This window comes from Calypte anna, chromosome 19, assembly GCF_003957555.1.
Source record: "Calypte anna isolate BGI_N300 chromosome 19, bCalAnn1_v1.p, whole genome shotgun sequence".
NCBI classification, from domain to species: domain Eukaryota; kingdom Metazoa; phylum Chordata; class Aves; order Apodiformes; family Trochilidae; genus Calypte; species Calypte anna.
The window spans coordinates 10,681,331-10,822,194 of record NC_044264.1 but is presented as its reverse complement, the minus strand read 5'-3'; the positions used below and the strand labels follow the sequence as shown (position 1 = coordinate 10,822,194).

Sequence of the window (140,864 nt, the reverse complement as noted above, 5' to 3'; positions counted from 1 at the left end):
TGAGTACCTCCATGTGCTTGGATGGTGGTAGGTAGGAGGAGCCTGGGGCACAATATTCAGGTTTTAAATCACTGTTGGTGTAGGAAGGCTGACCTGGCTGCTGGAACATACCTGTTTCCATGGGATTGTTACTGGGAGCCTAAAGGTGAGGGATACTCCAACAGTGTCCAGTAACCAAGTCACTGTGGACATGGATGGGACTGAGTCACCAGTGACTGAAATATGATGATGATGATGATGATGATGATGATGATTGATGAGTTTTCAGCTGCCAACCCCAATTCATTATTCATTTGCTTTCTAGCATTGCATCATGCTGAGGGACACAAAGATTACTGGATGATGTGAAAGAAAACCTGCATGATGACAGCAGGAGACTAGTATTATTCTGAGGAGTGTTAGGGGTGCTGTGACCCCCAGGACCCACCCCCCACACTGGCTGGCTTGCACTCAGCTGCTTGTTGCTGGAACTCCCAGCATTGGTTTGCCAGAGGCATCTGCTGGGGTGATGCATTTAGCACCAGGAACCTCCCTGTCTGCCTGGTACTGGGCCTGCACATGGTGAAGCTCAATCATCTGAATTTAAGACACTCTGTTATACATACCATGAAATTCAACAAGGTATGTCCTGTATGGGGTTGTAACACTGCAGCTGTGGGGACTAATTAGATAACACTCGTTATTGTTCATTCAATTTGCCTTTGCAGATGCAGGGAGCTGAGTGCTGACTGCTCTCAGGGCTCTGATTGATTGCTCCACTTTGCATTCATTAGGAAGGTGGCCTCAGCACAGTAGTTTTACAATATGTGTTTGCTACCAGTTAGCTGGATGTGCCAGTCAAACGCCTTGAACTGTAACTCTCCATTAACAATATTTTCCAAATACAACGGGGTCTGCTCTTGCAGCAAGCAGCATGAAGGGAGGGAACACGGAGGGACAGTGAGGGCTGGGGACAGAAAGGGGGGGTTCGTCCACCCCAGCAGATGCCCCAAGCTGGTTTGTAGCCTCAGAGCTGAACCATCCCAGGGTGTTGCTCGGCTGCTGGCACACGCAGCTCCACTGCCAGCCTGTGTGAGGCAGATGCATTGTGGTTTCAGCTCCTTTGGGTGTGAAACACTGGCACTCTTTCCTGTGCTGCGTGTGCAGCTCTCGCTGGATAGTTCAGATCTGTGCACAACATGTTTATTCAATGGTAATAATTTTGTTTCTGCAAAGGGACCGTGTTCCACTGTTCCTGCAGCTGACAGGCTCTGGCGTAAGTTGGAAGCTGAGGCTCCAAAGGGAGGGAGAATATGTTTATGGGATGAAGCACAGCTGTTTGCAGTATTCCTCTGCCCTAGCAATTATTTTAATAGGAAGAATTCCTGGAGGGTTACTTGGCTTCTGCGCAGCATGTGCTGTGCTCAGAGGCACTATTAGGGTATCAGTCCCATGAACCCCTGAAAATATTTCTGTTCTTCTAAAGCATTTTTTAAAAAGGAAGAGGGTTCAGTTCTGCACCCTGCTCACACACCAGAAAACACTCACTCCTATGGGCAACACAAGAAATGATAGAAAACTGGTACATTTTTGTAATCTGCATTATGGTGATGTTGTTTACTGGCTTTTCTGAACTGACCCAGACCTCCCTCTGCCCAGCTTTGAGATGCAAAGGCACATCCCTACAGACTTAGACACTTACCTGTCTCTGTATGGTTTTGCCTGGGGAAAAAGAGGTGGGAGCTCTTGAAGTCGTTCACTTTGCACTGGTATTTCTGTGTGTGCTTCTTCTGCACTAAGATTTATGGCAATTTCTGGAGGCTGAGTCTTAGGCCAGGCTTGCTGCAGTGGGGCAACAAGGATTGTTTGCTCCATCACTGTATTTCAATGATAAGCTGGAGTCTATTTAAAATTCAGCAGCTCCTTGTGAATATGTTGCTTCTTTGCCTCAGAACTAATCACTGCCAGGACAGTTCTCAGGCAGCACTGCTCACTAAATAAAAACCCACGTTCCTTGTAGAAGGGGAAAGCTCCCCGGAGACTAGTAATATTTTAGCCTGCTTGTCATCCAGGGGTTTCAAAGTACTTCAGAGGAATTAGCGAAGTCTCAGGACACTCCTGTAAGATGGAAGTTTGCTGGTGACTGGGCAGAGGGTGCACTGGGGTCTGCAGGTCGGGAGAACAACCAAACAGCTGGTGAGGAGCTGAGGTGAGAAGGGAGGCATGGATGGATGAATGGATGGATAGGAATCACCTTCCTCAAAGGGTCAGCTTCCTGGTCAGCTCCAGCAGGGCTGCTGACAGCAAACCATCAGTCTAATTCAGCAGCTGCTGCATGCTCCTTCTGAAGGTTATTACTATTGGCACTTCAGTTAATAATGGTCTATTTTGAAGAGACTTGTCTCCATCATTTCTACTAATTAATATGCTTGAGAAGCCCACCACTATGCACAAAAGTTGCCCCACTGCCCTCTGGTACTGTAGCTGAGGAAGACAGCCTGGACCTCGTTTGGCAGTCCCCCAGTTTAACCACCAGCAGAACCACTGGTCATCTGGAGAGAACCATCTGCTTTTCCCCCTGGCACAGAATTTGCTTCATAGAACTCTTATTCGTTTGCACTGTATGGAGAGAATCACCCCTGCTTCCCCATCTCAAAGCTGTGCTCCCAGGGAGCTTCTGATCTCCACAGGAAGAAAGGGCACATTGCTGACAGGGAGAAGGCAAGGAGAAAAAAAATGCCAAAAAGGCTTTACCCCAAAATGTGGCTTTCATCTCAGTGCACAATGGAAGAGACAGATACAAACAGACCTAACCCTGTGATTATAAACTCCAAGTCACAGTCTGGATGTTCATAAAAAAAACATCTTTTGTGCTTGTTCTATTCAAAGAAGCTTTAAGCCTCTGACAAGAATTAGATTATTTACTCTTGTCATGCCTTGAAAATCTAAGCCTCTAAGACCGCGTTTAACATAAAATAAAGTCTCACCTCAAGTCCAGACCCATTTCTTGGATAAAGGCTGGATCCAGGTTTGGCTGTGCTCCATCTCTCCAAAAGTATTTGCTTGGAGGATTTACAAATCACATCCAAGATGTGGGGTTGATGGTTCCAGCACTCTCAGCGCTGAGGGGCAATGCTGTCTTGCAGAGCTGGGCAGCAGCCAGGGGGCTGGAAAGATCAGCGTGGAGACTTGGATCTGCCCAGGTATCCAGACATGTTATTTCTAGTTGAAAGTAATGGTAATCAGTGGCCTAAATGGAAGTTAAATGCGTTAGTACTTCTGTGGAAAAAGATACATGAGAGCAAAGCATGAGTCAATAACATCTGCCAAATCAGGTTTCAGAAAGCTGGCCGGAAAAAAAGAAAAAACTAACAAATATCCTGGAACTCACAAAGGGGAAAACAGATAACAGTTTGCTATCACCAAATAATGCCTCTCACTAAAGAAATGCCATCTTTTATCTAAGTATTTAGATGAGAACAGAAGTTCAGTGTTTTTTGTCAGTGCCATTAGTTTCTCTGTAGAGAACGTAAGTGCTTTGCTACTGGCAGAATGTCAATAACAGGGGAGATAAATTCTCTGAAGCTTTAATTTTCTCAGCATTTTGAAGGCTAACTTACGCATCAGTGAGGGATAATGTGAGCATGCACGTAAACAATGGGCCACAAATAATACAATGTAATTCCAGTGGAATCTGAGAGAGATTCCATCGGTAATAGGGAGACAGCAGTGGGCTGAGCTTCCAGCACTGGAGGTTTGGCTCTCCAGCAAGAGCTCTGTGAGAGACTGAGCAGCTCCTCTATTCTTACCTGCCTTCCCATATGTTTGCTTTATCCAGGCCATTACTAGAACTGGGCAAATACTGCAAACAATTATGCACAAATGTTCCTTGGATTATTTTTTTTTATTATTAATTAGTTTTAACCATTTTTCTTGCTCCTTTTACATGCGGTTTTCACTCCTGTGACTTAATTCTACCGGCTCTGTTTACTATCAGAGTATTCACTGAAGCAGCAAATTGTACAGGATTACTGGAGATTATTCACTGAGAGTAAAGTGATAAATGAATTATTAATTCTCATTATTAGCGCTATTGTCCTGTTGCCCGGGGTCCTCACTGAAATCAGGACTGTATTGCTCTGGGTACTGTGTAAGCAAATAGGGAGAGACAGTTCTTGCTCTTGAAGGGCTTTCAGGCTGAGGAGGTGGCACCATGGCTCAGGGGAGGGGTGTGAAGGGGTAAAACAATGTGCTCAGCATCAGATCCAGGATATGTATTCCTCACAGTCCTCCCCCAGCCCATCGCATCCCCCTTGCACAGCCTGCACCTCGAGCTGCTAGAGCCTTTTCCACAACATTTGCTGTTCTCAAAGCAAAAGATAGATAAAACAAGTGGCCAGAAAAACTCAGGAAAAGAAGAAGACAAAATAATGAAAGAGAAGTTCTTATTCTGTTTTGAATTAACTGCATGGTTTAGCTATTCCCCTACCATCTCCTGCCCTGGGTGTCTGAACTATGTCTAGCTTAGTCATGGTCTTGCTGAACAGATAAGATGATTTTAACCTTTCTGCACAAAAGCTTTGTGTAATATGTGCAGTTTCTGCTGAGATAATCATAAATTCCATGCAGGACAAGCTTGCATATAAAACCTGGAGGCCCAGGTTTTAGTATCACCATCTGCAAACATTAAAAATTACACCTTTCCCCTCCCTCAGGGTAGGAATAAAGTAACATATCTGTGCAAGATGCAAGGACGTTCAAACAAGCACTGCCACTTCGGCTGCACACATCCTTCTGGTGGTCAGCTGGGGTTTTTTCTAACTCAAATCTTCAAACAAAACCAGGACTGGGTGTCTGCTCCTTTGCTGCAACCTTTACCTGGCTTGCTTCTGTGCTACAGGCAGCTCATGGGTTTGGGCTAGATACTGCAATTTAAGGCACATTCCTGAAACAGGTATTGGTGTGCACGTGGGTTAGGGCAGCATAGCAAAGCCTGGTGGATTCTGCACTGAACAGATACCCAGAGGTTTGTGTATTGAGTCTGTTGGGCTGAAAGAATGCTTCAGATTCCCCTGGAGAGCACATCATCCCTCATCTGACTGTGACAAAACCTAGGTGACTGCTCAATATTTCTGTCAGTAACAGACACCTCTTGCAGCTGTATAGATTTATCTGTTGTCATTTTACTGCCTTGGCATTTTCTGATCTTTGGCCCAGGTTTTTTTGAACTTCAGCCCCTGCTTCCAAGTCACAAACCTGAAATGTGGATGCTGGAGCTGCTGGGGAGAAGGTAGGAAAGCCCCTGGAGGAACAGCTTCTCCAATCTGACATGGGCTTCAGTTTGCAGAACATGATTGATATGGTGTGTAACTGTGGAAACCCACACATGCACAAATAAAACAAGAAAGGTGCTGTAAAATATGTTGGGGCAGGAAAATAAATGATCTCTCTGTCAACTATTTAAAAGCAATCCAGTAATGTGAACAATCAGAAGTGAAGAAAAATCAATACTCTTCTCATGGTGCAGAAATAGAAAACAAGTTGGATTTTACTCCTGCAAAATCCATGCAAACAAAACCTGACAGATTAATTCTGCCTGTCAGTAAGTGTGGCCATTTCTTCATCAGCAAAACCACCTCCAGGAGAGCACTCTCTTCAGACACAATACTGTGTTTATTGACACCCCTTATAAATTGCTCCTGTGTCAGCAGCAAACCACTGAGTCTTTACACAGGAAATATGAACAATTGCATTGCATTCCCAGTGCTTTTACTTTGGTTAATCAAAAATACCTGCCAGGAAGACCTCAAGCAGAGCAAAGACAGAACAAATTCAGCCAAACTCAGCCCAGTCTCTATTTCTCTGCCTGAGGGATGAGCATGCTCAGGAGGAGATAGGTAGCTCTTGGGGCAGAGTCAGGGACAGCCATGGGATTGCCTGGGTCAAGCATGGCTCAGCATCAGCAGCTCCCTCCTTGCTGGCACCAAGAGGAATCATCACCTGTCACTGTAAAGGACAGTGCTGAACAGGCCAGGAAAATTCTCTGCCACCAGGAGTTTCACACTCAAGCCATTCATTCAACAGATCCTCCATGCCTGCCAAAACACTTACATTCAGTTAAATGCAGGAATAAAAATCTCCACCCTCTGTTGCAAGCAAATCAGCTTTTCAAAATAATTTCTTCATGCCTTTAGGATTCGTAGCCCCCAGGGTAACAGGTAACAGGTATTGTCCTCTGCTCTTTGCCCAGCAGCTGCATTTTCTGAGGCAGATCATGGAAGCTGCAGCTTTTGGCAAGTGTTTTCTATTTCCCTTTTTCATTCCTCCCCTTTCCTTTTTATAGCTTTCATCTTCATTGCTGTCTCCTATCCCCAAGCACTCAAATAGCAAATCAAGGTGAGAGAAGACATCTGAACAAACTGCTTCTCCTGCTTTCCAAAATAAACTCTAAAACTCTTAAAAGTAGCTCTAAATACCTTATTTTAAGACAGTGCATGCTAAGGGAGGAACTATAGAGCCACTTAAGGCACTTCTGGTGCCTTAGGCATGGCAGAGAAATCCATTAAGTGCTTTGACAGTGGCTGTGGTGGTCTCCAGCTGCAGGCAGGAGAGCAGGAATTACTCCTTCATGTTGTCCTTCTGCAACGAAAAAGGGGGATATGCATTGAGAGGATTATCTCCATGATGACAGCAGGGAAGAAGCAGGAGCTTTCCTAGAAACTGCTGGGTATGGTCAGAATGAGTGCAGGAAATGAAGCAGTTGGGGAAAAACTCTCAATTATTCATCTAGAAGAAACAGTTGGAAGCAGTTTCTGAACCAAGGGGCAGCAATGGAATCTTCCTTGGTAATTAGGAAAGTCACTATCCATGTTAAAGGCTGATTTGAAGACCTGATTCCATTCTAAAGTCAAGGGCACTTGTCCTTCAGCAGACAATACCAGCAGAATGTCCCCAAGCATGCTGTTCCCAAACCCCCTTTGCTGCCTGGCCTCAGGCCTCTCCACAGACCCCATCTTCACCCCATTCTGAAGCAGCAGAGACAGCAAAAATGACATACAGCACCAAATGCATATGGCACCAAACTCCACATCAAGTCACCTGAAAGCAGCCCTGCTCAGTAACTGAACCAGGCTGTGTTACAGCAGTGGAAACCTCACTTCAGTTAATACAGCTGAAAAAGTCTACAGCTAAATATGGTTTCCAATGTCTCTTGTTGTCCAGCAAAATAATCAGGAGAAAGCCACTCTCTCTTGCATTGCTGAACGTACTCACTGTGTTGTCATTTCTTGTTTGGTAGCAGCTTTCTGCAGAAGGACCCCTGTCTTGTACCTTGGAAGTACGATGCCTATGAAAAGCACTGTTTAAACAAAACAATTAATGCATGGCAAGAGAGACACCAAATTACCACTCCAATGTTGCTTCTGCAAAGCCATCAGCAGCACCATGAGCTGCTGTCCCTTCTGCATCACCCTCGTTAGCCTCAACTTTTGGGCTGTGAGAGTTTCTATTAGATACTAATTAATCTGCAGACCTCAGACATATTTTAGTATGTTTTGGGATAACTACCACTAGCCTTTGCAGCATGTTCAAGAGCTCTGTAAGTACAGGCTGGAAAATCCCAACATGACACAGGAGAACACAGCTGCTGCTGCTTGGGATGGGACCAGAGCACATGCTGCACGCCTCAGGAACCCTCTCCCCAGTCACAAGTCACCCTGTGAATTAATCCTCTGCCAGGGGCTGAACAGAACCCTTAGTAACTGGGAAAGAGAGAATGCTCTGTATTGTGGATAGAATAACTCTCTGACAGGACCTTATTCTCATGCAGACTGTTTTGTAAAAGGTTGTGCTGCCATTCCTGGGTTTCCAGTGCCGCCTTCTGTACAGAAGAGGAAATCTCTGAGTTTCAGGAGCTCCAACGAATGAACTGGAAAATTCTTCCCCGCCCACATGGGAACACAGTCACTACTGAAATTAAATACTGAAAGATTTACATTTTCAGCAGCTCAACAGCATATTGAGTTGTGAGCTGAAGACACCCACATGTGCCAAAACCTCCTAATTTTACAGAGAAAGTACATCAGCTTCACTTAGTGTTTTCCATAAATTCATACAGCCTTGGGATGTCATGTAATGGATGAGAGAAATAAACATCCATTATTATTTTTTTAAAAAATCGAATTGAAGTATAAATCTGGCTATAAATATCAAACCCACTTGTTAAATAAATTCAGGGGACTGCAATTAAAGTATGTGAGCAGGGAAAGCTGTTTTCCTTCTCAGTGTCATCCTGAGTCTCTCCCCAGGGAAAGGTTTGAAGTGATTTCCAGTTCCATTAGATTGACTGCACAGCACCCTGCCTGTGCCTGGGGAACCACACTTCATCCTCAAATAGCCAACTCTATCCAGCAGCAAGTACAATAACTACTGGAAACATTTGCTATCAATAGTGGGTTTTTTCATATTGTATCAAGGCTACACAGGCATTAAATACAAAAATCCCTAAGTTGGATTTTCTTGTCCTTAGTTCCAGATTTAAATATTAAGAACAAACCTTTTTTACTTCCTAAGCTGCACAAAGCCATCCATCAGAGCTAGAGCTGTGGCCAGCAGCAATGCTGGGATGCCCCAGTATTGACAGTGGTCAAACACAGCTTGGACCAGGCTTTGGGTGACCTGGGTTAATGAGAAAGCTGTCCCTGCTGGAGGCTGGAGAGGCCAGGGGGCTGGAGGAGATGACTTTTAAAGGTCCCCTCTGGCCCAAACTATTCTGTGATTTCATTCTTCATTCTACTTTCCAAGAGTGGCTAGAAAATTACTTGATGAATTACATTTAGGAGGTTTTCCAATGAGTACTGTTCAGCATGATTATGTTCTATGTACAGACTTTCATTAAAAAGACAGACAAGGTCTTATCAGCCTCCCTAATAGATGTACCACACTTTTCTGCCAGATCCGATAAGCCCTAAAGATGATTCAGAACAGCCTTAAAACATCTAACCACTTTTAATCAGGGCTGCAGTGACCCAGCTTTCCCAGCTCAGGCTTTATGCAGCCATAAAATTAATTTCCAAAAGCCATCTGAGTGCTCTGCTCTTGGTTCTGTGGCCTGGGTTTCAAGAAACATGTAAAGACAAGTTTTCAGCAAAGTGAGCATCTGTAGAACTGGGGGAATTACAAGGGAGGTGATCCCCACCTGGGAGAGGCCACCAAGGAAAGAGGCAAGTTATTCACTGCGTTCCTGATGTGCATTGTCACACTTACCTGGTAACTCTTGCATGGAGTGCCTCAGTGTGGCATCAAGCAGTATCACTTACAGCTGCTCTGTCTGCTATACCAGAGACTTCAAAGTGCATGGTTAGATGAGATTTGTCTGTTAGGGGGGATTCCCATGTTTTGGAGGAGTGTTCCAGGCTGATGTTAGGGATGAGCTGCACTGTAACATCAAGGGAGAGCTGGAACTGAAAGAATTAAAGTCTCAAGCAAACAGCTTATGCCTTGTAAAACACACAGTGAGAAAAATCACTCCCAGGTAAGAAAATCACTTAAGCCTATAGATAGTTGCATGTCCAAAGAAAAATATCTTAATTCAGTAAGTAATCTAGTAATAAACATCTAGAGATAAATGCTGTAATGATTATTTATATTTTCCTCTTATGCCTAGATTGATGCTTGACTGGATTCTCCATAGTTCATAAGAAAAGAAAAAGCAGCAAAGCTTCAAAGTGCCATTCATCATCTGTATGTCTATAGACAGAGCCTAGAAAATGAGGATCCTGATTGGAGCATCTCCAGTTCAAAATTATATGGAATGAGACTTGAGTTGTAAAATTGTGTACACAGCATACTATAATTGCAACTATTGCTGGAATAAATTATGGTGAGTGTCTTAAATATTCTAGGCCTGAGCTAAAGCAAGTTCTTCAGCTAAAACTAGAGGAGCTTCCTGTCCAGAAAGCGTAACAGTCTATAACTATCTGTAAAGCTATAAATTAAATAACTCCAAGCCAGAGACCAGTCAGGGCTCAGAGACCTTTTGGGGAGAAGAGCTGCAATATTCAGGTTTGAATTTCACCTCTGAGTAGGGGTTCCAGGAGCTTAGCACTGTCAAGCACATAATTTAAGGATTTGGTCTATTTCAGCTATAAAAATGAACTGTTTAGCTCCATTACTATCCACCAAATCCTCTGAAATCTGGATTTAAGTGGTAGTTTCCACAACACGGTTTGTTTAAACTCTCAGACTGAACAAAGCAATTCTGGCTGAGAAGTTTGTTTTGAGTTGTTTTCCAGTTGTGTGGAGAATTTGAGTTTCCCTCTCAGCAAGTTTTAGTGTCCCAATTCTTTGGGCAACTTTCCAAATTCTGTCTGGAATATTCATCCCTTAATTCCCAGCTTGTCCATCTGCTGGCTCTAGAGAAGATTTTGGTAGCTTTAAAATGTCTCAGCTGCCTGTTTAACTGACAACACTGTCTCATGCTATTTAATATTAAAGCTTAACTTTTTAAACCTCTCAGTAGCGTGGGCTTGGGACGTTGTGGGTTTTTAATTATTTAAGACTGACAGGAGGTGCTCGGCTATGTATAAAACTGTGTTTGGTTTTGTTTAATGATGGAGACAGAATATATGAGCTGAGAGGCTTAGCAGTGTGATGCATTTTCACTCACCAGGAAAACCCACTGTCACCATCAGTGTTACCTTCCTGTCACTGGCATCCGGGCAGAGTGGCTCCAGAAGCTGAAGGCCTCCTGGAAGGTCCCTGGTGTCATGAAGAACGTTCTGTCCAGAAGCCACCAGCAGAGCAGCACTGGCACCTACAGCTCCTCCTGGTACCTCCTGCTCAGAGCATCCCTGAGGGACAAGGGCCAGAAGTACACGTGCTGGGTCAATCACCTGAGCCTGCAGACCCCCACCAGAGAAGTGAGACTCATGCTGCCTCCTTTAGCCACCATCTCTTTCTTTCTCCTTTTCCTGCTCCAGTGCAGAGCCCTGCCAAGGCAGCCGAGTTTTTTGTTTGATAACTACGAATAATTTTTACACCAATAAAGATTTGATCACAGAAATGGAACTTTTTTAGGGCTAGTTTCATTCTTCATCAGCCATTCCTGGTGGAAAGCAGCAGCTCGAGCACTGCCCAAGCCCCATTCCAGGGAATTTTTTTTACTGACAAAGGCGAGTATTTTAGTCTCACAGGTACAAATTAACAGGTTTGTTCTACTCATAGCTTTGTGCTTCACTCAGCCTGGGCTGTGGGAAAAACATACGAAAAAGCCACCTCCAAACAATACTAGCTTGTTCTAAGTGTCCTGGGAGGGAGGAAGAGATCTGGGAAATGAGAAGGATTTGAAAGGTGCCTGAGAAGCTGGGGAGACCAAGGTAAACTGAGCTGGTTTACACAAACCGAATTGCTGAATTGCTGCCTGTTCATTTCATTTGCCACACGGGGGCCGGCTGCTGACAGGGACCGGTTTGCGCGGAGCTTTATGGGGCACTAATTCAGTTCCAACACAGCTCTGTGGACCCAGTCAGGAGCATCAGTAAAGATGTCCTGATTTCCACCCTCTTGCTCTTTGAGCCCCTCATGCTGTGGCTCTCCTGAGCTCACCCAGATCCCCCCCAGGAGTGGCTCAGCCCTTTTGCAGGGCTGTAAAAAAGATCCTTGCCTATTCCCCAAGACCTCAGTCTCGGCTTTATGGACATACATAATGTAGTACACATATGGACACAAAATATGTTATTTATTGTGAATTTTGCAAAGACACATTTAAGCAACAAAATATACATTTGTGAACCTTTAGTTTTATACATAACAAATACAATCTGCTACCATAGCAATAAATTAAATGTACATTATTTACAACAGACATAGGCCACCAGGAACTACAAAGCACTGCCTCTCAACATAAAAAATAAACTTTATCAGATACATTTCTTCAAGATTTATCTTCACTCTATAAACCCTCTTCACATTCTAATGATATAGCTTCAGCATTTCCCTTTGCAGGATATGTGCAGTGCTACATTCATTTAAATCATAATGAAAGCATGCTGTGGGATGGGGGAAATGATGGACCCTGCCAGCTCGAGGGGAACAGGAGCTGGAACATTGCAAAGCAACATGCAAGGTGGGACCTGCAGAGGTGCTGAGCTCTGGCCAAATGCATTTACCAGTGCTAAGCACTTCTCACAGCCAAGCCAAAGGCAGCTGGGAAAACTCAGCCCTGGTTTATAAGTCCACTCATGCCAGCAATGTATCCTGGCCCCTTCACCTGCCATTCCTAAAGACCCTCAAAACACTGTAAAGAAACTGAGTTTGTGTTTGGGATCCCTGCTTCCTGCTCAGAATGAAGGGAGGGGGAAAAAAAAAAAAAAAAAAAAAAAAAAAAGCACTTTCATTTTGTGCTTAAGTGTAAACCTGTGCTTGACTCAGTGGGAGTTCCAGGATGCCAGTACCTAAGTGCTTTTCTGAAGAAAAGCCCGTAGAAGCAGGGGCTGCTGCCAGCTCTGCACTTCTGTGTCCCTGTTCTGCTGTGTGCTTGAAGCCTGCAGAAGGAGCAAGCAGGGGACCAGGACCCCAGTGAGAAGGGGAGGAATCCCCTGCCATAGGAGAGGCCCCCCCAGGCAGTCGGAGCTGCCTCAATCTCCCCCAGCCACCTTTTGGAGCCCTTCTGCTCCCTGAGCAAAGTCACTTCTGAGAGCAGCAGAAATTGTGTGCATGTAGAAGGTGGGGATCAGAAAGGAAAATGTACTGCCCAGTCCTTTTAGTGTCAGTCAAGGATCCTTTCTGTTATACACACACACACGTCTATATAAATCCATTTTATGTATGTATATGCTGTGTGTGCTGCTTCCAAGCACAAGCCATTTTGCAGTCTGTATATATACAGGAACACCTTTACCTGCTGCTGGAGTGCAAAAGCCTCTGCAGTTTAACATGATGGTTGGTCAGTCCCCAGCACTTCCAGGGGACACTGTGGGGGCTGGAGGAATCATGCCAGGCACACCCAGGCAGGAACTGCACTGGAGCCAGCAGGCAGGAGCTGGGAAAGACAAGTCCAAAGCACTTTCTCCCTGGAGCTTCTCACTGTCCTGTTAATTCTATTCCAATAATTCTACAAACTAATCCAGATCAAAAAGGACAGTCACAGTTTCCAGTAAAACAACAACCAAACCCAAAAATGAAAAAAACCAAACCAAAACAACCAAACCAGCTAACAGTAGCCACTGCACCATCTGCTGAAAGATCTCATGGAGATCAGCACCCATGCGAATGACGTCTACAGAATCAAGCAACTTCTCAGAGGCAAAAAGCAAAACCAAGAACAGACCCTCGAAGTAAGTTGTTGCACTGGTCAGTGTTTCACTGCATGGCGTAGGAAAACCAGACCAAAAGCTTTTAAGAGGAAGAACCAGAGGTGGGTTTGAAAGTGCTACTAAAGCATCATGAGACAGAAGTGCTGAACAGCAAAGTAAGGGGAACCTGAGACATCAAGAGCGAGCTGGGGACTGGCTGCACACATGGTGCTTTGCCTCTCCCAAAGAAAACCTCACAATTTAAACTCTATGTAAATACAACTCACTGAAAGCAGGAGGGAGTGTCCTCACTGGTGGTTATTGGTATTCACTGGTCCTACACTGGGGAATTAGTGCCTGTGAAATTGTTCTCTGCCTTGTCCTCAACAAGTTTTCCTTCTTTAATGCCATTCCTCTCCTGTTGGGGCTACAGTCTTTTCTTTCCAAATGGATAATGACCTTCTGAGCAGGAGCACCCACCTGGAGCTGGTGGTCAGGCTGTGGGTGCCATGTGAACCCCACAGAGCAGAGCTTTTGGTTTGGCTTTGCTCTGCACTGGGGGGAGGCAGCAGGAGCAGGACAAGGGGTGGTTTGCTTCTACAAGCCCTTGCCCAACCAGGAGGAGCATCCTGGCAGCAGCTGCAGCACCAGGCAGGTCCTGGACCCCTGTGGCTGCACCAAGTGGTGCCTAAAAGTGGCTACCAGCTCCAGCTGTGCCCCTGGCAGCTCCAGCTGGGCAAGGCAAGCTTTGGCACTCCGAGTTCATGAGGAATCACAAGCTCAGAGAACTGCCTTCACTAGAGATTGAGAACCTTATGCCATGGGGGAATTTGCAAAGGTCCCAGGTGGCACTAAGGGGGGAGCATCTCTGCAGTTTTGCGGTGCAGCTTTCAAAAACTGACACAGGAAACCTATGAGAAATGTGAAATTCATGGACAGATTTCAGTAAACTTTGGACAAAGATCCATGAAAGAGCAGAAGGATTTCTTGGCATGTCAAAAGAGGTATTTTTTTAGAAAAGGGATTTAGAGGGGAGTCAGCCTTACAGAATTCATAATCTTCATCCTTCAAGACAAAAGCACATTCAAAAGCAGAGGGACAGATTCCGTAAGGTCTGGAGCAGCCCAACACCACCCAGACCCATGGAGTTTGACACATTGGCTTAACTGGTGATCCAGCCCAGAGGATAAAGCAGAGCCACCAGGTGAATGCACCATAAGCACCAGCTTCAGTGTTTAGATCTACTACAGCTTTAGCTTTGGTTATTCCTTCCCAGGCCTGTGCTCAGAGTTCCAGGCAGGGAATAGTGGGGAGGCTGAATAAACCATTTCTCAAGCTGCCCTGGTGACTGGCTTGGCTCCCCCAGGGCTGGTTCACATACCCTTCTCTGTGCCAGAAACTGAGTAAGGAGAGAGTAAGGATGGAGTGAAAGGCTGCATCTGCCCCAAAAGTTTTGTTGTGTAGGCAGGGAGCTGTGGGGGGGCACCTGGAGGGAGCTTGGGAGCTGCTGCAGCCCCCAAATCCTCCCAGGCAGTCCAGGGAGGACTTTTCCCCTTTGTCCCTGCCCAGAGGGGATCGACAACCAACGATGGGGCAGGGAACTTCCTGGGGATGAAGCAAACACCTAATTTTGCCTTTCCAAAACCCAAACAATAACCCCATTTCCCCACTGATAGTTACAAATAAAGCATGGAGGCACCTGAACAGTGAGGGGGCCATCCTGCTCCCTCTGCCCAAGGGGGCCACAGCCCAGCAGGGAGGGGGGGATGGATGGCACCCACAAAGGCGCAGCAGGCAGGAGATGACACAGTTGTGGTGACAAGGAGAAGATGTGGCCCTTGGCCACGTGTGTGCCAGGCAGCCAGGGACATGTCTCCTGCCGTGGAGCAGAGGGAGGACTTGGGTGAGGGTCACCTGGTGGGAAGCTGGCACATCCCCTCGGGCTAGGGGTGCAGGCGAGGTGAGAGCTGCTTCCTGCCACAGGGGTGCAGCTGGGAGGGGACGGCACGACACTGCCCACCCTGCAGCTTCCCACAGGATGTTGGCGAGTCTTCCCTTTGCTGAAACAAAAATTCTCTGCAAAGAAGAAAAGGATGAAGGTGTGGGAGGCTGTGGAAGGACACTGGCACTCCTGCAGTGTCTGGAGAACACACACTTGGCTCAGAGCACACTGACAAACCATTCTGCCACACTGCCTCTCACACTCACCTCCCACACGTTGGTGACCTCTGCGTCCTGTTAGTGGCTCTACAGGAGGAACAGAGCACGAGTTGAGTTGCACAGAAAGGGACAAGAAGCAATAAAACCCCATCCCTTACCTGACTGCCCCCCAGCCGCTAGGCAGCACCTACCGAGCTGGAGCTGCTGTGGCTGAGCTTGTCAAAGCGAAACTTCAGGTTCGACCTGGGGGAGTTTCTGTTCTTTGTATCTGCTGAAGAGGGGAAAAGCAAAGAAGAAAAATAATAACCTTCAAACAAAAATATTTGTGGAAACTGTAGGGCTGACTGCAGCTCACCAGCCAGGCACTTCAGTAGTCTGTCATGAGCACCACCAATATTTAGTCTAGCTTGGCTGAATGTTTGGCAAAATCTGTACATTAAATGTTTTTGATGGAGCAAATTGAGACTTAATTACATTTCAGAGTCTTTCTACTGGAAATGCCACTGAAAAGGCTAAAAGAAATGACTGATCCATATAATGTATGGGTGGATTTCCATGTTCTTGGCAGGAAAGATACAAAATAAACACTTTAAACATTAAAAAGGGCTGGTTTAGTAGTTCAGAAAATCGCTAATGAAGCAAGGAGGAGGACCTGTGGGGTGCTGAGATAGAAAAGCAAGGCTGCCAAACTGTTCTCTGAATCCACCCCCCCCGACACTGCACTCGAGTATGGAGCTGCTCGGGGTGGGCTTGTGCCCCCCCCCCCCCGGCTGATCCATCCTGTTGGTATTTGGCCCACGGTGCTGCCTGAGGAACTCAGCTGGGGTAATATGTGGGCACGGGGCTGCAGACATCCCCCAGCGCACCACCACCGCAGGATGCACCAGCAAAGAGCCCCTTGCTGCCAGTTTTACCCCTGCTGAACTGCAGCTCGTGTTGCAAATCGCCCGACTAAAACGGATGGAGTCGGCGGCAGAGTGAGTTAGCAGCTGGGACGATGTACCCAAGACCGGGGGAAGCTGCTTGTTTATTAAATAATTGGTGAGTCATGGCTCAGTCCCTGGAGACAGCGAGTTTCCACGACTACTGCATATGTCTGCCAGGGGGAGGGAGGAAACAAAGCCGCAGCAAAAGCCACCTCTGCGCTCTAATTTAGAAGGGAAACAAATTCCCCGTGAAAATACAGAAGAAGAGCACATGGAGCTGTCTCTACAGATCAGCCCCGTCAGGAGGGGGGTTTCGGGAGGAGCAGCCCATGGGATGTCTGTCCCGCCAGGGCCAGAGCGGCCGCTTCTCCATCCCATCACCTTCAGCACCCACTCGCAGCCCCGTCAATGATGGGGAGGGGACTCCTCTGTCCCAGACCCCATCCCCACCCACCACAATGGGACCTCGGGGGCTTCCAGGGGCTCCAGCAGCCGAGGCAGAGGAGGTGCTTCCCGCTACGCACCTGTGGGGCTCCTGCTCATGATCACGGGGGTGGCCGCAGCCCCCACGCTCGGGCTCTCGCTGCCTGGCGAAGCGCCGTAGATAAAGACGTCCTGCTTGAAGGGCGAGGCGGTGGACGGCTGGCTGCCCTGCAGCGGGAGAGAGCAGGCACGGCTGGCTCACTGGGGACACCTCCCCCAGCCCCATCCCTGCCCGGGGGGCGAGCAGGGCCGCGGGGTCCCGGCCCGGACGGTTCGGTGCCTACCACGCTGTCATATTCCTCCAGGGTCTCGCTCTCCCCCGCTGTGCTGCTGAAGCTGCTGGTGCTTGAGGAGGACCGGGAGATGTTTGACCTCCCATTCTCTTTCAGCTTAATGAACGTCCTAAGAAAGGAGAAACAAAACAGAGGGCAGGCGGTTGTCACTCAGGAAGCCTTCAGGCTGTGACAGTGGGGACAGACCCCCCCGCGCAGCCCTGGAGCAAAGCAGCTGCCACAGGGGCAAAGCCGGGTGCTGCTGAGAGCCACCATCTCCAAGGGCATGGGACAAAGCAGCTGGTGGGTTCTACCAGCAGCAAGTCTGGGGCAGGTGGACTGCCCATGCAGGGAGGGACGGACAGCCACCACTGGCATCCCCGGCTCCCTTGTTTGGACTGCTCTTGGCTCTTCCTCCTCTTTCTAAACATGGCTATTTTCAAACCTGCGCGTGAATCACCAGAATCCTTTTTTCATCCCTTAATATCAAACTTATTTATAGTAAAACTTTAGTTTGACAAATTTCCTGATGGTCTTTCAGCTGTGGTGTCACTTGAACTGTGGTTAGAGGAGGAGTGGTGTCCTGCTGGTTCACCTGTCTTTGTTGGGGCATATTTCAGGGGAGCTGGGGTTGGATGAGGTTTCAGATTTCATCTCCTGAGAAGAATGTCCCACATCTGGTGCCTTCTGAGCTCCAGAAACACTGTCACTGAGGGCAAAAACGGACAAGTTTCACAAGTTATACAAGAAACTTAAACAGGATGGTCAAATTATACTCCCCAACACCACATGCTACACTGTAAGAGTACAGATGGTCTCTGGATACCACTACTTCGATTTAAAAGAGTGAAGGGATCCAAGACACCATCCTCAAGCACAGCAAAAGCAGCTCTCCTTGCTGCCTTGTGTGGGAAGGGGAGGGAGTGCCCCAGGAACAGCCTCCAGCACCCACCAACAGTTCTCTAATGTTGAACACACAAAAGGGGTTTTAATCCAAGTTACCAGTCTGACTCACCACCTTGTCCTGCTCTCCACCTGGCTCTCAGAGCTCGTGTGCAGGCGGGGGAACAGCCCCGAACGGCGCTTGATGGGGCTCCTGGACTGGTTCTTGGCAGCAGCTGCTGGAACGGGGGGCTGAAAGCACAGAACAGCCCAGGCTGGAGACCAAAGCTCCTTCCTAGAAGCCTGTAAGACTAAACATCCTATAGGGATGTTGCCTGTAGCTCTCAGCCTGTGCATGTAGAAAACATGTAATGCCAGAATTTCCTTTATATCTTCTTTATACTTTAGGGCAGAAAACCACAGGAAGCTAATCTTTGAGTCTTCCACAAAGCAAATGCAGCCTGAACACAGCACTCAAAATCAAACCTTCTCCTTGCCCGTACACTCATTGCCTGAACAGGGAACTGCCAGACCATGCCAGTGAAGCACAGTGCCCTGCCAGGCTGGGGTGGGAGAGAGGGACAGCAGGACAGGGGAACATGTGGCTGCACTCACCGAGAAGGTGGTCTTGGTCACCTCGCTGGTGTTGTGTACGATCCCCCCACTGAGGCTGCCTGGGATGCTGCCACCATGGTGCTTCTTCTGGCTGCCCACCATTGTCTCCATGGAGTGGCTGCGCACCCGGATGGCTCTCTGCAACCAGAGGGGACAGGGCACAGCAGATCATTACCACCCCATGCAGCACACGCCCAGCCCCAGGCTCCCCCTGGGCCATGCCCTGCCTGGTCCTTGCCTCAAGAGCTGGTACACACCACCAGCAGTCCCACCAGTAACCCCAGCCATCACTGGGCCATCTCTGCAAGCAGTGGTGGCATTGTGTGGGGCCAGCAGAGTTGTGCACACTGCAGCAGGAATCTGCCACAGACCCCAATACTCTTCTGAGTGCTCACACAGGACCTGAGCTATTTTTAAAGTCAGTTGTTGTCCCAAGTGCTTACAATACAACCATGAGATCTTTTGAAAGTCTGGCATGCACTATGAAAAGCAGCAGTGAAATGCACAAGTTAAAAAAAAAGCCTATACTAATCTTTTAATTACTGTAGTCTCCATAGCAACAGGAGCCCGAACAAGACTGCAATCCCAGTGTGCCTGTTACAAGGAAGTTTCTTTTCCCAGCTCTTCCTTTGGAACTGCTGCCATTCCATGTGCTGCACCATGGCCATGTCTCTTCTGCAGCCCCCTGAGGCCATCTCAAAGGAAAGAGCATTTGGAGGGGACAAGCCACCCAGGACCAGATTACTGCTGGCTCCAGGAACACTGAGCCAAGGGCAGCCCTGCCCCTGTCCCTGTCTGGGGGAGCAGGAGCTGCAACCCCAAGGCCTCACCAAGTCCCAGATTCTGATGGGGACCACGACCACCCCAACAGCCCCTCGCTGTCCCCTCCAGCCCATCCAGGAACAAAAATCAAGCAAGACTCCATCAGACCTCATTTATTAGGGCCAGAAACTCATACAAAAGTGACAATGTTCGCAAATAGCAGTCAGTGGCTGGTGCCCTGCAGGCCATGGAGCCCCACAGACTCCGCACCTTCCTGGGGGTGCCAGGGCGGGAGGTGAAGGCACCTCCTGCTCACCAGAGCCCCGCAGGCTCTGCTGCCCTCAGAGCGGCTGCTCCAGCACCGCAGGGCCAGGGAGAAAGGGCACAGGGGACCGGTGGGGACGGGGGTGCTGTCACCACCTCCTCTCTCCAGACAGTGCGCGGTACAGTCCATAGGCCAGGACACAGCCCAGCAGCGCGGCCCCGAATCGGCGGGGTAGACACAGCCCAGCCCGGAGCATGGAGCCCACCACCGGCCCCGGCACCCCCTGCAGGGCCAGGAGAGCACAATCTGCCTTCTGGCACATGCCAAGAAGGGTTATTTAGCATCACCGCCTCATGCCCTGAACGCTGTGACTGAGGACTGCTTGCCAGCTCCACTTCTACATGTCTCCAGGTGGTGACATCTGCCAACATCACAACCTTGTCACCTGTTCCTGCTTGAGCTGGGACCTGCTTGGGTGCCCACTGGTGGTGGTGAGCTCCTACCTCCTTCCATTGCTCTGCTCTCAGGACCTCCTCTCATCCTCCAGCATGGCCCACCCACCCCTGCCACTACAATGTGCTATGCCAGCTCAAACTCTGCTGTCGGCCAGGGCTGGGGATTACCTTGAAAGACTCCAGAAAGCCTCCGTGACCCCCATTCTCCAGCTTGTCCTCCTCAGGCCCCAGCCCCAGCATGGTCTGCGTGTGCCCGTGGAGCTCATCGTGCAGGTTGTCCAACAAGGCTGCTCGGGTGCGGTCCTAGAGGGCAAGAACGGCCTCACCAGGGATGCTGAGGGAGGGGGCAGCAGCCTGTTACCCCCAGGCAGGGCTGGGTGTGCAGCGTTACCTCCAGCTTCGCAAATTTGTCAGACTTGCAGCAGGCGTTCTCAGCATTGATGAGCTTGGTCAGCAGGAACTCCCGGAACTCAGGGCCCTGTGGGAGAACCAAGGTGGAAACATCCACTATCATACAACTCTGCCTATTGCTTGTCTTGGAGCTTCACTGACCCAAAACCTGAGCTCACAGCACCCTGTAGCCCCTTCCAGATGCGGAAGCATTGGTGGAACCCACACACAGGATGAGGGGGTGTGGGGCCATCACCTCCTTACTGACATGGGTACCCCAGGAGCAGAGCCTTGCATGGATTACCCCGTGCCCACCCCACCATAAACCCCATGGACCACACTACAAATCTAATCAAACACACAGAAGTTTCAAAAGTGACATTTTTCCCAAAGCAGGCGTGTGTAGAAACATCTTAGACATACATATCTACATTTTTTATGGCTTGGAACATGCTTACCATCTCAGCTCTTACCTTCTGGAACACTGGAGGGCTAGGCAGGGGCGGGCCAAAGGAGGGCACATCTTCCCGGGCAGTGACAGACACCTGCAGAGCCAGGAGAGACATTATTCCCCAGGGTGCAGTGGGGTAGCCCCAGCACATCCCTCCCTCCCCAGCCCTGCTTTCCCCAGGGGTTAACCCTGCACAGCTTTTCACACTCATTCTTTGTGGATTCTGGTTCCACACATAAGTGTTCCTCACCTTGTAGGCTGGGTTGTCTGCCATGGGGTTCTCCACCTGCACCACGATGTAGGCATGCAAGAAGTTGGAGGCGATCATGTCTGGGACAAATGGAGTGTTCTCCTCTTGGAAGATGATGGCCACAATGTCATTTCCAATGTGCCTCTTCCTCTGGAGCTGAGACAAAAGGGAAAGCAGGCGGTGGGGAAAGCCTCAGGGCTGGGCAGCACCAGCACATCCCACTCAGACACTTCTGCATGAGGAAGCTCCTCTCTTACCTGTTGTGTGTCTCCTTCGGTAAAAGGCAGCTTTGTAGAGACATGAAACATTATCTCCCTGTCCCTGAACACCGTGTACACAGACTCCGCTCCCGTCTGCCCATGGCTGACATCCAGACCTCCTCGAAAACTGGAGACCAAAGGAAAGGTGGGGAGAAACAAAGAAATATTAATTGGAAGCTTAGCTGAGATCACTGGTGTCAGTCAGGGAACAGGGCGACAGAACAGACCAGCTTGTTTATCTTATCTGGTAGCAAGCACATGGGAAAGAACAAACCGTGTGCCACGTGCTGCGACCTAGTATCATGGTCCCCAGTCTGAAGCTCAGGGTGTGTGGCAGAGCAGTGCCAGGGTGGGCTGCCCGTGCCTGCCCTTCACAACCCTCCCCAGTCACAGGGTCTGCCCATCGTGGTGATACTGACTGCCCTGGGGGACATCGTGGCTGAGCCTGTGACAACAGACAGGGCCCCTTCCCATTCCAAGCTCCTTTCACCCATGGCTGAACATACCCAGATTTGCTCACAACCTTAAAACTCCAGGAAAAGAAGTTTTTCTCTCTTGGCAGCTTTTTTTTCTGGAAAGCTCCCCCAGCTTTGAAAAACAAGCCAAAGCTATATTTGCCTCAGCTCTGTACATCCCGCTCATGAGTGAGATGACTCCTGTTCTCACACGATAGTTATTTTTACACAAGACATGGTCTCTCACTAAATGTATTTGTAAAAAAATAATTTATTTTATTTAACTTGCCCTTTGAAGTCCTGGAGCATTATGGTATCTCCCAGAAAACTTAAGAAGTTCTTAAAGGCAGCACTCTCTTCGTTATTGCCGAACAGCTCCTCCTCTTGGGTCTGCAAAACATGAGGCACATCCTTGGAGTGACCCAGCCCTGCCTGCTCCCAGGAGGGAGTCTGGCCATGGCTTTTACCAGGTGTCTGTCACCCCCACTCTGTCTCAGCTAAGTGGGATGAAAGCCACCATCACCCGCAGCCACCAGGCACCATGACAGATCTGAGCCCCTGGGGATCTCCTGGTGCTGCTCTTCTGTCACGCTACAGGTGGTATGGACACAGCAACCAGGGACAGCACAGGTAGCTCTAACGTGAAGGGTCCCTTTGGAATACACGTTCTGCATCTCACCCTGCTCTGAGCATCTTCTGAAAACCAAACCTTGCTACCAGCGAGAGCTGCCTCGCAAGAAAGAAACCCATCATTAATTATGGCCTTGCCTGAGTTACTCAATTCAAAGCAAAATGCAATATGTAAAGATAATTAGAGCACCTGTCAGAATAATCTTTGGTGAGTTATAGGACTTGGCTCCTTCCATGCTTCTCACCCAGAGTCCCCCAGCTAATTACAGCATTTTCAGCAACCACATACCCCCATAGCTCGCAGTCCTCCAAGACAAGCTTAACTGTTCCATCATCTAAACATATCTCTGATTAAAATACCATGCCTGCTAAAATCCATTTTCACATCCCCTTTTCCCTACAGCAGCCTGTGGGATGCTTTGCATACTGCATTTTTTCAGTTACATCATTTTTAAATGGGTTGAGGAAACGTCTGAGCAGCAAGACACACATTATTAGTGAGGACACTTGTGTAACACGACATGTCACACGAGAGGATCAGCTGCAGGGCTGTCTTTGTGTTTGTGAAAGGCAGAGCACCAGCAAGTGGGGACGTGCTACACAAGCATGGGAGGACTCACCTGCCGGAACTTCTGATAGATCACGCCGAACTTGAATGTGTTGTTGACCTCATGTTCATCATAAGACACTAGCATCTGGGATGCCTGCAGTAGAACAAAATATAAATCATTCCATTTAGTAGTTCAAAGCCTGAGATCCAGAGAAGCAAACCCCACTCATGGCTCCACTTGGCACGTCTGCCATCACCCATAGTAGTGACCCACCTGACCCACTTCTCTGGGTTTCAAACAAACCTCAAGGCATCAAACCAAGATCCAGGCTGCTTTTACAGCTCAGAGATGGTCGCCTTCCCCTCCTTCCCCACCATCTGAGCACAGATTAATGTCAAAGTACCACCAGGCCTTGCAGCTGACCATAGGAGATGGTGGTCTGCACATGCCATCAGATGGCCATTGGCTAACCTGCTGCCCAGGAGCACATGTGGCACCTGCAGCCACCACGGCTCACATCCCCTTTGCAGGCAGGTACAACAGCAGAGCACCAGACAGATGCAGTACAAACATCCCTGCTGTGGGTCAAAACAGCCCTGGGATCTTGCAGAAAAGGGCAGAATTAACCCATTCTGACCTTCACTGATGAATACGTGACTGGCTCAGGGCAAGTTACCTCACCTTGGGGTACAGAACCGGGTTAAACTTCAGCCCAGAGGCATCGTCACAGAAGGCCTGGGGCAGGAGGAAAGAGCAGTCAGTGTTGTCACAGTGTCACACACACCACCTGCCAAGCAACCCTGAACCTGAGAGCCCAGGCACTGCTGTCCATCTTCACCCAACACTGGCCAACACCACCCAGTGTCACCCAATGCCACCCAACGCTGTCCAAGGCATCAGCTTTGTGGCAGGTATCCCAGTTTATCCCAGAATTTTACCTTTGCAATCTGGGGGATACTGGGAAGCTTGCTAAATCCTGCCAGGGGAATCCTTTCATGCAGTGTCTTCACCTTGGACCTAACAAAGAAAGAGAACCGAGCAGGTGTTGGGCAGTGCCTAAGGTAGAGCTGCCTGTGAAGCCTCCCCGTGAGCACACGGTGATGCTCTGCCGGCTGCTGGCAATGAAGTGCTGCCAAATTTGTTGAGCCTGGTTAGAAAGCAAAGGCTCCATTTTTCTTCTCATTTCTGCAGCTCTTAAAATATTCATAGTTTGGACGGAAGTGACACAAGGGTTCAGCTGTGCTGGGTGCTGTCAGCTTACAGGGGATAGGGAGAGATGTGACTGGCATTATCCCATGTCACAGAGAGCTTTACACTCAGTTTCAGTGGGTTTAGCAGTGGATCAAAGGCTCGTGTTCATTATCAGGGTTCAGACAGCCACAGCAAAAGGACAATGCTGCTGCTCCCCACTCCAGCCCGAGCCCCCCTGGTGTGACAGCCAGTGAGCTGCCAGATCTGCTCCAGCATTTACAGGAGAAACAAAACAGGATGCTCAAAGAAAAAATATTTTGTTAAACAAAACTCTTTTTTTGTTTTTTTTTTTATCCATACCTGAGTATAATCCTTAAATATTCAGTGCCATCTGCCTCCTCACACTTTATAGAAAGGATCAGATTTCCTAGGCTGCTGGCTGTACAATAAAAATTTAAATGATCCTAAAAATAGAAAACAGCAGGTCAGCAGCAGGGGAGGCAGCTCGCTGATGGCAAGGACATTGCCACCAACAGCCAGGAGCAGGGGACTTCTCTGCCACCCCAACTCCCTCCTATGCCTCTTCATGGGCTTTAATCCCTCTGCCCATGGACTTTACCCTCTGCTCCCAACTTTGCTCAGAGGGAGAAAGAGGATTACAGGGCTGTGACCATACCGTATCCCCATGTCCAGTCAAGCTGTGGGTCCCCACCAAAGGGGTGGGCTAGGAGCTGCTGTGCCCACCCTGTGCCCTGTGTGCAGGGACATCAGTGTCACACCTGATCAGCCACCAGTTCTCTCCTCTTTTTGAAGTGAGGGAAGTTGCAAAACTTGCCCATTTTGCTTCAATTTTAGTTTTGTTTTTTTTTCTTGGGGATGAGGGTGCAATTTTCAGCTGGCCACTTGCCCCCCATGGCGTGGGCACCCACCTTCCCCAGGAAATGCTTCCTGTAGGCTCTGGCCTCTCCCTTGCACTCCAGCTTGTAGCCATAGGTGCTGGGGCTGAGGTTCTCCTCCTCCTCCTCACAGAAGCTGCTGTCAGATGAGGTGGGCGTGCCGAGGTTCTCCGGGTCCTCAATCCAGTACCCCCCGAACTGGGGCAGGATGATCAGTGGGTACGGGCTGCCCTTTTCCAGGATCTGCAGGGACAGGCACCCAAGAGCACTCGGGCAGCATCAGGGGGTGATGTCAGCCCATGTCCTGACCCCCCACAGTCCCCTCCCACAGCAGCCCCCAGCCCCTCTCTGAAACCTCCTCTCTCTTTTAGAAGGGGACATGGGCTACAGAGGAAAACCAGCATCACCAAAGTGGGGAGGGGGAACATGCTTAGCATGGCTCCTCTCAGGAACCAGATCACCACCGGCTCCCCCCTCATGGGCACTTTTGGTACAGGACTGGTGGGAAGGTGTTTGGGGAGGTTGGGGGCACCGACCTCATCGATGCTGGGGTATGGGATGTAGTCCTCCTGAAAAATGGAACAGAAACACCACGTGTGACTGCCTGCTCCCCACCAGCTGTCCCCAAAGCCCACAACCCCACATGCCCAGCCCTGTCTGTCTCTTGGTCCCCACGGGGCTTGGTGGCAGAGCCCAAGCACCTCACACAGCTCATCACAGGAACACATGGGCTGGGACATAAAGTTGGATTAGGGATTTACAAGCACCGTGCTCTCTTTTCACAATTCACTTAGTGCCTTGTTTTTAGATAAAATTTAAATCCTTTTTAGTCCTTCAAGTAACTGTCTCTGACAATGCTCAATAGAGCTCTGAGATAAGGGAGGGCACTTGAAAAAACCCACATCAGAAACAAAATATAACAAAACAAACCTTATGTTTTTGGCTTCCAGCCCTCTGTTCTTCAAGTTTTGGTGCCTGTTTGGACCAAAATTAATAGATCAAATAATTAAGATGTTTTCAACAACACAGGTGAAGCCACAAGAGTATTCTGTGACACACAAATCACTCTGACACAAACACCATGACAGGAGGAGGTTTCAGCTGGGACTATAATTTTTCAGGTGCTTGCACAGCACCAGACAAAAACTTCCCCCTTTTCCATTCCAGCTTCACCCTAATTTCTCTGGGATGGGTTCCCAAAGGGAATCCTCAGGCTGGGCTCCCAGGGTGCTGGGGCTGCAGCAACCCAAACCATGGCACAGCCCCACCAGCACGTCAAGTGTAGGGGGCTGGGGGTCCCTGTCCTTGCAGCCTCTCTGCCAGAGCAGTCTGGGGTGGGAGATGTCCCCTGTTACTGGCCCGCATGCTGCTGCTCACCTGCATCTTTTCCAACATTTCGAAGAATTCTGCAGACTGAAAAAGAAAAGAAGGAAATCTCCTGTGCAATTAAGGCAGATGTGAGGTGAGCTAGCCCTCAACAGGGATGGGAAGAGGAGACCCTATCCACAACCAATGACCTGTACCCTCAAGATGCCCTGTTCAGCCCCACCACCAGGCAGGGATGGAGCCCACAGCCACCCCAGGCTGCTAGGGCTGGTGGCCGTCCCACAGTGAGTGCCCCCACTGCATCAGGAACACAGGAACACAGACCAGCACCAAAACACTCACCTTCGGAAATCAAACGAGTCAAGACTGATTGATCTAAACATGCACATAAATACACGAGACCTCACCAGTGCTCCTCCCAGGTCCTGCACTTTGTGAGTGGTGAGACCTGGGCTCTGCCTTTCCCCAGCTGTGGAAGCGCTGCCACTGCTGGCAGGGCTGGTTCACGGGCTCTGTGCCAAACAAACTAAAGAGATTAGCGAGGCCCAGGCTCCAATTTAAAATCCCATGCAGTTCCTCTGGAGCACAGCATGGTTCTGCAGCCAGGAGCCTGCTCCCACTGGGAGCTGCCTTGGGGCTGGGCAGGCACCAGCTGCCATTCCCCTCGGTCCTGACAGGATGGTTGGATGCAGAAGATGCAGGTTTGACCTGAGCAACCAGCATGGGCATGGCCCCACCAGCATGGGTACAGCCCTGCTGTAAGACACCAGCCCCCAGCCCACTAGGCACTAGCACGGTCACCCCTTGGGCATGGAATTGACTGAGTCTCAGCCAGACGATCCCCCACCTCACCAGGCCTCTCCTGCTCTCAGGTACAGACAAATAAATCATCTGCTCAAAATACAGCAGTATATAGTGAGGCACTCCCAGAAAACCAAGAGTGGTCTCTTCAGCAGACACAAAGCTGCAGCTCTGTCCCTTCTGTCCCCATCCTCCCCCCAGACCATACCTGCTCCCAGCCAACTTCTCTGCCTGGGTATGGGGCTCACAGCTGAGAAGAGGGAGGGGCTTTGGTGGGCTCTGTGGGTCCAGGTGGGGAGAGCAGAAAGTGGGATTAGCATCAACTCTGCTGTGAAACCATTTGTAAATGAGGGATGTGAGATGTTGAGCAGGAGGGGTCATGGTACCAAGCAGAAAGGCATGAGGGAGTGATGTTTGCTGAACTCTTACAATAGACTGAGTTTCTCAAGAGACAAAAAAACAGATGAGGAGATGAAAAAATGAAAATCAGGCCAAAGGAAAACCTCAGAGAGATTTTCATTTAATACATGCAATGAGCAAAGGTCAGTTTTAAGGCCTGAGCAGCCCCCGTGTCTGCCCTCAGTGACAGCAGCTGGGACAGGGGACAGACACTCCCAGCACAGGCAGGGACAGCTGGGGCTCAGAAGCAGCTGGGATGTGTTCCTAGCTCTAGACTAAGCCCTGTTTTTACCTACTGCACCTGCAGGAGGAAGAACAAACCCCAGGCTCAGAACTCTGTGGCCAAGGCTTCACAAAGGCTCTCCCTTATTTTGATCTTGTTTTAGCTTCCAGTTTATCTTCAGGTCTGATGACTCAGTTTGCTCTTTGAGTCAATTAACACAGTTCCCAGGTCCCATTCTGCCAGCAGCCAGACCCAGAGAACCAAACCACGCAGCAGCTGTGGGGCCACTGGCTCCAGCAGCACAGGCACAGGGGTTCATGGGGCAGACAACAGCAGTCTCTGCCCCTCAGTGACCCATCCATATTCAAAGTCAAGCTTTGCTGGGCCACAAAGATTTTTTTAATTGTGGTGGAGACAATTAGAGCTTGTGGCAGCAGGCAGGAAGCCACGTCACCTGCTGTGGGCTCAGCCAGCAGGAGAGGTGACACCCACCCGGGGTGGCTGGGACTGTCTGCTCCAAATACAGCCAGCAGCTGCTGCTCAGATGCAACCAGAGGCACCAGCAGAGCAGCAGCCACTTCCCTGCCACCTCCATCAGGACAGCCCTGCCTATCATCCTGAATAATGACCTCAGAAACACCAAATACTAGACCCAAAATGTTACACTTGCTACCTCTTTCCTGCTCCCACGTCTTCACCCCTGAGCACACGGCTCTGGCAGTGTGAGCAGGGATGCACAGTGCCATCCCAGGACTTTGGACAGAAAGATACAGGATTCCTCTCCATCACCACCAGGCAGGGCAGCGGGTGCACAGCCGGGTGGGCAGGAGCATATAGAGCCCATCACACCACCCGAACCCAGGGGAGCGGGTACCTGCGGACCGGGAGCACCCAGAGCAGCAGCGGCAGCACAGCCAGCAAGTGCCTGCTGAGAGGTTTCCAAAGAAAATGACACCCAGGAAGGAAACCCGTCAGGAGGCAGGAGCCCCCGAGGACGGAGCAGAGCTCTGCCCGGCCCTCCGCGGCCGTACAGCACTCACCAGCAGCCCCCGTAGGAAATCCATCACCTTCCTGGAGTCATCCCCAGGCATCAATCAGATGGTGCCTGCCTCGACCAGGCTCCCGAGCACCAGCCCGGCCATCCCCCCCTCCAAGCCCGGACACCTCCCTTCGTTAATGTTTCTCCCAGCCAGAGGCACGGCACGGCTGCTGCTTTGTTATTTCAGAGGGTGGCTCCTCTGGGAGCAAAGTGCCACAAACAGGTTGGGCAGGAAGCGGGTTTGCAGGGGACAGGCAGGCTCCTGCCGGGATGTTCGGCCCCACAGGGGGGAATGCCCGGCCCCACAGGGGGGAAGACTGCGAGGGAGGAGGCAGCGGCCTCCAGGAGCTGCTTCCAGGAAGTGGTGAGAAGGTCCCAGGGCTGGGATGCTGTGCCCTGCCTGGTACCACCACTCCTGGCTGTGCCGCCTGAGCTGCAGCGCAGGATGGGGCCCGCTGCCGGCTGAGCTCCAGAAACCGCCCACGGGAACAGCCCGGATCCGTACAGCCGCTGCGTTGGAAGTGCTGCTCCTCGCCAACTTCGGTTTCCAAACCCGGCACCTCGGCTGGACCACACACCCACGGCATTGCCAGCATGGCACTGCCTGGCACAGCATTACCTGCACGCTCACCTTCATGGTCGGCGGGGCGGTGAGAGGAGGGGACAGCGGCCGCTCCGGGACTGTCACATCCGTGCTGTTCATCAGCTCCTGTTTCCTGAAAGACCAAACGCAGGTGTGTCAGCATCGAGGCAGAGTGACAGGCAGGAGATAAGGGCTTATCTTCTTTGGCAAAGCTGCAGGCACCCAGCCTGCCTCTAAAATAATGTCTTGAATCGGAGAAAAAAAACAGATAGACAGCTAAAAGATGGTAAAAGCTATCTGAAGTACCCCATGCATACTCACGCATGACATCCAGGGACAACCTGGTGTGGGGTTGGCAGGGCCCAGCTGAGGGCCCCTTGGCTAACAGGGCACCTGGCTCAGACGTAATTCAGAGACAGCAAGAGGCACGGTGAGAATAAGAGACCCCAGGAAACTGGGGAACAGCCACCATGCCACAAACCTGCCACAAAAGCCCCTCATAAACCCCCCTAAACCCTGAAAAGGCACAACCTCAGCCCTCCATTGATTATCTAGATCCAAATACCTCATGTCCCTGTTACACCAACAGCTTCCCAGGCAGACAACCACACCATCAGTCACCACAGTACTGCCAGATGCTACTCTGGAAGTCAGAAAATCTGAGATTTAATTTAGTTTCCTCTCATCCCTGCCAGGTTAGTCCTGCAGAATCCGGGCCAACATGTCCAACTGTTTATCTCACAGTAATGAGGTTTGGTTCCCATGGCAGCCCGCCCCAGGATGGCACAGCACGGCATGTATTGCAACCAGGCACTGGTGCCCCCAGATCTTGCCAGAGTGTGCACCCAACCTCCTGCACCACCTGCCTGTGCCATAGGCACAGCCACAGCCCCCCATCCCTTGCTGCCAAGGGGGTAACAACCATGAGCTGGTCAGGGGGGGAGGAGGGGAGGTTTAGGTTCCTGCAGACCCTCCTCAGCAGTGCTGTGCACTGTGGGGACACTGCAGGGACAGATGAGGCACACAGCCCCCTGGCTGGCCTCAGCTGGGATTTGGCATCTTTCCCCCTCTGTGGGCTAGTTTCCCAGCAGAGCTGTGGAGAGCAGCTGGAGCCAGCAGTGCCTTGGAGCCATGTCCCCCTGGCACAGTTGGGTCTGCTGGGGGGGGGCTGCCAGCTGTCAGCCTGAGCTGAAAACATGCTGCACACATGGAGCTGCAGAGCCTGTCACCAAGGGAAGGAAGGGACGAAGGGGATGTAGATCAATAGTTCTCATTAGTCATTGACTAAGGAACAAGAATTAATGGACTCCAGCTGTAGCCAGGGGAACAGTGGATGTATGTCAGGGGAAATTCAAGGCTGGAGATCAAATCCATAAATCTGTCCTGCAGGCACGAGACCAGCCCAGGTGGGACATGGGGGCTCAACATGGCATGGGGCAGGGTGACATAGCTGAAATCAGCTGCCAGCACATGGGGACCCAGCTCACAGACCTCTGGGACCCAGCAGACCAAACCCTCTGGTACTTGTAATTAACTGCTGATTGCCTCCCCTGGAGCCCTGGGTGTGCAGGCAGTGGGTGCCTCACACATTCATATCTCATTTAAGCTCTTTGCATCTTCCAGCTTTTCAGTGCAAGAAATGAATCAAAGCACTGGGACAGTTGTATGGGCAGAATTAATGTCCTGACTGCCCATATTGTTTGTCAAGCTCGCTCCCTTCCTCCTCTCCACAAACTCACCGTGACTCCACTGCTGAAAAACTGCCGAGGATGACAGATTTTTACTGTTTGCTCTTTGACTTTCTAGGACGCTAAAGCACAGCCTGATCTGGAGCAAACCACTCATCCTCTGCTCTCCTCGCTTTGAACCCTGAGCTCTGCCTGATTGCACTAATCTGCAGAGTGGCCTCAAAGGCACAAAATGTATCAGACTTTGCAAAGATTAAAGTTAGAGGGATGCACACAAATAATGTCATTTGATCTGGGTTTTGTAGCAGGTTGCCATAGCATCATATTGTAAGTATTATAAAATCACTCACACAACGTAACAATATGTCCCTCTGTCACATGCTGATGGCTTCTTTGGGCCCAAACTCCTGGAACTGCTCCTGCAATTCTGGGGAGAGCAAAGCAAACCCATTCACCAGCCACCACTTAGAACCGTGTCCCTGCACTGGAAATATGCTACACTGAACTGCAGCCACAGACTCCACCGATTCAGTTTCAGCTAAAGGTCAAGGGCCATCAGCCTGATTCCCAAACAAGTTACCCTCATGGGACAATAAATGAATCATGAGGGAGATTAGCATGCCTTTAGCCCCTGTCTGCTTGCATGGAGAAGCAGTCCTGTGGGATCTCCCATGATGACAATGCCAGAGCACATGGGCACTTCTGCCACGCTCCCACTGTGCAGGCCCCCCCGCTGTCACCCCATCCCTACTGTCACCCCATCCCTGCCTGTACCAACTACAGAGTCTGCAGAGCCCAAACCACAGCAAAGGTCTCCAGTGTTCACTCCAGCAAGGCCTGGGGGACACTGTGCAGCTCCCTGCAGCCCCAGCACCCATCTCCCACCCACTGTCAGGACATTCAGCACACCCAGGGTTCCCTGCAAAGCCAGTAACTGGGCAGGGGAGGCAGCGGGTGAGCATCCCTGCCTCTAACCTGCAGGATGGGCTTGGCAAGCTCTGGGTTGACCTTCCCAAAACGACATCAGCTCTTCCCTGAGTCCTGCACCAGGATGGGGCAGCCAAGAGGAAAACACAGCTCCTGCCTGAGCAACCTGTTTGCTGCCACAACACCAGAAGGCAATCTAGGAGTAGGGAAAGGACAGGGTGGGGAAGGGCAGCAGGAAGAGCTGTCTCCCAGAGCAGGCTGCCCTCCCACCTCTTCAGCCCAATGCCTAATGAGAACTTCTAATGTGTCCCACCTTCTTGTTCTGTTCCTCTGATTTACCAGGCAGGCTCTAAATTGACATGGTACATTCATATAAATTACACATGGTAAGAGAAGATGTCAGCCTATTACCTGACACAGTAAAGGGTTCCACACTTAGTGGCTGGCTCTGCCTTCTGTTGTGCTCTGTCAATTGAACTCAGAGCACGGCAGATTACCTGTGTGCCTATGGTTAATTCTGAGATCAAACCTGGCCTAAGGAGGTGCAAAACTCTTGCAGCAACAGGTTCAGCTTGTCTAGATGCTGCATCCTTGGGAAGGACAGCAAAGATTACTCCATAAATTAACAGTCTCTATTTTTGGACTCATAATTTTTCTGTCCTTGATGAACATCACCTTGCCAGCTGCTCCCTTTTTATTTTTTTAATATTCAGTGCCCAGTGCCTGAAGTTGTCCCAGGGGTGGGAATGGGGCCCAGGCCTCTTGCCTCTTAGCCTCCCTCCATCCTGCTCCCCACTGGCAGGTCCTGCACAGCCACTGGGACCCACAGCACACACTGGGATTCAGCTCCTGGCACTGGTGCAGAGGCAGCCAGGAGCCATCATCCAGCTGCTCACAAACTGCAAAAAAACCAACAAAACCCACATGATTTTCTTGCCACAGAGACAAGGGCACCTGGCAGAGGTTTCACACTTGGAAATGTGCAGCTAGTGCCTGAAGGCAGCACCTTACCCTACCTTTGAACAGCTTTGCAGGAGACAGCAGGCAGGAGAGATCTCGCTGCATCATCACTCATCCTGGGAGGATGTCTGCAGAGGACACAGGCTGCTGCAGGGCTCCCACTGCCATGCCAGCCCAGGGCTCCTCAGACACCCCCCAGACAACCCCTCAGACACCCTCCCCCTGCACTGCTGCAGAGCCCCCACCATGAAACCCCTGCCCTCATAAACCGCTTTACCTCATCATGTCCTGTGCTCAGGCTGGCACTACCAGCCACACTACAAAGTGTTACCTTCTTGCACTGAAGCCTGAGAGTCAGCAAAGAGAAAGCACAGCACATTCTGATCTAGATTTGTTGCAATAAATTAAGTATTTGCAAATTGCCAGTCTGCACCCCTGCATACACACAGGCTCCCTGGCGGCACAGCCCACACCAGAGGGAACCAAAGCCTGGCTCAGAGCAAAGTGACATTTAACTTCCACTGAGTTTGGCTTTAATTATTCCTCTGCACAGATAATAAATATTGTTTGGAACAGTCAGGAGTGTCCTGGACTGATGCAGGCACTGCTGCCAGGGCTGTCCCCGTGGGTCACTACTGCACCACGTACTGCCCACTGTGCTGGGGGGCAGTGGGGAGCTGGCTCCTGCTTTGCCTGCACCTCCACAGACACTGCTGCTTCCCAACTGGACACGGTCTCCCTCTGTGTGGTCTGGATGGGAGAGGGAGGTTTGGTGTACAAGTAAAGGTGGAAAGAAGGTTCCTATCATTTACCAATTTTTCTGCCTGCTCTCCCTTGCAGGAGCAGGGAGAAAGCAGTGATTTCCCACAACATTTGGGTAAACCAGCCAAGGCTCTCAGGAATGTTCTCAGAGCAGAAGGCTCATCTGATGTGATTCCTGACAAACATGAGACAGTGAGACTTGGGCAGCTAGTTCTGAGCTGATTCAATAACTTGCAAGTTGCAGAGAATGGTTCCCAGAAGCCAACATCTGCAACCATGGGCAGAGCTGATGGTGCAGGGAGGAGGGACCCTGACCCTGCTGGGGTACCTGCCCCAGTGACAGTCCCACCAGAACAAACAGGGGTTTGAAACTGACTTCAGCACTATAAAGACTCCACTCAGTGGCTTCGGGAGACAGGCTGCCCATGAGCAGCCCTCACTGGACTGACATCAGCAATCAAAGACATTTTCCTTGTTCCCAGCTGCCTCATACCATACCCAAAAACAGTGAGTGACCATAGAAGTGCCCCCACCCTAAGGCACCCTCCACCACAGCATCACTGGGCTTGCACGTGGAATGTTCAGAAAAAGGAATTCAGACACAAACATCCAGTCCCAAATCCTAGGTTCCTGGAACAGAATCAGAGTCAGAAAGAGACCAAGCCCATAGCAGTGGCAGGGGCGAGGCCCCAAGCCCTGGTGCTGGATACTGCTGTCCCGTTCATCATGAGGGCAGGTCCAGAAAGACTGACTGCAGGTGGAGGGGAGAGGGTGGGCATCACCCCAGCTCAGCGAGGGCAGCTTGGGGAAGTCCATTTGTGGGGCTGCACTTTGCTGGGTTGCTAACGAGAAAGGGACATGGGCCACTAGGGACTCTGCAGCTGCCACCAATCCTGCCAGGCTTGCATATGGCTCATGTAAAGCAAAATTCAATCACAGACATGGAACAAAGACTGAATGTAGGAGGAAAAAAAGAAAACAGGAGCAGGTGGAGGAACAGAGTCCTTTTTGATGATGCCGCTAGCAGTCCCTTCCTTTTCCTGCAGATTATGTCACTTTGATGGCCCTGGCAGCTTGCATAAGATGAAGCAGCCACCGTAAAGGACTGCTTGAATTGTTGCAATCGCTCCTGTGGAGGGTCCTCAGTCCACATCAGACAGGAAAAATTCTCCTCGGGGTGTTGTTCTCCCCTCAAGATGTCTGCATGACTCTCCTTGTCCTCAGTAAACCCCGCAGCAAGAATTACACTGAGAGGTTTTGTGCTTAACACGATGAAGGGGAAAAAAAACCAAAGAAACAACACTAGACTCACACATTACTGTCCAGATTCCTGTGAGAGTTCAGAGCCAGACTGTTCCTCAGCCCTCAAGTGTCATGCTGAGCTCATTCATAGAAATTTGGTACCTAGGGGAAAGCTGACTCTTTGGGAAAGCCTGGCTTGGTGTGGCTGGAGAAGACATCTCTTCCTCCCCACCACGTTCTGAGACACAGGCAGGGTGGCTACCAACTTACAACAGGGATGATGTTCAGAGAAGCTTTTGGGCCTCGACCAGCAGCACAGACCACTCCCCTATTCAGAAACTCCACACGCACAGCACGTGAAAGTGGGAGAAGAGGCTCTGAACCACAGAGTGCTGAGGGGGGCACAGAGTCCCTGAATGTCCCCTCCTTCCAGTCAGCCCCTCCAAAACATGCTGGTCCATAGTTGGAGCCATGGGCAGAGCTATGGCAGGGGCAGGCCTGGGCTAAACGAGACAAAATCCAAGGGACATCTGTGGGGATGAGAACAGCAGAGCCCACTGGGGCACTTCAACACAGCCCCCCTACCCCACAGCCCACCTGGGGGGTGAGGAGGACAGCGATCACAGCAGTGGCACAGCTCAGCTCAGGGAAGCATCCATCCATCCCTGCTGTTTAGTCAGGATCATCAGGACATGTGGGTTGGGTTTTTTTCTAACTTTTTTCTTTGATGAGCTACCTAACAGGAAGAAAAAGCAAGAGCAACACCTGAACTGGACAGGAAAGCCCTGACTAAGCCATAACAGCATCACTGTACTTTTGATCTCCAGGGTACCACTCGTCCAAGGCAAAGAAGCAAAAAACCGGTACAAACCAAGACTGGGGGTGGGCAAAGAACTAAAGCTTCTTCCCCAATCGTCTGACTCCTCAGACTCACAGACTGGGGGTGGGGGAATACTTGACAATAAAGATTCCAAATAAATCAGCCCTTTATTCTTGTGACTTTGGTACAAAATCACAAATCAAACCAACAAAAAAAAAACCCTCCCAATCCACAGCAGTGCCCGTGTCGCTTCCACCCCGGACTAGAGGCATGCACGCCTCCGAGGTTTCGGTGCATATTTCTTCCTATTTTTACCAACAAAGTTGCCAGAGCAGCACAGTCCTGGAGGAGAGAGAACTCCCTGACCAAGGAGGCTCAGCATAAATCAGAGCGGGGTCAATCCCCAGAGCAAGCAGCAGCTCTGGACAGAGCAGACGGTGCTGTGAACAGCCCGTGCCCTCCCAGCACCGAGTTGAACACGAAGTACAGCCCGCGGTGAAAGATGAAACCGCTCGTCAGCTGTTCCCGGCGGGGGGACGAGGCTGCGGGGCAGCAGCGCTGCGGGACACGGCGGCACCGGGACCCTCCCACTCCGATCCGGTATGGGAGGACGAACGGTTCGGAGATACCCCCGGGGAACTTGAGGCTTGACCCTTGCCCGCACCTACGCCCCGCAGCAGGTCGCGTTTCTGTGCTCCGGGATCTCCCGCCCCGCCGTTCCCCCGGCAGCCCGGGCGGATCGGTGCCGGTGCCGCCTCACTCACCGCTTCTCCTTGCTCTGCTTGCGGGAGCGGTGCAGCAGCCCGATCAGCACCACGGCCGCACGAATCCCCGCCCGCCGCGACCGCAGCCCACCGCCCGACCGGGACATCGCCGCGGACGCGGCTGCGGGGGCTGCCTGGGAGCTGCCGGGGGCTGTCCGCCTCCTCCGCGCTCCCGACGCCCCGCGCGCTCCCGACAGCGCGCGATTTGCGGGCAGGGGCGGGCAGGACGGGCAGGGATGGGCAGGACGGGCAGGGATGGGCAGGACGGGAGCAGGCAGCGCTCTCCGTCCCTCCGCTGCCGCCCCCACCGGGCCCTGAGCGCATCCGCCGAGCAGGGACCCGTGTGCGGTGACGGCGGTCCCGCGGTATCACCGCTCCCGTGCTGTCACCGCTGATGGCTGCGATCACAGAATCATTTCGGCTGAAACCCCGCGCTACCGAGTCTGGCTAAAGCACGGAATCACGGGGGAGGAGGGTGTCGGGGTGGGTCAGGTGGAAAGACCATGAAGATCATCACCAGTGTCCCCCAGCGCCACATCTACACGTCCGTCAAACCCCTCCAAAGCTGCTGACTCTGCCGACACCACCCATACACCGGGTCCTTCCAAGGGGCAAAGCTACATGACTGCCCCCATAAAACCCGAGGGGAAGGAATTTTTTTTCCTGCCTTGCAAATGTTGTGTTCTGCCTTTCCCGGGCATGAGTCAACCCTTCCCCATGTGGGACAGCTCCAAGCAGGGACAAGGCAGGCACCCATGGTGCCTGTGCCAGGGATGGGCATCACTCCTCCTGGGAGCAGCGGGACGGCCCGAGCCCTTCAGCTCGCCTCTCATCCGAGGGAGCTGGCACACAACTTGCTTCAGGATTTTTTTTTTATTCTTTAAGTAAACTGTAAATGATCTACTTCACAACCTCAGCACCTTTCCCTGGAAGTCTCTGTTGCTATGGTGATAAAACACCCGGGGCTCGCTGTTTTCCCCCCCCCTCCCCCCCCCCAGTCTCACCTTCCTCCTCTGCGAGTTTAATTTTCACGAGAATTGGACACAAGACTAGCTACAGCATTTGGGGAAAGTTCCTAGCTAGAGGGATGATGAACACACCACCCATGCCTGAGAACACGAAGCAAACCCCCAGCCCTACACATCGGCGCCTCACCAAAGCCCAACAGCGCTCCTCCAATCCTTGCAGCCAGCCTCAGAGAAGTTGGAATAATACTACCGCATTCTCTGGGCAAACCCAGGGAGCTGCTCCCCGGGCTGTGCTGGGACCAGGTCTTCGGCCAGGGGACGCGACCAGGCACGGGGCTGTAGCGGCTGCGCACCCAGGCTGGGGCGGTCAATCATTAACATCCCCTGGGGCTCTCCTCGCAAAGTCCAACATAAAAGTGTTTGTTCGGGAGAAAGCAGCTCATAAAGGCCACAGAGCACATCTGGCATGGAGCAGCCACTGTCACTGCCTCCTGCCTGCCACCCCCACTCCACCTGTCACCCCTCTGCCCACCGTGCTCAAGGTGATCAACAAAACCTTTTCTATCGAAGTGTTTCAGCACAGTCGCTAATTGCACAAATTCTTTAAACCCAGCGATCCTCTCCTCCTCACTGCAAGCTCTTTATGGATTCTGCTGTAAGTCAGACCAAAACACGTGCACTGATATTTTTGTCTACACACCACATTAAGGACTCTGCAACCTGGATGCTTCCTGCACCCTGGCTGGCAAGGAGCAGTGCTCAACACGCACTGCAGAGCCTTTCACTCAAGATTATGCTGGACCAACAAACCCCTTTGTTCTTGAGGAAAATACCTGACTGCTTCCACTAAAGCAGAAACCAGTAGTTTAACAAATTTCTCAGGCGCAGGGGAAAAAAAAAAATTGGAACCCATTTCCATGCCAAATTACACTGCTCTGCCAGCACCTCATTAGCTTCCAGTTAATGGAGGGGGAGGGGTTTAATTTTAAACATTTTACCTCTCACATTAAACAGGCAGCTTCGAATTTCATTGAGTCTCCCTCTCTGGAGACATTCTCCACATTCTCTCTTCCCTTTTTCCAGACAAGTTAAGTATTAATCTCCTCTTGTTTTATGCTGAAGTGACTTTGTATTGATTTTTAAAGATGTTCAGTTCTCTTATATTTGAAAATAGAGAGTCACTTTAAGCAGACACACTCAGCCATATTTTTTTCCTCCACTCAAATACAGCAAATGAGCCTGCACTGTAATCAGTTTCTGGACCAGAGGAAGCCAGGCCCAGAGACCATGCAGGTCTCTCCTTCCCTCTCTCTGCCAGCATTTCTGAGCTCCTCAGTCTCCATCCTTCCTTTAAAAATTCTCTGTAACCTCTACAATGACTAAATTACCTCTGAGTAGGGCAGCTGCCCCTGTTTTATGAGGAAATAAATATGTCTCTAAAAATGCCCTGGCATTTTTCCTTCAGAGAAAACAGTTTGCAGCTGACTGGAAAAGGAGTCTGAGGGGCTGGAGGGAGCTTAGGGCAGGTAAGGACAAGGACACGCTGTGAGTGATCAGTCACCTGGGGGGTGGCTCCTTTATGCAAAGCCTGGCATTTTCTTCTGGACACTCTGCTGAGGAAGAAGGATCTGAAAATACTAGATTGTGACAAGATGAAGCCATCACCCCTGATTTAGATGAATATTAATAAGAAGCTGTATATTTATGAGATAACTTTGGCATTTTATATAATGCTGCAGGAAGATTAACTCACCCCTAGGTGAGGAGCCCATTGACCATCCCAAGCTGCCCATGGGCACACTTGACCCTGGAGGCCCCCAGGGCCCACCACTCAAACCTGAGCCTGGTTCCCCCTGCTCATGAGAGACAGAAATGCACAAGCCAGTCATGTCCCATGGCCAGGCACAGCCAGCCCAGCCCCACTGCCCTGGGACCCCTCTCCACTGCCAAGAGCCCACCCGAGGGGACGTGGCTGGGCACAGGCACCCGCACTGCCTGGGGAGGTTGCTAGGACAGGGGACAGCAGTCCCAGTGCCAGGAAGCTGAAAGGTACAAAAGGAGCCTCATCATCACATGCTGAAAAGACAAAAATAGAAACCAGTTCTCTGCAAAGGAGCAGTCACATTCCCATTCCCCTGGTGTGAGAAAAGGACTTGGGAGGTTGCAGACCAGGGAGAAAGTGATGACAGCGTTTCCAGCAGTGCTGCAGGAAGAGGATGAGAGCACATCCAGTTTTTAGAGAGGCATCACGGGAACTAGAGCTTTAGATCATGTTACATCCAGCCCCAAGTAATCTGATTAGGGATTTATTTTACAGTTTAGGTCAGAAAGACACAGAGGAAACATGGGGGGAGCATGAAGCCAGCTCCTCATGCAGGCAGTGCAGGAGCAGAAGAGGCAAGTTTTCTGACTCTCAAAAAAGTATAAGACAAGCACGATTTGCCAGCAGCAATCTCAGCACCTCAGCAATTGGGAACAGTGGGAAGAGGGAGTGATGGAAAGGGAGTGATGTGTGCCAGGGTGCAGGCAGATCCTGCTCTCCAGGCTCCTGCCCCAGCAAAGTTTCCCCTGTGCCACAGTGCCCAAACCCTGGCAGCTCCCCCAGGAGTGCCACTGCTGAACAGAAGTACTGGAGTGATGTGCAAAAAGAAACTTATCTACCCAGCCAGCTGGGAGCCGACACAACAGCTTTGTCCCCCACCCAGAGCCCATCACAAGTGCACACAAGCATCAACCTTTTTCCTGTCCCAGGGCTGAGTGTGGCCCATGATGCTTCACCTCCCCAGCACAATTATCAACCTGCCCAGGAAATAAGCAGGGGAAGCAACCAACACCACAGTGAACGAACAGGTGAGCAAACAACCTCTTGCTGCAGAAGGCAGTGAGTGAGGCTCAGGCAGGTATTGCCAGACCTCAACAAGAAGCTGCTCCCAGAGGGTTGGAGCTCCCTAGCCCTGCCCAAATGGTGCCCATGGGCACCCTTTCTGAGACGGAAGAGACCTCAGTATGCAAAGAGATCAGGAAAGACAGCCCAAAGCCAATCAGGGCTCAGTGGCCCCAGCCTCTGTCCCAGCTGCACCCCCTGCCCAAGCCCCCATGTCCCTGGAGGTGGGGCAGGGCTCTTGCCACACCCCCAGACCTCTGCTCCCTCCATCTGCACAGCCACAGTGGGCAGTGGGCAGCAGCCCCCTGGCACTGCAGAGCGGGCAGCTGGACCAACAGAAAAATCTGAAAAAAAAAGACAAAAAAAAAAAAGACAAAACAAAACCTCATCTAAAGCCACAGCCCACAGCCAAGGGGCCAAGTCGTCAAAGGCTACAGCATCCACACTGCCCTCCTGCTGAGCAGCTGAGAGAAGGAGGCAGCAAATATTTGCCCACTTAGCAGCCTGTCAGGAGGTTGGACAAATGGCTGTTTGCTCAGGCACCAGAGCTGCTGGTATTTGCACCACAGGGACTGGCTGTGTCCCCTGGCCAGCAGCAGCCAGCACCGTGCCCCCCTGGCCAAGCTCCTGGTCCCCAGGGGCACCCATCCCTCAGTGCCCTGCATTGGGACCTTGTCCTCAGGCAGCAGTGAGCAGCCAGGCCCGTTCAGTGCCTGTTCCTTCTCCATCTTCCCTGGGCAGCTTTGGGAATTGCAGCCCTTTAAGTAGACAAGCTGCAAATTATCCACTTGTCCTTTCCTGGTGTGGCCTCATAGCAGGGCTGGAGAGTGGGATGTGCACCCCTCCTTCTGCACCCCCTTGGTCTGGGATCCTCACTCAGGGGGCAGACAGGCACATCCAGTTCTCTGGTCTGTTGGGTATAAAACCACCTGGGTCAAGCCAGGGGTCTTGGCCAGTAGGACCTGCTTCACACAGATACCCTGCCCTCCACACATTGACAAATTTCTATTTCCATGCCTCTCCATATCTGTCTATAGGTTCTCAAGGGTTGAATTTTGGAATAATTTCCCCTTCATCAGCTTCAGGAGAGGCTCAGCTTTGATGAAGAAGCTCTTAAAAAGCACCTTCCTGAGCCCCAGGTTGGGGGCCAGCACCAGCCCTCCTAGTTTGCTCCCTGGGTGACTAGATCATTTCTGATGGTTAAACACAGCACAAGGTAGTCATGGCTATAATAGCAGCACAATTATATGGAAACTGTATTCTCAATAATTTGGGGCATTTTTCCCTGTGAACACAGGCGTTCTGAGGAGATAAGGTCCACGATTTCAGCATTCAATTAAATTGGATCAAATCAGCAGAGGAAATAAGTCTTCACAACACAAGCAGATCCTGTGAGCTTCACTAACAAATCAGTGAACTAAATGCCATCATTTATCATTAACATCACTAAGAAAGCCAGGCCCAGGATGTGCAGTGCCCTCAGCCACATGCCCCACACACCCACCAGCACCCTCCTCCACCCCATTCTTTCCCCACTCCCCCAGCAGGACACAGGCCACCCCTGAGGCTGTCATCCTGACCCATGGCCAGCCCAGGGTTAGCCCCAAACTTCATCCTCTCAACAAGGAGATTGTGGGATGCTGTCTCCATCACCCGTCTCCCTCAGACACCTCGTTTGATGTGGGTGGTAAAAGACATATAATTTGTGGAGCAAACACACTATTATCTCGGTGACACATTCCTACAACAGGGAATGTGCTGGAGTCAATCACAGTGAGAAAGAGGTTTCTGTCACTCCAGAGCATTTTCCCTGCCTCTTGCTCCAGAAAAAAGAGGCAGAAGCTGATGCAGTTGTTAACTAGAGAGCCACCACCTGCCTCCTCACATCACTTTGTGTGGTGCCACCCCATCAATGGCCAGAAGAGCCCTGGGCAACGCAGCATCTTCTGTGGCACAAACAGGGAAAGCTCTGCACACCAGCCTGGGCTGCAGAGACCATGAGGGGACTAACACAGCACCTGAGATGAAAGGACACAATTTACATATCTGTTCCTCAGTTTCTCCCTGAGCACCGGCACTCTCAGGAGCAGACATGGACCCCAGGTCTGATCCTGTACTTAACATCCCATTCTCACTCTCCTGCCTGCCAGCACATTGCCCTGTCCTGGTTTGCTTGGCTAATTAACACAACTGCCCTGGGTTCCTGGAGCTGCAGTGAAGACCTTCTGGAAACCCTGCACTGCTTCCAAGCCCCCAGTGCAGCAGGGATGGCTATTAGCCCTGGGTCACCAAATAACATAACCCACTCAGGGGAGGTTTGAGTTCTGCCTTCCCTTTTGGGAGGATAACAGCAAATTGTTTGTAGGAGGAAGGAGCTTTCACAGTCCCTGGTGTGACACCAATAACATTTGAGAGGAATGAGACAGGATGGTGTCTGAAAGGAGTGACCTTTTCATCTGCACAAGGGCTTCGTGATAGCTCTGACCTATTCAAGTCCCTGTCAAGCCTCTACACATCTCTGCTGGGTGAGAGTCTGAGGCCAGCCAGGTTTTTACAGCAGGCTCAGGAAAATGTCAGGTTCTCTGACGCTGTGTGGGTCCAACCCAGCCCAAAAGCAGCATCACCAGCCCCACTGGGAATAAATCACCAGAGATGGAGAGGGCTGCTTCCAAACAGGGACCATGGGCTCTGCTAGCACCAAACCATCCCGTGGCACCAGGGTGCTGCCGGGCAGCTCCCGGCACCAGGCATAGAGCCAGCAGCCACTGACACTGCTGTGACACCAGCACCGGTCACCACTGGAGACCAGGATCACACTGACTTAGAAGGAAAAGAAAGCAACAGCTGGTAGGAATAGTGAAGTAATTAACAAAATTATCACCAGGAGCAAAACACAGGCTTTGGCCCCGCTCCCTGCCCTGCTCTGGGGCTCAGCAGAGCCAGGGCTACTCGCCCACCCTCCCACATGGCAGCCACCTTGGTGGCCAGCACAGGGCCTGGCTGGGGACAGCCAGTGACACCCAAGCAGGCGGTCACCCCCCAGACCTCTGGCCCTTACCAGCAGCTGGGGACCCTGATGAGGGTGAGCTTCTGGACAGCCCCATCCTTGGCACTGCCGGGGCTCCGGGAGCACCCACAGATGGTGTCTGTGTCCCTGTGTCCGTGTCCCTGTCCCCCTGTCACAGCAGAGTCTGTACTCAGGAGGCTGCTGCCCTCCCCAGCAGCTGCCCCTCGGCTGCCTGCACACAGCTCCTGCTCTGACAGGCTGCAAATATGGCAGGAGGGAAGATGTATAAACCAGCAGTTTATTAGTGCTGAAGCACATCTAAAAATAGACCCACGTGGGGTTGTTAGTCCTCTGGGCAGATGTAATTGCGGACGGTTTAGCTTTAAATACGTGAACGCTGTTTTGACAGCAACAACTACAACGTTTTAACATATGGGAGCAGAACGCGCCGTGGTGCCACCTCCAGCGTCGCCGGGAAGTGGCGTCGGCATCGCCGGATCCCAGCCCACCCCCTCTGCTTTGCAGCCAGGGTTTCTCCGGGAATAAACCCCCAAATAAACCCAAATACTTGCAGCAAGCCACCGAGAGGAACACACCTAGCTAAATCCCAAGGGAAGTCTCCCAGGGTGGGAGTACCAGCAGAGCTGTGCCAGATCCCCTGCTCCAAAATTTTATACCCATGAGGCTTACCAGACCGAATGGTAGAAACACCCCAGCCCTCCAGGCTGGCAGCACCTTCCTCCTCCTGGGAAGTTTCCTCTGTCCCAGGCAGGCTGTGAAACGTGCTGCAGGGATGCTGCGTGGGGCTGGGTGTCTCTGGGGTGATAACCACCCGTCCCCAAAGAGGGAAACGTGCCTGCCTGTGCAGCCCAGATAGCGGGGAGACGTTGGACGGGAGGGATTTGTAAATCCTCAGGCAGGCCCTGCCCTATCCTCCCTGCCAGGCTGTGAGGACAAGGGGACACTGCCCTCTCTGAGCTGTGCCTCTGCTCAGCAAGACCTCACCAAAACTTCTCAGACCCTTTCCAATTTTTCTTAAAATTCATACAGCGCCTCAGAAAAAAAGAGCAGCTCCTGCACCCACTGAAACTCATTGCTGCCCATAAAGAAAAGAGGGTCTGTCTCCCAGGTTGTTTTTCCTCTCTAGAAAACAGATGTGATTTGGGGGCCTGGAGGTGTTGATGGGATGTGGAGCTGGTTCAGCCACTGACACCTCTCCCTGCATCCACACTGCAAGTACAGGAGGGATGGGAAACACTCTCACACATACCCATCTTCTCACAGAACAGAAGAATCAAATCCTGCCACCTGGGTCTGCATACACTCTGTAGGGGGATGTACAGCACACCACCCAGCACCCATGGCTTCCATTTCCAGTAAAACCTCACAATATTGAGGGTGGGGTGACAAAATGGGGTGGGGGACAGAGAAAGGGTCAAAAAAATTTGCTGTCACTAGATGAGCCCCACATTCATCTATAAAAATGAATATAACAACACCAGCACTGTCATCAAGAGTGAGGGGTGGCTGTGGGGCCAGGGTCCCTGTGGGGGGTCTCCAAGCTCAGACCCCCACCAGATAATCAGATACAAAACCAGTTAAAGAGGAGGCTTGGCCACCCCCCACTTGCTGCTTTGCCACAGTTTTGACAGCACTTTCTGTGCAGGGCATGTGCTGCTACAGTTTAAGTATGATTGCAAAACATACATTTGCATCCAATTACCCATTTTAAAAGTGGTTCTAAAATCAAAGGACTGTATGTAGACACAAACTGCACCCCAGACCTTGTCCTCACAAGACCCAAGCACAAACCTCCCAGGTTATTGCAACAGTCAGCGCAGCTACCACCAAGAAGCAAAATCGTTCCCACATCCTCCCATTAACTCAGCTATGGACCATCAAATATTAAAGAGCCTCAAGCCTGGACACAGCTCATTTTACAAAGGTCAAGTAAATCTTTCATCTCCCTCTTCCCACCGTTATCTCCCAGCACCATCCCCATCACCAGACCAGCATCACAAGCTCTTTCATATGAATTTTAGTTGTACACACACCGACTGTCAGTAATTGGTGCACAAGGCTCTTCTGTTCCACAAGAACAATTATGTCATTGCTATTTTTGCTTTATAAGGCTAAAGCAAGAGGTGACGCTTTGGCTGAAGGAGGGACTTTTTCTTTTTAAATACTGTGTGGTTTCTCAGTACAATCCACTGGTGATACCAAAAGAGAAAATAACCAGAGCACAAAGGAGTCATCAGCAGGCAGAGGGCTGGCTAAGCTCCCATGTTGGAACACCACTCCACCAGCTCATTCCTGAGCCTGGCTGGACAGAGGATGAAGGTCCCCAGGAGTTTGTACCCATCAGAGGAAGGTTTGGTCCCATGTCTTCCCTCCCGAACACCCCCACTCAACAGTGTCTACTCCCTCTCTCCAAGGCCCTCAGAAACATTGACAATTACCATAGGAACTAATAAAACCCAAATTTTAAAAAAAGGGAGACACAGACCTCACCTGGTTACACCAAATGCCAGCCATGAGCAGGACCCAGGAGGCTGCTGGGACACACAGCTGTGTGTGTCTTCTGGTACAGAACCCCAGAAGCCCCCCAGGATGCTTGAGGCTGCTCCCCCACCACACGCTCTCCCTCCCCGCCAGGTTTCTGCCAGTCAGGGTTGATGTTTGCAGCACAAGGCTCTGGGAAGGGCTCCTTGCAAAGCAAGGAAAGCAGCTTGTCTTTTTTTAATGAGTTACACAGACAAAGAAAATTGCCTATGCCTGGTGCCTTCACCAGAAGGGTGAAGCAATAATAAGAGGGTGTTAAAAAAGCGCTTTTTTAATTTAAGTTTTTTTAAATTATTATTATTATAAAAGCTTTTATAAACACCTAATGGGGCTCTGGCTGGGCCCCAATTACAGAACCATTTAACGAAGCAATCTGTCCACAAACCAGAAGCATTATGAGGCCATAGAAAGCATTAGCAGCAAATAGCAGGGATGAAACACCTCCAGTAGATGCTTGTCAAATGCCCTAAGCAAATCCCTGAGCAAAGTGGGACAGGAAGGATGGAGAAAGAAATGTGGCCCCTGACCCTCAACCCAACCTGAGCAGGAGCATGGCAGTGTGCCCCACAGTGCTGTGCCCCCTGGAACTGGTACAGAACTCCAAGCATGGCACTAATTGCCTTGCATGGTGGGGAAAGGAAATTAAATGTTATTTTTGCAGCAGAACTGCTGCATGGGCTTTGGAAAAAAAACAGGGCACAGTGTACAGCAGAATGCAAGGAGTAGTTAAATCCTTCTCAGCTCTATATAAAAAGGAAAGTCTACCATGATCTCTTTTCTCCACTCCCCAAAGAAGTAAACATTGATTTAAACTTGTCATTAGTTCAGCAAAAACCTGAGCAATGAGCAGTTTTTGTGCTATTTCCAACAGGCATTTGTAGGCTCACTCAGGCAGGTTCCCCCAAGGCTTCCCATACACTCTTCCATTAATGAATAATTTGCACAGTTAATGATTAGAGAGGGAAGCCACATGAGCCATTACCCATATATATGTTACCTGGAGCTCAGAGGAGGCTTGTTCAGAACATTTCTGTGCTGGCCCCTGGTCACTCTGATAGAGCCACAGCTGTGTTTGCTCGCCATGGAAAACCCTTGAGACACAAGGGCACAGCCCCAGCACAGCCTGATGGCAGGGACAGGTCCAGCAGGTCCCAGCCTGCTGCTGGGACAGGGACACAGCCCCACCAGCAAGAGCCCCCCATGCACAAAGCCACCACAGCACCACACAAGCTGGAGCAGGTACTCACTTGATCTTCAGGCTGGCGAGCATTGTCTTGTCGATCCTGGGGAGAGAGCAGAGTAGTGTTACTGCAGCACCAGTGGGGTGGGGGCTGCTGCACACCCACCATCCCTCACTCAGAGGAGTCATCACTTCTAGTTGACATCACCATCACCACTGAAAGATTTGTCCAGAAAATTACATCAACTAAAATTTAACCCAAAAGTAAAGCCTGGTGACAAGTAAAGCAAAATCCCCCCAAGGCATTTTCTGGTGGTGAGCAGTGGAGAGCTGCTGCCTCCTCACCTGGAAGAGCAGAGGTGAGTGGGGCAGCAGAGGAGAACGCGACCCATGTCCAGGCTCTGCCCTGAGCACAGCTGCCACCTCCCACTAACACACATTTGAGGATGACAGACCCGACGCACCAGGAGCATCACACCAAAGCCACAAACTCCACCCTGCAGCATTACGAGAGCCTCAGTCGAGCAGGGGAGGAGTAAGGATATAGCAAGTTTCCATACCGGCCTCTGCCTTACCCTTTACCTGCCCAAAGCCACTCCCAGAGCCCTGGCCAGAGGGAACACGGAGCAGCCCCATTGCTCCCACCCCCAGACAGCTTGCCTAGGGCCCTGGTGTCTTCACTGATTGATTTGGCACTATTAACAAGTGCTTATTTCCACAGAATCATTGTGGTTAAAGCCATATTAATTCATGCAAATCATAGTAACATTATAAAATGCAAAGTGATGTCTTTTGGCAGTCATTGGAAATGCTTTGTTATTTGCCACTTGGAATTAATTCTACATCAGTAAAAAAAAGGAAGGGAAAAGGGAAGAAGAAGGGAAGAGGAAGGGGAAAGGAAAACAGGAAAACAAAGGAAAACAAAGGAAAACAAAGGAAAACAAAGGAAAACAAAGGAAAACAAAGGAAAACAAAGGAAAACAAAGGAAAACAAAGGAAAACAAAGGAAAAACAAAGGAAAAACAAGGAGAAAAAAGGAGAAAAAAGGAGAAAAAGGAGAAAAAAGGAGAAAAAAGGAGAAAAAAGGAGAAAAGGGAAAAGGGAAAAAGGGAAAAAGGGAAAAAGGAAAAAAGGAAAAAAGGAAAAAGGAAAAAAGGAAAAAAGGAAAAAAAGGAAAAAAGGAAAAAAGGAAAAAAGGAAAAAAGGAAAAAAGGAAAAAAGGAAGAGGGAAGAGGGGAAGAGGGGAAGAGGGGAAGAGGGGAAGAGGGGAAGAGGGGAAGAGGGGAAGAGGGGAAGAGGGGAAAGAAGGGAAGAAGGGAAAAGGGAAGAGCGTGCAAGGGAAGAAGGGAAGAAGGGAAGAGCGTGCAAGGGAAGAAGGGAAAAGGGAAGACCGAACAAGGGAAGAAGGGAAGGGCTTGGCACCCTATGGACACGGCTCCAGGCTTGCAGATCACCCTGCTCACAGCTTCACCTCCCTCCACCGCCAGGCTGAACCTCTCCATCCCGAGGAGGTTGTCCGGGGCACAAGGGGTGGGGTGGGCAAAGCCAGCCCAGCCCACCCTCCCTGAGCCCCTCCCTTGGACCAGCATCCCACTGGCAAAGCTCCAAGGCCACGGGGCTTCGTCCCCAGCCTTTCCCCAAACTCCATCTCCTGGAAAGCCGGCACACTCCTGCTCCTCAAAACTGGTTGAACATTAAATCAAGTTGAAAATTAGAGCGAGCTGGTGCAAACAGCTGCTGTCAGGCTTGGTGACAGACACCACCGAGCCAAGGGACAGCAGGTGGCTAGGACAGCTCCTGCAGGGCCAGTGCCTGAGCGGGGAGCTGCACCCTTCACCGTGGGAAGAGAAAACAGTGTCTGCTAAGTCCTCGGAGTGATAAATAAATTAAAAAAAATTAAAAAGGCAAAAACAACAACCAAACAAAAAGTAACGTACGAGAAAGAAAACCTCATTGAGGGAAGCCGCAGTTGCAGTATGACTGTTATCTGGAACCGCTTCGTCAGGCCCTGCCCTAAGTCCCCTCCCACGGTGAGGTGTGAAAACGAACCCACCCCACCCCGCCCGGCACCGCCCCGCCCCAGCACGGGGCAGCTGCCCCCGTTGGCACCAGGAGCAGCAGATGGTGGCAGTGGGAGCCGGGGGCACCAGCAGCCGGAGAGCAAGCAGGGGGAACGGGCAGAGGTGCAGCTCCACGGGCATCCCCGCGCCCAAGGGTGGTGGCACCGCGGCCCCCGCCCCGGGACAGCGGCTGAGCCCGGCTCCTGCTGCAGCGCGGGGATGGGAGGAGAGGCCGCGGTGTGACAGCAGGACGGGGGGGGGATGAGAGTCCCCCGCGGTCCCCAGAGGAAGGGTGTGCCGGCCCCTCCCAAGGTGCTGGTGCGGGCTGGGGGCTGCCGCAGGGCCCTTTCTTCCTTCCTTCCAACGCTGCAGCTGGCGACACCGTTGCCCTGCTGCATGTGCTCCTCTCCGGGCGACACGGGACAGTGACCCCGGGAGCGAGTCACCAGCCCCCCTTGGCCATCAGCCAAACCCTTTCAAAGGAGCCGAGAGCTTCCTCCCCATCCTTGGCTAAAGACAAAAAAAAACCAACCAAACAAACAAAACCACCAAAACAGCTGAGACAAACGCCCTGGCTCCAGCAGGGCACGAACTCCTGCTACAAGACTTTGCCAAACTTCCCGAGAAGATCCCAGCCCACCCTAAGCCCTCCCTATCACTCAGCATCCCCTCTGCTGCTTCAGCCAGCCACCACCCATCAGCCATTTGTCCCCACGGCCTGATCACAACCACAGACCTGGAAAGGGCTTAAAATCCCCTCGAGAGAGAAAACAGAGGGCGGGCAGGGGAGACACTGCCATTTCCCTAAACTACTTCCCTATAGGTCAACTCATCTAGGAGGGCACAAGAAGCAGTTCCAGGCAGCCACTGGGGTGCTCTGCAAGGGACAGACAGTACAAGGACAACTCAGGGAGGCACCGATGGCCCCGAGAACCTACCACGAGGTGGACCCTGTCCACACGTGCCAAAGGTGGCTGTGGACATCTCTGCCTGGCGCAGGAGGAGCGGGCAGAAGGGAAAGGAGAGCCACCAGACACTGCTCTGGGCAGTGTGCCCATGGGAGCCCACCACAAGTTCCCCTCACCCAGCAGCACCTGTGGGGCTCATAAGAGGTTCCCCTGGGCACAGCAGCACCCTGCCACAGCCACAGAGGGGAGAAAAGCTCCAGCAGAGAGAGGTGATGGAAAGGAAAGGCACCCACCAGCCGCAGCCACCGAAGGAGACGCTGCGCTTTCTCTGGAACACGGTGGTGGAGTGGTGCTGCCGAGAGGCCCCAGCCATGGTGGGACAGGAGATGGAGCTGGCAGTACCCTGAAGGAGAGCAGATTCCTGCTGTGTGCACGGGCTGTGCCGGGGGGAGGGGACACTGCCACCCACTTGCTGCCCCCGCGCATGCACACACACAAACACCACAAAAAAGTCATTTCCTTTTTCTTTTTCTTTTTTTTTTTTTTTTTTTCTGTTGTGGCCTCAGGCTTTTCACAACCTTACGCTGCAAATGTGGCATTTCTCCTAATGGCACGGTGTCACCCACCAGGATCATTCCAACGTGGAATCCAACTATTTCAACTCCTATTTTTCTTTCTGCCCACAGCCATCTCTCCCCTCAAAGGGATGAGATGATTCCTTTGCATTTCAGAGCTGCTAAGGACATTAGTTTGAAAATAAGCCAAAACATTGCAAGCATGCAGCAGGCCTGAAAGCCATAATGCAGGTAAAGTGAAATGTTTTGAGCAGACATTTCCTTGAAGCACTCTTGATTCCAGCCAGCACGCTCTGTGTTCAAACTCTGAATCAACAGCAGCGTGACGTTATCCTCTCGCTTCATCTTCCCCCAGGTCACGTCTGTCTTACACTCACACCAGTTGATTTCTGCCCAGCTCTGCTGACCTGCTCAGGATTTACATGCCTGGAAATAAGAAGGGAGCTTCCCGGCACGGCTGAGCCCTGCAGTGCATGAGAAGAGCCCTCAGGGCAGCCCTAGGAAAGGCCCCAGGCAGAGGGGTCAGGGCAGGGACCCACAGCAGCTCTGGGAAGCATCACCCAGAAACAGCTTAGACAGCCCTTATAGACAACAAGCTCTCCATCTGGACACCCTTGCACTGAAGCACCAGTGCTGACAGAGCACTGCATCTTGCTCTGTCACCTCAGTTCTTACATGAACTCACTGTCCTGGGGCTGTGGAAGGTGATGTGGAAGCAGAGGGGGCCAGGGAACAAACAGCAGGGCAGGGCTGAGCTCCCTCTCACCAGAGGTCAACAGTCAGAGCACCATCACCCCAGCAGGTCCATGTCACACCCCATCAGGGTGACAGTTCTATTAAAGCATGTTCCTCCCCTGGGATTTTGGAGCCCAGGAGGGCAGGACCTGGACATGGCTGTAGAGAATTGTCTCCATTCCAGCTGCCCAGGAGCAGCAGGAGGCAGCTCCCACCTTGCCCCCACATCAGTGGGACCAACACTGGGGGTGCCCATGGCCAGTGGGAGCAGAGGTCTCCCCATCCTTCTCCCCAAGGACCATGATACAGGTGACAAGCAGCATTTGAACTCAGCAAAGGTGAAGAACACCCCAAGGACCCAAACTCATACCTACCAGAAGCACCTAAACTTTTCTCACTTGCCCCTGAGGTATTTCACACATTTGGGGTCAAAAACAAAACAAAAAACCATCCCTCCTTCCCTTCCAAGCAGGCACAGCCAGATCACAACTGCTCAGCCAAAATTAAGAGACAAAGGCCTAGGGGAGGACACCTCCTTGGTACCATCTGCACCACAAAAAATTAACAATTCCCTGGGCTCTGCCACAGACCGAAGCACCCGCTGCCCTGACCTACCCCTCTGGGTAGGGGTCTGGTATGGTACTAGCCACCTCCTGGCAGGCAGAGCCCACACCACAGAGCAGAATTATGCCCAGGAAGGGCAACATATTTTTTTCCTTTGTTACTGGGGCTAAGAGAGACTGACTGCATCATTAATACTTTAATATTGCATGCAGCACACACAGGGTATCCATCTTTCCATTATGATTCTAGGGAAGATTGTGGGCACCCAGAAATATTAGATTTTGTCCTGGCAGGAAGAACAGGCTGTGCACATCATCAGCCTCAACATACAAAGGAAAACAATGTCCAAATTAATTCTGACTCAGTACATGAAATATTTTTAACAGTGTTTCCTCTCCTTTACGGTGCTGCTAGAACAAAGCGAAGAAACTCAATTTCTTGAGCTGCAGCTTCCCACAAACACAGCTTTCTCTGAGGGGTGGCCGGTCACTGTGCAACAGCCAACAGGTTTGCAGCATGGGCCAGCTGTCACTGGACACCCCTTGACACCACACTGGGGAGGAGGGACACTGGTGTCACCCAAGGTGAGCTTCAGCCAAAGCACAGTAAAGCTGAGGAGAGCTTCCAGAGACCATCACATACCTCTATCAGACTTGGGCCTGCTCCTTGCCTTCGTGACCAACCTCCTTCCAACAGCCCCGTCTGCTGCCCTGTTCCCTGGTGAGGGAAACACCTCAGGAGCCCAGGCACAAACTGCTTATCCACAGCCTGCTTGGGAAATCCCTTAGTGAGGGGTGGAAAGCCAGGTCCAGGCTGTAGGGTCAGGAACAAACCCTGTTCTCCTGATACACAGACCACACAACTCCCCATCCCTCTGAAGCTTGCTGTGCACACAGCATTAGGGGGGCTGGAAACAACACCCTGGATTCCCAGCTGCCATCTCTGAGCCTCCTGGGGTGGTGGGGCTTGCTGAGCACCCTGTGGCATTGAGAACCTTGCCAGCATCCCCAATCTGGACACATACACACTCTCTGGGTACCCAGCCTGACACACATCAGCAATTGGTTTCTCCCAGCACACATGACCCAGCTCTTTGCTGCAGAGGACACAGACCTTGTCTGATCACAGCATCACACACAGAAAGTCATCACACAGGCTCCCAGGCTAATTAAATTCATCTCATTCCACTGTGAATTTAATGTATACAGTTGCTTGATTTCTGAGTTCTACTCATTTCAGAGCTCTGCCTTGCTGGCAAGGGGAGAAGATTCCCTGGAGAGGCTCTCCCTTTAGGAAGAGACCCTTCAAGCACTCAGATGTGCTGCATCTGTTTGCCCCACCTCTTCCCACCACATCCCTTCCCACGCAACCTCAGCATAGGGGAGGATGCTTGGGACAAGCAGCAGAACCCCATGTCCACACACTGTGCCCCCCAGCTGCCCCAGGCTCTGGTGGGAAGGTGTCCCCATGATCACCTGGGGTGGGGTGCCTACCTACCCACCCACCCTGCTGGGGTAGCTGTGGGACAGGCTGGTGCTGGCACCAAGCTGGATCAGGAGAACCAGAGACCACTTGGCCCAGATCACACAGCAAACACACGTGTGTGTGTGTTTATACAGCTGCAGCTGATGGATAAATTGTGGCAAGACAGAAAAAGGACTGCTTAAACCAAAAACAAGGGCTGGTAAACATGGCTGTGGGAGGAAGGCATGGGGATGAGATAGACCTTAACATGCTTTGGCTAGAAATTAGGAAGTCTCCAATCTTTAATACAGTCTCTGGAACAATTTCCTAATAACACTGTAAATTAAAAACCCCAGGCTGAGGCTCAGCACATTTATGGAGACGTTACATGAGATGGTTCCTGCAGCAGTCAGGGAGCTGGGCTCAGTGAATCAGTGGGTGCCCCCACACCCTCCTCTCCTGGGGGCTTCTCCCCACAGACCTCCAGCAGCAGATGGTTAAAGCAACCACTGCCTGAAGCCAAGATGTGATGGCATAGGATTAAATTTAGGCAGCAGTCAGGGCTCAAATTCAAAACCAAACTTGTACATGGTTCCATCTAAACACTGCAGACAAGACACACAGGATTTGAACTCAATCGTTTCAAAGCCCTGCTACATCTTGCCTCTATCACCTGTATTTTTCCACCATTTTGGGTGGCTTATGAAAGGGCTGGGCTATATTCAACTAAGAATCCAGAAACTGCTCCTTCTGGCTTGGAATCCAAGTTGGGAGGCAGGTGTTAACTCTAAGCAGAAATTCATCTACCCCCACGAAATTGGGAAGAGGTCTGAGGAGAATGAGCTGTTTTTAGCTTGTGGAAAAAAAAATAAATCTATCTTCCTCCTGTTGCTGCTGAAGTCCTGTTCCTGTTTCCACAGCAGCAACTAACGACAACCAGAGCATCTACCTTGAGGTGTATAAACAGCAGCAGAGGGACTCTCCAAGCAGTGCCCAGAACCCTGCCTACCACACACACTCACTTAGAGATGAAGAGTAAGGAAGGATGATAAAACAAATTTCAGAGGAAAAAAAAGGCAGTTTTTGCTGTTATGGTGCCCTTAGGGAGGCATCGGCAGCAAAGAGAGAACAAAATATCTGTGGAACCTGGAGTGTGCAGAGCGAGGCTGCTGGCTGGGATCACGCTTCTTGTTGAATCTGAATTTAGACTCCTTGGATGGTTTCCAACCCTCAATAAATCATGCCGTGTGGATAGATACTATGTCCCTTCTGCTACTAAAACGACAAGCAATCTTAAATAAAACAGGGAAGCCTGAAGTGTGCAGAAGATGAGGATAAAAGGCAGGATCCATCCCCTCCCGCAGACACCAGGATGTAGGTGACAATCCCGGATCGGCCCCGCTGAGCTCACACCGACCGGGTTACACCGGAGCTCTGCCCGCGGAGATTAGCAGGATAAAACAGAAAAGCTCTGCCCTGCCTTGTGAGCAGACATTACACTGCTCTTCCAGCAGAGAGGAGCTGCGATCTCGCTCACAGAGAGAAGGGAGGAGGTTACCCTGCAAACAGGGCGCTGGGTGCACAGAGGCTGGGAACAATCCCCTCCTGTGCCCTGCTTCTGTCAAATGCAGAAAACCTGGGGCTCTTCGGCAGAGGAGGTGCCGCTGTGCAAAGGCAGGACCGCAACCCCCTGACAGCCAGCATCAGCGCCACGAACCCCCCTGAATCTCCCCAAACGCCATGAAGGAACACACACACACACACCAAAGCAGACCACTGAAAACACCCTTTGAAGTTGCCTCCTTCCAATTTTCAGTATTTACCATAAGCGTTGGCAACCGCCACGGCGGTGGCACTGGCACAGGACCCCCCTGCCCCTTCCCCTATCCCCCAGCCCCTCATGCCGGCAGGACCCACCGCACCTTCCAGTGCCAAGAGACGGCGAGGAGAGCGAAGCGTTTCTGCAGTCCACCTCCCGCCTCGGCCTCTTCTTTCCGCTCCGACAAGCCCACCCAGGGTAAGAACAAGGACAAACCTCTGCTGCTAACGCCTTACCCGAACTAGCTGCCTGCCGCCCCCCGCCGCTGTCGCGATCCCGCTCTGTATCGTGGCTACAGCCCGGCGCTCAGCCCCTCACCGCAGCTCCCGGCTGCGCGATGTGCGGAGCCGGCGTCAGTGGGGCGAGGGGCGCAGATCAGGGACTGGGGAGGATGCGGAGCAGCGCAATCGGAGCCTCAGCCTGCGCCTGCCGCTGCGCACCCGCGGCCCGGCGCGGAGGGAACGGCGATGGGGGGTGGGGGGGACCCAGCAGCCCTGATAGTGCCAGCAAGGGGGGGGGCTGCGGGGCAGACCCGCCTCCTGCAGCCCTGCCCCACACCCCCGCGCTTTACCCCTGTCCATCCCAGACTCTTTTGTCTTGGAAAAGACCTTTAAGATCCTGGAGTCCCAGCGCTGTCCCGGGGGGCGCAGAGGGAGCAGCGCTGTTGGGGTGGTGTCTGGGCCCTGGGAGAACATGAGGGTCAGGGTGTACCAGGCTCCTGGGCAGGGGTTATTCACGGGGGGGCCTGGGTCACCTCGCTGCAGCAATGTCCACCAGTGAGAGCTGAGGATCTTACCCCTTAAACCTCCCTGAGGCTGTTAGAGTGAAAGGGCTGTTCAGTGAGAAAACAACTAGAAAAGGGTACAAACCCCTTTGGATTCTGCTTTGAAAGCAGACTTCAGTCTTACATGTGAGCCCTTTCATCTGTTACAGCTGGCACAGACTGAACCAGACGAAAGAACATCATCCAGGGCCCAAGTCTGGACCCACTGAAAGATACTTCCACTCTCACTGATGGTCCCAACCTCCGTAGCCCACAGAACATCTAGCCCAGCTCCACAGCACTCAGCACAGCCCAGAAGGTGATTCTGGACCACAAAGCTCAGCCAGATCATCACAAGATACATCCCTTGGGTTCCACTGGTTCTTAAAGAGGTTCAAAAGAGCCAGTGCAATTTCTCTTTTTGGCAGCACTGTTTACACAACAGCACTGAACACAAACAGACACCAAAGGGCTGAGAGGGGCAGCCCCCTGCTCCCCAGTCCTTCAGGCAGAGCAGCTCTGTGGGCAGCAGCATCTGCTTCCCAACACAACACTGCCCTGGGGGACTGGGCAAAACCAGCCTGGAGGAAACAGGATGCAGGGTCTCATCCTTCTATAAAGTGTTGCTCAAGTGGGACCAAAAACTACATTGTCTATAAATACTATAAGATTATAAACTCCACCTGTTGAATTAAGACCTGCAGCAGATCAGCCACCTTCCTGCTCAGCTGTGTCACTGCCATTATGCAAAACAGAAGCAGTAAGTGCAAGAGAGAGACGGTGATTCAATTGATGTGACAGACAAACATTGTCACAGCCTGAAATGCCACGGAGCACCCTAGTGTCAGCATATCACCAGAGGCACTAAAATGCCTCTTGGCTGAAGCCTCCACAACACTGTGCCACAGCTGAAATGAGTCTTAGCACTGGGAGGGGGATATGGCTGTGACCAGGGAGCTGTGGGACACCAATGAGGGGCTGGAAGATGGACAGCTGCTGAAGGAAAGGGCACAGCACAGCCCATGGCAGCTCACCCTCCTGAGCAGGGCCAGCAGCTCATGAGGCAAACCCATGTCTTGCTGTATGGGGACAAATATCCAGCAGAGATCACTTTTGGTTGAGATGCATGGTCCCTGGTCTCCAACCTTTCTTTTTAAAATAATACCAAGTGAGCTACTTAAATAAGCTAAGTCCTCAAAAGATGGCATGTTTGACAAAAAGCATGAGGGGGTTAAAAACCGGAGTTTGGGGAGGCAGGGATTTGTGCTCTCATGGTTTTAAACCAGAGGGGTGCTGACATGAAGTTTGCAGCTCCCAGCTGCCAGCCCTCTGTCTGGAATCTTGTTTTAAAGTAAAACCTGAGATTCTCATATCAACAAAGCTCCAGAGACTGGCAAAGGCTCAGGAGATCCATATCCAGAACATGAGAATTTGTGACAGAGCAGGTTGCCAGCAGCACTGGCAGGGGATGTGCTAATGTCCCCCAGCCCTGCACCCATTTCCCCCCTTACCTGCTGGGTGACCCCAGGTCTGCCCGGCTGACGATGCGGTGCTGGTGGGGTGAGTAGAGCCACTGGAAAGCTGTCAGTGTCCTCTCCTCGATCCTAAACCGGCCTTCCCTCACATACCTAAAAATAACAGTGAGAAAGACTGAAATATTTATTAGTACAGGATTGTGGACAGGGAGCTGCAGGACATGAGGAGCTGCTGGCTCAGCAGCACTGCTTGGAGCCACAAGCCCCACAGCACTGTGGTGTTCCTCAGTGGAAGCAGCAAAATGACATTGCAGACCCATCTGTCCCCAGCCCTGTCCACTGGTGGATGCTCCCATGGGCACATGGCTGGGGCAGGGCATCTCCCAGGGGAGGTGGGACAGCCACCAGAGCAGTGGTCTCCATTGCAGGCAGCGAAGCCTTGCTGGTGTCTCCCCATCCTGCCACCACATGCACCCCCAACCAGCCTCCCATCAACATGGAACTAGCCCTGTGCCCAGAGTCGTCATCAGCTCCAAGACCAGGCCACTGCCTTTCTGACATCGTTTTCAATGTCAGGCCAGATGCTGAGACATTTAATAATATTCAAGTGATGAATCAATGGTTGTTTTATTAGAGAAATACACAAGCAAACTAACATGAGCAAAATGCCAGTAGCTGCAGTTGTTCCCACCTTTTAGACCACAGCTTTGCTGCCTGCCTCCATTCCAACAGCCAGCTGCACCTCACACACCCTCCGAACACGAAATTTCATCAGCAAGCTGTTAATTATTTAGAGCCCTGTACTGGCTGGAGACACAGGCAGACACCCATCGCAGTGCCCACCAAGCAGAGCTGGCAGCAGTCCCCCCTGCACATGGACACTCCAGGGAGTGAGATCCCAACACTTACTGCAGGGATCCAGCCCTGCTGCCTGGGTGGGACTGAGGGGATGCACCGCCGAGCCACGGAATCCCCACAGCCAGGACCTCCTGCTCTCAGCAGAAAGAAACCCAAAGGTCTCCTTGAGTGTCCCTGGAACAGGCTGACCTGCTAATTTTCTTGCTATAAAGAAACCGAGCACAGCGCGGTCCCAGGGCTCCCCTGAGGCTCTCGCACGTGATAGCATTGCACAAAGTAGAGGAAGGCGAATCGGAGCCACTTTTAGGGAGGAAGGGGGTGTGAGGCACCGGGGATGGCAGAACAGCCCACCGGAACAGTCTGGGTCTGTGTGCAAGGACAAAGAGTGCTCAAGGCTGCTGAGAAGGGAAAAGGGAAAAAAAAAAAAAAAAGTCTTCACACTCTTGGAGCAAACCTCCATCGATTTCCATTCCGGCTGCTCCTCCTCCAGGCTTGCCGGGATCCCACCCGCTACTGGGAACGCCCCGGCCGGTGCTGGGGTGCAGGACAAGCCCTGATCCCAGTTGTTACATCAACAGCATCACGCTGTCACCAGAGTCACCCCAGTCAGAGCCTGGCATCGCTACAGCGCCCTGCTCAAAAGTCACAAGCTTTGGACGTCACAAACTGCACAATTAAAAATAATAATATTAAAAAAAAAAAAAAAAAACAACACAGAGAAAGCTTGTTCCCAGTGTCAGCCCATCGCGGCTGCTCCGACCACTGCCACTACCCCGCTCCAAGCGGGAAGAAGCAGATCCCCAGGCACCAGAGCCAGGCTGCCCCTAAGCATCCCGTGGAGGGCCCGGAGGCCAATACAAGCCACAGTCCCTGTGAGACTAGAATGCTGCTGCCCCCCTTAAACGGTCCCAGACCCACCCCCCCACCCGCTGCCGAAGTGTGTCTTCCCTCCCCACCGCCCGCTCGGGCCGAGATTCCTCTCTTCACCGGACTCGCAGCCAGGAACCCCCCGCTCAGAGCATCCCCCACCAAAAAGCCAGGACCCTCTTTGCAAACTTACCCAGCTCTTTCCGGAGCCTGCAGGGAACCCCCAGGGGATCTGCCGGGATCCTCCGGAGCATCGGTCCGCCGCACCCCAGCCCCCGGGGTTCCCTTGGGCCATCCTCTACCCCTTTACCCCCAGACCCCCCTCGCCTCGCACTCACCAGCGCACCAGCTCCCAGCGCCGCTCCCCCGCCGCCTTGCCCGAGGCCATGCCGGGGGGCTCGCAGGGGAGGGGACCCGGGGGGTCCCACCGGCAAACCCCGCTCGGCAGCGAACACCCGGACAGACGCGGATCCCGCGGGGCTGGGGCAGCTGCGCCGGCTCCTGCGCGCTCCCGCCTCCTCCGGCACCAGAGGGGGGGCAGGGGGAACCCGGGCAGGTGCGGGGGGGGGTCACCGCACCGTGTCGTTACGTAAAGCCTTACGCAATGTCCCGGGGCAGCGCCGAAGGGCCAAGGAGAGTTGGACAGGTTGGGCGGGGGTAAGGGGAAGAGCACAGGACCATCCCCCACTCTGCAGCCTCCGCGGTAGCAGAGGAGGCTCCGGCAGCCAGCGGGATCCCGGCGGAGTCTCCAAGGAAAGTCGCATTCCCCAGCCTCTCAAGGACTGAGAGCGAGTCTGAGCAGACTACCACAAACTGGGAGAGTAGAGAAACGGGGTCCTGCAGGCAGCCCCACCACTGCCCCTTGCACTCAGACAATCCCCAGCACACACTGGGGAGCTGGAGCCCAGCCCTTACACCCTGGTCCTAGCACCACGCCTTGCTGACCTCTGAAAACAAACAATCAAGCAAAAAAAGAAATAGCCCAGCAGAACTTTTCCTGCGTCTGGTCCAGGAGCTCCCAGGGAGAATTATTCTCCCATCATTTCAAAGTTAAATCCTGCCCAGCTCAGGGCTTCCCTTCCAAACCCCCGGAGCTGCAGGGGGTGCTCAGTTAGGGGCAGCTCGGAGTGCTCAGGAAACAATCAGGGAGCAGCTCTAGGTATAATTTCAAGAAGCTTTACATCACACTGAAAGCAGTTTCTCAAAAGCAAAGTTCTGTCCCTAAATGCCAACTGTTCTGGTCTTTGAGACTCTGTATTTAACAGCTCAGCAAACCCAAGTGTTGCTCCCACAACCCAACAATTTAATTTAAATCAAATGCCAATAATTACTCAAGTAAGTACCTAATATTGGTAACTTGAGACCTCCCCTCTTGGGGCACCACAGAGCTACCAGGCATTAGTGCCTCCATCCCAGCTGCCCCTAGTTCTGCAATGCCAGTTGGAGAGACCATGCCTTGATCAGGGTGTCAGAAAGGGAATTCATCCGAGGGCAGTGACTTCCCCTCTGGAGGACCCTCAGAAGTGATGGGCTGGAAGGAAACAGCCAGCCCAGGGAAGTTGTGTCTGCACATGGCTTTGGCTCTGCCACAGTGGCTGGGAGCTTAGTCCTCCACTGGATGCTTCAGCTGAAATCATGACCAGGAAGTTGATGATACTGAAATAATCATATTTTAATGAGCAAGTGAGGTCAGCATTCAGCAAGGCCCCATTATCAGATGCCTGCAGCTGGCAGGCACCAGCTCTGGCGGGGCTGATGTTGCTCATGTTCAGATTTGGAGACAAGGGCAGATAAAAATTTTTATCCCTGCCCTGTAGAGCCTGAGAGCAGTGCTGAATTTCATACTTTTAAGTCAAAAGAGGGTCTCAGCCCTGACAGATGCATCTCCAGTGGCTGCAACCGTTTTGGGAGGTCACAGTGGGACACAAACCTGAGGGGATGTGGGGCCAGAGGAGCTGAAACCCCCCTTTTGCCCCTGAATCCTGGAAATGGACCCATCACCACTTCAGAACACATATGGTTTTGCAGGCCTATGAGATCTAAGGAATAAAAACATCTTTTACGAAAAAAATATTGGAAATGTTCTGAAATAATGAAAAAAAATTAACAGTTGGAGAGTTGACGTGGCTTTGAAGAAGGACAAATTGCCTAACTTAGCTCAAGCAAATACCCTCCCCAGTCTGATATTTTAAAATCCCGGTGGAAATGTTAAGCTAATGTTAAATTTATCAAACCCCTCTAGCTTTTAGCCCTCCGTCACTTTAAGGAGCTTCTTACAAAGTTCTTCAAAGCAATTACGACACACACACACACACACACACTCACACTACATTTCAATTAGGTTGAAAAGTAATATTTGAAGCAAAGTTAAACTAATTTTTAAATGAAGTGCAAAATTTTCCTTAGTAATTAACTTCGGGAGCGGGGGGTGCTGAGCTGCCGGTACCTCTGCCCGCTCCGCTGCCGGTACCGTGGCCACTGGGGGTCAGTGTCGGCGCGAAGCTGCAGGCAGCTGCCTCCCCTCCGGCCCCGCTGCTGCCCTGCCTGCAGGCCACAGACTCGGCGCTGTCTCCCGGTGCCTGACCCTGACCATGACCCTGCCCGCACCCAGGCGTATCTACCAGCCACTGGAAAATCAATGAAAACTGCACAAACCTGGTGATATCCGCTCAGAATCGCCTTCCGGCAAGCACCACTGGCCCAATGGCTACTGACGGGTGAGAGTTGCTCCCAAGGGACAACATTCTCTGGGTAAGAAAGTCTGCACTCTCCTCCTTCACACAGAAATCCTGCACCTCCTAACAACCTATCACTGCAGGACTCTTTGTGGGTTTTGTTTGGTTTTTGGTTGTTTTTTTTTTTTTTTTTTTTGTTGGTTAGTTGGTTTTTTTTTCAGAGACAACAAGCTTGGAGAAGCCCCCACGTGGGGGTCAGTATGGTGGGTGGGCATTAGGCAACCTGAAGATCTCGAATACCTCAGCTGGGGCCTTCAGCAGAGGTGTCTGAATAATTCACTACAAGCCAGAAGCTTATGTGTGCAAGTGCAGACCTTCAGACCTCACTGGTCACTTTTTCTCCTGATTTAATGATTTTAGTGTGAATTAACCTCACCGTCTGTAGAAGAGCCCCAATCCCAGCTTCAGCCTCGCTCAGCTGTCAGACAGCCTCCAGCCAGGCTGTACCACACCACCAGGCATCAGGGAAGGACCCAGTCTCCAGCTGTAGGATGTTACCAACCCACTGTTCCACACTTGGAGCATGGCCTTCTCTCGGGGGCAGGGAAGGGCTGTTCCCCACACCAGAGCTCTGAGGCATCCGAGAGGAAGAAAGGATGTGGGATGACAAAGTGACACCACCAACCATATCCTGTGGGCTGCCTCACAACACATCCAGATGCTGTTTGTGTGCTGAAGATTGAACCATCAGCATCTGATACACGCAGAACAACATCAGTTTACTGTGAGGATGGCATCACAGCCCAGCTGAGCGTCAGTGCGGGAACACTGCACCCTCTGTCGCAGATCGGGGTTTCAGGGAAGGGGAATCAGCAGACTGTCAGCTGACGGGGAGGACGCTACCATTTCCCTGCCATGCGACATGGAACAGGCCGCTGCATCCCAGCCTCCCTGCTGGGAAAGAGGCGGAATGACTTCAGTCATCTTGAGAGTGGAGCCCCAAGCTGCTCTGGGTGTCACAAACAAAAGGGTACGAAGAATTAGTAACCACAGGAACAAGCATTTTTTTCTCACCACCTCTCTGACCACAGCTTCTGGGAGCTCTTTTTTTTTCCTCCCTTTCCACACTGGTTTCCCCTCTGCAGCTGCCCCACGTTTTCCCCGCACACTCCGGATGGCCTCGGGACCTGGCGGGCGGTTCAGCACCGCGGACAGCGCCGGGGCCGCCACCGGGTGGGACACTGGGACGCGGGGATACGGGAGCAGAGCCTTGGGGGGGAGTCGCGGGGAGACGAGCCCCGAGATGGAGGGGGATCCCGGGAAGTGCAGCCGCACCGGGGGGCTCGGGAAGCTGAGCCCAGGGCTGGCAGGGGCGGTACCGGGGAGCAGGTACCTGGCCGCAGCGGAGCCCCCAGATATGGGGTCCCGGGAAGCGCATATGTGGCCTGAGAGAATGAGGGTTCCCGGGGAGGGCCCCACCGCGACCCCTCCGTAGGGCAGCGGAGCCCCGTCCCGGCTGCGGCGGGATGTCCCCAGCTCTGGGCCCGGTCCCCGCCGCCCTCCCCCGGCGGAGCTCCCCAGTTCCGGTCACGTCGCCGCCTGTTTACGGCGCGGCGAGCGGCGGGGCCGGGCCGGGCCGGGCGAGGCGGGGCCGCCGCAGGCAGCGCGGGCAGCGCGGGAGCCCGGCGCGGCCCCGGCCCCGGCCCCGGCGCCGCCCCATGACGCCCAGCGGGCGCCCCGCGGGGCCCCACCGCTCCCCCCAGGTAAGGGACAGGGGATGGGCGGGGGTGGCGGGGCGCGGGAGCGGAGCGGGGAGCCGCCTGCGGGATGCAGGCGCGGGGACCTGGGGGCCGCGCTGCGGGGTGAGCTGGGCCCGGTGGGGAAGGGTCCCCGCGGAGAGTGGGGGTCTCTCCGAAGTTACCGACAGCCCCTCCCTCCTGTGCCTCTTCTGGAAGTTGCTCCCCCCGGTCCATCAGCAGCGAGGCCGTGGGGAGCAGCTTCGGGCGTACTGGGGTCTGTCCCCCCCGCGCCTGCAAAGTCTGTGCAGGGACACGGCTGGGGACCAGCATAGCTCCAAAATCCCCAGGGTGCAGGGTGGCACAGCGGGGATCGGCCGCTTCGCAGGATGATTGATTCAAAACCAAATCCCGCTCCCAACAGAGAGCTGAACCCATGGTTAATTCTCCCGGAGCCAGCAGGGAACACACGGCCTTGATGCCAGCATCTGCAGCCAAATGACAAGCTCCAGCTCCGGCTGCAAGGCAGGCAGTTGTGTTCAGAAAACTGCAAAAAAAAAAACCCCACAATAATTTATAATCAAAGTTTGTATTGATTTGATCTTTAAATAGATTCTGATTGATAATTAATAGAAAATAGAACTCTAAGTGCAATTCTGCCCCTACTGAGATGGAGGAATGTTTCCCACTGACTTTCCCAAGGCCAGAATTTCACCTCTAGTTTCTATTCCTGGCATTTCCACTACCTCTGTGACCTTCTGCAAGTTCCCGAGCTTCCTGCTGCCTTATTTTCCTAATATTCAAAACATTCTTGCTTTGTGGCATTTTTGCAAAATTTGTGTTCGTGTTCTATGTGATTGTATGTACTAGGCAGTATAGATTTCTAGTATCTATCAGTGTTTATTCCTGCATGTGTTTTAATGTGTTGGAGAGGGCGTTGCTGGCAGCCACAGCAGGACAAATTATTGACTGTTCCTGCAAACCTTGTTTGTGCCCTCTGACTTCCAGTTAATTTTCCATTTACAGGGAGAAATGATTATGCAGATAAAGGCTGGATGTCTGTCTGATGGTGTGTGTGCTGGTGTATGTTCATGTGCAATAAGTACCTTACCCGCCTTTCAAATGCAGCATCAGGAACTGAGGTTTTTCTCTCAAGTTAAAGTTTTGGGATTCTGATTGGTATTAAACAACAGTTTTGCCCTGGAAGCAAATTCTCAAACAATCAGTGTGAAGAATGTCAGCTCTTGGTAGACTTGGAACTATATCAGTCATTGTAGCTACTTCAAGAGCCTGCTCCAGCCATTCTGCTTTGTGAAGTAAGCACTGGGGTGAATTTGGGAATCTCACAGATATCTAATGAGAGCACTGTGGAACAGGCAGCAGAGATCAGGACTCCCAGAGAGCATTGTCCCAGAGACTGGAATCGCATGGTGAAAAGATAAGGAGTCAGTAAAAAAGTGGGGGGCAAGGCCATGGAAAAATGGAAAAAAAAAATTCAGTAGAAATTTGCAGCCATTTCTACTAAAGACATCTCAACTAGACAGAACAAAGTGCTTGAAAATAGCACTACGTATCCTCCGGGCTTCATCCAACCTACTTTCTGATGCTTCCTGAGATGAGGTGCCACAACTCCCCTCAAGACACTGCTCCAGAGCCCAGCACATCCCACTGGGGCATTGCAGCCAGAGCCCCCCCAGGACCACAGCTGGGCTTGCCAGGGGAGCACCAAAGAGGAACAGAAAGCCCTGACCCTGTAGCTGTGGACCCTTACTGCAGCCCCTTCCCAGACCTGGCTCTAAGGGTGTTGGAGAGGCTTTGCCAGGAATGAACTTTTGAACTCGGGGTGCTGCCAAGACCACTCACTGTGGAATCAAGCTTAAAGGCAGTTTGATTCGAGTTAGGTTGTGGGAATTATCTTAAAATGTGCTAGGTTACGGAGCTGGGTGTGCCATACACGTGAGCCAAAGCACTCACTTCCTTCCAGAGTTTCTATAGAAATAAAAGTGAAGGCAGAGGCTGAGGAAGGAGGGACAGGCAGCAGCTTCCTGGGGACAGGGCAATGCACTGTTAATGTGAGTTAATGTGTGGTGATGGACCCCAGCCTCCTGAGCAGGACTAGCAGCAGGTCTCGACTGCCAGGATAATTACCAGGAAAGACAATTTCTTTTTCTGGAAGACAATGTGACTCTCCTTGCCATGTAACACTGATGGGGCTAGATGGAGCATATTCTATTTTTCATGTGTTATCTCTCCTACTGCAGTCAGTGCTTCCTGATGTGTGGCTTGCCAAGTGAGAGCCAAAACTGTCCCTGGTGCAGCTCCTACCTGGGGCCTGCGGGCAGCAATCCTGTCCCAGGCGCAATCCTGATCAGTGGCAAAACATTTCCTAGGGCCAAATTCAAAATAGAAACCAGCCATTCTGATGCCAGGGTCCATGCAGCAGCATTTTCTGCTCACACAGCCTCTGAGCCTCCCAGCCTGAGCGCAGGCAGGATGAGAGCTGGCCCAGGAGGCACCAGGTTGGTGGGATGGTTTGGGACCATTCTCTGAGGATCTGAGCAGAGCCATTTTGCCACAGCCACGTCCCCATGGAAAGGATATATGGGAGCTGCCACTCTGCTCCCTCACTAGGGCTCCAGGGACATGAGCCCAGTGTGCTGCTGTGTGCCTGTTCACAAGCCATCTCTGATCCCTGCAGGCTTGGACAGTGAATTTGGTTGCAATGGAGACCATGTCCCTGGAGCACCAGATCCAGAGTGTGCAGCGGCACATTGCTTTCCTGAAGAAGGAGCAGACAGAGCTTCTCCATGACCTGCACCTGGAGATCCTCCGCTTGCAGAAGCACTGTTCAGGTGAGTGCTGGGGTGGCCATGGTGTGTGGGATTTCCATGTCCATGGAGAACCTTGGGCAGGAGAGTCCCTGTTGGCACCCTGAGGCTGGTCCCACACCAGCCTTCAGGCAGGACACAGAGGGGGCAAGCACCAAGCCAAAGGGCATCCTGCATGGGGTAGGATGAGGGATCTCCATCCCCTTCAGCCTCCTGCTTGCTCCTACTGGCCCAGGGGCCCCCAGCCCCTCCCTGAGCCATGCTATCTGGCTGCCAAATATAATCTGGGTCAAAATCCCTCTGAAAACATTCCTCTACCAGCAGGTACCACCGGCTTCCTTCAGCTACAACACTGAAGAACCAGAGAGCTTGTGTTTTTTTCTGGGCATCAGCTGTCCAAGCAGGGGATAAGACAGGCAGCTGTGCTGATAATCCATCATTAAACCCCTCTCCTTTTGTTTTCATGCCATGTTCAGGGCGTACCTCTGAGGAAGGATTAGCTGCAGTAGCTCAGCTCTCTCCCCAGCTGCAGGTTGCTGCACTTCGCAGGAGTTTGGCTGCAGTAGTCGCATCAGTGAGACCCAAGGGATTCACTGGTGTGAGGGAAGGGAAAAACCCAGCAAGACGGTCCTGCCTTTTCCTCCTGCCATCTGTGCCCACGAGGTATTTAGGTCTTTCAATGTAAAAGCAGCCCATCATTTCTACTGGGTGCCAGTAGGCTAAGGGAAGGAAGAGAGCTGAACACCATCAGTAATGGGGGCACTTCCAGAATGGGAGGAAATGGGGTTTCCTTGTTTACACTGTGTTTCTCTTTACTCTCTTGCACACTGAGGGGTGAAATCCCTTCCTGCCAGCCCAGAGCAATCTGGCACCTACTGCTGTGGAACTAAATTAGCAATAACACCAGCAGCACCAGCACAGCTCCTGCTCTGCCCCTGGGTACTCTGGCCCTAGAGGGAAGGTCCCTGTCAGGCACACTCAGCACCCCTCATGCAGCGACTGCCGCCTTGCAGCTTGTCACCAGGAGCCTGGCCCCTTGGGAAGGCTCTCACAGTCCCCTCAGCAGACAGGATGAGCATCTCTGGACATGTTCGGGGCTTGGGGACCTGCCCTGCTGTGGGCCATCTCCTGCCATGGCCCCGCTACAGCAATGTCACCCTCCCCTTGGCTCTCCAGCTTCCTGCTGACACCAAAACTCATCCCAACTTGTGCCATCACTCTCATCAATAATTCAGCCATAGCTAATTACTCGTTATCTTCCAGCCTCTTGTCTTCCCTGATTCCTGGGAAACAAAGACATTTCTGCACCAACAGAATTGTCTGTTTCCTCACATCCTTTCCACACTTTTGCTGTTCTCATTGTTTTCTTTTAATGGCTTCATCTGCAGCCTCTCCGGTGCCCTTGGATCCAGGCTGGATCCAGCAGCAGAGCTGCTATGCTCAGAAGGGACCTTATTGCAATCAATAAATCCCCAGGTTTGCTGCCTATAGCCTGGCAGGAGGAGAGGGCATGGGGCTGCTCAAAGCAGGTGCCCAGAGACGCAAGCCTTGCCTTACAGAGAAGAGCTGGCTTCCCTCCCACTCCCCTTTTATTTGCAAGGTACAAGCCCAGCAGAAATAGCAATAGATCCCTCTGAGTCTTCTCTTTCTCCTTTTACTGGAAGCTCCAGCCTGGTGGCAATCATTACTGGGCTTGGCAATGTCTGGAGAGGGGTTTGGGGGAATCCCTGTGTGTGTGTGTGTGTGTGTGTGTGTGTGTGTGTGACAAAGCCCTATCGGGTGCTGTCCCCTGGATTTTCCCTGCTGCAGTGACAGGGGTGGTACCAGGGTAGGCTCCCACCAGCCCCTGTGGTTCCAGCATGGAGCTGTGTCCCTGGGTTGTGCATCTCTCCCAAACCCTGCCCTCTCTCAGCAGGACAAGAGAAGATTGTATACTTTGGGAATAGGTGACTGTTTTAGTTTTAATTCGAAATATATCTGAGACTCCGAACCTATGACATCACTTCAGACAGACAACAGTGTCCATTGATTTCCGATGGGGCAGTCAGGAGCACTGAAAGCTTTGCAGAACCTGCATTACTTTCTCAGTTACTTCTGCCTTCTTGCTACAGATTTGCTCTCTGTGCCAGACAGGCAGAGCAGCCTGAACCAAGTTTTTTGTTTCAGAAGGGTGGCAGTGATAAGGATTAGAGGCAGCATGAAAGCAGATTAAAAGAAAAATGTAGGGCAAAGATTAACCATTTGAACTCATTTTCAGGGGAAAAAAAAATCACCCCAGAACAACTGAATGCTTCTGCTGCCCTCCTCTTCCTCCTCCCAGAGCTGCTGGTGTTTGGTGGGCTGGGACAATTAATGCAAAAGAGATTGTCTGTGAAGGCACACGTCACACCAGAGCCAGAGAGCATCCTGCAGGAACACCATGCTGGGATGAGGCCATCCTGCTGGTGTTACATGCAGAGGCAGAGGGCAGCCTGGAAGCAGTAAATTATGAAATACTTTGGGTGGCAGCTTACACTTTGGTCTATTTTCAGTCCATTGCTCTGCTGTTTGTCCTGATTTAAAGCACTGAAAATGGTTCAGCAACTCTCTTAGAGAAAGAAAAGGCATTGCTGGAGAGATGGAGGATGTCCCCGCTCCATGGGAGAGGACTCAAAGGTGCTGCTGTAGCCACACTACAGATGCTGAAGCTGCTTAATAACATATAAATGGCTGGAATAATCTAATTCTGGTTCATCCTGCAGCTGGTGCTCCGAGATGGCCACGCTCACACCGTGAGGCAGGCAGTGCCCAGCCGTGGTGGTCTCCAGTGCCCTGGCAGTGCCAGCAGGGAGCAGGAGGGCACAGGAGCATGGGATGGGGGGATGCTCCTGCTCAGTCCTATTTGATTTTTCTTCCAGAGCTCACCCATGACCTGGAAATTAAAGAGCTGGAAGCCCGCCAGCAAGGTAAGAGCATGGAAAAAGGGAAAGCTTCTGCCGTATCCCCTGTCCCGGGCCCCTTGGCCTCTCCCCGTGTCCCGGACACAGGCAGAGGCAGCCGCACCGCTGCCCGCTGAGAAGAGCCCGGCCCCGAGCGGGTTGGTGTGTAGGCTCCGGGTGGTGGGGTGGCAAGCAGGAGCCGAACACTGCCCCGAAGGGTGTGCCCGGCTCACCCACCTCCCCGGGCTGCTGCTGTGCTTTCCCCCCTCCCACCACAGCGTGTGCCACAGTATCCCCGGGGTGTCCCCTCCCCACCTAGCCTCGTCTCTCTCCCGAGATGCCACAGTCTGGGACTACCCGCCCCACACTGCTCCCACGGGCCAGCAAAAGCCACTGCATGGGTCCGGGTGACACGTCCCCAACCCCAAGGGACAGGCAGTAGTGCCCGGGCACCCGTGGCTGGCAGAGAATGCTCTGTGAGCAGCTCGGCTCCTCTTCCTTCTCAGTGCCAGCAATGAAGCTGAAACTCCCCTGGTGCTGCCTGCCGAGGCTGGCTCCAGAGCCGTGCACACCCAGCCCCTCTCACCCACTGCAGACCCCCAGTCCCACCACATCACCAAGCCCAAGGTCCTTGCCCATGCGGGGGGCTTGCTGCTCTGCCGGGGAGGACCTGGTGTCATTGCTGTGTCACTCACCCTGAGTCCCACCCACGAGTGCTGCCCATCCATCAGCCCTCTCACAGTGCACAAAGAGCAGGATGGCATTTGCCTCGTTTACGGGACAGCCACGTAATTTAAGATGCCATGAAATGATTGCTCTTCAAATGCCACTCACAATAATTGCTGTGTGTAACTGCCTCCCTGCCCTCTCATCATATGTCAGTTTTCCTCTGCAGAGGTGCAGGGGAGCAGAGGCTACCAAGGGCTCAGCTCTCCCTGCACCCATCAGAGCTGAGCACAGGCAGGGAGCAGACCTGGGCAGGATGGGTGCTTGCAGGTGGGTGCAGCCAGGGCAGGAGGGTCCCCAAGGCCCTCTGTGCCCTCCTGCTGCCTGCTGAGCGCAGCCCCTTCACCACAAAGCTGCAAACCCTCTCCCCAGCAGCACCTGTCCCCAAAACACCTCCCAGGGTGGGGAATGCCACTGGTCACAGCATCGGCAGGTGGAAATCTCTGCCTGGCCCATGTCCCTGGGGTCCCATGAGAGCCCCACAAGGGCAGCACACATTTCCTTTTGGAGATGACAGTGCTCTTTGGGAGAGGACAAGAGCACCTGGAGCCACAGTCAGCAACTCCCTCCTGCCTGGGGGACACAGAGTGCAGTGGGGAGGTGAAATCTGTCAGGCAAACACACTCCTGTCTCCTCCCATTTTCCCACAGAACATCCTTCCCAATGCATCACCTCTGAGATAGTTCTACTGTCCCGAGTGCAAGGCCACTGCCCATGGAGGACCATGGTGGGTGGGATGGAGGAAGGATGAATGGCTAGTGGGGTGGATGGAGGGATGGGTGAATGGTGGGATGGGTGGATGGATGGTGGGATGGATGGATGAATGGTGGTATCAATAGATGGATGGTGGCATGGACAGTGGGATGGCTGTCAGGCGGGTGGATGGGAGCCCACACAGGTTGGCTGGAGTGGTGCAGGGTGTGCAGGAGCAACGTGCAAGGCCCCATGTGAAGTCATTTTTTCAGGTGCCTGTGCTGTGACTCAGAAGGGCCGGGGCAGGCAGGACATCCATCATCTGCTGAGGTGTGGGAAGGGCTGGGAGGGGAGTGGGAGCCATGGGGAACGTGCTACTTGATGCAGAACCTTTGTTTTAACAAGTCCCATCCCCACCCGGTCGTTGGCAGTCAGCTGCCACCAGGAGCAGAGCAATACACAGGTCGGGTCTTAGTAACCAGAGGTAATGGTATGGGGAGCACAGGCAGCTAGGAACCCCCCCTAAAATCCTGGATCACCATCCCCATCCTCTCATCCAGCCATGGGGTCTTGGGGTTCAAGGTCAATGGGCCTTCCAAAGTTGAACTGATTGTTTCACTGCTGCGGTTCCCTTTTCAATCCCAGCCCATACACTCCCTATGCACACACTCAACCTCACTTTTAGGGTGAAACACTAGTTACCACGGGGAACTTTAAAACTGCAGCAGGAGGTTGCAACAAGGCAGAGGCGGCAGGTTCCATGGCAACAGCATCCCCCGCAGAAAACGCCCCTGCTTTCCCCCGCACTTGGGTGTTAGACATGGACCTGTGCCCACAGCACCCCAGCCGGGGGCTAAGGGGGTTCCCCTGCCTGCAGTGCCTGGGCAGGGGCCGGGACCCAACCCTCAGGCAGCTCCTGAGCAGCCCCAGGTCCCAAAAGCGCCTGAGCAGCCATGATGGCACTGCTGGGACATGCCAGCATCACGGGCCAGCCGGCAGCCACCTCCACGTGCCCTCACAGTGTGCAGAGACCCACTGGTGTGCTGCGGCCCTGGTGCCCACCTGCCTCCCCTGACCTCATTCTGTGTCTTGTCCCTGCAGACGTCCTGGACCGGGAGCTAGAGGAGAGGTGCCGGGCGATGGAGGCCCAGCTGCAGGAGAAGGAGAAGGACAACATGGAGCTGCGCAAGGAGCTGCGGCACAAGGAGACGCTGGTGGCCGCCCTGCGCTCCAGCCTCCGCACCAAGGAGCGCCGGTTCCTGGAGGAGCTGAAGCGGCGGAGCCACCGTGTCACCATCCTCGACACCGAGCTGCAGAAGCAGACCGAGGCGGCCGCTTACCTCTCCCTGCAGCTACACGCCACGGCCCAGCGCCTGCCGGGCCCCCGCCCGCCCCACGAGCAGGCCCCCGCCGGCCCCCCAGCCGAGGGCAGGCCCCGGCGACGTGGCCACCGGCCGCACTCGCGGCGCCCACCCGGGGACGGTGCCCGCCCGAGGGACCCCGCGCAGGATGACCACGACGCCATGCCCGACCCGGCCCTCTTCCTCTACACGGCCCCACCGCGCCCCGAGCCCCCCGGGCAGGCTCAGGCCCCCGGGCGCAGAGGGCCCCCCGGCAGCCCGCCCAGGAGCCGGTGACAAGGGCCAGGCTGGCCAAGGGCGAGCCCGGCAAGAGGCAGGGGCCCGGCCCCCGCGGTGCCCCCCGGCCCCGGGAGTAGCCGGTGAGGAGGCAGCTCGGCTTGACCTGAGCCCGGCGGCACTGGGGTGGGCGCCGGCCGAGGTTGCTTTCCCCCGTCCCCTCGGAGGGGAAGGGGCAGCGGAAAGCGATGCCCTTGCTCGCAGCTCCCGCCCGCAGGCAGCCGGGGAGGGTCCCCCTTGCCCGAAGGGCCTGAGCCGGGGGTGCCGCGGGGCAGGCAGGCAAGCCAGGATGCGGAGGGGAACCGGCCGAGCTCCTGTCCTGAGCTTCCAAGGAAAGAGAGAGAGAGAGAAAGAATGAAATCCAGTGTTTCTGCGACGTAAAGATCTCCCCGCTGCCCTTGGAGCAGCCCCGGCTGATGTGCCGGGTGAGCTTGCAGCAGCCCGCGGGGGGCTGTGTGGCTCAGGGCTCGGCACAACCAAATGACCTCCAGCCTTGGCACCGCCTGCAACAGGGCTGGGCTGCAGGACCCCACGCATCACCGGAAAGGCCCTCCGGGTTAGCTGTTAGTGCCGTGGGAATAGGAGGATCCCCCTCGTCCACGGGGACGGTGCAGCCGTGCCAGCGCGGCCCCGGCTCCAGGCTCTGCCCCCTGCACAGCAGTTCGGCTGTCCCCAGCACGGATTTCCCCCGTTACATTTACACACGGGACTTGGAAGAAGCCGCCTGTGCCAGCTCTGCCGTATAACCCCGGGCAGCTCCCTCAGAGCCGTGCCCCGGTGCTGCTGGAGCCGGGCTGCCGCTCGTCCCCGCTCCGGGCACGTCTCCTTGGCACCAGCATTTGGGTTCTCGGCCACGTCCACCGCCGGCGCTGGGCTTCCCGCAGACGACTGAGCAGTCCCGTCGGGACCGCGCTCGTTCTGAGCGATGGTCCACCACGATGCACAGAAAGCTGGGGCCAGACCAGCCCCAGACTCAGCCTCCACAGCTTCACCTGTGTCCCTTGCTATGTTCCCCAGGGCCAAGCCGCTGTGGGCCTCCCAGTCCTCCCCACTGCCTCGCAGTTCCTCCCAGCACAGCTGCTGTACAGCATGCAGCCTTCTCCCCACTCTCCAAACGAAACCAGTGGCTTTATACATCCCTCACCTGGATGGTCTGAAACAGACAGGCAGGGAGGTTTCACCCCGCCCTGCCACAGCTGCACAGGCAGAAGGAAGCCACAGGTATGATCAGACCACATTTCTTTTGAATTCAGTTTGGGACATTTTCAGACACATCAGCCTCATAGACCAGCCGGGCTTAGCCTGCCCGAGCTCACATGCAGTGTGCCCATGCAGAGGTGTCTATTTTTGTAGTTCAATATTTATATACTATACTGAAATGCTTGTACGAGATTCTCAGCAACAGTCCCTAGGCTAGCTCGCTGGTAAAACCAAACCCTAAGCATATGAGCTACATTAGCAGGACAGAAATTAGCAGCGTTTGTATCTTTTCTTTGGCTGTGATGTGAATAGTCAGGCTTTGGAGAGCAAGACGCCTCCTTCTCCCCCCAAGGCTGGGGCCTGGATGGTCTCTAAAGCATCCCTGAGTTGGGGAAGAAACCCAGCAAAGAAGGGCCTGGGCAGATCCCCTGGGAGCTGTTGCCTTGGCTGAAGCCCTTTAGAGGTGTGAAGCGGAAATTTTTGCTCCCCCTGACAGGTCCAGAGCTGCTGCCTCAGGAGACAGAGCCCAGCAGAGCCCCTGGCCCGGGGCATGGACAAGGCTAACTCCTGTCCCTGCACTGTCCCTCTGCCCCTTTAGCTGTGGTGTGCACAGCTGCTTTCCTTGCGCCTTCCTAGACAATCCTGATAAGAGTGTGTTGCATTTTTATTATAAAATCCTTGATAAGATCATGGTGTTCATGACTGAGCATTGAAAATGGGAGGGACAGCTATGATCCTCCTTCTGTGTAAATACCTTCCTAGCAATCGTCATTTTTAGTGCCTGGTATGTAAATGAAGCAACCCTGTCTGAGCTGCAGGATCCTTCCCTCTCCACCACTAATTAGCAGTTTGCTTGAGGAGCTGATCTCATTTCTAGATGCCTGGTTGCTTCTCTCTCTTCCCGGTGCCCCCCAGAGGCCCTGAGCCTGCAGACCCTAAAGAGCTGCCTGCAGCAGGGGGTCCCAAAGGGATGGGGAGGGAGCACCCACGGCATGCCCATGTAATGGGCTTGGAAATGAGTGGTTGGGGTGAGCCCTGCACTTCTCCCTCAGAGCTGGAAGGATCAGCTCCTGTGTGCTGTACCTGCTTCAGTCACTGCTGCTTTTCTTGGGGGGAGGGAAGCTCTAGAGATACTATATATACACTTATATATATATATATATATATATACACATACATGCACTTGTTTTGAAAGGAAAACACTGTATGATTGTAATAGAAATTACATTGAGATAAATTATTTTAATCTTTGTATTTATATAAAACAATCAAAGTGATCAAAATGATCAAAAAAAAAAAAAAAAAAAAAAAAAAAGCACAGAGAAAGCATTCCTTTTTTTTTAACTCCTAGGAGGCTGCTATGGATCACAGTGGTCCCCAGGGAGCTGCAGGAGCCTGGGAATTGCCTTCCCTTCCCATCCTGCGCCCTGTGGGGTCTTGCAGCCCCCTGATCTCATGCTGTATCTCAGCCCTTACCCTGTCAGGTGTCACAGGGATGTGTGGGTGTGTTTGTTCCTCTGGGCACACACAGCTCCCACTGCACCGGGCACAGGACAGGCACAGGAGGAGTGTAACCACCCACACCTCTGCACAACACGTGGTGTTTAATGTTGGCTAGTAAAGCTTAATGGTTCGGCTGGAAATGGATGCATAGCAATAATGCTCGGTTGTTAAACAATGTCCTGTGTGTTTAACCCCCAATGTGCTGCCAGCTTTCTGTGTACAAACAGATGGGCACCCCTCCTCTGCACTTCCCCCTCCTTTTGCAGCTCTGCAGAGCCTCATGAATTTTGTGTTTGGTTTGCTAACCTCCACTGTTATTACTATTATTATTATTATTATTATTATTATTATTAATGCTCTCTGAGGAAGTAATGTCTCAAATTGTGCAACTTGTGGCAGGCATGGGGCAAGTGGTGGGTGGACCCTGGGCAGGCTGGTTGGGAAGTTCTCCCTTTTCACCCTGTTAATTAAAAAGCCATATTTTCTGAATGTGTTTGCTGGGGCTAATCTAAGTGCTCCTGGCTGTGGCCCCCTCTTCCCACTGTGAGGGTGTCACAGTGAGAGCTGGAATAGCACAGCAGCTCCCCCAAGCCCCCTCAGGAGGCTGCAATACCCGAGGCAAGATTTGCCCAAGGCTTTATTTAAAGCACCCTCCTGCTGCAGAGGCAGGTGGGCAAAGGGCCTCAGGAAGGCAGATCAGAAGCATGCTGATGGACTTCCACTTTTGGGACCTAAGTGAACATTTTGGGGTCTTTGTGTGCAGCATTGTGCCTGGCTGCTGCTGCCCTGGTGAAGCCAGGCATCCTGCCCTTCCCCAGGAGCCCCAGCCCCTGCTTCTCAGCAGCCTGATGAGACAGTCTGGCTGTAGTGACGCTGCAGCCGCCTCGCTGCACGTCTGTTCTTGTCACCCTCCTGCTCTGCCGGTGTCTGGCTGCCAAGTTGTATGGAGAACATGGAGAGGAGAGGAGAGGAGAGGAGAGGAGAGGAGAGGAGAGGAGAGGAGAGGAGAGGAGAGGAGAGGAGAGGAGAGGAGAGGAGAGGAGAGGAGAGGAGAGGAGAGGAGAGGAGAGGAGAGGAGAGGAGAGGAGAGGAGAGGAGAGGAGAGGAGAGGAGACTGCCTGGCATCCAGAGGTTGCCTCACACTGTGGATAAGATCAGCAATGCTAGTGTGCCAGGTCTGGGGGAGCAAGAGAAACTTGGGATCAATGAGTGCAGCAGCCGGGAGGTTCCCAATGGACGACACACTCCAGAAAAGCACCAAGATAAAGGAGCTAGTTGTTTAAAAGCTGCCCTTTCCACCCCAAGGCCTGGCTTCTGCCTCTGTCCTCGCTGCCAGTGCTGGTGTCCCCGCTCCCTGCTGCAGCCTGTGGGCAGGGGAGGCACAGAATGTGACACAACATTGTCACCGTATCAGATCCCCCAGTTCCACCTGCCTCCCCTCCCACCTTGGGCAGGACCAGGGTGGTGAAGCTGCACATCTGTGAAGTTCACCCAACACAAGCACGAGTGTTCCCCACGCGGTGCAGTGGTGCTTCTTGCCTCTTTCTGACAGATCTCGCTGATCTTTCGGCTTCTAAAAAAGATCCTCTTTCCTGTCACCACAGTTAGAGCAGGAATGAGACTGTAAGACTACAGGAATCCCTCAAATCTTTGTATGTTTGCAAAACCAGAACCTTTCTCCCCCAGGGGAGGAGGGTAAGACACTGAGCCACCATCTGTATTCGCTGGGGTGTTTCAAGGTCACGCAGAAGGTCGCTGTCACCCCAGTCCTTGCCAAGGCTGTAACAGGTGGTCACATCACCTCTGCCTGGGCAGAGCTGTCCTGGGGACCCTGGGAAGGCTCTGGCAGGGAGGACAGGGGGAAAGCACCTCTGGGTATAGCTCCCCTTGTCCCACAACAGCTGTGGTTGCATCAGAGCAAAAATGTTCTCCTTGGCTGAGTTTGTGAATCTCAGCAGAGAACAACAAAAGCCTTCGCCCCGTGCTGGGGACAGATGCCAAGGGTTTGACACTGCTCTGCTTTATCTGAATGTTCCTTTTATACAGGACACCCCAGTCAGGACGATGCTAACGCCGACTTTGCTTTTTAACCAAGTGCTTTTCAAAACGTGCTCATACCCAGCGACTAGAGTATGGAGCTGTACTTTAGGAGTCGTTGTACTATGCCTTTTTCTTAATAAAGAGACTGAAACCTGCAGCGGGTTGTGCTGTCCTGCCCCGGGACCTCCACCCCCTCTCCCCAGCGTCCGCTCCTCCATCCTGGGGTCCAACCCCCGACCCGGCTTCCCCCATGCTGCCAGACCGTGGGTCCCCGCCCTGCCTTCCCCGGCTCCGCTGAGGGTGCAGGCAGCCCCCGCCGCCCCTCCCTACGCCCCACACCCCACGCCCAGGCCCGGCTGTCACCCCCCGGCCCGCCCGCACGGCGACCTTGCGGCCTGCGGGAAGGTCGCAGGCAGCCGGTGACCTTCAGCGGGGACCTGCGGGCCCTCCCCAGGCCGTGCTGGGCCGTGCCGCCGCCCAGTGCCGAGCCGAGAGCCGGCAGCCCGCTGTCCCTCCTTCCTTACACCCCCCCCGCTGCGGGGCCGTCCCGCATCCCTGTCCCTGCGGGGCGGTGGTGGCGGGGCGCGGCCCCTTTAAGTCGCAGCGGGCGGGCGGGGGTTGTCCCCGTCCGCACTCCGTAGCAGCGCGCGGTGCCGCACCACGTGTCCCAGCGGCGCTGTCCTTCGCGGCGGGCGGGCGGGCGCGGCCCATGGTGATCAAAGCGGAGGAGATGCCGCCGGCAGCCGTGCCGGCCGCTGCGCAGGGCGGCGAGCAGCAGGAGCCGGCACCGCGCGGCAGGAGGCCGGCGGAGACGCAGCAGCAGCGCCCCGGTAAGGAGACGCCGGGGCCTCCGGCGGGAGAGAAAGGGCCCGGCGGGGCCTGGCGGGGCCGGGGTGCCCGGGTACCCGTCCCGGCGCTGCCGGAGCCGCTGCTCCTGTCCCGGCAACCCGCCGGGCAGGTTGCGGGGGGCCGGCGGAGCGAGGGCTGGGGGAGCGGGACGCTGCTCCCAACTCCCGGCTGCTCGCTCCTCCGGAGCGGACCGGGACCGTCCTGCCTGCCCCACCGCAGCGCCCCGGTTCCCGGCCTCCCCTCTGCAGCCCGGGAGGCTCCGCTGCTCGCGGGGGAGCCCTGCCGGGGCCTGGCGCTCGCTCCGCGGCTCGGGGAGGCTCCGCGCAGCCCCGGCGCGTCCGCCGTTGCCGTTGCCGGAGGCCCCGTCGCTGGCAGCGGAGCCGGAACGCGCGGTTCCCGCTGCTCATCTGCGTCTCGGCGAGACCGGGCCGGGGCCCGAGGAAGCGGCGGGGTTCCGGCCCTGGTGTGTGGAGCCCGTCCCGTCCCGGGGAGCGGGGAGCCCAGGGCCCCGTGAAGGTGACCTTCACCGGGCCGCACCACCGCGAGGCCGCGGGGTGGGGGAGGGAGCGGGGCGGCCCTCGTTGTGCGGTGGGTCCCGTATCGCCAGGCGGGGGTTACCGCGGCTGCCCCAGGCCACGGAGCTCCCTGGGGCGCTGAGGCGGTACGGCCGCGGCCTCTCTGCTGGGGCAGGCGGGAGAGGGCTTGGACTCTCCTGGAAGTTCGGGCTGCAGGAACCACTGACACGTTGGGAAATACTCGACAGCAGGAGCTGAGGCTTCCCGGGGGAGGGCAGAGGCTTGATCGAGACCTCGGCTGGAAATTACACGGTTTAACCAGTTATTTGCTGGCTGCCTGGAGCCTGAGTGGCTCACGGCAGGGACGAGGCGCAGCCCCACATCCCAACCATCCCCAGGGCTCGGGGCACCGACCCTGCCAGGCTGCCCCTGCTCAGCGTTTGGTGCGTTCTATCTTTGAGAAGTTCTCTGGTCCTCAGAGGTTTTTTTCCTGATCTTAAACGTACAAGGAAAAAAGAGTAGAAGCAGCATGGTTTGTGTCTGGCCTTCGTCCTGGGGCACTTGTACCCTCCAGGAGAGTGACCCGCCTCTTCCTCCTACCCCTGTTTTTATGGTGTCGAGGTGAAGTTTTTGAAGTTTGCCACCCAAAGCAAAGTTCATTGGCGTTCGGTGCTGGAGCAGGCTGGACCCAGTTCAGGAGTGCGGGGCTGAAAGCCTCCCCCTCCTCCTGCCCCCCGTGCCTCAAGTGGGAGGCAGGGCCGGAGTGCCAGCAACTGGGTTAAAAAGTTACGCTGTGTAATCCCTGCCTCCCAGGGCCCAAACTGATTGCTGAAGGAGGCAGGGAGGTAGAAAAATCCTTCCTGTGGGACGGCTGAGGTCTTCAGAGAGACTTCTTTCCAAGCCAGACAGAACTGTTAGAGTCCTTTCTATCTCCTGAGTACAGAAACTCACAAAAATATGTGCAGCTGGGGCTTCTGTGATGCCTTCTGATGGAGGCAGTGATGAGTGACATTACTTATTGTCTAGCACTAGATCAAGGGACAGCCCTTCTGTGCAGTGTTTCTTGGATTATTTTTGTTCCTGCAGTTGTCACTGCTTTAGGACAAGCTGCTCTCACGTGCAAGCTCAGCACTGCTCCTAGCTTCCATAAAATGCTTTTTCAACCTTGCCTTGCCCAAAAGATTTGCTATTTCTGGCTAAGTCCCTCCATCCTCCTCCTTCCTGGACATGTCTGCTGCTCAGAAAGCGGAGGCTGCAGGTGTTGGTGGGGAGGTGCTGCGGGGGCGAGCGTGGCCCTGCGTTAGTAACAAGGTCAGAAGACTGATTCCTAATCTCAGGATCTGTTGTGGCTGTCTGTCTGACCTTGGAGGTTCAGTGGTGTTTTGGAAAGGGCTGAATTGCTGGCAGTCGGGTGTTTTTCATGTGCAGTTGTAACAGGCTTCAGAGTTGGAGGGATATTGTGCAAGAGAAATCTGATCACTGCCACAAGGTTAAGAAGAGGAAAGGAGTGTGATAACACAGGGTCTGCAGCACAGTGGAGGCTGGGAGCACAGGGCCATCTCCAGAGCAGTTCTGCCAGTGGGAAAGCTCCCTGTTGGAAGCTTGCTGCTCTGCCTGAGCAGCCTTGCTCCTGAGTTTTCCAGCTGAAAAGTGGAAGTAAGTAGGTCAGGAACGTGAACCTGGATAAATCCACCTGCAAATGCAGAGCTGCTTCATGCACAGTAAGAACAGCATTGCGTTGCAGAGTCCTGTGTTTGCCATCTGTAAATGACTAAACTTGGCAGCACACCCCTCTCCTAGTGCAGCTTTCCAGTGCTCACTTTGCTTTCTTGCACTCTGCTCTATTGGTTGTGTTAGTTGTTAATTCTACAAGTCTCAAAGGTCTGAAGTTCATTCACTGTTCTTAATTTGCATTTGAGCAGTAGACCTGTCCAGGGGGCAGTGCTTGAGCAGAGTGCAGGAGACAAAACCCAAAGTGTGGCTACTGGCACGGTGGCTGCTGCTTTTTGAGCAGCAGGTTGGTTTGTCACCACCAGCACCAAGGCTGTCCAAGGGTTGGTGTCTGGTTGTGGCCCCTGGAGCTCACACATGCCCGTTTGCTGGTTAAGCTTTCTGTTGCATTCCCCCTTTGTATGTCCCTTTGGTGTGTCAGGGACAAGTGGGTGTCTGGCATTTCTTGACAGTTCAGCATAGGTGCACCTACAGGGGTGACAGACCTTTCCTCTTTGGGTGGGAAAATAGATCAGCAGGCACAGCAGTCAGAGTCTTTCCCAAGCTGAAGAAATAGTTGCCATGCTGCTCACCAGCTGCTTGACCCGTCCAGAAGGGAAAAATCCTGTGAAGCAGGGCCACTGTCCTCCAGCATGGTGTTCTGCTGGCCCTGCTGCAGCCAGGCTGGTGGGGCTGCTCACTGCCTCGTGCTCTCGCTGTCTCAGTAGCTTTCTGAAACTTTAGGTTTAACTTAGGTTAGGTGCCAGAAATAAATACTTGGAGAATTACCGACTGATTCTCAGTGTCAGTCTGAAATGTGATTCCTTCATCCCACTCTTTTATCCTGAAATTTGAGAATCGTGCTCTTCCTGACATGGGTGATGTTTTTCTTGGTGCTGATCTTTGCACTTTGCTTTAGCTCCTAGTCTTTGCTCCCGATTTCTGTGATGTTTGAGTTGCACGTGCTGGCTCAGGGTCACGCAGCCAGCTTGTTTCAGGACTGAGCTTCCAGGGTATTGGCCAAATAGAAAGTTTACAAACACATTCAAATGCAGCTCCCAGATGTGGAGAGTGTGGTGTGGATAACTTGGGGTGCCAAATGCAAAGCATGAGGCATTTCAGTGGCCTCTGAGTGCCTGTGCCAGCAGCTGTGGGCTCCCATGAATGCCCTGGGCATGGCTGTAGTGCAAACATCCCAGTATCAGCACCAGTGCAGGAAAGCCACAAGCTCCTCAGTAGGCTGGAATGTGGCTTGAGTTGTTTAGGTCTGTGCACCCAAAGTTTATTGTGCATTCATAAGAGGGAGGAATGAATAATTTCCCTGGTTGTCATCTCTGGGCAGTCAGTGCTGCAGGAGAGGCATCCAGAGCAGTGAGTGTCCCCAGCCTTGTCATGGGCAGTGCTGATACGTCTGCCCACATGGGGATTATAACCAATTTGGATTGGGCCCTTGTAAAAGAAGTGCTTGTTGCACACAAAGTGCTAAAAGTTCCCTGGCAGCTGTGGTTCAACTGGGGAGGCAGAGGGAGGCACCTCTGTTCTGGGATGATGTCCCCTAATGGGCTGTCCTGCAAAAACGTTTCCATTAGGGCCATCTCTGGAGGTAATTAAGTCAATCTATTTGTATGTATTAAACTGTTTATTTGTTTTAATTCATTTTTCAGCTAAAATTTAATTTGCATTTGTATTCTGCACTGGAGGAGCAGCCAAAGGATATGGAGTGGGAGAGGCTTCTCTGCTGGTTCCTCTTCCCTGTAAATGACTGCAGGAGCTGGCTAGCTTTCCTGTGGAGAGCTTTTGCTCTGTTTTCCACCCAGTTTCTGCCTTTTTCCTGGAGGTTCTGGAGGCTGCTCCTGGCCTTCCCAGGGCTTTCTTTGTAGGAGGGATTGTCCTTCCCCTGTCTGTGTTGTGTTGGCCTTGAGCAAAGTCATCACATGAGCTGTGTCATCTCAGCTTTGTTCTAGTTTTGAGATTCTTGTGCTAGGGATGTGGCATGTATTTTTTTCTGCTCAGTGCAGGGCTGGGGTCCATCCTATATGAAGCTGTGTCAGGGGCTCAGGAGACTGCCTGAGGAATCCCCTGGCTGTGAAGGGTGGTTGGGTTTGCTGACCAGGATGAAGGCTTTCCCAGGCACTTCAGTTCTGCCTGGCAGCTCTGGCATGTCACCTCATATGTTTCAAAGATCCGGGTCACTGAGTGTGTCCCCATAAAGTGGGGCCCAAGTATCTGGATGCTGAGCAGGTGTGTGTGTGCTGAGGGGCAGGATGCTGGGGGAATGGCTGTGGGGCAGGCGAGGGGCAGGCAGCCATGGCCTGGCCATGCTGTGGCCTCCCTGGCATGCCTGGCGCTCGCAGAAATCTGCAGCTCTGTAATCCCTGCTTCCTTTGCTGGGATTTCTGAAGTAGCATGGCGAGAGGAGTGGTGTTTGGGGGTTTTGTGTGTGGTTTTTTTCAGCTATTTGTGTTTGATATGGTGGAGCAGGGTGAGAGGACAGAGAATTTGCCTGGGAACTGCTGTCTGGTTCACTGCCTGGCTGTTTTGTGCTCGCCTGCTTAGTATGGATGGCTGTGCCCAGGCCCAGGCGTGCCACAGTCACTCCCCTCGCCTTGTAATTCAATGCATCTCACTTGTGTGCAGGTTTGGCAGTGCTGTGGTGCCCCAGCACTCATCCCATGCTGCACTGGTGCAGCGCTGGGGATCGGGATATTTTTATCCACCCTGGGCTGGGGCGGTCGGTCTGGCATCCCTAGGCAAGTGCTCCTGAGGAGCCTCTTGGAGACGTGCTTGCTTTTATTCTGGCGTGGAGGGAAGAGGAGAGGAGAACTTCAGCTGCTGGAGCCACTTTGGGGCTTTGTGGATATCGTGAGGGTGTGAGCGTGGCGGTCGGAGAGAGGAGCGAAGGTGTGGGGTGGGTGAAGGTCACTGGGCAGCACTTTGGGAGAGCTGCTTTCAGCCCAGAGCCTGTTCTGGTGAGCTGAGGGTGAGCAGGACACCACATTGAGGCAGCTGCTGGTCCTCTGCCTCCCACCACCCTGGGGCCAAGTGGGAGTTCTTCTTGGAGAAGGCGTCTGACTGCGTGAGAAGGCGAGCAGGTCCGGGCTGTGGAGGGTGAGGGCTGCTGCATGGGAGTGTGCCTTGTGGGGACTTCAATATATGTGTGCAAACGAGATTTGCAAACAAAACTAACTTTTCTGTATGAGCCAGGCTGTTGATGATCATGGGGAATGGCCTCTTTGCAAACTGCTGCAGGCAGGTGACCGATCTCCTCTTCCAGACACGCAGCTGTAACTCACCCGATGAGCGCTCACCCCTCTTACCAAAGCCTCCCCCGAGCAGCTGCCCTGAGGTGCCAGAAGCTGCCCAGTGTGCTGGGCCATATCCAGACATCATCCCCAGCAAGGCAGCGACTGGAAGCCTGCAGAAATGCACCAAATACATCCAAGACCTGTCTGAGACCAACAGCAAAGAAGAAATGGTTCCAGACTGTGAAAAGAGCTATGTGGGACCCGGCACTGTCACTGCTGGCCCACCCCAGCAGGCAGAGGCATCTCGTGGGGTGGCTGTCCTTCCAGCCGACCTTGGAGAAGGGCCGGCGAGGCTGGTTGATCATGCTCAGTCGCTTGAGGCCCGCCAGAGCTGTGTGAAACCTGAGGACAGCAGCTCAGCCCATAGATCCTGCCACTGGGAGAAGCACGTGGCAGCAGCTGATGGGGGGGATGCAGCCCCACCACACACTGGACGGGGCCACAGTGAGGGACAAGCAGCCTTGAGGTTAGACAGAGCCCAAATGGGTCTGGACAGTGTGCCAGAACACAGAGGTGTTGCTCCTTCCCCAGGGAGGCCTGGAACACTTTCCTCTGCTCTGCCAGCAAGTGTGGGGAAAACGCCAACAGCCCCACGGACAGTCGTACTGCCTTGCGAGGTGTCATCAAAGGCACGAGACACAAGTACTGGTTTGGTTGTGATGGGCCCTGCTGCCTGCCCCAGCACCTCTAATCCTGACTCTCAGGTGCAGACACTGCCCTCAAAGCAGCAGAAGAAGAAGAGGAAGAAAAAGAAGCTCACACTTCTAGGTGCTCAGTGTGGCACACTGTCCTGCTCTGTGCAGCCAAAAGGCTTTGTGCCTGTCATGGGGGTGGGTGGCTGTGGGTGCCTGTGGGATGGGGCAAGATGAAGGAGGGGGGAGGCCGGGTGGCATCTTAATTTCATGGAAGAAGGAAAAACAAAAATGTGGAGATATATCCCACCCAGGGTGTGTACCACAAAGGGACCTGTTGGTGCCTTGTCCCTGTCAGCAAAACAAACATAAGGCAGTTTTGCTTTTTCTTAATTCATAAGGCAAATCCTTCTCTTGTTTGTGACTGCAAACATGGTCTGGTAAAGGATGGGAGTGGATCAGCCAGGCCTGGTTGGCAGCAGCACAGGCAACAGCAAGGGGCCAAGCTGCTCAGAGCCTTTGCCTCCTTGCAGCCACATGGGTGGGAGGAAAGCCTGACCTGCAGGGATGGAGCAGCTCTGCAGCTGCCCTGAGCACAGGGATGGGCTGTTCCTTCTCCTCCTTCTCCTGGTGCATCTTCACAGTGCTGTGGGGACTGCGGGGCCCAGCTGGGTACTGCAGTGTGGGCGGGGAGAAGTCCCTTGACAACATCTTGCTTTCTTCCTCTCCCACATCTCCAGGATCTGGCCTAGCACAGCTGGTGCCCATGCCAGTCTCTCTAATGTAGTACCAAATGGTAACTCAGAGCAGCTTTTGTCCTTTTCAGGACTTCTACAACATGCAAAACTCAGATTATTATATAAGTCAATTTCAATTTAAGTCATGGTCAGTTTTTGCCTTGCTGTCGCTAAGTTTTGTTCTTGTTGAGTCCTGGTGCAGTGGCTGAATTTTGGTCTCTGCTGACTTTGATTTAGATTTGTTAACTAATACTCCCCCTGATCTCTGCTGTCAGTTGCTGCCTGCAGCCTGTGTCCAGGTTCACCCTCTTTAGTGCTGGGTGGGCTGAGGAGGTGCCCAGCATCTCTGCAGGGTGGCTTCAGGCAGAAGCCTGATTGAAGAGCTGTCACCTTGGCGTGCCTGCTCCTTGGCCAGGTGCAAAGATGAAGATTAATCCTTACCCTGATCCTCTCTGCCCAGTACAAGCAGGGTCAGGCAGTTGGTTCCTCCCAGCGAGATGGTGTCTGTGCTGCCTCCTCCCTCTTCAGTGGTTTGCTTTGCCCATTCTCCTGACATTTGAGTCTTGTGTACACTTGAGGTTTGCTTGTGCTGTGCTGTGAGTAGCAATGAGAACATCGTGTGACAGCTGGGCTGGCAGCCAGCAACACCAGAGCCTCTGCCACGGGTATCAGCCAAGGGATGAAAGGAGGAGGGTCCTTGCTGGGATGCTGGCACATGCATGACAGGGGAGACTGGAGGCTGTGGCCCTTGGTTGAGACCACGAAATAGCATCTGAAGGGTGAGACACAGGAGGAGGGACACTGGGACAGGCAGCCTGGCTGGGAGTGAGAGCAGGGAGATGGGCTGGCACAGCCCACACCTCAGCACCAGCTGTCTGTGAGGAGCACCTCGAGGTTGGAACCTGATGCTGTCAAAAATGATCTTTGGTCATGGAGAGGTGGAGTCCAGGGGTCTTGGGGTGGTGGGCAGCACCACCTGGTTTCTGCCCTTGGCTGCTGCCACAGCAGTTGAAGATGGGCTGTGGGGTCTTTGGCTAGCACTGTGTCCTTCCTCATAGCCAGGTTCTGCCTCCTCTTTCTGGCTGCTACAGCAGGAGCTCAGTGATCCTGGCCTGCCTAGGTGCCATCCTGTCTCTGGTGCTGGTAGCCCTGGGTGCAGTGTTTCTGCGATATCTCTGCTGCTCTCTCTCCTCATCCCTGCATGTTCAGGCTCTGGGAAGGAGCCTGGCTTTGCTGGCAGGAGGGTGTGACAAGGGGCTGTCCCCAGCCCTCCAGGCATGCTGTGGTTTTTTTTTAAAACCATGTCTCTCGGGGCACTCTTGTGTGGAGTTTTTCTTCCTCCTTTGCAGCATGACTGCAGCTTGCTAGAGCCAGAGCCAAGCCTCTCGCCCGGCTTGCCCGTGGTTTTATCTGTCAAAAAAATGAGCAGCTCAAGTTGGGGACATACACGAAGTGACAGGCACCATGAGCAGCAGCTGCTGAGATGCTGAAGGCAGCAGAGGCTGGTGTAGGAAGCTCTGCTACCTGCTGCCTTTTGGAATGGGTGTGCTGTCCTTGTGCTTCTGGCTCTTTCACCATGTCCTAATTCAGCCCTGACAGCCATCTCTGAGGTGGGTTTGCTGTTGGCATTTGCATATGGAGCAGGAGTGTGACCCTCTGGGGACACTTGTGCAGGGCTGGTTGCTGCAGCCTTGTGTTGTGCTCCAGAGGCATGCAAGGGCAGAAGCAGCCTTTCCATCCCCATTCTATATGGTGAGGGCTGGATGACTTCTCTGGGCTGTTGGGGCAGTTGGGGCTGATGGGCGAGAACTGGTGGTAGCTTGAGCTGCCATCATCCCTGGAGTGCAGCTGGGGCTGTGCTAGGATGTGAGGAGGAGGAAGGGAGACCTGGCTGGAGGACTTTGATTTGGGGGTCATCAGCCTCAGGGTCTTAACCTGGCGTTGAGCCAGCCCCAGCAGCCTTTTGGGAAAGCTATTCCTGCTGCTTGGGAAAGTCTGGGGCTTCTGTCTTTACCACCTGCAAATGGGTGCCTGGAGCACCAAGCTGGAACCACCATCTGTGGCCAGGTCCTGGGAGTGTGCTGGTCTGACACCCACTCCCATCTAGCCTTCCCTGCCTGGGTGGGTAGATCTCAGCAGTGCCCTGCTCCCTGAGGAAGGAAGGGACATCTCCTCCTTCTCTCGGGGATGTCACCAGCTTACCCTGGCATCCCCTTGGTTCTTCTCAGCATGGTCCCCAGCCTGGTTTGGTGGGTGTAGGCTGCTGCAGGAGAGCAGCAGCTTCCTAGATCTTATCAGCTCTCTGGTGTTATCTACCTTACTGGAAAAGGAAACAGTCCATGGTGGGAGCGGTGAAATAGGTGCAGATTTCTCCCCATCCCTATGATGCATCTGTCAGAATGAGCATTTACAGTGTCGTCACCCTTTCTCTTGAACAAAACTGCTTAGGCAAAGCCTCGCCCTGGCACCATGGGATCTCGGTGAAGTATTTCGGCTGTGCTGGGGGTGGCCAGATGCAGGCAGGGCCGTGGGAGCTGTGTGTGCCTGTGGGGTAACCCGGGTGCCACGTGATGTGGGGCTCAGCGCTGCCGTCGCTTCCCCTCCCTTCTCCCCTGGCTGAGCTGTGCCCTACCAGGAGGTATGTCAGGAGCTGTGTAACATGTTGGTGCAGAGGTTACAGCTGCCTCTGGGCCACAGAGCACCCCACCCCCATTTCTTTTAATTAAGAGGCTTCTTAAGACTAAGTTGAATGTGTTGTACGCTGACCTATCCTTCCTGCTCTCCTTCCCTCCCCTCTCTGCTCAGGGCTGGTGGAAGATGCAAACCCCGCAGGCCACAGAGCACATGAATTATGCTGTGAGGAGCAGGGCCTGGCACAGCTCTGTCAGTAAACACCAAGTGCTGAGTAAAATGCTCACTGCCTTTAACCCCCAGTTCTCCTGGGCTGGCCAGAGGCTGATGGTGGGGTCTGATCCTGTCTCTCCAGCCACACAGGGAGGGCCCTCCCTTTGCTCAGCCCTTGTCTATAAATCCCTCTCTTCCCGCACAGAGCACCCGCCCGGGCTGGCACTGATGAATGGCAGCGGCCCACACGAGAGCCTGAGGGGCGAGAAGGACGCCAGGCAGAACGGCCACGAGGAGGCTGACCCGGGAGAGGATGGGAATGACCAGGAGGTCATTGTCATACAGGACACGGGATTCACCGTCAAGATCTATGCTCCAGGGGTAGAGCCCTTTTCCCTGCAGGTACCAGCCAGGGGGCAACTGAGGAGGGAAGCGTTGGTGCCAGGGCACAGGCAGCACTGTCCCTGCTGTCCCTTCAGCCAGGCTGGGGTGGGGACAGGGGAAACACAATTTCAGGGTCTGATTCTCAGGAAGGGAAAATCCCTTGTTTGTCCTGTGGTGTTGGCAAGATTCTCCCTGGGGCTCACCTGGGTTTGGTACAGGAACAGGTGCTACCAAAGCTCAGGCACCAGCCTGGGGCTCAGGGAGCAATGCAGTCTCTGCTTCCTCTCTGAACAGAGAGCTCTGCTCTGCGTGTGTCGTGGATGGTGATGTGTTCTGCCAGATCAGTACAGGCTTTGACACGCCTAGCTGATGCTCTGATTTACTTGATACTTCATCAAAAACCATTTGAATGAAGTGTCTCTAATTTTGGGGAGGGGCACCTGGAGCAGTGATTTACATCCCCCGTGGAACTAGCTGTAACTCAGCCTGGCCTTTTCCTCCTGTAAGTCCCCTTGGCTGTTATATTTAATAGGCTAATAATAGCAGGCCATGCAGTTTACACAAACTACCCTGCATCCTCCTGGTTGGAGAGTAGTGTAAGCAGTGCTGGAGCAGGACAGGGGGGTGGGAGCAGCCCTGGTGCACAGGCCAGGGTGGTTTCTTGTGCCATGGGAGCCATGCTTGCAGGCAGCATGCCCTGGAGGTGTGTCACCTCTGGATGCTGAGCCCTGTGGGTTGGAGCTGGGGTGGCCAACCCTACCATGGGTGGCAGTGCCTTCCAACAAGGACAGGAGTGATCCTTCTGTGAGGGAGAGCTAGAGCCTGATTTTGCAGGCCTGGAGAGGTACGAGAGGTTTGGGATTCTGCAGCAGAGGGACACAGGATGGCAAGAACATGCATGAGGACTGAGAATAACTGCCTGGGTTTTTCCCGTCCTAAGGTCTCTCCTCAAGAGATGGTGCAAGAAATCCACCAAGTTTTGATGGACCGTGAGGATACCTGCCATCGGACGTGCTTCTCTCTGCAGCTGGATGGCAATGTCCTCGATAACTTTGCTGAGCTCAAAACTATTGAAGGACTGCAGGAGGGCTCGCTGCTGAAAGTGGTGGAAGGCAAGTTCCGTAGACCTGGGGAGGGAACAAGTCAGGGTTTTCACGGGAAGTGGTCTCAGCCTCCTGGCAGCTGTTCCTTGTAGTGCCCTTGTGAGACCTGTGTGCCAAAGGAGTGAGCAACTTTGTAATACCAGTTTCTTTCCTCCCTTTTTGCTCAACAGAGCCATACACAGTGCGAGAAGCCAGGATACACGTGCGTCACATTCGGGACCTTCTGAAGAGTCTTGACCCCTCAGATGCTTTCAATGGTGTGGACTGTAATTCATTGTCCTTCCTGAGTGTCTTCACTGAAGGAGACCTGGGAGGTATGGGGAAAAAAGGCTTCTCTAGTGTGGGTGGAGTTTCCTGACTCCTTGACTCCCCCCGACTCCTTGAGTTGTTAAAACACATAACAATTGTCTGTCCCACATCATTCAGGAGTGCAGAGAAACACTTGGATTGCTTTTGTGTTCAGTATTTACTGGAGGAGGGAACACTGTGTTTCTCAGTGCTGACTTTCTATCTCTGTTCATTCCAGACAGTGGAAAACGAAAGAAGAAAGGTACTGAAATGGATCAAATTGACTGCACCCCTCCTGAACATATCCTGCCAGGTAGCAAAGAGAGGCCCCTGTGTGCCCTCCAGCCCCAGAACAGAGACTGGAAGGTAGAGTCACTAAAACAGCTACCCACATGTTCCTTCCAGCAGCAAGGGCGTTTGGGGATTGAAAGCTGCTCTCAGGTGGACTTTGGGGTTTGCTCTGCTTGATGCTTAATGAGTGCTGGAATAGCACTGGTTAGCCAAAGGAATAAAGTCCAAGAGTCTGTGTGCAAAACACTGGACAGACTGGACATCTGCAGTGTCAAGTGGCCAGTCATGTTGGGAGGGCTGGCAGGAAAGGGAAAGCTGCATTTCTCTGCAGAGACGTGGAGGCAGGATCTGCAGATCACTAAAAATTACCCGTGGCTTTCCCATACCCTCCCACTGGGGTTCTGGTTTGGAAGCTGCCACTGGAAAACCAGTACAGCAAGAACTCCATGCCTGGTGCAGCCCAAGGCCCAGGGTGTCTGTTTTTACCAGTGTCTTACGGTGTGAGAGGCAGCACACTGAGGCAGATGAGGGGACTGCCAGTGCTCCAAGGCTGTGCTCTTGGGAACAGTCTTGGTTTGTAGGCTCTGCTTCTGGGACCAAGCGAGGGTGGCAGGCTGAGGGACTCTGGCCTCTAAAGGGATTGGCTCTGCAACTGAAGGGAATTAATTCCTGCTGACAGGAATGGCTTCTGTTGTGTCTTTCTGTAGCCCTTGCAGTGCCTAAAGGTACTTACCATGAGTGGCTGGAACCCTCCTCCTGGGAACCGCAAGATGCACGGGGACCTGATGTACCTGTACGTCATCACCGTGGAGGATCGGCACGTCAGCATCACTGCATCCACCCGAGGCTTCTACTTGAACCAGTGAGTAACCAAGGTTTCCCCTCTCCTGCCCTGCAGGAGGGAGTTTCCTACGGTCAACTGGAAAAGAACACACAACAAACTATTGCTGCTTTTTTGTTTTGTTTTGGTGGAAAACAGCCTGTTGTAATTCGCTGCTTGGGTAGGTTTGTAGGAGTTGCTCTACTGGATTGGGCTGCTCAGGTAGACCTGGTACCATTTTTCTGCAATGGATAAATGCCTGATGCTTTAGGGAAAGTTTAAACTTCCCATAATGTCATCAGCTAATTAGAGAATTTTGAGTTGGGAGGAAATTCCTTCTTGACCATTGCAACTATCTCATTTTGCCCTCCAGCAAAAACACAGCCTGTCAGAACTTCCCAAGATGGGCAGAGTTTTGAGTGGATTTTTTTTTTTTTAAGTATTACTTTTTAAACAGTGACTACAGTGCTGTGCCTTTAGAGTGGCTGTGCTGAGGGAGGGCAAAGCCCATCCAGCCCAGCAGCCTGTAACAGAGACCTGTTGAGTTGAGGGTGGGCAGGAGAGAACTTCAGAGCAGCAAACCTGCCGTGCAAAATTCAAGGACATTTCCAGCTCTCTCATTGCAAGCAAGGGGCTGTTGCACAGGCCTGCCACCCCATGCATCTCTGGGATCTGTCATTCATGTGACACATTCTTGGGAAGTATCTGGTGTGACAATGGCATGTGATTTTCTTTTTTTTCCTCTTGCAGATCTACTGCATACAACTTCAATCCCAAACCTGCAAACCCCAGCTTTCTCAGTCATTCCTTGGTGGAACTACTTAACCAGATCAGCCCTACCTTCAAAAAAAACTTCTCTGCTCTGCAGAAGAAACGGTAGCAGCACTTTTTCCTCTCTAGCTGCCTTGGGTGGTCTGGGGTGGAGCTGCTGTGTGAGGCTCAGTGAGGTGGTTGGTTCTGAGGAATCTGGATGCCACTCCTGTGTTGTGAGGACTCCTATAGCTGACTCTGTCTGTTGGCTGCGTGCCTCATGGCTGAGGTGGTGAGTTGCTGGCTAGGCAGGAGCAGAGAGCTGGTGTGAAGCTGGTACCTGCTCAGTAGGTACTTCTCCCCTGAATCAAAAAAAAAAAAAAGACTGAAGCATACCATACAGGGAAAGAACACAAGAGGGCTTTGTGTAGGCATGCAATTGAGAGAGAATAATTATTTTAAACACGTCTGTGCTTGTTCATTTTCTCTAATTTCCTGTAGCTCCTATAATAATAATAAACGAATAACGTATTGTTTTATTCTCCTGCCCTTGCTGCAGGGGCTGTTTATTCTGCTCCAGGACAGTGGGTCCCCTGCAGAAGCCTGTCATTCTTTAGAGTCCACTTGATGAACTGCCTCAGCTCAGCAGGGTGCAAATTGACAGGCACATTGTGTGGCTTTCAGGAGCTCCGCTTCTGCTCTCATTAAGAAGATGGAAGTGACACTAGACAAGGGCTGGAAATTAGCAGCAGGCTTCAGCCGCCACTGTGACTATCTGGCCATTTAAAAATTACTACGCTGTATTGCTTCTTGGCCAGAAGTAAATACAGATGAGACTCCTGCACCTGCTGAGAGCAGACATTACATAGGAAGCCATTTGGTGATGTTGCGGCTCTCAGAATAGAAAGAAATCTTCCTTTGGAAAACCCCTCATTGTTTTCACTCCCAACCTAGGGTTCAGAGACACCCTTTTGAAAGGATAGCCACTCCTTTCCAAGTGTACAGCTGGACAGCTCCACAAGCAGAGCATGCCATGGACTGTGTCCGGGCAGAAGATGCCTACACTTCTCGACTGGGCTATGAAGAGCACATCCCTGGACAGGTACTGCTCTGGCTCTGCTTCCCAGTGCTGGCAGCAGCTTTGCTGGCAACTGGTTAACTCTTCACAAGCAGACCTCTGCTACTTGTAGAAGGGCTTTGCTCATCATTTGCTCACTCCCTGTGGGAGATGTTCTTCAAGACTGCCTTTGGCTATAGGGGTTGGGCTGATCAGGTAACTCCAGCCAGCAAGCTGCTATTTCACTTACACTGCTGCATCAGCTGGGCTAATGTAAGATCTACCCCAAACTGAGTGCTCATTCCTGCTGCTACTTCACCTCCTCTGATCTCTGTGGCAGCCTGAATTCTTGCCCCTTCCCCCCCCTTCTCTCACAAAAGGCCTTGTAAAGCAGAAGCACTCAGTTGTTGGCCCCTTCCTGCCCAATGCACTGCTTCCCACAAGGCTTTGACTCTTTCAGACCAGAGACTGGAATGAGGAGCTGCAGACCACACGAGAGCTGCCACGCAAGAACCTGCCCGAGAGGCTGCTGAGAGAACGAGCCATTTTCAAGGTAATCTGGGGATGTGCAGGGAGCTCCTCACACAGCCCCTTCTCTGTTGGATCTGGATGCTTCACCTGGGCCACCCTTTAGAAGCTGACAGGGGAGAGTTCCCATTTGTGAGCCGAGAGGTCTTGTTCTCTCTCGTGTGTCTGCCTTCTGCTCCCTGGAAGGAAGTGGAAGGATAATGCTCCCTGACCCTATGTCTCCCTGCTGACCCCAAGGCACTTGCCTCCTGGAGCTCTGCTGGTCTCTCTGATCATTCCTGTGGGTGGGTGGGAGGAACTAGGACACACACTTAAGCTGTCCTCTGCCAAGAGCTAATGAGACTGAGCCATGCTAATCCCTAATATTCTGGCTCCTGGAGCTGGTATCTGAGCCACTAGCCAGGCGGACAAAGGTGAGCTGCCTGCTGGAAGGCCATCAGGGGGGAGGAGTGAAGGAAAAATTTGTGTGGAGGTTTGAGAACAAGGTGCTGGGAGGGTGGGAGCCCTTCCTCACCCAGCTTTCTCCCTACCTGCCTCCAGGTTCACAGCGACTTCACTGCAGCAGCGACGAGAGGTGCCATGGCTGTCATTGATGGCAATGTCATGGCCATCAACCCCAGTGAAGAGACCAAGATGCAGATGTTCATCTGGAACAACATTTTCTTCAGCCTGGGCTTTGATGTCCGTGACCACTACAAGGACTTCGGTGGAGATGTTGCTGCTTATGTAGCTCCTACCAATGACCTCAACGGTGTGCGGACCTATAATGCTGTGGATGTGGAAGGGCTGTACACTCTGGGGACTGTGGTGGTGGATTACAGAGGTTACAGGGTGACAGCTCAGTCCATTATTCCTGGCATTTTGGAACGGGAGCAGGAACAGAGTGTCATCTATGGGTCAATAGACTTTGGCAAGACAGTTGTCTCACACCCCAAGTACCTGGAGCTGCTGGAGAAGACCAGCAGGCCACTTAAGATCCAGAAGCACAAAGTCCTCAATGACAAGAACGAGGAGGTGGAGCTGTGCTCCTCAGTGGAATGCAAAGGCATTATTGGCAACGATGGGCGTCACTACATCCTGGACCTGCTCCGCACTTTCCCTCCAGACCTAAACTTCCTGCCTGTTGAAGGGGAGGAGATGCCAGAGGAATGTAAGAAAATGGGGTTCCCCAAGCAGCACAGACACAAACTTTGCTGTCTCCGGCAAGAACTTGTCGATGCCTTTGTAGAACACAGGTGAGCTGAGCTCCCCCTTCCTCCACCTCCAGCTGGGAATGGTCCATGTCAGGACTGTGCTGCATTGTCCCAGGGACATCAGAGCAGAGCTCCCAGAACTGGGCAGCTAATTTGCCCATTTCTTGGCCCTGCAGGTCCAATTACAGAAACTCGGTTAATGAGAGGTGAAACCAGTAGGGGTTCTGACAGGGTTTCAGAGAGCCATGGGAAGAGGTGGTTTAGTTTTTAGTCTCCTGATCTGTTTTTGTTTCCTGTTCATCTATTTAGGAGTTCTTCTTTCCCTGCAGATATCCTGTGCACTTGATGGCTAGGGAATGGGAAGGATTTTTGCTTCTTTTTAAGTCTCTCCAGATGTCTTGTATGCTACCTTGTTTTCTCAGAGGTTATGACGGGATGTGCTGGCACTGGGGCTGGCTGGATGCAGGCAAGGAAGGGGGAAATATGGGGGTAGGACTGTGAAGCTGTGTGGTGGGTCTGTGTGGTGCTGATGTGGACAATCCTACTTCCCATGTGAGGAGCTGCAGGTGTTTTGCCACCACACCCGCTTGGCAGCCAGTTCTGCAGCCAGCCCCAGCCCTGCAGGCAGGCTCTGCTCTCCCTGGAAATGCTTCCAGAGCCAGCAGCAGGACTGTGGCTGCAGGGTGCTTCTGTTCCTCACTGACCACCAGAGCCTGGGCCCCTTGCTGCTGAGGTCTCCTGGCAAAACTGCTGCTGGTTTGTGTCTGGCTCATCCTGTGCATCTGGCAGGGAGAGTCTCCCAGCTGCCTGCTGGGGCTGTGTGTGGGAAGCAATTTGTAACCACTGCAAGGGGATTAGTTCTCCATTGTGGTGGGTAATGAAAACCCAGTTGGTTTTGCTGCTTCTGATAAACCCATATGCACTCCTTTGGGTCTGCAAAGCTCCTGGGAGGAGGGTGAACATCCCACCTCTCCCAGGGGAGCTGCAGGGGCTGCAGTGCTAACCTGGGCCTCTGGTGATCCCCCTGGAGTCTCCTCTGTGCTGAACTCTGCTCTTCCTTCTCTGTAGGTACCTGTTATTCATGAAGCTGGCTGCACTGCAGCTGATGCAGCAGAAAGCCAACAAACAGGAGAGCTCAGGAGGGCTGGGAAACGGTGCCTGTGCGGAGAACGGCGCCACAGAGAGCGGGAGGCCTGAGGCAGAGGATGGTAAAATAGATGACACTGTGACTGGACTTGATCAGGTGAAAGAGCTCGCTGAGACCATCGCCTCTGATGATGGAGCAGGTATTTTACCCTCAGCACCAGCAGCAGCCCTGTCTGCCTGCCCAAGCTGGTGGGCTGTGCCACTGGCAGGAGCTGTTTGGTGTTGCCCAGGCCCAGCACTGGCTGCTGCTGTCAGTGTGGGCTCAGCTCTGAGCTGCTCACACCCAATGAACTGATCACCCTGGGGACAGAATGTCTCTGGCTGCAGGAGCAGCTCTGCTGCAGGGGCCAGAGCTTGGCCAGCAGGCTGGGGGTGAGGGGAGGGCTGGGGTAGAGCTGGGAAGCATGCAGGCACCTTTGGGAATCCCAGGCTTGAATTTCTGAGTAGGTGGTGTGATTGAGAGGTCAACAGGTTTTCTGGGTCATCTTACATGCTTTTGTCCAGACTTTGCATTTTGCAGCCATTCTCCTTTCCAAATATCTTAAAATAGATAGTTTTTCTAATGCATTTCTGCAGAATGGGCCATGTTGCTGCTTTTAGTGACAAAACTTTTAATAGCTAGGCTTGTTATTTTCTGAAAATCCAATTCATTTGTATTCTGTTTTTCTTCCTGCTCCAGTGGATCCCAAAAGCAGAGAAGTGATTCGAAATGCTTGCAAGGCTGTAGGCTCCATTAGTGACACATCGTTTGATATTCGGTTTAACCCAGATATTTTCTCACCAGGTATGTGTACAAAGAGCTGGTTTTAGTCCTCCCTCAGAAGACTGTTGTCTCCAGCAAGCTGCAGACAAAAAATTGTGTGCCTGGTAGCTAAGAATGTTGCAGGCATTTGGGTAGCTGGGCACAGTGCAGGATTCTCCATGAAACACAGAGATGCAGGGAAGAGTAAGAAGAGCAATTGATTGCAGTGCTCTAGCTACCAAACACAGGACAGGTCCTGAGCTGTGCTCAAGGGAGGTCTGCAGATTGCTGCCAAGAATCTTGCCATTCTCTAGCATCCCAGCTGCTAGACCACATGAAAAGAAGCAAAGGGAAGGGAAAAAAAGTTAAATTTCATTCTGATGTAGTAGTTTACACAGAAAACAACAGATGTTGGATCCTCAGCGAAGGGCAGGGTTTGTTTTACTTACACTGTGGTAAGCAGGTCACAGTGCCCTTTCCAACACATGCAGGCATTGTCTGCAGCTTTCCATGGCTGGAATCAGTGGTTTTTATGTGGAGTCACAGAAGGAGATCCCAGGGTGTTTATGGGTGTGAACACTAAGGCTGTATGTGTGCAAATTGCAGGGGAATGGCCACATAACTGATTTTAGCTTGGAATAAATGTGTCAGAAGAAGTGTTTTGAAACGCCCAAGCATCTTCCAGGGCTGGTAAGGATTAGTGCATTGGCACCAGCTTTGCAGCTAGAACTGAAAGCCTTATTTTAATTTTGATGTGCAAAAGGCCCCAGGCTTCTGGCACTCGTGGTATTTGCTGGTCTCTCTGCTGAAACTCCACCATTCCAGTATAGCCCATTGCACTAGGTAGAGTGGACCTGATCAAGGGCAGAACTTGGGCTTTTAGAAATTGTGTTAAGAATGAATAAGTGTGTAAGAGATTGCAGCCACTAACAGAGCAGACCAGCTAATGCTCTTTCCATTGAAACCTGTACAGTGGATGAGGTGTTGAAGAAGCATCTTGAATTTCAGGGAGACAGAATCACTAACTGTTTGTCTTCTGCTTTCTTTGTATGACTTGCTGCTGCTTTGGGTTAATGTATTTTATGTGTTTCTCCTTAACTTTCCTAGGAGTTCGTTTTCCTGAGTCAAGCAAAGAGGAGGTGCAGGATCAGAAGCAGTTGCTGAAGGATGCTGCTGCCTTCTTGCTGTCATGCCAGATCCCAGGTTTGGTAAGGAACTGAGGACCAGCAGTCATGTCCCCTCTGAGCAAGCCCTGTGGAGCAGTGCACTGGCATCGCCTTCCCAGCAATCACTGCCTTCTGGGTAGTGAAGTACTGAGAACAGTGCAGGCATCTCTGGTGCAAGCGCAGAGGGGTTTTCCTACCTCAATCCAACAAAAAAAAAAAATTGGCACTAGTAATTACAGCTATTGCAAAGAGTTTGGGAACAATAAAGACCACATAAGTCATCCTCCCTAGCCCTGGGCATCCTGCTCAACTTATTGTATGTATTATGTATGTATTATGACCCCGAATGTGACTCAATTGGTGACTAATAATTTGGAGTGAACGGGGAAATTGTTGCTACTAGTATCTAATATAGAAAGTCCCTCTGCAAGTCTTGAGCATTTTGGATGCTAGTTGTTGGCAGGCAGCTGCCATGTATGGGCAGGGCTCCAGCTCTGCCTATCATGGGGGTACTGGGGTTACACCACCATGTGCTGTAAGGGACCCTTTATCAGCACTGCAACACAACATAAAATGCAAGTGCCACTTCCCCTTATCAGCTATGTGTGCACATCTGCACGTAGTCTTTTAATTGGAAATGTTTTTAGTTGGCGATTGCCAGGCCCTTCAAGAAGGGTTGGCCTGCTGGTTCCAGAAGCAGGAGCTTCCCTTGAACAAGCTGTGCCAAAGGGAAGGTGGTTCTCATCACTTGAGCCACAGGATTCCTCAGAGTCCCTGCTCTGCTCCCCAGTCCCTGCTTGGCAGAGGGTTGGAAGCCACGTGCTGACCTGGGAACACCCTCGCTGTCTTTGCTGGCCTCTCCAGACACTCTGGTTACAGTCCTGCTCAGTGCTCTACTGGGTCCTGCTGGGCCTTTGCCTCTGTGTTGCACAGGGACTTGGGTGAAGCCTAAGCTGCTTCAGTGCAGGTTTGTTTCATGTATACCTGCAGGTCAAGGACTGCCTGGACCACACAGTTCTCCCAATGGATGGGGCCACCTTGGCAGAGGCCATGCATCAGAGGGGCATCAACATGCGTTACCTGGGTAAAGTCATCAACTTCATCACCAAGACCCCTGGGCGTGCTCAGCTGGATCACATTTTTGTAAGCATCATGCTTAACTTCAGGCTGTAAATCAAAACCACCTCTAGCACAAGTTGCCCTGTATAGATTCCAACTTGGCTACTTGTGTAAAATTTAAACAGCCTCAAAAATAGAGGAAGAGGGTGAAGGACTTGTAAGTGGTAGCTGGGAAGTTTTGCTCCCAAATGCTTTAATGGTTTTTATAATGATGGGAGGGTTGAGTGACCTCTGGGACAGAGAAGTGCTTCAGGGATTCCCAAGCGTAATAGCAAGTAACACAGTTAGATTTTAAGTCATGCATTTTTTAAGCTATGTATTTTTTAAGCCTCTAAGATCCATCAGGGCTTTGGATCAAACTGGGAAGTGTGAGCATGGCTGCCTGGGAGCAGGCTCAGGGCTGGTGCTGCCCGAGCTCGAGGGGTATTGTCAAATGCAGTGCATTTCTGTGCTGCTGGAGAGTCTGCTGCAGATACTGATAAAAGCCCATTTCCAAAGCAAAGTGTGTTTTGCATTGTTGCTGCCTACTGACTCTCAGTCTCTGTTCTTTTTTTCCTTGGGTAGAAAATAGGAATCAGTGAATTGATCACTCGATCCGCTAAACACATCTTCAAGACGTACCTCCAGGTATGACCTGCAGTCTAACCTCTTGCCTTGTATGTCCTCTCTAATGACTTTTTCCACAAATAGAGAGCTGTTTGAGTCTCTTCTCTCATTAGGCAGCTCACAGGGGTTGCTTAGCAACAGGAAGTACAATCTCATTAGCGCTAAAATAGGTACAGGCCTGTGTGTGAGGGAAAACAAGTTCCCACTCGAAGATGGCTTTCCCAGAGAGCAATCATTCATGCTTCCCCAGATGCTCACTCATATTGAAGACTTTTAAAAGTGAGATCACAGCTTGTTTTCCTTATCAGACCTTTTCCCCTCAAACATTTGCTTTTGCCCTTCTAAGAAGCTTTTTGAATTGCATCCTCGTACCTGTACGTAGCAGAGCAGCACCTGTAGTCCAGTGCCAAAATCTCCTTTACTCTCCAGTCTGTCTGTCCCAGCTAGCAGCCTGCAGTGGAACTGTGTGTTTGTGAGTGTGTGGGTCTGTACTTATCTTTTATATCAACATAATTCTGTCTGTGCTAGTTCCACTTGCAAATAGTGCCTTCCTCTTCTTCTCCTGGGAGATTTTCCTGTTTCTGGTAGGACTGGATTTGTGTGAGGCTCGGGGTTGAGCAGTGCCTGTTGAGGGCAGCTGTCTTCCACCACTGATTTCTGTGTCTTGCTGCAGGGTGTGGAGCTGTCGGGTTTGTCAGCAGCCATCAGTCACTTCCTCAATTGCTTTCTAAGCTCCTTTCCAAATCCCATTGCCCATCTTCCAGCTGATGAGCTGGTCTCCAAGAAAAAGAATAAGAAAAGGAAAAACAGGAACCTTGGAAATGCTGATAACACTGCATGGGCCAGCATGACCCCTCAGGAGCTCTGGAAGAATATTTGTTCAGAAGCAAAGAACTACTTTGATTTTAGTCTTGAATGGTAAGTGGAGCAAATCACCCTCCCAGTGCCTGGACTCTCACCAGTGTCTGTAACTCCTCCTGTTCTGCAGCAGGACCTCTTTCTGCCCTCTTGACTTGTTTTCTGTGGAATATAAGCTTGTATTCTTGAGGGAGTTTCACAGGCTTAGAGTGGGAAGAATCTGGAGAGGAGTAGCAGGAGGAAGGGTGACTGAAATTTGAAATGACCTGAAACCTATGAGGCCAAGGCAGGTGGGAGACCCAGGAGGAAGGGGAACCTCTCATGAGTGTGCTGCAGAGGGTGGTGGATGGCAAGAAGCTGAAGAAGTGTGTGTAGCCCATATTGGTCTATAGAGACAATGATTTAGGCCTGTTTCAAAATCAAGGACAGCTTCTGGTTTCAGTCAGCACCCAGCTGTACAGGGACCTGAGCAGCAGGTACTTCACAGTGGAGGAGTGTCTTTGAGCAGAAACTCACCTGAGAGCTGAACCTGTGTGTGCTTTTTGCAGTGAGAATGCTGACCAAGCAGCTGAAGTGTATAATCTACAGAAAATCACCCTGCTTCGTGAAATCTCCCTCAAAACTGGAGTCCAAGTAAGATCTGCATCTTCTCTCCCTTTCCCATCAGGATCACTACTAAGAAACATCAAAACTAAAAGGAATCTCTGTTAATGTTAGAATACAGGTTCCAGCTCTGGGAAAAGGTTCCTAATCCTGTTCCCTTCAAGGGTTGCTGTGCATCTCCTTTGGGAGACCAGCCAGCCTCAAAGCAACTCCTGCAGCTCACTCTGCCTGACCAAACACAACCACATCTTCACTTCATGCTCACACACTCCCCTTCCAATGAGAAGTGGCTCTTTGGCGGGCTGTCCTTGCTGGAGAGCAGGGGGTTCCTTCCTCCAGCACAGCCTGCTCACCCCTCCATGGGGTGCAGAGTCTGGTTGGAGGGTTCCTCTCTCAGCTGGCACTGCTGTGTGGTTTCCCCATGTTCACATGGTGGTGCACACCTACACGTTACCTCCTTCCAAAACTCTGGTCCCAGGTGGTGACTCTGGGGATGTTTTGACAGTGAATCCACACACAGTGGATTCATTTTCCCCCTTCCCTTGCCAAGCTCCCTGCAAAGTGGTGACTATAACCCTCTGGTCTTTTCTGTTCCTCCAGATCCTGCTGAAAGAGTACAACTTTGACAACAGGCACAAGCCTACCTTCACAGAAGAGGATATCCTCAACATCTTCCCTGTTGTGAAGCACGTGAACCCCAAAGCCTCAGATGCTTTCCACTTCTTCCAAAGCGGGCAAGCAAAGGTTCAGCAAGGTACAGACTCAATACATCTCCATCTCTTGAGGCAGCTGATGGTAGCAGGGGTGTGTGGCCTGGCCCACTGTCCCCCCACTAGTGCACCCCACTCCTGCCCCCTGTTTTTATAGAGAATTGTGGTCTCCAAGACAGTCTGAAACACACCCCTGCCCTAAGGTTACCAGTGCTGAACAAGGATGGAGGGACGGCAGGAGTTTCTATTAGGTTTTAGTTCTTACACAAGCAGTGACCTGTGGATCCTGCTGCTGTTCTCACCTCATGGGCAGTGCCTTCCTCCAGTAGTACCAGGGGTCATTTAACATGCAGATGTACATGAATGTAACTTTTTTTCAGGTTTCTTGAAGGAGGGCTGTGAGCTCATCAATGAAGCCTTAAACTTGTTCAACAATGTGTATGGTGCTATGCATGTAGAAATCTGTGCCTGCCTGAGGCTGCTAGCTCGTCTCAACTACATCATGGGGGATTATTCAGAGGTAAGCAAGGGCTCAGGTGGGATCTGGTTAGTCCCTTCATTCCTTCCCCATGCTTGCTTGCTCAAGGGCACAGCACTGTGGGGCTTGCTCGTGGGTGTTCTGTTCTCTTTAGGCCTTAAGTAATCAGCAGAAGGCGGTGCTAATGAGTGAGAGGGTCCTGGGTATTGAACACCCCAACACGATTCAAGAATACGTAAGTACAGGGTGCTGGGGGAGGAGCAGCACCTCGTGTGTCCACCTGGGGTCTGGGAGCCTTAGTTCATGTCTGAATGTGGTGGGAAGTAGACCCTGTTGATGCTGGGTTATGTCTTGTGTTACAGATGCACCTTGCTCTGTACTGCTTTGCGAACAGCCAGCTCTCCACGGCACTGAACTTACTGTACCGTGCACGCTACCTCATGCTCCTGGTATTTGGGGAGGATCACCCAGAAATGGCACTCTTAGATGTAAGTCATGTTTTAGAGTTTCTAATCTCTAAGAAACCTCCTGGCCGTTAAAAAAACCTCCAGGCGTTATTCCTGGTGGGAGCCATTAGAAGAAAGGAAAAAAGGAGTTTGACTCCTTAGCTGGGAAAGCCAGCCAGCCTGGGACACTGGAGATACGGGTTTGAGCACCTGTACTCTGGGAAAATTCCTTCATTTGTTCTGTTCTTGTTGCCTTTGTGTACGAGGGAGAGAGTTACTTCTCTCTCTTCTGTCTGGCTTGTTTGGACTGTGCTCCCAAGGGTGAGAGTGGTGATCTGTCACCTGTGACATGCTACAGATACCCACTGAGGACAGGGAAATAGCTGTGTGGTCTTGTGTGCTTTTGAAGTTGCAAGTGCACAGTTTGAATTTTCCTTTCTGATTGCCTCCTTGCCTTCTGTGCAGAATAACATTGGCTTGGTGCTCCACGGGGTTATGGAGTATGACCTGTCCCTCCGGTTCCTGGAGAACGCGCTGGCCATCAGCTCCAAGTATCACGGCTCCAAGTCGTTGAAAGTTGCACTAAGGTGAGGCAGGGTGGAGTGCTGGGCTGGGTCACCCTGCTGCTAGAGAGAAAGTACATTCACTGTGCACTCATACGGGAGGGTCTGATCTGTCTGTGTCCAGCTGGATCCTCTGGAATTGGAGATCCAGTCTCGTCCCAGCTGTCAGACTCCTTGTGACTGCTGGGCTGTGTCAAGGTCATGGTGAAGTGTCCAAGTTTGTTGTCTCAACAAAGTTATGGGTAAGATCTGCTGTAATGCTGGTTGCCCCAAAAATCTGTCAAGATGACCCTGGTCCTTGTGGACTCTCAGCAGAACGACTTCCGTAGCACGTGAAGGTTGGCAAGCAGGGCTATTGTAATCACACCAGGAGACTGGGATGATACATAAACAATTGTACTTAATTGTTTCAGCCCCCAGGGAGCCATCTTTGAGAAGCATATAATTTGCTTTCGTCCTTTACCATAAAGCTTTGTATTTGAGTAAAACACTGAGTGGCTTCCCAAGGGAGGTAGGAGTGGTTAGGATCTGCTCTGGATGCCCACTGCTCCTCAGTGCTGTGTGCACTGTCCTTGAACGCAAAACTGGCTCACTATCAACCAGGCAGTGGCCCACTCCTAATTACTGCTACCACATTGCAACCCATCTGGTCTTTGTCAGGGTGAAAATAAATCTTATTAAGCACCCACAAGAGTCTGATTTGTTTTCCAGCAATTGATGGATGGGCATTCCACAGAAAGCATCTTGCCTTTCCTTAGTAGCACTGGGATGCTCGAAGAGATTCATCACCTCCCACAGAGCCATGCTGCCAAACCCAGAAGTCCTCTTTCATTCCAGAAACATTAAGGAAGCAGAGCCCAAGCCAAGTTCATTCTCCAAGCTGGAGAGAGCCCAGAGGACTTGGGTCCCAGCTCTGCCACTCTTTTGCTTGTTTCTGTGCTGGAATATTTTTATACTTTTGGCTGTGAATAATCAATTCACACCTTTGCTTTCTAAGAAACAAAAAGGGTAAAGGCTTGTGGCTGCTTCCTTCTTTCCCAGTTAACAAATTGTCACCAAGCTGTCCCTTGGATGCTGTGTCCATTAGTGCACTGCTGTGGCCTTCAGCTTTCCTGGGAGTAGGAGGGAAAAAAAAAAAAAAAATCCCCTGTTTTTGCTTCTTGAGTAGGTCACCTCAGCTTTTCAACAAAAATCCAACCCAAATTGGGGTAGTACCTTAATCCCAAAACAGGGTGAGAAGGTAGCCATTCATGGGCCAGTATCTGGCTCCATTTAGACTTTGAGCCTAAACACTGTTCTGTTAATGTAGTGTTCACTGTAGAAATGGTTCAGTTTCATTAAAGTTTCTCTATACCTTTGTCCTTCCCTCAGCCATCACTTGGTAGCCCGAGTGTACGAGAGCAAAGCAGAATTCCGGTCAGCTCTGCAGCATGAGAAGGAAGGCTACACCATCTACAAAAACCAGGTAATGAGTGTGTGTGTGTGCTCTGCTGGCTTGTGTCCTGCCAGACATGAGCACTGTCACTGCAGGACAGGAACACAGCTCAGGGTAGCTCTCCTTACCAGCAGCACACACCACTTCTTCCTAGGGACTGGGCAGAACTGCTGATCACTTCCATCCAAAATTCCTTCAGCAGCCTTCCTGCAGAGTTGTTCTCCCTGTCCCCCTGTTTCTGGGCAGAAAGTACTGGTTGTGGTGGCATTGCCCCTCATTCTAGAAGGGCACTGAGGGAGCTGGTCTGTCATGTCCACTTTTTGCACCACTTGCCTTTGAGGTCCCAGATCCAAACCAGTCTGGTAGTTGAGCTGTCAGTGGGCAGTGCCTCCTGCCCTTGCTGGTGCAGTGAAACTGGTGCATGGCCCGGGGTCTGTTGGAACTTGCCTGCAGTTGCTCTCGGTGATTCAGCGCCGTCTCCCTGCCAGCATGGCCCGGTGCAGGGAATGCTGCTCACCCTGCAGACGTGCTGCTGCTTGATGGGGAGGTGCAGAGGTGATAATGAGGCTCCCAGAGGAATTTTTGTTTGTTTTCTTGAATGCCAAGGCAGGTGAGTTTGTATAAGTCTGTTGAGCTCACAGAGTCTAGGAGTGCATCCTGGTTTGGGTCCTGTTCTCTGTTGTAACTTTTTTTTCCCATTTTCTGACTAGCTCGGAGAACACCATGAGAAGACCAAAGAAAGCTCTGAGTACTTGAAATACCTGACTCAGCAGGCAGTTGCTCTTCAACGCACAATGAACGAGATCTACAAGAATGGCTCCAATGCCAACATCATGCCACTGAAGGTAACCTCACAGAGAGCAGTCGAGTGTCTGCAGGCAGAGGTGGCCCATGCAGGAGGGGATGGTGGCTGTGCCAGCTGCAGACCCTCCACAGGCAAGAGGTTCCTGCTGAGGTAGTGTGATGCAGGCTGAGTCGTTCAGGGCTGTGTCTGCTCCCCCTGCTCTGAGGTGTTGAAGCTCAGCTGACTGCCCCGCAGGGCACCCAGGACACTGGCAGCGTGGGCAAACAGCCCTGCCCCTTTGCTGACTCATGGGCTGTGGGCAGGTTGCTCAACCCAAAAGTACCTCGGTTTCCTCATCCTAAAAAATGCTGTCATTTCACTGGGTGCTTTGTTCTCCTTCCAAGGATTCTGTGTCGGGGGTAGGCTGGGCAGCAGAGTGGGGCTGTGCCTGTGGGCGGGTGCTCTCCCTGCCAAGCTGTGCACCAGTGGATCCCCTGCTGGAGGATTGCAGCCAGAGGTTGGGTAAGAGGCTCCAGGCTGGAGGCTCCCCAGCAGCAGGAGGGCAGAGCTGGTGGGAGGGGAAGGGACTTCTCAGGGCAAAACTTGGGTACAAATTTGAGGAGGTGGTGGCAGAGGAGTCTGAGGATAAGGACCTTGATTTGGGCAAATGGGCAGCTTCAGGAAATAGTGTTCAGCTGAGGCTCAAACCATAAAACAGTCATGAAGAGTTTATCCTTGTTACAACACTGAAATGAGGAGAAAAAAATCCAAACAAAAGCAACACATTTTGACTTTACGCAGACTGCACTGAACTGATGTCCTATGGAGGTCAGAGGGGAGACTGCCCACAGAGCCGGGGTATCTCTGGGTTCTGCTCTTCACCTTAAGGGTGTAAAGAGGCAGAAAATATAAATTACACCACCTTACAGCTCCTCCTGTGTCACACAAGACCTGGCTTTTTCTCAGCTGTTGGTAAATGGTGTCTGGACTTGCATTTGGAGCTCTGAGCTGTTCTGTTTGACTTTAAAACCACTTTTTTTCTCTTATGCTGTAGTTCACGGCTCCCAGTATGGCCAGTGTCCTGGAGCAGCTCAACATTATTAATGGAATTCTCTTCATTCCACTAAGGTAGAGTTACACCTTTGTGTGTTGTTCCTTTAGAAATCAAGAATTTTTCATCATCATCTCTAAGACCTCTATAAACAGCAAAAATATTTTTTCTTTTAGTTACTATAAATTGTCTCTTAGGCTCTTAGTTTAAAACTGGGAGGGTGCCGGAAAAATTTAACCTGAGCTGAGCTGTATCCCTCTAATGCTCTATATAAATCACTGATGGTAAAAATTGCCCAGAAGCACCACTGAACAGAGACCAGATTAACCTGACAGGCTCTCCTGATGGGTCACTTCCTGGTGCCTCTTGGTTCAAAACCAAACAGCAAACCTGTTGCTGAGCCACAGGACCTAGGAGCTGGCAGGACAGGGCCAAGCACCAGAAGCATTTCCTATTTTTTTGATGACCACCTTCTCCCTGTGCTTCCCACCCTTCCTAAAGCCTGTCTAACGTTTGCCACCATTTCCTGGTTTCCCCTTCAGCCAAAAAGACTTGGAGAACCTTAAAGCAGAGGTGCAGCGACGCCAGCAGCTCCAAGAAAGCATAAAAAGTGGTGAACAGCTGGAACCAGAGGACAAAGCTGTGGAGGAGAAAGAGGCTGAGCCAAGCATGCCTTCTGCTGAGATCCCCTTAACACAGAGCTCTGCTTAATGTGTACCTCGCTTAAAAAAAAAAAAAAAAGAAAAAAAGAAAAAAAAAAGTTTAAGCCACCCTTTTCTGAATCTGACCCAGGGTCTCGGACTCCCCTGGAGCAGCTCCTCCTTTTTTGACAATGTTATTGCACTGGTACAATTAATACACAATGCAAAGAACTAATCTGAGAAATGTAATGTGTCTGCCTGAGCTTGTGTCTGCCATGCAAGGGAAGGTGGCCGGGAGCAGCCACAGCCCCGTGCTGGGAGCTGTGGGGTGTGTGTGTCTGTGCTGTGTGTGTACCCATCGCCTCACCCCATTCTACTTTGTACATATGAATTCCAAACGGACTGTCTGGAGGTTTGTAACATTTCTCAGGTCATTTTTATGTTGACTAAGGACACTGCTTTGCTAAACCAGTACACAGCCAGCCCCATCCACTGCTCCATGGTCTTGTGAAACATGGATTCCAAGCCAAAAGATTTATTTCCCCAGTCATTGTCCCCGTTTGTGCTAAGAAGGCAGCAGCCACATCTGCACTGCTCAGCTGCCTGAAGCCTGCAATACCTGTGTGCTGGGGGTATGCAGCCTTTTCTACAGCAGGATATAGCCATTGGATTCCTTTAACCATTTTTTCTACTTTTGGTTGGCAGTTTGGCAATTCAGTGGGGTTTTGTAACATTCACATTCTAAGTTTCAAGGTAAAAATATAGATAGAGATATATACGATACTCACAGTTCAACCTCTGCTCTGCTTGCAGCTGAGTAACATAGGATACTGTATCCAAAGAGTGAGGGATTGATGTCTGAAAAAAAAAGAAAAATGCGCACAAACTTCCATTGCAATGGAAACACCAGTGCCTAGGAGAGGGTGGGAGAGGCACCAAAGGGACTGAACTGAGATGATTTAGCAGGAACTACTGGCCCTGTTATAAGAGGGAGGGAGAGGGGAGAAGTCAGACACTGGGACTGTGCTACTCGCTGTAACACAGAGCTGATGGGACTGTAACCTGATGGGCAGGTTGACCCCTATGGGAATCTGGAGCTTCCCACAACCTGGCATTCGTGGGGAGGGGTTTAAATGAAATCTGAGGCTAAGGCCTGCTTAACTTAACATTTTTGCACACTGCTTTTGAGATTGTTGCCAGGGGAGCTTCCATTGCTGGCAATGGATCTTACTGAAAGGGCAGATGCCACTGACCACATCCTGGTGTCCCCTCCCTGTCACACCTGTCCTGTGGTGGCTGCAGGTGCCCAGTGCCTGCTCCCCTGGCAGGTCAGAGGTGGCCTCTGCAGCTGCAGACTGCCGACAGAGCTGAATGTCCTTTTTTGCAACCACTGAGCTGTAGAACAACCTGTGGCTGCTGGTCCCCAGCTGCCCTGTGCTGGCAGAGGAGTCCCAGCTCCTCCTCTCCCTCCGTGCTGCCTGTCATGGATGGTCCCTGTGCTTGCTTCTTAACTGTGCTGGAGAACCAGTGCTGTCACTGTGCTCTGTACCCTTGGTTCCTGTACCACATTGCAGGGATTTGTAACTCTTGGGGAGGGGGGGACGGGAAGGGGCAGCAGCCTCCCAGTTGTGAGAGGCCACAAAGCAGGAGCAGTCTTTACTGCAAAAGAACTTGCTCCTATTAGAAAAATTCTGAATTTCCTGGAAAGCAATCAATAAATGACTACAGTGCATCTTTCCTACAAGATTTTTCTTTTAATAGTGTCTTTCAGTCCATTAAAAGCTTTTTAAACTATTTTAGGTACTATATTTATTGGTTTCTTTACAGTGTGGTGCAATGTGTTGGACTGCATTAATCCAACACCATCCCTTGGGCCACCACTTCTGTTCCTGCCTCCTACCACCCTCTCAGGACACCTCTTCACTCCAACCAGGACACCCAATTTGCCTGTTAGCTCAGTTTTTTCCCAGTGAAAGTCACTCTCCTCCAAAAGCCCATCCCAGGTCTGTCCAGCTCCGAAGCAATACCCCACAGCTGCTCACACAGATGATTTGTTCCATTCTCTCCCCCATACCACAGTCAAGGTCATGTCCACGTTCTCCCATCAACAAAGAAACATTTCCACCTCAGCTCTCTGACCCGCTTGTAAGCTGCAATTAAGGCCAGACACAGGCAAAGCCCAACACCCCAGCTGCACACCCTGACAGGAGACACAACTGCTCCCACCCCCAGCAGCACCCAGGGAAGGCACAGACACCAAGGATAGTTCTTACTCTGTCTGCTTTGAAGTAAGGTTTAAGGTAAGCAGAAAAAAAACATCCCAAACCAAGAGAAGGGAAAAGGCAGCCCCAGGCCAGGAGCAGCATAGGAGGGGGCTCCTGCCAGAGAACAACCTCCAGACCACACCTGGAACCAGCTGCACCAACACAACTTCTGTAAAACCTTCACTATATTCACCAATAAACAGCCTTGACTATCCCAACAGATGCCTGAAGAACACATTTCCTCATGCAAGAACCACTTAAAACTACATAAAAGGAACAGCAGGTGCAGATCAAAATCTGAAGGGTGAAACACCAATAGCTTTTTTCAAAATAGTTTTAATTCTTGCATCCAAGGAAACAAAAACACATCTAGTTTTATATGCATTTAATAGTTTACCAATTGGTACAATAGGATTTTTTTTTAATATGCAGAAAACATGAATAAATTTTGTTTTACACAGTCTGAGAGCAACAAATCTTACTGTAAAACACAGAGCAGTATTATATACATTCCTTTACTGATTTATTTTTTTTTTTAAATTGTGTCAATAGCTTCAGTTAACTCCTACAGTCTGGGAACTGTTTTCTCCAATAGCAACCTCTAACATTGTTCTTATGAAAAAATTTGATGTTTGCCTTCATGTCAATGTCAGGATCAACTTCTAAAACGTGAAGATTTTGCTAACTTATCTTCAGAATGAATTTGGGGAAGCCTGAGGGATAGGTCAGACAAGAAAGCAGCTACTTACATGACACAGTGGAAAGATAAAAAGGCCAGTAAATCCAGTTGTGACTTGTAAATCCAACTCAACCTTCCCCACTCCTAACACATTTATCCCTATCATTTTATGCACATATTCTTCAAAGAAGATTCTTGGTATTGACTTTTTAAAATACACTGGATTTTATGTACAGCCAGACAGCAAATATCTCATTCTAGGTGCAGTTTTCCTTCACTCAGTAATTTTTTTTTTAATATTCAGATCATTACAAGGATTATCAAGCCACCACTGTCTACAAAAACAAAGTATAATCTTTCTTTTAAACAGCTTTCACGTGAGTCAAAAGCTATTTAAGAGTGGTATTATCAGGCAGTTCACATAAAAAACAGGAGGAGGCAAACAGGAGAAGCAGGGTACTGACAGTATAAGTAGACTGGGCTCGGTGAGTCTATAGCCAAAGCTTTCCCAACACTACAGTGCTCCACAGCCCTCGGACAACTTGCTAGCAACTAGGGTATTTTTTTTTATTTTTTTATTTTTAATTAGTGCCCCGGGCACATCATTGGTCACACCATACACAAAAGCAGGACGGTATTTTTATAATCTTCTAAAGTGCAAGATGCTATAAAACATCAACTTCCAGATTATGTCTAAACCACAAATAAACGTTGCACTTTTTTAGAATGCATCTACAACTTCCTGGGCACGTCACATTAGTGTGGCACTGGAATGTCTGTCTGGTTTCAAGCCAAAAAGTCTGTATTCTCTATTTGGTAACAGGGTCTATATATATATAGCTGGTTTTAAGCAATGACAATTTTAGTACAGAAAGTGATAAAAGCAGCAGTGAACCTCTTGAACCCTCCAATAAATGTATTTTGTAATCCAAACCAGTAACCTCATTATTGTACTTTGTATCACAGGAAAGGCACAGGATGAGCTGACAGAAAACGTTTCAAACAGCGGAAAAAGTTCAGCACAGTGCAATACCACGGAGGGACACTGCAGGAAACCCTCACAAACCCCACTCCTGTGTTGTGGCTTTCAGGGCTTTCTCTAAACAGGGCTGTAACTTTTGATCCGTTCAGGACCATCCCTGAGATTATTCACTGCTTATTAAGGGAGAAGGTTGCAAATTGCATTGCAGAAGTACTTAGCAGAGTGTTTCACACAAGCAATTAAATGCTGCTTACATGACTTCAGTTTTGTCCCTTCAGTTGTTGTATGCTAAAGGGAAAAAATGCAGTAGACAACTTCCACTAATAGGTACCTTTAATTTCTCATTCGTGTTTATGAATTATGTACATGAGTGTGGTTTACTTTGTACTTTAATAAAGTTTATAGGTCCTATCAGGAATTAAACAGATGTATTACTTAACAGCTGCAGACGCACTGAGGAATTTTAAGATGCACTACTTGTGTATCTGGAATTCTCAAATATGACAAAAAGCAGCAAATCTTTCCAGTCCAAGCAGCTAACAAACAAAAAAATACTTTATTTGTGCATGCTTAATTGCAGAAACACACACTGAAAATTACATAAACCACTGGATTTAAGAGATTAGCCTGAATCTTAAACTGGCTCCAAAACCCCCCACATCAGAGCTCCATTTCCTCCACCCCTCCCCAGAGCCAAGTCCATGCCAGGATCCCACACTGACACCCACCTCCTCCCATGGGAGGATGGATCCTTCTCTGGGTGACTGTAGGAAATTCACCACCACCCACCTCACCACTCGAGTGTGTACACCCTCCAGCCAACTCTACCTTGGTCAAGGATTCTTGTTTTTAAAAGGGACAGTCTTAAAAGCCATGTATTAAATGAATAAAACAAAGCACAAATTCACCTGTTAAAACATCAGACTGGTACTTCATTATATTGTAAATTTTAACGTGGATTTTTAAAAAGACCTGGTTAGTTTGATAAGTATTGTAATTCTTAGTTATCTACAATGGAAATTGTTGCAACACTGCTGATTAAAATATTAATTTGTAATATTTTCATTCACTTTGGATCAAAACATGTCACTTTAGGGATATGCAAATTAAAAACTGTATAAACCAACCAACATAAATACTAATAACCAAGCTGGTCTAGTTTTGTGATAAGATATGGTTATGTTTCTAAATGTTTACTTGATAGCATCATTCCCCCTGACAGACTTTGTTTGGTTGACGGTGTGCTGTTTTCCTTTTGCATCAATCTGTATCTGCCATTACAATCTGATTCAAGGTATTTAGTGCTTTCTTTAAAGCATTTAAATACTGATTCCAAGGTATTTATCAATATGCAAACCACAGTACATCTTTATTCAAGCCACACTGTCCTGTCAAGGTAAGTATAACCTCATTTCCTAAAGGGTTTCCAAGGAGGCACTAAAGAAACCAAGAAATCTCTGTATACCCCAACCTCCTGCCAGTGAATGAGAGGGAAGTGTACTTTGATACTGTTGTGTCATAGGAATTGCACATCTCTAACAAACATGGAAAGCAAACAGCAAATTGTACCATGGCAGTCATTTGGGAGATTAAGCTCTACTGGAAATTGGATCACTAAATTCTAGTGGGATGGACAACTCCTCCTGGAAGTTTGTCTAGCATAAAAAAAAAGCCAAAACAAAAACCCCAAAAACCATTGAAACTTAGTTTAACAGCACAGCTTAACCATTGAATGACCAAATAAAAAATAAATACATATATCACATCAGCTGCTACTAAGATTTGTTGTCTTATTTCAGGTTTACAGTTAGTTATATAAATATACCAACCCTTGCGTGATAGGAGGCCAAAACAAGTGTATTCTGTTGATTTGGCAAATGTTTCATGACAAATATTCCAGAGTTTAATTAATTTCCATTAATTACATATAAGGTTCAGAAGATTCTGAATTGCAGCCTTATTATCTAGTATTCTTAGAGAAGATTTATTAAGCACACTTAAGTGATGTTACATAGATACACATTTCTGAAAGAGCCCTACAAAATTTTTCCCAAATGAGGTCACCAATTCAGGCACCAACAGACAGCAGAAAGAAAAACAGGTATAATTATCCGACATAGAACGACACTGTCAACTATTCAGTTAAGTGCCCTATTTCAATTATCCAACTTCTGCCTTCTTAGGTCTGATGTGACCAATGCCAGCCCATGTTCTTAAACCTATGGTACTTCTAGACAACGTATGTAAATTTACAGTATACAATTTGGATTCACCATGCATGAATACTTTGTGTGTAACATTTAATAAGCTCAATCTACATCCAGAATAATTTACATGAAAGGACAATATTTATTTAAACAGAGCTCAATGGGTAACCATGAGTGCATCTCCAGAGGAAAGGGGGGTCAAATGTGAATTCAATCAACGGCACTCCCACACTTTTACTGTTTGATCTACACTTCCAGTAACCACATATGGTGCCGTCTTGTGGAAATCTGTGAGGAAAGAAAAGCTGGTGTTAAGAATGAACCCAATACTTCAGTATTTTTCACTCTCACTGAATGTCATGGCTTTTTACAAAAAAATAATACCAGCTCAAAGACTAAACTTTGAAGCTCATCATGTCTGTAGTTCAGAAGGCAAATCCTCCCATGCTAAAAACTTTGTGAGCAGTGAAAATCTACTTTCAGTTCATCTATAAAGGGTCTTTCATGGAAAAGACATCCAGCTAAAAGTTCTAACAGAGGAGTCCAAGACACTTTAAACAGAAAAAACCCTTGGATACCACCAGAAGACAGAACTTTACATAGACGCTTTCAAGGATCAGATGTCAGGAAACTTGGCTTTTCCTAGTTGCTGTAGACAGTGCAGCCTGTGAGCCAGTGTTTAGAATGTCATTCCTCAGGCCATACCAAAACTTTTCATATATACAAATCAATTGTGGACAGGATCAGCAGACAGCAGTGGGAAGTTCAACCAAGAGGAATGAAAAAGCCTCATGGTAGAGCAATGGTCCAGCAAAGCCATCTGTGAACTGAAGCAGCTAAAGACAAGGTCAGACAATTCACACTAGGGGTTTAATGTTCTTCAAATCAGAAGTGAACTGATTTACTTCACAATTTAAGAGTGAAGTATAAAAACAGACATTTTGATTAGACCTGGAAGTTTGATTAGGAAACTAGTAGCCAATTCTTGGTCTGCTGCTAACCTAACTTGCGCAGCTTTCCCAAAGCAGCTGTGAACTGCCAGAGGAGCACAAAGAAAGAAGCAATGGAGAACTCTCCAGGGCAAAGCTAGCCTTGTTGAATAGAGAGGGGTTTGTTTGATTTGGTTTTGCCATGGCAGGGGAAATAATCTCTACCAAGATCTGGTAACACCAAACAGAAATGCTCAAGAATTCAAACTAACTTTTTTTTCCCTGACCATCCTGTTTTGTGCTCCCTGGTTGTTTTTTTTTTTCCTCCTGTTCCAGCATTTGCAATACAGGACTCCCCAAACGCCCTCACACTCAGTGGTGAAAAGTTCCAGAACACCCTGGCAGTTAACATCTTTATCCAATGTGCAACACTGGCAAGAGAAGTGGAAAAACCTAGCACACTCACAATTCATATCTGTCCTTACTTGATTGAAATACACACAGCACAAACCTCCCTGGAATCCAAAGTATGATTGTCTAGCTTGGTGCTCAAGTTCAGCTGGTGCAGATGTGCTCTCTGGCTCTGTACTTTGCAGTAAGCACTGCAGAGTAATACATACCCAAAGAGGTAACAAAGTGTTCATGCGCATTGAGGGTTTTCATGCATCGCTTGTTCTTGAAGTCCCAGACACGTAGAGTCTTGTCATCAGCACAGCTCAAAATAAATTTTCCCCCAGAATGGAACAGAACGCCACGTACCCAGTTATCATGGCCCACCTTGTGTACAAGGAGAAAGCAGTGAGCAGGTGCACCTCTGAAGGAGAAGCATTCTACAACTTATGCTACAGCAAACTGAACAACTCCTTGCCCTCTCCCTGCCAGGACAGCAGTTGGCTTTCTGAAACCTATCAGTAATCAAAGTTTATCTTCAGTTTCTATTATTACACCAGCATTATCAACAGTGTGAGTTCCTGTCCTTGAAGGCAAACCAAGAGATCTCCTCATGTGACATGCACGGATTCTGGTCCCCACTCCCAGCACCAACATCCAGCCTGGCCTGAGCACAGCACCCACGGGAAGACCCACACAGGACACTGCATTTCACACCAGAAAAAATTCACAGGCTTATCAGCATTTCTGTAGACAAACCAAGCCACTCATCACAAATAGTGCATCACAGTACTCCTGCATTTATGTATTTTGGGATTCTTAGCATTTCTCAGCAACAATACCTGAAATATAGCAGCCATTAAAACTGTATTTGCAGTATTAGTCCTATACCAGAAACTCTGGCCTCTCTTGATAACATAAACGTGTAAAATGATTCATTCCATTAAAACTGGTTTTATACATGCAGCTATGACCACCAGAAAAACACCAATGAACTTACAAGTGTCATAAGGCACATGCCAGTGCTAATGTCCCACATCTTAATGGTCTTGTCTCTGGATCCAGACAGCAGAAAAGGCCCAGGCTTGCCACTCTTCTTAGTCTACAGAAAATTGTGTTTAAGTTATGGCATATAGGGGGCAGGGGGGAAAGAGGAGGGAATATCCCTTCAGCGTGCTATTTATGACAACTTACAGCTAATAAATACACAATGCCAAAGTTGAGAGTCACAGGCATTTTTTTACTGATACTAGGAGAAATGAGCAAAAAAGGAATTAAACAATCTGTTAGAAGAAATGGTTGTATGTTGCACTGGTGCACTAAGCTGAATAAAACTTAGAATCCACAGTTGCCTACTGCAAGACACCCTCGATTCACAGCAGACACAGTTCAAGTAGAGTCAGGTGTCTCAGGACAAGAGTCTGGAGTTCAGAAACACCTTTGTATTCTCATTCATCATAAAAAGTAATGAAGCCAAGTGTAAGATTTTTTTACAAGTTTCTACTCCCAACTTATTTCCATCTGTGCCTGCACAAAGCATTACAGAAAGACTTGGTTCTCAGGGCTGAGAGTGCCTGTTGAAAGCTGCAGGCTGCAGCAGGGTGTGCACAGCTGGTGAGACCAGCAGAGGGCAGGGGACACCACTGCAGACACCTCCCACTGCCAGGGGAACTCAACACGGGGAGTTCAGTTTTTATTGCTTTTAATTAAAAGATTATAAGGATCTTCCAAGGATGCAGGTCAAATTTGACTGCAATAATCTGTAAAATCCATCACTAGACAAGGCCTTGTCTTCAGTGCCTCTACTCCTCCCCTTGGGTATGTGTGTCCTTTTTGAGGACAAGGTCAAGGCAGAAACACTTGGGGGTTTTAACTACTGTAGAATATACAAGAAAAATACAAAATTTGAGTTAATTTCTAGGTTTTTTCTTCTACGCTATCATCCTTAGAAGGAAAATTCTGCTAACCTTGAATAAGCCTTTCTTGAAGATTCAGTAACCAAACCTGAGAAGATGTACCTGTGATCACACAAAGGGGGATTCATTTTTCTTAAAGAATGTTTTCTCCTAGCATTAAATTTGCATGGTAGGACATGGTGGTCAAAGCTTAATCCACACACAACACATTCAAGGCAGCTTCACTTTTGCAGTCCTGACTCACTACTTCCCCCACATCTTTCAGTTGCTGAGCACCTTCAGAATCTCCATGTTTAACCAGATAAGCTACTTCCCACATTTCTTTGCTGAAATACATGAAAGTGGTCCCGCTCTCAACCTTCTCAGAGTACTTCTCCAGAGTTACTTGCATCAGCACAAAGGTAAAGTCCTACTGTTAAAAATCACAAAAGCACAGATCCTATGGAGCCAGATGGAGGATTAACACCAAGTATACTCAGCAAAAATGCACTCACACACCTGCTGTATCTGCCAAGCACTGAGAACACAGCCTGGCTGTTCTAAATACTACCCAGGAAGTTCTGTACTGACTGAAGTGACAAGTCTCACTGCACGCTCTTGTTGAACCGCGCTGAAACATTTTACCTCTGATCCCGTGGCTTCTGATATGGTGGAGTAGGAGCTCTCGGGAGCCCAGGAAATGCATTCTACCACGTGCTCATGCTCTCTGAGCTCAGCTTTGCACTCCTTGGTGGCTACCACCCAGACCCGCACCGTCTGGTCGTTGGAGCAGCTGGCAATCAGGGTGCCATCCTGGTTGGGCCGCACCATGCGCACCCATTCCCTGTGACCCGTGAAAGTCTTCACGCAGTAACTGTTGGGCACAGAGACAGCACCCAGTCAGCACTGCAACGAAAGGGCTACACAGCCTTTGAAATTTAAAGACTTTTGACCTGTTCTTAGAAGCCAAGAGAAAGGATTTCGGCACACACGTGTCCATCCTGAATGGTGATTTATAAAACCATAAAACAGTTCATGGGAAAGAGGCTGAGAGGAGAAAGAAGTGACAAACAAGAACTGGCAAACCCTTGTTAAGGTAGAAAGCAGGAAGCTTGGCAAAAAAGATGAAGCTGGCACATCATTTTGTATTAAATTGGTATTTTAAGAACAGATCAATATTTACAGACCATTCAGATGGCCTCCATCTACAACTTTTAGCAAATGGATGGATTAAAGAGGCAATTGATACATGAAACAAGGAAGATGATTAAAAAAAATAAATCAGGAGACGCCTTGATCAATGTCAAGAAAGGCAACAGATTTCTCCTCCCTCCACTCATGCTCCCTTTATGCTTGGGGTTAACCACTGAGTTTATATTCCTGCCTGGTCCCAAGTTATGGTGTCCTGCCCTCAGAACTCCCAGAAAGATAGAGCCAGTTTAATTCATTGGTACTAAAATCTAAACCCCTGTGCTCAACACTTTAATGCACAATCCTTAAGTGAATGACTTTGAAGGGCAAATATCACACCCCATCTCAAACAATGTTTGCTGATACTCAAGATTTGTGTGGCCCATTTCCTATAAACAGAGGCACATGCTTGTTTTGTTCAGGTGCTGATGTTTAGCCTGAAGTGTACTTACCCTGTCTGGACTTCCCACATTTTGATAGTTTTATCCCTTGAGGCAGAAACTATATGATCTCCATTGGGCATGATGGCTACTGAAGAAACATTGTGATCATGACCTAAGAACAGAAATAAAACCTTTATTAATTGGTACTGAAATGGGTTTTATGGAACACACACAGGACCTGTCTATGCATTCATCTTGAGTAAGTAGTGCATGTTTTATAGAGTAATATTTACTTGTAAACTTTAGGTTTTATGAAATAATAATTTATATTTTTAGAAACAACAGGCAGTTGGGTTGGGTTTGTTTTGTTTTGTTTTATTGACAAGTTCAGTGTACAAGTTTGACTATGACAGTTTGTATATAATTCTTGAGCTCGACTTTAAGCTCTGCAGTTTTCCTTACTTAAATTGGCAGGATTAGCAATGATTCTTCTGAGATCAGTAATTCAGAGCATACATAACTTCGCAAGAGATTAGAGTCATTAGACAAAAGTTATAGCCTGAAGTTCACTAATTAATTGTTGTTTTTTCTTTTATTGGCAGCTACACTGCATCTTGCAAGACATGTACCAACAATGTACAAGTTCAAAATGTTAATTTCCACTTTTTTCCACTAAGCAGAATACTGGTGCATTAGTATTATTTTGAGCCTAATGCAAAGGGCACGTTCATCTGAAATCAAGAAAAACACGAAGGCAGAAGACTACAAAGTATGTGCAGAACACCTTTTGCTCTAATTGCTTCCTTCCTGAAGCAGCACATCAGGGAAGCAGAAGGGTGAAGAAGGTAATTTTTTACTGATTTGAAGGCACAGCTTTATTGCCTAGTAAGCATTTAATTCTTAGCACTAAACCCCTCCTGTCATTTCATTTCTATGCCATTAGAGGATGTTTCCCCACAGCACCAGGCACAGCAGATTTGAGATGCTATTTCATTCCACAGACATTAAACATATACTTAATTTACAGAGCACTCCAAGCATCAAAATACCCCCCACCCCAACTCTTTATTTTGGACAATACTTTGCCTTTCCACATCAGCAGTTTTCCTGGATTAAAAAGACCCAAACAAATAAAACAGCACAACCTCTCTTCACTTTACAGACTGCTAAATCAATCCCCTTTGTACCTTACCATGCATAGTTCTGATGCACTCAAAGCCCTGGAAATCCCATAGCTTAATGGTCATATCAGCAGAACAGGAGGCCAACAGTTTGCCAGTGTGGTCAAAGGAAATATCTTGCACAGAGTCTGTATGCCCCTTAAGGGTTCGTTCAAAGTCTCCTGTCTCATAATCCCACACCTGACAAGTGAACAGGACATCTGTTAACAGCAAACTATTACTCTTTGTATTCTCCAGCCTCACATTTCCACTCAGTCTGGCACCTTATTCAATAATTAATTGAGCAAGAGACAAAGACAAACAGCCCTAAAAAGCCCAACAGCATAGAAAAACAAGCATTATTTTTATACGGTTTTGCTGCTTACAGATTAACTGAATTAATGCATTTTGAAAACTTTTTTTCAATTAACTTAAAGCATTTATACACAGTAGGAAAGGAAGTTCCACTGCATCTTGAGTCTTAACTCTTAAAGATGATGAATTAAGAAAAAATTAACAGACTGGTTTTGTCCATTCCTTCCTATGTTAGTTCTCTAACTCCAACAATACAGTCAATTTTCAGTTGGTAGGGAAAGCACCACCTTTAACAAACCCCCTGTCCCCATTTTCCCAAGCTTTATTATGGCTCCAGAATTTACTTGCTACTTCAGAACCAAATAGGAAACATACTAAAGAGCAATATTAAGAATGCATTAGTTTAGGGATGATAATCCAAGTCTGATGTGTACATATTAGTACATTACAAAATTTCTTAGTGATTAAACAAATGTTTGCATTTCACAACTGCAAGATAGCATGAAATCACCATTCTCACCTCCTAAGTAATCCAGTCTTATATCATCTAACCACAAACAAAAGCCTTTAAAACAAAACAAGCTCCTACTCTCAAGCACAAAATTAGGCAATTTAAAATTATGTCCTTAAAAAGAACAACCAAAAAATCCCACCCAAGAACAACAAAAAAACCCCATCATTCCAATAGATAGCAATCATTTGGAAGATAACATCAGAAATTAAATTACACAGCTTGACTTCAAGAAAAAGGAAATTCATCCACTGTATCCATAAGAATGAGCAAACCCAAAGCTGATTATGCTCCTCTACATCTAACAAACACAGAGCTGTCACTGTTGCAGCTTGCCCTGTCTGCTTGAAGGAAAAAAAAAACCAAAACAGCAGCTCTGTTTATGTTCAGAAACAAGAACAGGTTAAAGCTTTTAATGAACTGTATCTGGCTGACAAATTTTATTTTAATTCTCCAACAAGTAGCCACCATCAGAACTATTTGCATTTTTAAGCACATTGCTCAGCACACTACCTGATGTTTTCCAGGAGAGCACTCTTGCACATAGTTTTCACCAGCACAGAACAATGAGAAATAACCTTTATTAGGATAATTCCCTTAAATGGTGACATTCAAACAACAGCAAAATGTGCTATCATTTCTGTATTTCAGGTGCTAAAATGAGTGACTACAACAGATCTCTTCATGCCACTGTACGTTGCAACAAAGGCTGATGAAAACCATTTAAAGTTACTGAGAGCCATGGGGACCTGAGGGGACTTGCATATCCCATTTAGAATAAATGGGAAGAACTCCTTTTCAGTTAAGAATGCAGCTGCATAACCATTGTAACCCCAGCCTTAAAAACAACCCCTTCAGATGACTTGAGGCAACTGCCTTCCCCCCCTCTCATCACATCACTATAGACACTGCCATTCCTCCTCTCCCAAGAGCAGGGATACATTCATAGCTGTCCCTGCTGAGGCTTAAAGCAGAACCTGAAATAATCAATCTTCATCAGTCCAACATCCATTCAGCCTCAAGTACCGAGGGTGCAAATTACACATCCTCTGACTAGCTTAGTTTAATCCTCTGTAGCAAGCACATACCTTTATTGTGGCATCCTCTGAAGCAGAGACCATAACACTGAAAACTGGATGGAAAATGACTCGAGTGACAGGACTCCTGTGCCCACTCAATGCATACTTCTCTGGAGGACGAGGAATCCACTCTTTAGGGTCTCGTTTCTGACCAAGGGGTCCCCCTGATGTAAATTCTTCCTTAGCTTCATTCAGTTTTGATTCTAATTCCATTACCTACATTTATGAATTTTAAAGAGACCATTAATTTCTAGTTTTATACCAAGGTTCACCTTCACTTGTCATAATCCAAATACCAGCTGGCTCCCAAACTCACAGTAAAGCAAGGACTGATTACCAATCTTCAATAGTGTTATTATTTCTAAAAAGCAAATTAAAATTAATTATTTATTGTTTATTCTTTAAAAATGTAATCATAGATGGTTTATTCTTTTCCAATTCCCCAAATATTTTGACAAGAAGAAACCATTCTGCAAAATCATGTTCACTAAAATACTGTGCAAATATGCTTGAGCAGTTTTACAAATTACTGAAGGAGGTCGTGTTAAAAAAGGAATGCTACTACTGCATGTTAACCAACAGCAGAGAAACTGAAGGCATCATAAAACCCTAGGTCTCTCAGCCTTTACAACAGATAGGACTTTATTGTTAGCACACTGATTTTATTTTTTTTAAAGCTTTTAATACAGTCTACACCCATTAAAGCATAACTAAAAAGAGTTTTGTACTGCCCACTTGCAGAGAATCACTTGCTCTAATGCACTGACTGGAGTTAATGGTTTCTTCCCTTTACCATCATGGCCAGACATCTGGCATCACAGATTTTGTACCTTTTTCTAAGCCAGTTAAGCCTTCTGGAGACAGCTATTCAACCTTTCCCCTCACAAACTGCCTCAAGGCACCTCTTTCCTTTCCAGCTTCATCGCATGTGCAATTCACAATGTGAAGTCAGGACATTTTTACAAAGAAACTGAGAGGATGTCTCTGCTAGCACTGAGGTGGACAAAGCCTTTTCTACAACATGGATTTAACCGTTTTTCTTATTCAAGTGATCAAAATTCAGCTTTCAGGTATTATTTTCTAAACCTGCACAGTGATGAATGCTTGATTTCAGTCATAACCTTTTATACAGGTAGGTCCTTCAGATCTCTACTTACCTTCTTTTGTAATCTTATAACAGATGTCCATTTTTTCTCCAGAAGTCCAGCATACTTCTTATCTAACTCTTCATTCTGTTTAGAAGCATTTAAATAAATCAATAAACTCTAGTTCTAAAGCTGTCGAAGTGTTTCTTCAAAGGTAACATAAACAGCTCATTTTATGAGTCTCTTGACCACAGATGAATTCAAGTGAAAGATTATAATCAGTTAAACAGAACCACCAGGCTTCAACTTTTAATACCTACAATTTGCATACATAGAAAACAGGAATGCATTTTAAAATACAATTTGAAATTTAAAATGTAATTTTTAATTTTAAATACTGCAGCAGTACACATTAATGATGCTAGATTTTGCAAATAAAACTTTTCTCAGAGGTCCCTTCCAACAAAGGCATGGAGAAAATAACAATGGCACAGCCTGGTCCACAAAAGCTCTGAGGACTGGCTACCTCGCTCAGAGACCAGAAGCTGAGCTACTGCTTCAGGGGAATTTCTAAAAGCTAGAGTTATCTGCAGCAATAATCAATACAAAAATTGAAATCCCTCTCTATAGAGCTACACTTGATTCCTCCCCATTTACTAAGATAATTTCTGCCCCTTTTTTTTTTGGTCATTCTAGTGTAGCCCCATCCAGTTCAGGTTTCCATGCAAAACAGTAATGTGAAACTTTTAGAAGCTGCATTTTCTGTTTCCCCTGGGCCCATCTAGCCTATTTATATTGCCATTATAACCTTTGGGAAGAGAAGACTTAATTAGGTTGATAGATACAGCAGATAAGGGAATGGTATTAGGGCTTTCAATTATAAGTATGGTATTCCAATTTGTAGTTTTTACTTATTTATTAGATACTGGAAGCAGATTGGATAAATTAAGTCAAACTTCATAATTTTGAAAAAGAAGAGTGCAAGATTTATACAGAGAAAAGGCAGGGATTTATCACAAGTCAGCACACAGAAGTCTAAGGCTCAGCCCAGGTATCTCCAGAGAAACTTCAGCTCAGATGAAAAGCAAACCACCTATGCTAATAGGGGCTGGGTTTTAATATTATACCAAAAATCATCTTTTGCTAAGTCAAATCTACTTAGTTGCAGAAATGACTGGTGTAAGTCACTAGTATCTGCACAGACTAACAAAACAGAGCTGCTTACCAGATCTGATCAACTCCCATTAACCTGTTGGGCTTGCCCTCCTAAAGTAACCAACTTGTATCAAGAATTTCAGGCAATGATTTAGCTACTGACCCAATTCCAATCACAAAAATAAATGCAGCATTGTATAGATGAGTGGGAGCCAGACATATACACATAAAATATTAAAATATTAAAAATATGCCCAAGTCATTAGCTGAAGATAAAGTTAAGAGTTTTGCTCAGAAATACTCAATTCATCTAATTATTACTTTTTAATTTAAGCTGTATGAGTTTACCACCTCCACTTCTGAGCCTCCATGAGCTAATAGGTAGATAACACGCATGTTCAGCATGGATGAAGATGCCATAAAATTAAACTCTTTACTCAAAATACAGATGAAGAATCTTGATTGCACTCACCACATCTAACTCAGCTTCCTTTTTAAAAACGGAATATGCCTCTTCATAGCCATTAGAACGAAGGTAATCTGCTATTGCTCGATTTCTAAAAAACAAAGAACAGCATCTTCAGCCCCAGTTCTGAATAAAAGAAGAGATGGTTCAGACTTTAATTTCTTCCATGCAGTACAACACCTAGGATCACAGTAAATTATATAAATACATTTGGCAAACAGATTTTGCTTCAAGATGTGAACAGCAGGATACATTTTTTTATTTTAAATTTGGTGAAGAGCTCCATTCCTTACAGTTCATCTCGTTGCCTTTGTGACAGCACCATTGTGGCTGCGATGTCAGGGTGACACGATTCAGCAGTGACTGCCTCCTCAAGAGCTGAAGTCTTAGGAACCCTGGATCCACAATTCAATCTGCCACAGTGTGGCTTAAATCAAAAGTGTTTTTCCAGACGTGAAGTCCAAAAGGAAATCTGGAGGCATTCAACTCAGAAGATTCAATCCATCTAGAAGGAAGAGAAACAAACACACTTAACTTCCTTTGAATAAGCATTAGGTCACTCTGGACTAACATCAAGATTTCTGTACTCGGATTGCAACACCGTTTTGGACAGAAGAAACCAACTAATGTTATAAATGGGATTTTTTTTTGCTAGTCTGGATTATGCCCTTATAGGGCACCTTCAACCTGGTCTGAGCAGCCTGGAGAGACTTAAGCATTTTATTCCCACTCTTCCCACCATTATTGCTTCAGGAAACAAGGAGCTGAAGGAAGCATCTTCAGTAACAGCTCAGTTCTAGTTTGTAGACAATACCATTATAATTTCTTGTGATGACAAGAACTTAAGCCCACCATAAACAGTCTACCTGTTGCATTCAATACTATCAAAGGTTTACTCTCCAAAACCTTCTATCCTCATGCTAGATTTTTTTATCTTCTGTAGATTCATCTCTTCATCAAACTAAATCCAACAAGACCCACTTAGTTAATGTTCAACACATACAATAGATCAGCCAATGCTCTCCTACATCTTTCAGGCTTAGATGCAGTGCTTAAGGAAAGACAGGTAGATTATTACACAATTATATTAGAAAAATTACTTCTTTTAATCTAGTGAGACTATCTAAAGGAGTTCCAAAGAACTACATTCTAAAAGATAATACTTGGCACCTTTTCAGTCATGTGGTGACACAGCTTACCTACACTTAATCTTTTATCTAGCCCATACTTGGGGTACAGAAAACTGTTAAACAGATCTGCCATCTTATCAGTAATACAATTACCAGGGTGCAGAGTTGCCACAAGTCTGTTACTCCAGCAGCGTTCAGACAACAACTTGATTATTAGAAATCTGACAATGCAAGCTAATTCAGAATACAGGTGAAATCTGACATATTTAAGAGCAAACTGTTGAAGTCCGTCAGAATTGTGCCTTTCACAAGTTACTCATTTACACACACACACACACACACACATTTAATATCTCCTTATACTGTATCAAGAACTTCAGTATTCTTGGTGTACAATCTGCTTCAAGTGGACAGCTTTAATCTCAGCCAAGGCAACATCACCAGAATCATTTCTGCAGCACTGCCTTTTGATTTCTGCACTGCAGATACTCTTTTGGAAGCAATATGATTATGAACAATGATAAAAGTTCACATTTCTTCCATACCTGACAGGAGCCTGTATGTAACACAGAGTTTACTCAAGCCATTAAGCAAGTCATTAAGCAATGAAATAAAGTGAACACGACAATACACAAGATTAGGAGATAGTAGTTGGGTTTGTAAACTACTTCAGGAAACGTGTCCTCACTGCCTCTCCCCTACTGCTGCTCTACTAAACATACAGGTATGCAAGGTTCACTAATGTTGGATAAAAACATTGGTAGGGAGCCTGATTTAAACAACAGCTTTTCTTACATTAAATTTTTTTTTAAATACTAAGCTTGTATCATTAATGTCTACTTATCCATCACAGGGGATCAGGAGCTTGTTTCTAAACCTATCTAGGCTCTGCTGTCTGCTTCAAAATAAGCTTAAGCTGCAAGTTGCTTTTATTTCCCTCTGCTGGTGGATTTTCCATGTCCAATGCTGTACACCCTAATACTGCACTGCCAGCTGTTTCAGACAGAAACACCCTAAACAGGCAAGACATTATTTCATTAGTTTGACCTCTTCCCTAATAGCTATTTCAGAAACAATTCAGTTGAAAACTGATAGCACAGGCTGCATCTTTACAGAGAAGAGAAGCAGTCACTTCACTCATTCTTGTCCCATACCCTGCTTCCTGACAGGTAAAGAGGAACCTGGTTTTCAGTAGAAAGTAGAAGTTATCAGGTACAAATTAATGGAAAATTAGGTTTTATATTTTAAAAAATCTCCTGACATCATCAAAAGAAGTGCCCTCTAGAGGGCAATGCTGCTATAAATTTAAGAACGAAAAACCAGAGGCTTATAATGGCTGAATCTCTGCACTTCAGTATGAACATAGCAACGCTTCCAGTGGTGATAAACACTGGAGAACAACAAAATAAGGTGGCTCATACACAGAAGCATGGCTTGCAGCACAAGCTTCCAAAATCTGCCTGTACTATTACCATGGTAAGAAACACTGTATTAAAAATGGAAAGTGGTTTTTGTACTATGCACTACCACTAAGAAGGGAATGCCTTGTAAATCCAGCACCAGTGCAGTAACCCCAGTAAAAACAATACCCCAATATTTTGACAGTTTTGCCATTGTGCCTAAGAGCTGTAACTGTAGCACTTACCTAAAAATAACAGCAACTGTGTTTACAAGGTGATCCTTGACATGTTATCTAGTTAGAAAGGCATTTTTCCCCCTCAAATTAGCAGTCAAACTTCTCCTGTACCCCCAGCACTTAACACCACCTGGGCAGCTCCATCACTCCCTCAACTGTTACTCAGGAACAGGTCTCAGTACCAGATAAGCTGCAACACCTACAGAGCAAAGCAGTTATTTCTGCTACTAGCAAACTAGTTAACAAACAACTGCTCTACAGTATCTCACTTCTCTGAAGTGTCTGTTTCAAGTCCCCTTCTCAATATTCCTGTTTTTTAAATTATGAAGGCACCTGAACATAAGGCCAAGCATTTTAGGGTAGCTTCCTTTTTATACACCCTTTAGCAAAAGCCAAAACAAAAAGAGAGAAAATAAACAAATGGGGAATAAACAAATGAAAACAAAACAAAAACCCCACACAAACAAAAATAACACCATCCAAGCAAAGAGGTCCAAAACCAAAAAGCCCAAAAGGACCCAAGTTTAATTATATACCTGTGTCTCAGAAACAACTAAGAATGGATTAATATTGTCCACTGCCTTTTCTTTAGCTAGGGAAGGCTTGGTGCCATCCCAACTCAGTGGAGCCAGACTAACCAGTCCTCCTCCATTGCCTATCAAGGCTCAGTCACCACTGTGCTACACACACCCACAACCAGCCCAGTAATGAGAGAAACCAGTGTTCAAAGAGAGCCCTTGGGAAAAAAGCCAAAGCAAAACCCCCAAGGAAACAACACCCGATCATTACAACTTGCCTGAAATCAGTCATCTTTAGTATCAGCAGCTTGCTGAGAATAAGGTGGTATCCAGACACAGAGCTAGATCTTTTCTAAGAGGAAATATGTCTTTGCATAATTTTTTTTATTTGTTCTGTATTAAATATAGGGAAAAAAAGATTGAACCTTAACAGAGCCACCCATGGAGTAATATCTACTAATCAAGTGTAAACCAGGATGTGCCTTTTAGCAATAATTCCACTTAGATTGCACAACATTTTAGATTCCAACTTAAGACCTATTTGATGTATCACTATCTGCCTATGTAACAGAACTGCGTGGCAAACCCCTGCACATGTGCAGTCTCACAACAAAACAGGCAACAAGTGTTCTCAGCAAGATCCCTTGTCCTTATGAGCATTTTAAAAGTTGGAAGCTAGACCTGGCTGAACCCTTACACTGTAACAAGTATGGCATCACCTCCTGGCAGCACAGCTCAGTTTTCCAGGCTGTACACGTACCTGGTGGGAGAAGGGACACAGCCACCACCCATCAGGGCTCAGGCCACTTCTTTATGAAACAACACAAACCCTTCCAGAGCTGTGGGTAACATCCTTCTCAGCTCCTCAACAGGCAACTGCATCTCACCTCAACTGCTAACTTCTTCTATTTCTTCCTTTCAAGCTTCTAAAACATACAGAACTTTGATAAAGAGCAATAAGTTGGGCAGAAAAACATGAAAAGTATAAAAATTCTTCCTTGTAAAGGAAGGTGGAAGCAGCACAGTGCAAGTGCCTCTGGCTTGCTCATTAAAAAAGGGAAGTGGAAGACCCTTTGCCTCTTCATGTCTAAGAACCCCCTCCCAGCTTCCTAAACCAGGATTAAGAGGTTCCTGAGCTGCACCACACACAGCCTGCTGCAGGAGCCAGCTGCACTCACAAGACTCACCCACACATTTACTCCTATGGAAATTGCTCTGAGGCTCAGCAATTTTGCCTGATGTGCATTTAAAGATGGTCCCACCCTGGTGGTAACTAAACACATACCTTTTGCAGCTAGCTGGTGTTGAGGCACCCAGCTGAGTATAACTTCTCACTTGAAGTGGACATCTCAGATCTGATATTGTTTAGGAACCACCCTCTTCCTGAGGGTGACTAAGATCCTAACAACTCAACAGTTTCTTCTTCCTGACTTTAAGCAGTAGCTCCCTATTCCCATGTGTGTCAATGGGCTGAAGTGTTTCCTTGATTACTGGAAAACTTCTCAGTAACTTAATGAGAGACCTGCTAACCATTCATAAGATGCACAAAGGTTCAGCTGTATTTGTTAGCTCTTTAAGACAGCTATATGGTAGGTACACAAAGCTAAACAGATACAGTCACCCCAATGAGGGAAGAAAAAACAAATTAAACCCAAAAATTTTTAAAAAATCACTTCCAGGCAAGAGATACATCATGCCAATAAACCCTAAACCTGTCTCACAGTTACTTCTATGATGATGGTTACACTTGCTTCAGGAGACATTTAAATATTATTTTCCATAAGTATCCTCCAAATGCAGTTGAGAGACTACGGAGTTGCACTAACCCTTCAGCATTTTAGTCTCAACCTGCCAAAAATACCTGTTCACTTATCTCAGTTAGCATCAAGCAAGAGCAAAGTCACTAGAATCAGAATTTCTAAGACTGTCCATTCTGTGCACATAAAAAAAATACCAAATTCTGTCTCTAGATTGTTTGAAAGTTCATTACATTTTTACATTACATCAGAGTACACTGGATGCTAAACAGTACTAAATTTGGTTTGAATTCATATACCTGGTAAAGACACTGTGCCCTGAATTTGGCATTTAGCTTTTATCTATTTCAAGCTGATCATCTACTTTGCAAACCTACAATGAGACTAAACAAGCACTTGACAACAGATGCTTTTAAAAGTAAAACTTTTCTTAGTTTTAACTACTGAATTAGTGTTTCTGGACTTCATCCTTGACCTACTGATTCCTGCTGTTAATTACTGCACAGATAGCACAGCTCATCGTAGTATTTAGAGTAGGATGAAAGTTTCACTGTTTTTTCTGTTTCACCAAGCCCTCTGTTTTACACTTATTATGACTTTGTTTAGCAACTGTAAAAACTCACTGCTGCAGCTTTAAATCAGAAGGTTTTATCTCTATGTGGCAAGGCACTATTCAACTCTTCCAAAGGAGCACACACATTGCACCACAACAAAATTGAAACCATAAATACGGAAGTCAAAGAAACCATTAGCTACTAGTTATTAACTCATGAAATAAATTATACCTTCAGTAAGATGTTTCACTGGTCCCTGCAAGGTATTAGTTCAGTCAGGGATTTAGCATCCCAGAAAGTGTGAAGGCTTTTGTCCTGTCAACTGTTTTACAGGAATCACACCATGGGAAGGAACTGCACCTGGTGCTTCCCAGCTGCCAACACACAACCACCAAGCTTATCAACATCCCACTAATACTGCCATCAATAGGGTTCTTTATATATAATTCTTACAAAGCCCTTCCAAATCCAAGCATTTTCATAAACATAACCTGAGATACCAAACTGTGCATTGCAATCAACCTTATCATGCCCCTCAGTCCAAGCTCAAAGTTCTCCATTGTTTTTTTCTTTTACTCCCAACAACTGTGTAAAAAACACTGCATGTGGGTCAGCACTGAGACAGCTCAGCTGACCAACAACACCCAACTCTGCTCTTCAGAAAAAGTTACAGTAAAGATCACTCCCAATTGAGATATGATCCATCTAAACAGCAGTTTAGCAAGTTAAACAATTATGTATTTTATTAGAAACATACACCAGGTAACAAAAGATATACATGAGAAAAACAACTGGTCACTCCTTTCACTCTAGACCCACACTTGGTACCAGAGCAACAGGGGGTAAGAAAACCTACACAAACATGAAGGAGTGACATGCAGGCAAGAGAGCAGAAAGCTGTTTCAAGCTCACTGAATTAGTAAATTCCTTGCAGACAGCTGTAAGTTCTAACCAGATTTTTAAGTCACCTCCATACAGCTCTAAAGAGTAATGATGAGAGACATTGTAGAGAAAGTGACACTACATTATAAAGCCTTTACAAGTTTCACAAGTTCAATTTTAATGGCTTCCTTCACAGCCTAAGTTACTCTGATTACTTAAGCCAGGGCTCTGCCATCAAGAAAATCCTCCCCAGAACCATGATGAAAGCCAGTCTCACCTACTGGAACTCTAGGCTCTAAAACTCTGTCATTCTGGTAATTTAACTCCTCAGGCCTACAGAAATATTTGCTTACCAGCTACTACAAAAACAGTCAATCAGCCTTAATGCATTAAGTACTTTTCCCACAGGCATATTCATCCCTCCTGTATTTTTTCTCTCTTAACACTTGAATTTTTATTACTTAAATGAAGAAAATCAGTTTCAACATCATTACTTGGTCCACCACATCAGCATCAAACTGTTAAATGTATCAGCACCAGGCCACGATCACCCTGCTGCTGTCTAGCAACCTAACAACCACTGCTGACCAATCTGTTATTCCAGATATTGGAATAAATGTTCATAGCTCCTCCAAAAACTCAAAAATAAAGTAATTAAATTTCTGCAGTTTTAATGACCGTTGCTTAGTCTCCACAGTCTTCCCCACAAACACTAAACACATAACTGCAGCTCATTTTAACAAAAGTTAGAGGAGACAGCATAAATCACAGAGAGAATGCACAAGCAGATACTGAACAGACCCAACACCTTTCAATTCTAAAAGCTCAGAGCTGTGCACTGCTGTGCTTTAAAAACAGTGTATTTTTGCTTTTTTCTTGGGGAATCAGAATACCCTAATAAACTCAGCTACAAGATAACTTATAGTAAGAAAATGGAAACAAAGTATTATTATGAAAAAACATGTTTAATAATATTCTACAAGAATATTTATTTGAAGGAGACAAAATCTGAGATCATATTTCCAGACTGGCAGGTTAGGCACACCTCACACTAAGAACCTGGGTGCTAAAAAGGCAGAGAAGCCATTATGAGCACAAGGAATACACAACTGAGTTCACATTATGAATCATTTACAGAGTTCTAGATAGCTTAATCTTTAAAACTTAATTTGTAATAATTTAGAATTCCAGGAACCTGCATAAAATTCAGAACAGTCTTGAGTGCCAAGTCACATGCTACCAGCATGTTTCTCTTATACATTCTACTGCTCTCAAAAGAGGAAACATGGAGGAAAACTCCTTGAATTTTCTTCTGAGCTTGTTAATGTATCTGAAATCCTAGTTTGGATAGCCTCCTCTCTTCAGGAATTTTTTCAAGCCCAGTGAAAGGCAAGTCACTCATGAAGAGGTAGCAGAGATCAAGCCACCAAAAGACTAAGTGAACTAACACAATCAGAATTAAATTCCACAAATCTTTAAAGGGGAAAACATCCCTTTATGTATCAATAAAGTAGAAACTCTTGTTGCATTGTCACTTGCTACATGGCTGGCATGTTAGATCCTCACAAAGGTTTTCAACAGTGTATCTTGTTTCATAACATACTGACAAGAGAAAATGAAGTGGTTATTTGTGACCGGTTATTTGCAGGCAATTAGAGCTACAGTCCTGTATGGGAGAAATAGGCAGTACTAATTTTCTCTTACACCTGTAGGTTATACTGCTGAACCCTAGCAAGCATGTAAGAACAGCTTCTTTTAACCTGCACTGATTTTTAATGGTCTGATTTTGTTTTACACCCAGTAAGGAAAAAGCTGCTTTATCTAACTCAACCCACAGAAATAAGACAACTCTTCCCACAAAGGTACTCTAGAAACAAGATTCCACAGAACAGCCACGCAGCTCTCCTTGGAGTACAGCAAACATACCTTACCCTGGAAAACGTTAGAAAGAATCACGGACAGGCCAGCAGGGATGGGTTGAAGAATACAAGAGAGCTGCTCATTTATGAGCTGGGATAATCTTTTTTCCACTTTCCAGCCTACATCAGTAAAGCTAATTGAAGGATTAAGGCAGAGTGAGCTGCAACAACTATCTTATTTTGGAAAAACCTAACAGAAAGGAAATCTCATCTGAATTACAACTGAGCCTTATTTTCAATTCACACTTTTAGCAAGATTGTTATATTCTGCAATTAAGTGAACTCTTAAAAATGCCCACAGGTCTTAGAAGGACAGGACAGGGGGAGAAGGGAGGAGGGCGAGTGTCACAGTGCACTCAACTATTCAAAGCTGCTACTCCAGAGCTGTTTAGAGAAATCCACCATGCACACCATGGGTTATCTGGATGACTTCAGAAAAAAAAATTTCAAAATAATGTTTGTTAGGTCAAACAATATACACACGTTATGTGACAGCAATTCTAGGACTCTATTTAAGCCACTTTCTTTTAGCCACTGAGAAAAGAGTGCATGAACTCAGACCGTGTTCTTATGGTTGGTCAGCAGCCATGCACTGGATTTGGACTTTGCTCTTTGCAGTTCTTCCATGCAGGTCACAGCTCTAAATCCAAATTGAAATATTTGGATATTTCCAAACTGAAACTTGCAGGAACATATATGTTAAAGCTTTAGAAACAGAAGGTCAAAGCTACAAACAGAAATTCAGATAGAACTTCCAGACTTGGAATCACTGACAGCCCTCTAGCCACTTTCAAAGCTTGTTGACCAAAAATGGCTTCCCTTGACAAGTAGAGAGGGAAACAAACAAACATCTTAATTGTCATACATTCAACTTTTATCCTATTACAGGGAAACAGATTTTAATCTTCCATGACTCCGGCACCAAAATAATGCAACTGGGGTTCTTGTAGAACATGTCATCTTTATGACCCATCTTCACCTACTACACTACTGGCCCTAAAGCAGGCAGACAACACCTGCTGCCCTCCTCCCAGCTTTACCAGCACCATTTATCTCCCATCCACTGCACAAGGAGTAACCATCCTGCTACTGCTCTCCCTTGAAGGAAAGGCCCTCATCTAAGTCAAGAGAGCAGAAGGCTAATGCAGAACTCCTTTTATTACTGAAAGGGAAAACATCTTCCTGTGCAGAAGCAATATCAGCTAGCACAGAACTGGGGCCAAGACACAGCAGGCAGCAGGCTGCAATACCCCCACCTCACTTCTCTTTTTGTTGTAGGCATTTGTTACTGATATCACACAGTAGTGGACATTATCTACCATTAGTATTCATCCCAGCCTTATCAGTGTGACAAAAACATTAAAGAGAAATTTCAAGTTTGTAGGAACAGTGTTAGCTGTTCACAAGATCTTATTACAAGAATGACAGGCACGATGTTAGAACTTGAACCCCACCTCACTGTGCTGCAGAGGAACTGGAGGGTCAAAGCTCCTCTCAAGCTTCCCCCAAGGCAGTCTGTGCTTGCCACAACTCCAGCAGAGTGAGAAGCAAAAACTTCTACCATCACTGACCCAATAGACACCATGTGTGTCAAACACATATACAAAAATTAATGACAACATCCTCTTAATAGATTGTAAACACTCTAGCACTTAAATAAATCCAATTGCTTACCCCATCTTCTTTACCACCACCAAAGCAGGTGCCTCATGCACAAGACAAACTACACCACTGTTTCCTTATGGTGGGAAGAGTCACTACCTGCAGGTAAGCAGGCTAGATGTCTCTAACTCATTCCTCTTAACAAAGGATAAAGTTAACACCTCTGCTTTAGCATAAAGCCATTTCCACACTGGAAAACAAGGCAGGGGCAGTCTACAGGAGTGTAGGGAAACAGACCAAAAGAACTTAAGATTTGTGGAGCACAAAAGCAACAATTAACATTGACATAAGAGGGAAGGTATAAATAATCTTCATCACGAAGCCACCGTGCTATCTCAGATGTAAGCTAGTACAGCATCATGCCATAAAAACTGCTACCTTTAGCCCTTCCTGAAAGGAGCTATGGCCACTGACTCTCCAGCCAGCACTGGGGAGCAAGAGGTGCTGCAGAAAAGTGCATCTGGGGACTCACCCAACAGGGAACTATTTAACAACAGATCTGAGAAAATTAAAGGACAGACATTTGCTGCAGCACCACCTATAAACCTCAACCATGATGTGCTGTCCCATAACTGGAAATACTTTTGTAAGACTGCAGCAACCAGTTACTAGTTAAAAATATTGGTTAGGCTTTCCAGAATCAGCAAAATCACAGCCACAAAGATCTATTTATTACATTTATTTAGCTACAATCCTTATCCAAAAGTCCACAAGCAGCCAAGTCAAACTGCCAGGCTCTCTCAGAAGCAGTACTAATAAGGAAGAAATGGCAAAGGTAACTCTAAATGTAATAACATGTACTTTGAATTCATAATGTTGATTTTTTTGTATATAGTTTTGCATGCACCAGTTGACACTGCTCAGTACAGCAATGCCATGCACACAGGACTGGCTCTGGAGAGGACTGTGTGTTTACAGTACTGGTGAAATGGATCTCAGCACACACTTTTTTGTAAGTACCATGCTGCTTTGAAATTTTTCTTGACAGTACACACCAGCATGAAGTGATACCACAGGTGGCTTCCATGACTGTGAACTGAACGCAAGACAGCCTAAGTCACAGCCACCTAATCCCCTAAAGAGAGGGTATGAGGTTAAAGAAAACAGAATGAGCTTTTAAACATGGTGAATGAGACACGCATGGCCTCATTCAAATCCTGACTCAATGAGTCTTAAGAGGAAAAGGTCCTTCTTTAAACAACTAAGATACAAGTAAGATACACACTTCTGTAGGGGCTAACCTGGAATACCTAGAAAGTTCACCAGGTTAGAACTAGAACTAAATTATTCATCAAGTAAAAAACATGGTACATTCAAATGTTTCTAATACGTAATTCTCATCAGTAGGTCTCAAATCATGTCAGGAAAAGACAAAAGCATTGTGCTAAAATAACTGTAACAGTAGAAAAACAGATTTTATTCAACCTAAGCTAAATGAAGCCAAAATGCCATCAACTCCATTTTCAGTACTGGCACAAGACTTCCATGCAGAAGATGACCATGTGAACACTCCTGCTAACTTGGACAGCATTTATACAAGGAATTCTGAAGAAATAACTTTATGTAGTTGAAAACTAGTTTTAGGTCAGGATTATGTCTTAGTGTAAATGCCTATTTTTTAAAAATTAAATTGAGGTGTAACCTACTCTGTCAGGCAGATCAAAAGACAAAGCAACATCACTTATTAATGAACACCTGTGCTCACAACACCCAAAAGCCACATAAGGAGACCAGTTGCAACTTCATTAACAGATCTGCATGTATTGACAGGACATAACTTATTTCTTGTGACAGAAGAAACCCAGAACCATTTTGATTAAAACACATAGCTCCAATACTTGGGAAATATCTTCTTTTGCCACCAGAAATTACATGGAATAAGCTGGACACTCCCCCATGGCTTATATGAAATAGGAAAATATTACTTATTAAAAACAATTAATTATATTGACCTCTTCATTTCCTAAACTTAGGCCTAAGCAGTTCTTATTTTCAAGCTAACAAGTATTTCACTGTTTACTTCATGGACATTTCTGCAGCTCTCCCACAGATTTTGCCTTTGGTTGGAAAATGGGCCTGAAGTTCACAAAAGTAGGAGAAATCTGAGTGAAACAAAACTGTTTGAAAACTGCTGCCTTCGTACTACTATAATTACAACCACTGTAGATCACCAATACCAGAAGCAGCTACAAAAGCTCGTGAATAAACTTTGTTAACAAACACACACAGCATATTCCTGGGCTACAGAGAGGATTTACAGAGGTTTTACAGCTACTGTTTGCCCAGAACATCTGACAGGAGGGTACAACTAGGTTATAATTCGTAGTGATGGGAGTTGGTTATAGAGCTCCTGAAGAAAGCCAACGCTGGAGTGTTGGGCAATAGTTAATTCAATAGCTGTCCTATCAATAGCACACTGCATGGACAAAAAAGTTGAGACCTGACAAAGCACAGAAACTGGGAACTCAAGGCTGGGTGGAGCACTGGGAACAGGAGGGAGAAGTGTCTGCAACACAGGCAAGACAGACCTTGCATACAGTCATAAAGGTAAATATTAATGCCTTTTTCTTTTGTAGAAGAGAAATTAACAAGTTACTCCTCTACAGAAAGTAACTGCCATCAGTTCAAGGAAAAAAAAAAATCAACCAAAGTTATATGGTGTTGAGTGTTTTACTGCATCCTTCATTGCTCATAGCCTGGATTCCTTTTTAGACACAGGCCTTTGGTGAACACATCCACTGAATCCTGTAACATCTTCTCTAAGTAAATAAAATACATTTTATAAAAAAGCCACTACCCTTTAATTTAATTTTGGGCAAATTAAAACCAACACAGTCTTATCTGTGTCTTCCTACCACCAAAAACCAGACTCCAGAAATCAGTCCAGTTGCAGAGAAAAAGCAAAACCTCATCTTGCTTCAGAATAATTTGTGTTCAGTGTTGTACTTGCTCTGATGAACTCCAAATCCAGGTGGGAATGCAATGAGCCACATCTGGAACAGCAGAGCACTTGCACAAGCAGCCCTTCCTAGGTGCTTCATCTGATCCCTATTGTACTCCCCAAATCCTTTGTTCCTTCTTACTCAACTTTAAGTCTACACATCAGTATGACCCTCGTGATGCATCAGGACCTGAGTGGTACAGCAATGTTCTTATGGAGCCATATTGTGCAAAACAGCTTCCAAAATCTTGAGATGTTATTTTATATGAACTTGGCATGTAAAGAAAAATAATGCAAATAAGTCTGTATACTAATAAGAGTCACTCTACTGTGAGCACTAGAAAAAGCAGGAATTGTCTTCTCATGTGTCCACCAATAACCCACTCTAGCCAAGAAGTTATATGAACAAATAATATCATTAAGCAACAATACCAGGGGTTGTCCGTATTGCAAAGAATGATGAGTAAAATACCCCCACAAAAAATTACAATTCTCATCTAAAGTGTAAATAAAATAAATTCAACAAGTGAATATCTAAAAGTGATGGATTGAAATGATTATCAGACAACAAAAATCTGGCTTTGCAACAGTGACTGGTCACTTCTCCCTGTCAGACAAATCAAGATCCACCCTGCAGAAAAATAAGCCTCAAAACAGAATGCGAGATTTGTTTCATTTCAGAAGGTTCCTGCACCATTAGATCCTTCCCTAAAGAAGAGACTTCATTGTTACGGCAATTAGTATTCCTCCACCCCAGCAAAACGCAAGCAAAGGGAAAAAAAAAAAAAAAAGCTATGAAAGGGTAATCTAGCCATTTCGCAGCTTTGCCTCCTTACTCCACCCAGTCTCTTCACTGCTCAATGGCTGCACACAGCATCCATAAACATGGATATATCTAAAGAAACACACAAAAATGAGATCTCTGAGAACAAACCAGAAATTTCCAATAAATCTTTCTGCCTAAAAATATTTTCTTTGTTTAGTTCCTTAATGTAATTTTCCTATTTAACAAAATTACGCTAAGGGCAAAGTAACATTTTGATAGCAGACCCTCCCTCTTTTGAAAACCAGCCGAGTGCTGCAAAATCATTTATGAAATGATCACCACTGAATGTAGGTTCTTTAACCTCCATCTCCTAATACTATATAAACAATATAGTAAAAGAATCTCCACATAAATATATAATTTGGCTGGGTCAAGATATCCAAACATTTATTTACAGCAACATAGTGCTTATTAAAGATTTTTAATATATCTTAAATTAACCTCCCACTACCTCCTGGTTAGGTAATTCATTATGAATTGACTTGACCTGCAACAACCAAGCCCTCTGCTGCAGCACCATCAGCAAGGAAATGTTACCAGCAATACTATAGCAAAGAAAGGGAACGTGTCACATTATGCTTCGTATTAAAGGTCAAGTTTAATTGCATCCACCTTAAACAACAACAAAAAATGATTAAAATCTCCCAGCCTCAGACCTGAGTAAACCCTAAACTTTTTAAGAGAGGCACCACTCCCACCCCCCCAACTTCCATCAAAAGCCCTGCCTGCGCATAGCCTTCTGACGAAACAAAACCTCAAAAATAGCAACAAATGGAGCATTTTAGCAAACTCGATTGCTATTAAAAGGTTTTCAAGTAAAGTCGGTGCTACTGTAGACAACCAGGCAACGATATGACCCCAAGAAGGAGAGATGAGACCTCCCTCCCCCGTTTTCACCGCAGCTGGTTCTGAAGGTCTGAGCCACCTCCTGCCAACGCTTCCCTGCTGGATCACTGCAGGAGAACGGGCTGGATGTGAAACGAGCCCTCCAAATAACACCGACTCCTCTCCCCTGGATTATCAATTTTCGTTTGTTTTCCCTGCTTTGGCCGACTCCGCCGATCGGGGCCCCCCTTGCCCAGCGCCTGCCTTGTCCTCGGAGAGGAGGAGGGAGGAAACCCTCCGGGAGGAATTCAGGAAGGGATGCTCGGTGTCCTCTCCGGCACACGTACACCAGGCTCCTCACCGATATTTTCATCGCTATTAGCGCCCGGGCCATCGCCGCCTCCTCCTCCTCCTCCCCGGTATCTTGCTAAGTCACCCGAAGAAATGGAGCGGCCTAAGTGGTGGGGGTGCTGAGGGGAAGGACGCGGGGGCCGGGAGCGCCGGAGCCCCCGCGGGGTTTGCTCTCCGCTCCCCTCGCCCCACCCGCTCCCTTGTCTGGCCCACTCCTCCCCCGCGCCCTGTTTTCCTGCTAAGTCACCGGCAGCGAGGTCGCCGCTGAAGCCCGGGAAGGGCCAGGGGAGAGGGGAAGGGACCGCGCCCGGCAGCCCCCACCGCACCCCGCCGGGGAGCAGGGACCGTCCCCCGCCTCGCCTCGCCTGCCGCCCTCCCGCCCCGCCGCTCTGCCTCCCCCGCCTCCTCCCCGGCTCCCTCCTCACCAACGGGCGCGGCCGCCATTTTGAGAGCGAGCTGGAGAGAAGGAGGGAGGGGGCAGGAGAGGGAGCGGAGGGCGGGGAGCAGGAGCGGAGAGGAGGGGGGAGAGGGAGAGGAGAGAGCCGCACGGGCCCCGCCGCCGGCCGGGACAGCCTCCCGCAGGGGGCGAGAGGAGCCGGGAGAGGGGAGGAAGGGAAGGAAGGAGGCAGCCGGGGTGTGGAGGCGCGCTACCGGCCTTACCCGAGCCGCCGCTTCGCTCTGCTCCGTGGGGGCGGCGCCGCCCGCCTCTCCCATTCACCGCTGCGGCGGGGCGGGGCGCGGAGGATGGGGGTGTCCGTGGGGGGGAGTCCCGGAGGCTCTGGCCGCTCGCACCGCTCCGCGGTCTCTGTCAGTGGCGCCCCGGCCGCCGGGAGGGAGGGAGGGAGCGGCGCGGCCCAGCGCGGCTCTGCGCATGTGCGCGGCGGGGGCGGGGACTGCCGCCGGCCGCCATCTTGGGAGGCTGAGGGAGCGCGCCTCTCCCGGCATGCACCGCGACACCGCTTCCCGGCATGCTTTGCGCGTGCTGCGGCCTGCGGGCGGCCCGGGGAGACCGGGACCATGAACCGGGACCAGAACCGGGACCGACACCGGGCATCGGCCCCGCGGGCTCCGGGCATTGTAGCTTCCTTGTCAGTGGAGAGCCTTCCCGGGCGCCTGCGCGTCTCGGGCTCCTCACGGTCCCGCAGTTGTGGCCGCCCTGTCACACAGAGCCCGGCACGGGCGCGGCCGCTCCTTGCTTCAGCAGTTTTAATGATGATAAAGCTGCCTTGGTGATGTCCGAATGGCAAAAAAATGCTGCGAGTATCAGTGAAGAGACCAGTACTACGGGAAAGACTAGGAAGAGACAGAGGAGGCAGAGTAAATATCAATTCTTGTTTGCTTTCCGTGCTGATACGGAAATATATACATATAATATATACATATATATAAGTATATACCAGCGTGGTGTGTATGGTCACGTACAATGTATACATCCGTGGTGTAGGCTGGAGGATGCTTGCTGGACCCTGCCCATGCTGCACGCAGTGTCTGGTGCTGTGTCAGGTGGGGAGAGGAGTGAGGTGGGAACAGCTCTGTGCTGGCTTTGTTGTGACCAAACTGCTGCAACTGCCAAGGGAAGCCTTAGAATCATAGAATCATAGAATTGGCTGGGTTGGAAGGGACCTCAGAGATCATCAAGTCCAACCCTTGATCCACTCCCCCCGTGGTTCCCAGCCCATGGCACTCAGTGCCACATCCAGGCTCTTTGGAAAGATCTCCAGACACGGAGAATCCACTACTTCCCTGGGCAGCCCATTCCAATGCCTGATCACCCTCTCCAGAAAGAAATTCTTTCTAATATCTGTATATCAAAATATTGTTGGTTGAACACATCTGTGTTCCTAGTGATGAACTTGGGCACAGACCACTGACACTTCTTCCCTGTGACCTGCCCAGGAGCTGGAGGGGACCAGGCAGTCTGTAGTTCTCTAGATGTGACCATTGTGTTCACTGCAACCAGCAAGCAGGATATCTGCAGAAACAGGGACTGAAATAAAGGATAAGATTTTAAAATGCTGCAATTGCCTTTGCTTTGTTTTGTAGAGACAGCAAAGCTGCTTTGGTATTCTCAAAATTCTGATGTATCAGGTATTTTGGCATGTGTACTCCAGGTGGTAATTAGCATCTCCTCAAGAAATGAAATCCATTTCACAGAGATTAATGAATTTTCTCAACAGTTTTATGACACAGGTATCTTATTTCTCCTTTTACAGCAGGCTTTCCTTGTAATATCCTTGCTTCATACTGGGATGAGAGGAAATCCCAGCTCCGAGCACAGCTGAACTATCTGGAGCCCCAGAGCCCATTTTTCTTGATAGTTTCCTTGATTGCCAGTGTTCCTTCATAATAGAAAACATACCCTGTGCCTCAGCAGGGCTGTGCAGATCCAAATTGCTTAGCTCCTTCTGATCCCAACTTCAAGTTTTCCTTAGGATATTCCTGAAGTAAATGTTTGCAACTTGCACAGCCATGCT

The 140,864-nt window shown here is 49.7% G+C and overlaps 4 protein-coding genes and 1 long non-coding RNA gene across 14 annotated transcripts in view; 3 read left to right on the top strand and 2 right to left on the bottom strand.

Annotated features, from left to right (window-relative positions):
- Nucleotides 1-615, top strand: part of LOC115599379 — a 2,095-nt gene extending 1,480 nt beyond the window's left edge. Inside the window, exon 4 of the long non-coding RNA XR_003988370.1 lies at nt 305-615. This is a non-coding gene — a long non-coding RNA (uncharacterized LOC115599379). The remainder of the gene's footprint in view (nt 1-304) is intronic.
- Nucleotides 616-11,695: 11,080 nt separating this feature from the next.
- On the bottom strand, nt 11,696-50,712 carry RAP1GAP2 (RAP1 GTPase activating protein 2). 5 transcript variants are annotated; one of them, XM_030462345.1, is made up of 25 exons: nt 50,562-50,712; nt 47,368-47,403; nt 29,573-29,669; nt 26,543-26,578; nt 26,096-26,140; nt 25,702-25,734; nt 25,199-25,408; nt 24,630-24,733; nt 24,017-24,095; nt 23,760-23,813; nt 23,148-23,231; nt 22,187-22,287; nt 21,440-21,569; nt 21,183-21,338; nt 20,955-21,026; nt 20,483-20,569; nt 20,260-20,394; nt 18,610-18,747; nt 18,128-18,246; nt 17,708-17,821; nt 17,125-17,242; nt 16,882-17,008; nt 15,623-15,702; nt 15,480-15,518; nt 11,696-15,347 (listed from the first exon to the last, which is right to left on the bottom strand). In XM_030462345.1, the coding sequence occupies exons 1-24, from the start codon at nt 50,639-50,641 to the stop codon at nt 15,510-15,512; spliced, it is 2,244 nt and encodes a 747-aa protein (XP_030318205.1). In that variant the 5' UTR covers nt 50,642-50,712; the 3' UTR covers nt 11,696-15,347; nt 15,480-15,509. The 5 variants fall into 5 exon arrangements, with proteins under 5 accessions (XP_030318205.1, XP_030318206.1, XP_030318207.1 ...); XM_030462346.1 differs by having other exon boundaries at nt 29,585-29,669; XM_030462347.1 differs by lacking the exon at nt 47,368-47,403.
- A 13,069-nt stretch (nt 50,713-63,781) lies between these two features.
- On the top strand, nt 63,782-72,681 carry CCDC92B (coiled-coil domain containing 92B). The gene is given in 5 exon segments (XM_030462561.1): nt 63,782-63,826; nt 66,498-66,651; nt 69,525-69,572; nt 72,066-72,539; nt 72,542-72,681. Coding segments are annotated over 5 exon segments (861 nt in total).
- Nucleotides 72,682-78,012: 5,331 nt separating this feature from the next.
- Nucleotides 78,013-108,430, top strand: CLUH (clustered mitochondria homolog). 5 transcript variants are annotated; one of them, XM_030462586.1, is made up of 27 exons: nt 78,151-78,174; nt 87,898-87,997; nt 88,142-88,338; nt 89,261-89,432; nt 89,594-89,737; nt 89,950-90,077; nt 90,710-90,864; nt 91,573-91,698; nt 92,527-92,674; nt 93,090-93,182; nt 93,698-94,392; nt 95,419-95,636; nt 96,176-96,280; nt 97,346-97,446; nt 98,395-98,547; nt 99,088-99,150; nt 99,803-100,047; nt 100,536-100,620; nt 101,191-101,344; nt 101,681-101,820; nt 101,933-102,013; nt 102,141-102,266; nt 102,690-102,811; nt 104,159-104,252; nt 104,933-105,067; nt 106,061-106,134; nt 106,600-108,430. In XM_030462586.1, exons 2-27 carry the CDS (start codon nt 87,910-87,912, stop codon nt 106,766-106,768), a joined length of 4,011 nt encoding a protein of 1,336 aa, XP_030318446.1. In that variant the 5' UTR covers nt 78,151-78,174; nt 87,898-87,909; the 3' UTR covers nt 106,769-108,430. The 5 variants fall into 5 exon arrangements, with proteins under 5 accessions (XP_030318445.1, XP_030318446.1, XP_030318448.1 ...); XM_030462585.1 differs by lacking the exon at nt 87,898-87,997 and having other exon boundaries at nt 78,013-78,174; nt 106,600-106,818; XM_030462588.1 differs by lacking the exons at nt 78,151-78,174; nt 87,898-87,997 and adding an exon at nt 78,668-78,709.
- Nucleotides 108,431-109,332: 902 nt separating this feature from the next.
- Nucleotides 109,333-139,251, bottom strand: PAFAH1B1 (platelet activating factor acetylhydrolase 1b regulatory subunit 1). 2 transcript variants are annotated; one of them, XM_030462178.1, is made up of 11 exons: nt 139,051-139,251; nt 123,683-123,894; nt 123,396-123,480; nt 121,841-121,915; nt 120,693-120,899; nt 118,811-118,979; nt 117,688-117,790; nt 116,690-116,918; nt 115,150-115,251; nt 114,380-114,536; nt 109,333-113,118 (listed from the first exon to the last, which is right to left on the bottom strand). In XM_030462178.1, the coding sequence occupies exons 2-11, from the start codon at nt 123,712-123,714 to the stop codon at nt 113,045-113,047; spliced, it is 1,233 nt and encodes a 410-aa protein (XP_030318038.1). In that variant the 5' UTR covers nt 123,715-123,894; nt 139,051-139,251; the 3' UTR covers nt 109,333-113,044. The 2 variants fall into 2 exon arrangements, with proteins under 2 accessions (XP_030318038.1, XP_030318039.1); XM_030462179.1 differs by lacking the exon at nt 139,051-139,251 and adding an exon at nt 138,816-139,004 and having other exon boundaries at nt 109,336-113,118.
- Nucleotides 139,252-140,864: the final 1,613 nt, after the last annotated feature.

Excerpts from the sequence above, each read along its gene's own strand:
- RAP1GAP2 (XM_030462345.1), bottom strand. The coding sequence starts at position 50,641 with ATGGCTGGGGCCTCTCGGCAGCACCACTCCACCACCGTGTTCCAGAGA. Across the intron at positions 26,141-26,542 it reads AAATGTTGGAAAAGATGCAG|GCACCAAAACTTGAAGAACA; the intron begins GTGAGCAGCAGC and ends TGGTCCAAACAG. Across the intron at positions 21,339-21,439 it reads CCGAAGGAGACACACAACAG|CTCCAGAGGAAGAGGCACAT; the intron begins GTAAGAGAGGAG and ends CTTTTGTCTCAG.
- CLUH (XM_008500595.2), top strand. The coding sequence starts at position 83,630 with ATGATCATGGGGAATGGCCTCTTTGCAAACTGCTGCAGGCAGGTGACC. Across the intron at positions 88,339-89,260 it reads TAGAGCCCTTTTCCCTGCAG|GTCTCTCCTCAAGAGATGGT; the intron begins GTACCAGCCAGG and ends TCCCGTCCTAAG. Across the intron at positions 89,738-89,949 it reads CACTGAAGGAGACCTGGGAG|ACAGTGGAAAACGAAAGAAG; the intron begins GTATGGGGAAAA and ends TGTTCATTCCAG.
- PAFAH1B1 (XM_030462178.1), bottom strand. The coding sequence starts at position 123,714 with ATGGTGCTGTCACAAAGGCAACGAGATGAACT. Across the intron at positions 116,919-117,687 it reads ATGTGGGAAGTCCAGACAGG|TTACTGCGTGAAGACTTTCA; the intron begins GTAAGTACACTT and ends TGTGCCCAACAG. Across the intron at positions 113,119-114,379 it reads ACACTTTGTTACCTCTTTGG|ATTTCCACAAGACGGCACCA; the intron begins GTATGTATTACT and ends CTTTCCTCACAG.